This window comes from Scyliorhinus torazame, chromosome 14 (assembly GCF_047496885.1).
Source record: "Scyliorhinus torazame isolate Kashiwa2021f chromosome 14, sScyTor2.1, whole genome shotgun sequence".
Taxonomy (NCBI): Eukaryota; Metazoa; Chordata; class Chondrichthyes; order Carcharhiniformes; family Scyliorhinidae; genus Scyliorhinus; species Scyliorhinus torazame.
Window position 1 is genome coordinate 196,427,838 of NC_092720.1, and position 144,179 is coordinate 196,572,016.

At 49.6% G+C, this 144,179-nt stretch overlaps 1 protein-coding gene across 1 annotated transcript; it reads right to left on the reverse strand.

The window, feature by feature from the left end:
* Nucleotides 1-27,935: 27,935 nt before the first annotated feature.
* Nucleotides 27,936-105,141, reverse strand: LOC140389406 (uncharacterized). Its single transcript, XM_072473551.1, has 5 exons — nt 104,456-105,141; nt 100,202-100,477; nt 47,925-48,050; nt 35,952-36,088; nt 27,936-29,628 (listed from the first exon to the last, which is right to left on the reverse strand). Exons 1-5 carry the CDS (start codon nt 105,020-105,022, stop codon nt 29,595-29,597), a joined length of 1,140 nt encoding a protein of 379 aa, XP_072329652.1. The 5' UTR covers nt 105,023-105,141; the 3' UTR covers nt 27,936-29,594.
* Nucleotides 105,142-144,179: the final 39,038 nt, after the last annotated feature.

Consider the following 144,179-nt stretch of genomic DNA (forward strand, 5'->3'; position numbering starts at 1 on the left):
GATCCATTCCAGCGGGATGCCCTGTGCCCCTGTCCAGCGCCTCCTGCAGGGACGACTGTGGACATCGCCCTTGGGTTGGCCACATGGTGGTGGGGTGGGGGCATCCGTACAGCCCGTGTCATTCTGCAGAGCCGCTGGCTAAGGTGTGTGATCAGTGGGGTGCGCAGCAAGATGGGTGCCTTGCAGGCTGCGGCATACCATACACGGGCACCCTGCTCTCGTGGGGGCCACACCAACCCCAAGGCCCATCCTCTGGTCACCCCCCCACCACCATCCCCCACTGTCTCCTCCCCCAGCAAGCACTGCCAGTGGCAGAGCCAGCAGCCCACAGTCACCCCTCTGCATGTCCTTCCTCCGCTCTCTCCACCTCATCTGCCACGGTACCAGTTTTCCGAGTTTTAAAACAACAAGTGAAACTCGCCATTGGCAATTCCTCTGGGCAGAGACGGATCATTGCAGAGGCCCCAGCGAATATCTGGTCAGGCCCGTTAATGATATGTGAATGCCGTTTACTGTACGTGCAGAATAGAACATTGACACCGCTGCCGAGGACCGGAGTATAACATTCTGTCATGCGTCTGGCACTAGCCACGTTTTTGGCCTCACACACGATTCTCCGCCCACTCACCTTCCTTGTCAGCCGATGGAGGATCCCGCCCAATGTATCTCTCCACATCTACCACGTCGTCCAGCTTCATGATTAGATAGGAGTTTTAAGATTACCTCTCAATTCAGGGAAGTGTCTGTCCAATCTGTCATGACGGTTCAACCCTGACATTTCTAAGATAATTCTTGTCATTGAAACCTATTAACACATGATCCTAAAACACTCCCCAAACGGCTATCAGTGTCATTGGGCCTACCACAAAGCAGAGGGAGGCCACCGCGCATGCGCGGGTTGGCACCGGCGCCACTGCGCGTGCGGGTTCCGGGGCACCCTGTTGGTGCCGGGATGGGAGGCTGGAGCGGCGTGAACCTCTCCAGGTTCTGTGGGGGCCAGAATCGGTACTCCCAGCGGCCAGTTCACACCGTCGTGAAACGCGGTCTCTGCAACTTCCTCAAACCAAGTAAATTTCCTGATCTCGCATTCCTCCAATTCTGGTTTCCCTTTATGTCCTTTTCCATTTTCTCCAGCATTGGCAGTCCTGCATTGAGCTGCTGAGCTCTAAGAGGCGATGTTCTCTCCGACTTTCGGGTTTCCGCTCTTCCTTTGCTGCACTCCTTAAACCTTTCCTTTTTGAGAAAATGTTCGGCCATTTGATCTCCTGATATAATAGAATGTGCAATTTTATTTGCTCACATCTCCGTGAAACAACTTCAGATGCTTTGCTATGTTGAAGCGGCAGCATAAATGCAAATTATTGCAGTTGAGACACACACATTACCCAGACTGAGAAATAAATATTGTTACCCACACATTACCCAGACTGAGAAATAAATCACCGGATGTCCATTCTTGCTGGGTCAATATCCTGAACTTCCTGCCGACAGGAATTCGGGGTCTACTTTCACCACACTGACCGCAGCAGATCAAGAGGCCGCTTCATTAGCAACTCCTACCCAGCCGCAACAAGAGATAGGTAACATGTGCCGCCTTTGCCCAGCGATCCTCGTGCTGCAAGTTGTCTGAATTCCACAGCTGGTGAGAAAACACCTGTCGTCCTTACCTGGTCTGGGCTTCATGTGACTCCAGACCCACAGCGATGTAGTTGATTCCTAAATGTCCTCAGGGATGGGCAGTAAACGTTCGCCAAGCCAGCGACGCCCACATCCCATGAAGAAATATATGTTTCATGAGTGACTTTAGACAATGAGTCGGGTATGACACAGCGTGATGTCTCAAAGTTAAACCCAAAATTTTCATTAGTCCACAGCCAGGGAAATGAATTCTTCTGAACTGGCCTTTCTGACAGCTGCATTAATGGACCTGCATTAAAGACAATGCAGAGCTTTAGTCTGAAATTGCTGGGAATTGGATCAATGGCAGTTAAGTTGTTTTTGTAATCGTGGCAATGGAATAAACAGCAACGAACATACATGCACCTGCTTTTCTGAGATAGAGTACGAAGGGATGCTTTAGCTGAGGGTAGACGGGAAGTTGATTCATCGCCTCAACTGAAACATGGCTCCTCCGATAATGCAGCACCACCCATTATTACAACGGAGTGTCCGCCCCAATCTTGAGATTATGTCTGTGGGACTGGGTTTGAAATCGGCACCGTCAGCATTCAGTCAAGTGGGTCAGCATCTAAATGATGTTTTGGCGCCTGAGTTGATATTGACACTGGTGAATGCAGAACATGACCAAATGCAGCTGCAAAACGTTGGCCAGCTGCATGCTAACTGCCCCCTCCCCGGGCCATCAACATGCGTCAGCTGTGCTGCACCACTGTGGCATTATCAGTTCCGACATTACATTCCGAATCCATGGCTTCACAGGTTTGCAAACATCAAGGTTGATATGAATTCTTTTTAAATAAAAACATATTTTATTACAAACTTGTATCAATTCAGGTTACAGCCAGTAAACAACCGGGAAACATATTTCCCAACAATCAACTATACGGTCTGTACAGATCTTTCTCCTTTTTCACCCCCCCCCTCCCCATCAACCCCCCCCCCCCCCCCCCCCCCCCCCACACGAACAGTGATGCCATTGCGAAGAGTGATGTGTTTTCTGATCTGGTGTTTGCATCAATCATTTCTAACTGCAATATAACATGACCTGAGAATGTAGCAAAACTCCCATTAGTCTGAACTAACAAATTTGCCTAACTCTGATTTTCAAAGTATATTCTCCTCAGCAATCTTAATTTTTTTTTCCCTTTCCCCACCAACCATACTTATGGGCTGGGATTCTCCGATATCGTGGCCAAGTGTTGACGCCAGCGTCGAAACTGGCGCGAGCGACGCTGGCGTCAACAGGCCTCCAGGCCCAGTAATGCTAGAACGGCGGCGGAGTGCTGTGCACTGGTCCGTTGTGAAAAATAGCTCCTCAAACACAGTCACAAACATCCCCACCTTTTCTCAAACTCCATCACTGAGCTCTTTAACTCATACTTTATCTTCTCTAACCGCAGGAAGTCGTACAGGTCACCCAACCAAGCCGCTACCCCTGGTGGCGATGCCGACCGCCACTCCAGTAAATTTTGCCGCCATGCAATCAGAGAGGCGAAGGCCAAGACATCGGCCTTCTTCCTCTCCATGAGCTCCGGCTTCTCTGAAACACCAAATATCACCACCAAAGGGTCCGGGTCCATCTCCTCCTCCACTATCCTGGCTAAGACTGCAAACACTCACGCCCAGAAGCTTCCCAATTTTCCGAACCCCAAAACTTGTACGTGTGATTCGCTGGCCCCTGCCCACACCTCTCACACTCATCTGCTACCAGTTAAAAGAACTCACTCATTCTCGCCTGAATCATATGCACCCTGTGCACCACCTTAAACTATATCAGGCTCATCTTTGCACAAGAGTAGGTCCCGTTTACCCTTCGCCGTGCCTCACCCCACACTCCCCAATTCATCTCCATTCCAAACTCCACTTCCCATTTCTTCTTTATCTTCACCACCCGCTCACCTCCCTGCTCTCCCAGCCACTTATATGTATCCCCAATTTTTCACTCCCCTTCCACATCTGGAAGCAGCAGTTGCTCCAGGAGGATCTATCCCTGCAACCTAGGGAACCCCTTCCAGACCTTTTGTGCAAAGTCCCTCACCTGCAGATACCTGAACTCACTCCCCCTCGGCAGCGCTACCCTCTCCCTGAGCTCCTCCAGACTGGCGAATCCTTCCTCCAAATACAAATCCCTCACCTTGACTAGCCCCATTCCCTCCACCTCCTGTATACACTATCCATCCCCCCCCTCCCCCCGGCTCAAACCCATGGATTCTCGCACAGCGCCGTTAGCACCGACATCCCTTCCACCCTAAAATGCCTCATCAGCTGATTCCATATCTTCACTGTGGACTGCACCACTGGGCTCCCTGAATACCTATGTGGAGCCATTGAAAATGCTGCCGTCATCATAGCCCTCAAACTAGACCCTTACAAGATTCCTCAATCCAACTCAATCCTTTCTCCTTCTCACCACCTTATCACCTTGTCCACATTCGCCGCCCAATAATAATGAAGCAAATTTGGCAACGCCAACCCCCCCTGCCGCCTCTGTCTCTGTAACAGGGTCCTCCACACCTTCGGCACCTTCCCCGCCCATACAAAGTCCAAGATGATTGTGTCCACTTTCCGAAAAAAGGCCTTTGGTTATAAAGATCGGGAGAGCCTGAAATATAAACAAGAACCTTGATAGAATATTCATTTTCACCACTTGGACCCTCCCCACCAACGTTAAGGAGGTCGATATTAATTCATCAACTATTGCAACTGGTATAGTATAGACTGACTTATCTAGTAACTCATTTCAATTTTTCCTGTGTGCACTCGTCTAACATTATGGATGCCTCTTACAGATGCTGCCAGACCTGCTGAGATTTTCCAGCATTTTCTCTTTTGGTTATCTTTAATGAAAGCACTGGCCATTTGAAAAGTCAGATTACATGGAGAAATAAACTTATTTTTATAACTCACAACACTTACAAGAATTTTTTTTTAATGCTGTCAGTAATTCACAGGAAATATTTGCAAGTCTTTCTATTTGCTGACAGAGGATGTGTTACCGCTGCCAGAGGATGTGGCGGAAGCAGGCACATCAGTAACATTTAAGAGGCATCTGGATGGGTACATGAATAGGGATCAAATAGAGGGATACGGACTGAGTTAGGGCAGAAGGTTTGTTTTTAAGTTAGGGCATCATGATCGGCATCGGCTTGGAGGGCCGAAGGGCCTGCTCCTGTGATGTACTTTTCTTTGTTCTACTTCTGATGGATAGCGAGAAAATAGCTTGGGAGTATGTTAACCACAAGCAAGCATTCGACAGATTTATGATTCAGTCACCTTGGGTTCAGTCAACATGTACTGAAACTTTCATATCAGAAGTGACAAGTTGATGTCTGATGATATGTTTCTCCAGCTTCAATCCGACAGTGGGATCGAATAAGGAGAAAGAAATAGAATCTATTGCTGCAGATTTTGGAGGAAGCTGATTTTTAAACTGATGGATAACATGCCCTTTGTGAATTCAATTAGTTTAGCCGGTACCTAGCCAATAGATAATGGCCCCTTCAGTATTTTTGACATATCTTTTTGCCATTTCCTTGGTTCTACCTGTGCATGGCATCTGCTTGCTTGTGTTTAACACACACCCAAGCTCTTCCTTGTTCTCTTTCAGAAGTAGAAAGGCTTGCAAACATTTCCTGTACATTACTGAAAACAGAAAAAAAATGTTTTTCATGTAAGTGCTGTGAGCCATAAAACTAGAAAAATAAAATAATTTTATTTTTCCATATAATTTTGATTAAAATCCCACCATTGCAGTTAGCGGAATGTAGGTGCAATTAATAAATCTGGTCCCCAGAAAAGTCATCATCCATTGCTGTGTAAACCCATTCGGAAAGGATATCAGTCATCCTTACCCGCCCTAGCTTACAGGTGATGGTGTGTTTGACACACAACTGCCCTCTGAAAAAGCCGAGCAAGCCACTCAGTTCAAGGGCAATTAGGGAAGTGCAAAAAATTCTGCCCTCACGAGTGACACCCACATCCCAGAAAAGAAAAAAAAGAAATAGGAAAGTGGTTACTGGTTGAAACAACTGTAAAACAACTGTACATATTATATGTATATAAATAATGTTGGCCTTTGCATTTACAGTTCTGAGTCAAACACATCATCATCCGTAAGCCAGAATTGATAAGGCATACAAATTTTGTTTCCTTATGGCACTTAATGAACAGATGGATTTATACAGCAATGGATGATGATTTTTCCAGTGACCAGATTTATTAATTGCATTTAAATTCCACCAAATGCAATGATGTGATTTTACACAATTCTCCGGTGTACCTAGTTGCTGACTGTCAAATTCACTATGCTGCCATCCACTATTAGTGAATAAAAAATTATACCGTTTGCGTTACTAAAGTTTCTTAATGGAAATAAATATTTTCCCACCTGTACATTATTAATAGAGTGCAGCAGGATTATCTGAATGACTCCCCAAGGTGTGTCGCGAGTCCCAGGTCCAGCTAGCTTGGCAGGTAGTACCTGGAAAGTTCTAGTGCTCAAGATTATGGATGGTGGACAAGGGTGGATCCAGGTGGCTCTTCAGCATTGAATGCAGGGGCGCTGCAACTCCAGACAATAGCGACTGTGTAGGTGAAAATATTCACAAATAGACCTTTGAGTGAGTAAAGAAGCGATTTATTAATTTTCAGAATTCTGGGAGAAAGGCCTTTGACCCCCATGGTCTGCAGCACCCTTTCTCACCTGAGCTGAAGTCGCACTATGTTAATATACAGAAGGGAAGCGGAATTAGTTTGCATTCGCATTTACATATACCCAATCAATTCTGTTCACGTCACACTCCATAACATGCATCTTCAATGCCATAAATGGCTACAAGTTAGCTCCTATAGCCTCAATTGGCAGTCTGTGTCTCATTACATAGATAACGGTTACAGACAGCCATGTTGAAGTCCTTCCTCATTCCTTGCTAGCTCCTTAATTTGAGGTCCTTTGTCAGTTAGCTAAGTAGCTAACAATACCGACATTGGGCAAGTTTGCTAACGGTTAATTGTCTCTCCGGATGCAGCTTGCGGTTCACTTGTTTTGCACAAAGTTTTAATACTTCAGTAGCAGACACTGATAATAACATAGGGTCAAGAACATTGACAGAATCCATTTTATATCAGGCGGCATCCATTTTGTATCTTCTGTAGTCCGTTTGGAATTCTACCTCTTCAACTGGTTGGTGTAAATTGGAGGATTCTGTTAGAAGAGACGTTGTGTTCCCTTGAAAGAAAACATGAGGAATGTAACAGGAAACAAACTCATGCTTCCATTTACTGTCTCAAAATATGGGCAAAACGTAGAATTCTTATTAAGGCAACAACTTGAATTGGGTTAGTAATACAAATGCCGCAGCTGCCTGGGTATTTAGGTCATTACTGGAGGTATATGCGGACTCATTAATCTACTGGAGGAACAACAAAAGGCTCCAAATCATGCTTAAGAAAATAAACACTGACACAGACAGATCTGCCACTTGGAACATTAGAACAATATCCCAGCGAGTAAAGCAGAAAAAGAGAAACACACAAACGGAGTGTCAGAGGTACCTGATCAAAAACTGAACAAGTTCCTTTTCCGATATTAGGCTGTTTCTGAGAAAACTATCCTTGTCAGAGGACAGATACACATTTCACCTTGAGCATTATGCAAACATATGCCTTAACCTAAATTACATCAGGTGAGGACATTTCAGTCTTCTTTGAACTACTTGATCAGCAAGAGATGAGTGCACATCCTTAAAGTAACATCACTGAATGGTAGATCTCAATACAAAAAATAGGAAGTCCTCCATACAAGGTATATTCGGTCCATGTAGTGTCAGAGAAATAACAGAGGTGATAAACGGGTCAATGTATACTGTTGGAACGATCGATCTCATCTAAACTTGCCGTACCAGCTTCCACGAACAGGCACCGGAATGTGGCGACTAGGGTCTTTTCACAGTTATTTCATTTGAAGCCTACTTGTGACAATAAGCGATCATTTTTTCATTTCATTTTCATCTATTACGGACGCATAGTTTAAACATAAAGCCCCGAACACTAAATTCTGGGGCATTAATATATATCAGGAAGAGCAAGGGTCCAAAACACTGACCCTGAGGGAATGTCACTGCAAACCTTCCTCCAACCTGAAAAACAACCATTTGTCACTACTGTTCCCTGTCAGTAAGAAGTCTTACAACACCAGGTTAAAGTCCAACAGGTTTGTTTCAAATCACTAGCTTTCGGAGCAGTGCTCCTTCCTCAGTGAACTCCTTCACCTGAGGAAGGAGCAGTGCTCCAAAAGCTAGTGATTCGAAACAAACCTGTTGGACATTAACCTGGTGTTGTAAGACTTCTTACTGTGCTCACCCCAGTCCAATGCTGGCATCTCCACATCATGGTTTCCTGTCAGGTTATTCATGAAAGCCCTGCCTTCTCAACCTTGCCCCTCGCCTGAGGTGTGGTGATCCTCAGGTTAAATCACCACCAGCCCTGATTCTTGAGTGACTTCTCCTTTCAAAGACTTTCCTGAAACTCCACCACTGATCAATCATTTGATCATCTCTACTCCTGATCTAGATTGGTGTCAACTTTATTTGCTACGGCTTCTATGAGGCACTTTGAGACACTGTTATGTTGAATGTATTACTGTTGATAACACATATGGGTCCCGTCCTGGACTTATATCAACACCCTTAATAGCAGCTGATTCAAAATCCTGAAAGTGCGAAACCAACAGCATTTTGAGAGTTTTTGATCATACGACTGCAACGTTCCATGATGAAGGGTAAAATAGTCTTGATAATGTGATCGAGATGTTTATAATGATGTATCGGTAATATCAACATGCATATTCTAGAGACTGCAGATCAAATTGAACACTTTCTACACAAGAGAGATGTGCTTGCCTGCTAGCTCGTCATGTATATGGTGTTTATAATGTAAGTAGAGAAGCGTTCAAGTAACTTAATTGAGTCAGGCACAAGTCACTTGTGAGTGGAGGGAAACCTTTCCATCGTAAGGTAGCCCACGAGGCCAACAGCAAATTATGGTAACAATGGTGATGCCATCAATCGAAGAACAATTCGGTACCTTGGACAGAACATTCACAGAGAGAAACGGGAAGTTGGCACACTTGTAGCAAGAATCTCAGATTGGTGAGAGGCACGCTGAGAATATACAGTGATGCCAGCAGTAGTCGAACAGGCAAGGAGTCATATTGGTCCACAGCACAGCCGGTCAAAAACAACCACTAAGGTACTCTAAACCCATTTTCCAGCACTTGGTCCATAGCCTTGTATGCCTTGGCATCGCAAGTGCACATCTAAATACCTGTTAAATGTGATGAGGGTCTCTGCCTCCACCACCCTTTCAGGCAGCGGGTTCCAGGCTCCCACCACCCTCTGGGTGAAAATGTTTTTCCTGATATCTCATCTAAACCTCCTGCCCCTTACATTAAGATTATGCCACCTGGTCATTGATCTCACTAGCAAGTGGAAAAGTTTCTTCCTGTCTACCCTAATTATCCTCCTCATAATTTTGTACATCTCCATCATCTACCCCCTCAGTCTCCTCTGCTCCAAGGAAATCTGTCATGATATACAGACATGCACATAATGAGATACAGACATGCAGCGAATGAGCACAGAGAACAGGACATAGCCAATCAGCAGGCATAACACTTGGGGGTGGTTTTCCACTATAAAAGGCATGAGACACTCACGTTCCGTCTCTTTCCACTGGGGACATCTACAGAGTGAGTCAGGGTGTATATATCACATAACACCTCCAGCACGTGGCTAAGAGCGAGGCTGGTTCAGTCAGACAGAGTAATCACAGCTTAGGTTAGCAGAGAGTCGAACTCACAGAGAACTGTGCTAGCTGTGTGAAAGGTTCAATAAAACAGGTTGAACTAACTTCAAGGTCTGGAGTATCTTTCAGTTAAAGCTGCATCCAGTTGCGGCCTGTGTTATCTCAGTGTGCTTAACATAACATGGTACCAGTAGACGGCTATCCCTAGGTGCTCTACCTCAATCTGTTCCGTGACGACCAGCAAATGTATCCCGGCACCATGGAGAAGATCCAGGCTCCTCAACAGCTGTGGACCTCCGGCAATCTCAGTGCCAACTGGCGGACTATCAAGCAAAGGTTTCTGCTGTACATCGAAGCCTCAGATCTCAAGGGTGCGTCTGATACAAGAAAGATCGCGCTTCTCCTCTCCACTGCGGGGGATCAAGCCATCCAACTCTTCAACTCGTTTAACTTCACCGAAAGCCAGGACAAGACAAAGTTTCAGACCATCCTGGACAAGTTTGATAGTCATTGTGAAGTGGTCACCAATGAAATCTTCGAGCGCTATATATTGAGACGCCTACAAGGTAAAGATGAATCTTTCAACTCCTTCTTAACTAATCTCCGTCTACTAGCGCTGTCCTGCAACTTTGGTGACATGGCTGACTCCATGATCAGAGACAAATCGTTTTTGGAGAGCAGCTTTTAAAAAATCAAGCATATGACCCTGCCAGTGGCGACTGAAACATGTACAGTGCATGAGCATCCCAAAAATCAGAATTCCCAATACAAATCGGCTGAAAATGAGAAACCTGCCTCCCACGAGGCAGAGAGTGTGCAGGCCATCTCCCGGATGCAGGCCTCAGCATTGATGAAAGCGGCCATTTCGCGCGCTCTTCCCGGAGCCCCACGCACGCGCGATGCGAATGGGATAACGAAGCTGCCGATCACCACACTGCGCAGGTGCAAACGTCTGCCGACCGCACTGCGCATGTGCGACGACACACGGAGCGTAACAACGTCATGACGTGCCCGAACTGCGGCACCGCCCACTTAAAGAAACACTGCCCTGCAAGAGGCAGGCGCTGTTTAAATTGCGGGAAGCCTGGACACTATGCAGCCTTGTGCAGGTCTGCACCACCAGTCAAGGGCCAGCGCTCCCAATTCCAACGCAGGCGCGTTCGGAGTGTCCAACAAGGTTTACAGGATTCTGATCCTGGCAGTACAAAAGATCCAGAGGACGATTGCCTGGAGTCCCCCTACCGTGTGGGCATCATTACCACACATGAACATGCCTCACCGACATCATCATGAAGCCTATCTATCCTCACTGTGGATTCTGCGGACAAATGGCATTCAGTGATGCAAGTAAATCAAAGCTCTATCCAGTGCAACCAGGACACAAGTGCTTCTGCCAATCTCCTTTCAGAGGCAGATTTCAACCGCATCAAGAAGCCACCCAAGCTCCTTCCAGCAGCCTGCCAGCTCCTGGACTATAACAGCAGTGCCATCACAGCACTGGGATCCTGCCATCTGCTTGTCTCCAACAGGAGCATTCACGCAAGGCTAAGGTTTGAAATCATCAAGCCAGACAGGGCCTCCCTGCTCGGCGCACATGCATGCAAGCAGCTAAACCTTGTGCAGCGGGTCTACACAATGACCTACCCCAACGTGGATCTTCAAGCCGGCATTGACGACATCCTCGCTCAGTACCTGGATGTGTTTGACGGGATGGGCACTCTGCCATATCGATACGAGATCCTGCTACGGTTTGATGCCACGCCGGGTCCCGGCTCCACTGAAGGAGCGCCTGAAGGCACAGCTGAAGGATTTTCAGAACCAGGGCATCATTTCCAAAGTTACAGAACCGACTGACTGGGTCAGCCCAATGGTATGTGTAAAAAAGCCTTCGGGGGAGCTGCACATCTGCATTGATCCCAAGGATCTCAACCAGAATATAATGCAGGAACAGGACTTCATCGCAAAGCAGGAGGAACTCACCAGTGAGATGGCACATGCACGGTTTTTCACAAAGTTAGATGAGTCACATGGATTCTGGCAAATCCAGCTGGATGAGTCCAGCAGAAGGCTCTGCACCTTCAACACACCGTTTGGCAGGTACTGCTATAATCGTATGCCGATCGGCATTGTCTCAGCCTTGGAGATCTTCCATAGAATCATGGAGCAGATGATGGAGGGTATTGAAGGGGTTCGTGTGTATGTGGATGACATACACGACTCCCAAAGAGCACATCTCTCGTCTCCAGCAGGTATTCCGCTGTGTCCATGCCAATGGCCTCAAGCTGAACAGGGCCAAGTGTTGCTTTGGCATGTCGACACTTAAATTCTTAGGTGACCAGATATCTCAGCAGGGTGTGCGCCGGACACAGACAAGGTCAAGGCCATCGAAGCCGTGAAGGCCCCTGAAGACAAGAAGGCTTCCTAGGCATGGTAAACCTTTTGGGCAAGTTTATCCCAAACCTGGCCTCACACACCACGGCCCTCGACACCTGGTGAAAATGTCCACTGCCTTTGAGTGGCAGGCAGCTCATCTAGCAGAGTGGTTGCAGCTGAAAGTCAAGCTCACCACTGCACCTGTATTAGCATTTTTTGACCCTGACAGGGAAACGGAAATCTCAACAAATGCGAGCCAGGACGGCTTTGGTGTTGCTCCAGCGCGATGACGCCGCATCCTGGGCACCGGTTGCCTACATTACACGGCGATGACACCCACCGAGCAGGGGTACGCCCAAATTGAAAAGGAATGGCTGGGCCTTCTCACTGGAATTACCAAGTTCTACGATTATGTCTACGGCCTGCCGACATTCACCGTTGAGACGGACCACAGGCCTCTGGTTCACGTTATCCACAAGGACCTGAACGGCATGACGCCCCGGCTGCAGCGCATCCTCCTCAGACTCAGAAGGTACGACTTTGAACTAGCGTACATTCCTGGCAAGCAGCTCATTATTGTGGATGCCTTGTCCCGCTCCATAACCTTGCCCAGTGAACCGCCGGCAATCATCCAACAGATTGAATCACAGGTGCAGCTGTGGGCCAGCAACCTCCCAGCGTCGGATGAAAAGGTGATCCGCATTCGCGACGAGACAGCCAAAGACCCTCTTCTGCAGCGTGTCATGCGCCACCTCGCCAATGGCTGGCAAAAAGGGCAGTGCCCTCAATTCTTCAATGTGAAGGACGACCTGACGGTGGTTGATGGTATCCTCCTCAAGCTGGACTGCATTGTCATTCCACTCCGTCTCCAGAGCTTGGTGCTCTGGCAAATCCACGAGGGACATCTGGGTGTCGAGAAGTGCAGGCGCAGAGCCAGGCAAGCTGTCGACTGGCCTGGGATTAGTCAGGACATCTCGAATATGGTCCTCAACTGTCTGACCTGTCAACGCTTCCAGCCAGCACAGAGCAAGGAGACGCTTCAGCAGCACATAATCGTGACCTCCCCGTGGTCGAAGGTGAGCATCGATCTCTTTCACGCCAATGGTCATGATTATATGTTAATCACTGATTATTTTTCCAAACTACCCAGAAGTCGTGAAGCTCTCGGACCTCACATCCAAGACCGTCATCAAGGCCTGTAAGGAGACGTTCTCCAGGCATGGTATTCCACTCACTGTCATGAGTGACAACGGTCCTTGCTTCAGCAGCCAAGAGTGGTCAAGATTTGCCCAGTCATATCAGTTTGACCACGTTACTTCCAGCCCATATTACCCGCAGTCCAACGGGAAGATTGAGAAAGGGGTGCACAGAGTGAAGCAGCTCATCTGCAAGGACGCGGATTCTGCTTCTGACGTCAACCTTGCGCTGCTTACGTACAGGGCAATCCCTCTGTCTACCGGCATGTCACCGGCTCAACTCCTGATGAACAGGGACCTGCGGACGACTCTTCCAGCCATACACTTGCCTGACCTGGATCACCTCCCGGTGCTGCAGAAGGTGCAGAAACTCAGGGATCGGCAAAAGCAGGGCTATGAGGCCCATGCCACCGATTTGCCAGTGCTATTCTCGGTGGATGCTGTTCGGATCAAGCTACCTGATGGAGGGTGGTCAGCTCCAGCTGTTGTTGTTTGACAGGCTGCTCCTCGATCGTGTGTTGTGTGTATGGCTGACGGCTCTGTTGTGCGGCGAAACAGACGGGCACTGCGCACAGTTGCCCGCCCGCAACCACATTCTTCGTTGTTTCATCTGTCATTGTGCCACCTCCTGTTACCTCGACCCACGAGGTCACCAGTCAGGCTTCAATCCCACCTATCAAGGCGCCGTCCTCCCCACCACCACCTCCCCGGCGGTTCACCAGGATCAGACGCAAGCCCCAGAGACTGGACTTCTGAATATTTGTTTTGTTTGCTATGTTCTGTTTTTGCACATTAGACACCTGTTTTCACATGAACATATGTTCCCATCTGGCATAGTATGTAAATAAGTTAGTTTTTCGGCCTACACATGTAAATACTTTCACATATGCTACAGAGAAACATTTCAAAAGGGGAGATGTCATGATATGCAGATATGCACATAATGAGATACAGACAGGCAGCTAATGAACACAGAGAACAGGACATAACCAATCAGCAGGCAGAACACTTGGGGGTGGTTTCCCACTATAAAAGGAACGAGACACTCACGCTCCATCTCTTTCCACTGGGTACATCTACAGAGTGAGTCAGGGTGTATATATCACATAACACCTCCAGCACGTGGCTAAGAGCTAGGCTGGTTCAGTCAGACAGAGAAATCACACTTAGGTTAGCAGAGAATCGCACTCACAGAGAACTATGCTAACTGTGTGACAGGTTCAATAAAACAGTTTGAACTAACTTCAAGGTCTGGAGTATCTTTCAGTTAAAGCTGCATCCAGTTGCGGCCTGTGTTATCTCAGTGTGCTTAACACGACAAAAGCAACCTCAGTCTATCCAACCTTTCTTTATAGCTAAAACTTTCCAGCCCAGGCAAAGTCCTGGCAAATCTCCTTTGCAGCTTTCCAGTGCTATCACATCCCTCCTATAATATGGATTACAGAACTGTACACAATGCTCTAGCTGTGGTCTAACCAACATTTTATACAGTTCCGGCATAAACTCCCTGCTGTTAAACACTTTGCGTCTGCTAATAAAGCCAAGTAGACCGAATGCCTTCTTAACCACTGTGTCCACCTGCCCTGCTAGCATAAAGGACTGTTGTACATGCACACCAAGGTCCCTCTGATCCTCAGTCCTTCTTAGGGTCCTGACATTCACCATGTATTCCCTTGCCTTGTTTTCCCTGCCGAGGTGCATCACCTCACACTGATACAGATTGAATTCCATTTGCCACTAATCAACCCATCTGACCAGCTTGCCTATATCCTCCTACAAACTAAGGCTATCTTCCTCACAATTTACCGCCTCAAAATCTTTTGTATCATCTATGGGCGTACTGAGAAACCCTCTGACAATCATGCCTAAAACAACTATATAACCGAACAGCAAAGGCCCCAACACTGATCACTGCGTGAACCCTACTGGACACAGGTTTCCAGTCAGAAAAACAACCCGTGACCATCACAGTCTGCTTCCTGCCAATCAGCCAATTTTGGATCCAATTTGTTAAATTCACTGAATCCCATGGACTCTTATCTTTTCTATCAATCTCCCGTGTGGGAGCTAATCAGAAGACTTGCTGAAGTCGAGGTAAACTACATCAAATTCAGTGCCCTCATCTACACACCTGGGTGGATTCTCCAATAATGGGGCTCTGTCCCCAGGTCCGTGAGAAAACGGGCGCAAATCGCTCCAGACTTTTTCTAGAAAGTCTGTGGTGATTCTCCGTTTGTAAGGGGGTTTGCAGGGCCCCGGAGTGCTCCACGCAGCTCCAGCTGCTGATACGGAGTCCTGCAGTTCCGGCTGCAGGTCCACGCAAGCATGCGGTGGCCACCTGCGACGCCGGCCCCGTGCGACATGGCAGACCCAGACAGCAGGCGGCGCCGAAGAAGTAGGCCCCCACCCAGATCGCGCGAGCCCACCGATCGGTGGCCCCCAATCACAGGCCTGGCTGTCGTGGATCCCCCCCCCAGTGACTGATTCCCCCCCCCGCCCCCACCAGGACAGCCACCGCAGCCGTGACTCCGAGCTCCCGCAGAAATACGAGAAATACACAACAGCCAATCACCTGTTAAGATATGGATTTTAAAAAATCATCATTTAACCAATAATTGTGATGAAACTTGTGGCTGGTAGTCTTCGTGTGGGAGGTGAATTGAACGCCATTTTCAGTGGGCGGGCCGATAGCGGGAAATCGTGGCTGCCCCCCCCCCCCCCACCCACCCACCACCCATGCATGGAGAATCAGCCCCCGGATGCAGGGTAAATCAGTCCCCGATGCATGGTAAATCAGCGCCCCCCCCCATGCATGGTGAATCAGCCCCCGATGCATGGTAAATCAGCGCCCCCCCCCCATGCATGGTGAATCAGCCCCCCGATGCATGGTAAATCAACGCCCCCCCATGCATGGTGAATCAGCCCCCCGATGCATGGTAAATCAGTGCCCCCCCCATGCATGGTGAATCAGCCCACTGTGCATGGTGAATCAGCCTCCCCCATGCATGGTGAATCAGCCCCCTCATGCATGGTGAATCAGCTCCACATGCATGGTGAATCAGCCCCCTGTGCATGGTGAATCAGCCCCCCATGCATGGTGAATCAGCCCCCATGCATGGTGAATTAGCTCCCATGCATGATGAATCAGCCCCACATGCATGATGAACCAACCCCACATGCATGGTGAATTAGCCCCAATGCATGGTGAACCAGCCCCACATGCATGGTGAACCAGCCCCACATGCATGGTGAATTAGCCCCCATGCATGGTGAATCAGTCACCTATGCATGGTGAATCATCCCCCCCATGCATGGCGAATCAGTGTCCCAGCATTGCGAATCAACGCCCCATGCATGGTGAATCAGCCCTCCATGCATGATGAATCAGCCTCCCATGCATGGTGAAACACCCCCCATGCATGGCGAATCAGCCTCCCATGCATGGTGAATCAGCTCCCCATGCATGGTAAATCAGCTCCCCTCCCCCACACAGGGTAAATCAGCCCCCCACAAGAATAGTGAATCAGCCCGCCACCATTGCAAATCAGCCCCCCAATCATGGGTAATCAGCCCCCATACAAGGTGAATTACCCACCCATGCATGTTAAATCAACCCCCCACCATTGTAAATCAGCCGCCCCATGCATGGTGAATCAGCCCCCCATGCATGGTTGTTGCTCTTTTAATGATGAGGCTCTATTTATGATACGATGTTATGTTCCAACAGCGTCGCCAATACTGTGGTATTTCTATTTATAAGACCATAAGACCATAAGACATAAGAGCGGAAGTAAGGCCATTCGGCCCATCGAGTCCACTCCACCATTTAATCATGGCTGATTTCAACTCCATTTACCCGCTCTCTCTCCATAGCCCTTAATTCCTCGAGAAATCAAGAATTTATCGACTTCTGTCTTAAAGATACTCAACGTCCCGGCCTCCACCGCCCTCTGTGGCAATGAATTCCACAGACCCCCCACTCTCTGGCTGAAGAAATTTCTTCTCATCTCTGTTCTAAAGTGACTCCCTTTTATTCTAAGGCTGTGCCCCTGGGTCCTAGTCTCCCCTGCTAATGGAAACAACTTCCCTACATCCACCCTATCTAAGCCATTCATTATCTTGTAAGTTTCTATTAGATCTCCCCTCAACCTCCTAAGCTCCAATGAATATAATCCCAGGATCCTCAGACGTTCATCGTATGTTAGGCCTACCATTCCTGGGATCATCCGTGTGGATCTCCGCTGGACCCGCTCCAGTGCCAGTATGTCCTTCCTGAGGTGTGGAGCCCAAAATTGCTCACAGTATTCTAAATGGGGCCTAACTAATGCTTTATAAAGCTTCAGAAGTACATCCCTGCTTTTATATTCCAAGCCTCTTGAGATAAATGACAACATTGCATTTGCTTTCTTAATTACGGACTCAACCTGCAAGTTTACATTTAGAGAATCCTGGGCTAGGACTCCCAAGTCCCTTTGCACTTCAGCATTATGAATTTTGTCACTGTTTAGAAAATAGTCCACGCCTCTATGCTTTTTTCCAAAGTGCAAGACCTCGCACTTGCCCACGTTGAATTTCATCAGCCATTTCTTGGACTACTCCCCTAAACTGTCTAAATCTTTCTGCAGCCTCCCCACCTCCTCCATACTACCTGCCCCTCCACCTATCTTTGTATCATCGGCAAACTTAGCCAGAATGCCCTCAGTCCCGTCATCTAGATCGTTAATATATAAAGAGAACAGCTGTGGCCCCAACACTGAACCCTGCGGGACACCACTCGTCACCGGTTGCCATTCCGAAAAAGAAACTTTTATCCCAACTCTCTGCCTTCTGCCTGACAGCCAATCGTCAATCCATGTTAGTACCTTGCCTCGAATACCATGGGCCCTTATTTTACTCAGCAGTCTCCCGTGAGGCAACTTATCAAAGGCATTTTGGAAGTCAAGATAGATAACATCCATTGGCTCTCCTTGGTCTAACCTATTTGTTATCTCTTCAAAGAACTCTAACAGGTTTGTCAGGCACGACCTCCCCTTACTAAATCCATGCTGACTTGTCCTAATCCGACCCTGCACTTCCAAGAATTTAGAAATCTCATCCTTAACAATGGATTCTAGAATCTTGCCAACAACCGAGGTTAGGCTAATTGGCCTATAATTTTCCATCTTTTTCCTTGTTCCCTTCATGAACAGGGGGTTACAACAGCGATTTTCCATTCCTCTGGGACTTTCCCGGACTCCAGTGACTTTTGAAACATCATCACCAACGCCTCCACTATTTCTTCAGCTATCTCCTTTAGAACTCTAGGATGTAGCCCATCTGGACCCGGAGATTTATCAATTTTTAGACCTCTTAGTTTCTCTAGCACTTTCTCCTTTGTGATGGCTACCATATTCAACTCTGTCCCCTGACTCTCCGGAATTGTTGGGATATTACTCATGTTTTCTACTGTGGAGACTGACGCAAAGTACTTATTCAGTTCCTCGGCTATTTCCTTGTCTCCCATCACAAAATTACCAGCGTCATTTTGGAGCGGCCCAATGTCAACTTTTGCCTCCCGTTTGTTATTAATGTATTTAAAGAAACTTTTACTATCATTCCTAATGTTACTGGCTAGCCTACCTTCAGATTTGATCCTCTCTTTCCTTATCTCTCTCTTTGTTATCCTCTGTTTGTTTTTGTCGCCTTCCCAATCTTCTGACTTCCCACTACTCTTTGCCACATTATAGGCTTTCTCTTTTGCTTTGATGCATTCCCTAACTTCCTTTGTCAGCCATGGCTGCCTAATCCTCCCTCTGATAACCTTTCTTTTCTTTGGGATGAACCTCTGTACTGTGTCCTCAATTACTCCCAGAAACTCCTGCCATTGCTGTTCTACTGTCTTTCCCACTAGGCTCTGCTCCCAGTCGATTTTCGTCAGTTCCTCCCTAATGCCCCTGTAGTTACCTTTATTTAACTGTAACACCTTTACATCTGATTCTACCTTCTTTTTTTCAAATTGGAGATTGAATACGACCATATTATGATCACTGCCTCCTAAGTGCTCCCTTACTTTAAGATCTTGAATCAAGTCTGGCTCATTACATAACACTAGGTCCAGAATGGCCTGTTCCCTCGTGGGCTCCATCACAAGCTGTTCCAAAAAGCCCTCCTGTAAACATTCAATGAATTCCCTTTCCTTGGGTCCACTGGCAGTATTATTTACCCAGTCCACCTGCATATTAAAGTCCCCCATGATCACTGTGACCTTGCCTTGCCTCCCGGTGTCTATATATTTACATTGTGTATCTTGTGTTGCCCTATTACGTATTTTCTTTTCATGTACAAAGTTATATTTGAGCTGCACGCAGAAAAATACTTTTCACTATATCTCGGTACACGTGACAATAAGCAACTCCAATCCAAGGCAGGCACATGTGGCCACACAATGTGTGCTCCAGGGCCGACGCTCTCATCATCTTCAGGTTCACCGACAAGGAGGTGAGGACTGCCCAGGGGCACGGACATCGCATCCCAACCCCCCACACTCCCTCTGCCCCTTCTGTGATACATACATGCCGCACGACGAGGTGTGGGCAATGGGTTGGCAGTAACAGTGGGTATGGTCCATGGGATGGAGGATGACGACAACCTGCTCTGCAATGAGCTCTGGCGCTGCGCATCGTTTTACAACATCTGACTCCTGCCCACGGTAACACTTCCCACCGTTCCCCTGGGTGATCCCTGCATACGAGCTGGCCATTCCACCACCCGGTCCCATGGGATCCCTGGGGTGGCGGATGGTGGTGATGGTGAGGGAGGGTGGGGGATGGAACACTGGAGCATTGATCGCGGGTTGAATTGCTGTCCCTGAGCCCACCCCCAACATCTGTCCAAGACCCCCACCCCCCACCTCGCACACCCTTCTGATAGCACTGAGGAAAGTTGTAGCATTGTTGTCAAATTACCAACATGTAGTACCCTCAATTACGACACGAGAGTGTGGAATGGTAAATGAAGGCTTTAATAAGCAGAGAACTAGCCTGCTGCCGAGACATGTGCTTACTGGGTACCGCCTACAGGGCGCCACCTTATATACGGCTCCCTGGTGGGCGGAGGCGGAGTCCCCCGGGGTTCCAAACCCGGTCTTAAAGGGGCATCACCTACATGGTGTTTAAGGGTACAGTAAACATTCATCACATTCACCCCGTTTTTAAAAAACGCAAAGTCCGTCGGGGGTGAAGTAGAATTACATGTCTATTCTTTTTGGCGGCCTGATCTTCCTCGTCGACGTTCTCAGCTCAGGCGGTGGTGCGGCGGGCACGGACGTCTTTGGTGAGGGTGCATCCGGGAGCACGGTGGTCGGAGCTTTCATCGGGGTTGGGAGCAGGGGGAGTAGCTGGGGCTGGGGGTAGCGGTGCCGGCGCCGGTGTGGAGTGTGGAGGGGGGGGGTGCAGTCGGTGTCTATCGACAGAGTGGGGATCAAGGGGGGGGGCATCAGTGGGGGAACCAGCGGGTGCCAGGTCCCGTAGGGAAACCGCGAGGGGGGGCATCAGTAGTGGGGGAACCAGCGGGTGCCAGATCCGGGAGGGAAACCGTGTCTTGTCTGCCGTCAGGCTGCTCGACGTAGGCGTATCGGAGGTTCGCATGTAGCAGTCGGAACCTCGCTAACAGGCGGTCCGTTTTATGGCTCCTCACGTGCCTCCGGAGAAGAACAGGTCCCGGAGCCGTCAGCCAAGGTGGAAGCGAGACCCCGGAGGTGGACCTCCTGGGGAAGACAAACAAGCGGTTGTGAGTGGTCTCATTCGTGGCCTTGCAGGGGAGCGACCTAATGGAGTGGAGGGCATCGGGTAGGACCTCCTGCCAGCGGGTGGTTGGGAGACTTCTCCACCGTAGGGCCAGAAGGACAGCCTTCCAAACTGTTGTGTTCTCCCTCTCAACCTGCCCGTTTCCCCGCGGGTTATAACTGGTCGTTCTGCTCGAGGCGATGCCCTTGCTGAGCAGATACTGGCACAACTCATCGCTCATGAACGATGTTACCCGGTCGCTATGGATATTATCGGGGAAACCAAACAGGGTGAAGGTGCTGTGCAGTGCCTTCATCACGGTGGCCGAGGTCATGTCGGGACAGGGAACGGCGATTGGGAGTGGGAGAACTCGTCGATGACGGTTAGGAAGTAGATATTGCGGTTGGTGGACGGGAGGGGGCCTTTGAAGTCCAAGCTTAGTCGCTCAAAGGGCCACTAGGCCTTTACAAGGCGAGCCTTGTCTGGCCGATTGAAGTGCGGTTTGCACTCTGCGCAGATCTGGCAAGCCCTGGTCATGGCTTTGACCTCCTTGCTGGACTGAGGTAGGTTGTGAGACTTGATAAAGTGGGGGAGCAGGGTAACCCCAGGGTGACCGAGGTCATTGTGGATAGCCCGTAGGCGATCCTCCTGCGCGTTGCACACATGCTCGTTGAGCTCCCCAGAACGATACTTAATATCATACGTGTAGGTGGAGAGTTCGATCCTCCACCTCAAGATTTTATCATTTTTAATTTTGCCCCGTTGTGCGTTATCAAACATGAAGGCTACCGACAGTTGGTCGGTAACGAGGGTGAACCTCCTACCGTCTAGGTACTGCCTCCAGTGCTGCACAGCCTCCACAATGGCTTGTGCCTCCTTTTCGACTGCGGAGTGCTAAATCTCGGAGGCGGTGAGGGTCCGGGAAAAGAATGCTACTGGCCTGCCTGCCTGGTTGAGGGGAGAAGCCAGGGCGATGTCTGACGCATCGCTCTCTGCCTGGAAAGGGATGGTTTCATCCACCACGTGCATAGCGGCCTTGATGATGTCGGCCTTGAGCTGCGTGAAGCGGTTTATGGTCTGGCTATAGTCCACGACCATCCGTTTCTTTTCCCCGGACCGGACTACCACCACTTGTGCTCTCCAGGGGCCGTTGCTAGCCTCGATGATCCCCTCTCCCAGTAAACGCTGGACCTCTGACTTGATAAAAGTCATTCGGCACTATACCTCCGGCTTCTGGTGACAACGGGCTTACAGTCGGGGGTGAGGTTCGTGAATAGTGAGGGGAGGTGCAACTTTCAGTGTTGCAAGGCTGCATACCATGAGGGGGGGGCAAGGGTCCGCCGAACTTTAGGGTCAGGCTTCAGTGGCTGCATTGGAAATCCAGACCGAGCAGCAGGGAGGCGCAGAGGTGAGGGAGGATAGAGAGTGTATTTGGTGCCCTGGATCGCGAGATCCACAATACAATACCCCTTGATTTGGACCGAGTGGGACACGGAGGCGAGAGCTATGGTTTGGGAAGTGGGATAGGTGCGCAAGGAGCAGCGCCTTACCGTTTCTGGGTGCATAAAGCTCTCCATGTTCCTGGAGTCGAAGAGGCAGGGAGTGTTGCGCCCGTTGATCTGGACCTGCATCATGGAATTCTGCAGGTGCTTTGGCCGCGATTGGTCGAGGGTGAATGCTCCCAGTTGCGGGTCGTCCGAGTCCTCAGCCGAGTCGGATTCACAAAATGGCCACCGCCGTCGGTCGCACGTGTCGGGTCTAGAAGATGGCCGCCGCCAAGTTGGCCGCCCCCATGACTCGCACGAGGCCGATGACGCGTCAGAAAGGGGCGTGTCCGGCCGGTGCGCAGCCACGTTACGGGGCCTGTGAGCTCGATTTTCGGACCTGGTGAGCTTTTTGTTTCTGGGCCTTGGGCCGGGCCAGGCAGACCCTCGCGAAATGCCCCTTCTTTCCGCAGTATCTGCAGATGGCGGAGCGGGTTGGGCAGCGTTGACGTGGATGCTGGCTCTGCCCACAGAAATAGCACAGTGTGCCCCCGGTCTAGCCGGGTCACCGCGCGGCGCAGGCCCGTAGCGTAGCCGAGTCTGGGAAGTCCAAGGGGGGCTTGCAGAATCCACGGGGTACGTGCCTAGGTTTTGGCAGGCCACTTCCAGTGACGTGGCGAGCGTTACTGTGTCCTGAGGTCTTTAGCTCCATTTTCGAGGATATGCTGCCTGATATTTGTCGAACGGATGCCAGACACGAATGCGTCTCGGATGTGCAGGTTCATGTGGACTTCCCCCGTCACGTCCTGATGGTTGTAGTTCCTGGCGAGCGCGGTGAACTTTTCCACGTACTCGTCTAGCGTTTCCTCTGAGCGCTGCCGGCAGGTAGAGAGCAGGTGCCGTGCATGTATCTCATCTATGGGTTTTCGCAGGATCTCGATCGCCTCGTCGTAAGTGGTCGCCTTCTCGATCATGGCGGAGATTCTATAGCTCACCCAGGGGTGGAGTATGCGCAGCTTGCGAGGCCCTACGATTGGAAGCAGCGGAGCCAGTACTTAAAAATTTTTTTGGCCTCTGGTGTCCCTGCTTCCAGGTTGAGCTTTTCTGGCTTGAGACCGGCATCCATCCGAACGTACTCTGCTTATTCAATTGTAGTACCCTCAATAACGACACCAGAGTGTGGAATGGTAAATGAAGGCTTTAATAAGCAGAGAACTAGCCTGCTGCCGAGACGGGTGCTTACTGGGTGCCGCTTACAGAGCTCCACCTTGTATACGGCTCCCTGATGGGCAGAGCCGGAGGCGGAGTCCCCCAGGGTTCCAAACACGGTCTTAAAGGGGCATCACCTACATGGTGTTTAAGGGTACAGTAACCATTCATCACACAACATATATACAGATTTGTGCCATAGCCACTAGTGCTAAACTGTGCCGTGCACCCATGCCAACTTAACTGGGGGGCGGGGGGAACTCTGAGGTTCTGCGGTGTCTGGCACTTCCCCTGCGAGAGTCACCTCCTCTTCTCCCAGATGCTCGATGGCTCCCTTCTGGGCCTGTGCCACATCAGCCAGCGCCTGGGCAGTGCCATCGATGCTCTCAGCCATGGCCCGCTGTGACTGGGCTTCGCTCAGGAGCGCGTCTGCAATGTCTAGGTGGCTCTGTCACATGGCTGCCTGTGAGAGGCTAACTCTATCCTGGGTCTCGGCCACCGCCTGCACAGAAGGCCCCAGGCCTTGGACATGCTGATCCATGGCTGAAACCCTCACCTCCAAGACTTCACCGCGGACGCCACTCATGCAGTGTTGGCCTGGGTGGCACGCATGGCCGGCACCACATCCTGCTCCTGCACGTTGGACTCCTCCAACTGTACCTGCGGGTACTGGATGCTCGCCGATAACCCCCATGTTTTCCCTGGCTCTGTGACTGCATCTCCATAATCGATGGGACCAGAAGCCCCTCTGGACGGTAGCTAGTTCCCGGGGTTGGTCCGCCATCCGTCTGCCTCCTCGTGAGTTCCTACCTCCATCCCATGTGGTCATACCACCCTTTTTAGGGTGTGGAAGATCTTCGGACCATTCGTCAATTTTTGAAGGATCTATTTGTTCATGAATCCATTGGTGGTCAAATATGTTTCTAGTGATAGTTTCACCGTCTTCTTCTATTTTTTTGCTTCTAACTCTAACCCGTTTGCGTTTTAAAGGGGCTAGTCAAATTAATTTAGTGTTTTGCATTGTAGGAACACTATCTTCGTCTGATTCATCTGACAAAGGAATTGATTTATTCTTGACACTTAAACTCGGCTGTACAATTGCCGATTGTGCCACTAGGTGGGGTGCTTGGGCTGTTTTCTGAGTTTGTGCTGTTTGTTCAAATTTCTGCACAGATCACTTTTATTTTTAATAATGATCTCTTGCTGTGTATCTGTCCCGTAATTACCAGGGACCATTTTACTGCACCGTGTAACCGTGTGCATTTTCCCCATGATCTCTTGATATTATCGAAGGACCACTGTCCTCTGGGGATATCATACTTTGATTCAATTTTTTTAGAGGTTCCACACAGGTCAAATTGTCTACGAATGAAAGATCTACAATCCCCCAACATATCTTCAACAGAAACATCTGGTATTCCAGCACCCCCATTGGATGTAGTGGGGAGTAATTTTATGCCTGCTAAAGGCTCTGAATCTACACTTTGATTTGGATCAGCCATAACTTTTCCTTGATCGCTGACTGCCGTTGCTATTTTTTCAGCCCCGTTTTATTTTAGTTTCAACGACTGGCACCTGATTGATTTAACACAGTCTATAAAAATGTTCTTTTCAAGGGTCGAAGTACTGATTGATGCGGCTTTAAGACTTTTAATGGGTGAAAAAGATATTTCTTACCCTAGTCTAGCCATGGGTTCCGGCTGTCATCTGGGCCTCCTCTGATTATCTCCGAAGCTTCCCGAAGGTTCCGGGCCTCCTCCGATTATCTCCGAAGCTTCCCGAAGGTTCCGGGCCTCCTCCGATTATCTTCGAAGCTTTCCGTCGTCACCTGGGCCTCCGAAGGTCGTTCTCAGTACTCCCCCCAGCTGCCGACTACGCCAAGTTGTTGAAATCTTTAATTGAAGGATCTTAACCTGCCGAACTACGACAAGTTGAAAGAATCCTAATATTTTTGGACTACGCCAAGTTGTTAGATTCCTATTATTCTTTGACTGTGTAATGTTGAAGGAATTTATATTATTTCTACTATTCGGTTACCAGAAGCACTTTGCGATTACTGGAACTCAGCAGAAATTTAAGTTAAACTTCTCAGGTGCCAAAAATAATTATTTTATTTGTCTTCTATTGATTACAATTTGAAAGCCATTCAAAAGGCAATTCGTAGACAATTTGAAGCTTTCAGAGAATCAAAACATTATCTTCTTGCTTAGGCAGACAGCTCGAAAGTAACTTTTAAAAGGTCAAAGTCTGGAAATTAAACATGAAAAGAGAGAGAGCTAATCTTCAGCTAAACTCAAACTCAAAGTCAAAAACACTACATCACTACAAAGACAGACTGACTAAACAGACTGACAGACTCAGAGAATCAAAGACAGAACCCCCAGACTAACAGACTCAGAGAATTAAAGACAGACTTACTAAACAGACAGACTAAGAGAATTAAAGACAGACTGACAGACTAACAGACAATTAACGACAGACAATTAAGGACAGACTCAGAGAATCAAAGACAGAACCCCCAAAATTGCGGGGGGAAACTTTTCAGTTATACACTTTCATATCTGTCTTAAGTCATCTAATCACACCCCAATATAATCCTAATTGGTTTGGGTTAGACTCAAACACATTTGATTTGACGGCAAGCCGTCCATCTTCAATGTGCAACATTAGCTTTTAATTGTTTCATGTCTGCATGTTATGGAATGTGATATTCTGCTAATCTTTACCAGCAATAAACTGGTTTTAAGCTAGCTTGGCTAATGTAACAATGGAGACTTCATATCGAGAAAGCTGGAATCAAATATGTATTTGATTCAATGCTCTACAAACTGCACTGGACTCCTGCCACCTCATTGCCATGGAATTCAGCCCTTGTCCTTGACAGTAGCACAAGCAGTGTCAAATTGTCTTGCAACTGTGCTGTTGCATGATGGAATTATGCTGTTTCATGTATCTATTGAAGCTATATGTTTTGTCATGACCTGAGGTTATGGGTGCTGAAATCCTCATTTTAAAATGTGTATTTAAAACTGGGGCTTAATATTTATGCTTAAACAGCTATCTTTTACCTATACTAGTTGTAGTAGAAATACCTGGCTTCTACAGTGGGTGGTCAGTGAGTGTTCAGCAAGTCGGCGGCCGGTGCATGGACACCGCCCCAGTCCTGTGGGGGGACAGCCCAGCTGCTCGCCCCGCCCTCCCCCTCCCCGGCCATGGTAGGGTCCACCCCGCCACAGCCAGCACAGCCGGTGTATGGGTCGGCAGCCTGCAGTCACTTTGCGCCATTTCCTACCTCCTCTCCCTCGCTCAGCAGCCAGAGCGCCAGGTTCACGATTTTTATAACCACAAGTGAATGATGCCGTCGGGAAATCGGCCCATCGGAGGCGATGAATCGCGGAGGCCCCATAGCATCGGGTATCAGGCCTGCTAATGATATGCTGACCGTACTTTCACCCTGCGCGGTGAGCGGCGCATTTACTCCATTTTCGGGGTGCCTGAGCATCCCGATTCGGCGTCAAAAAGGCACCTCCCCCGATTTTGGCGTCAGAAGCTATTCTCCGCGCAATCGCGTTTTGCGATTTCGGCGTCAGCAAATGGAGAATCCCGACCCTGATCCCTCCCATTCCCCGAAACCTAGGGCTGAATTCTCCGCCATCGGGATTTTCCGTTTTGCCGGCAGCCCAGGGGTTTCCCGACGGCGTGGGGCTGCCTCACAATGGAAATCCCATTGACCAGCTGGCCAAACAGAGAATCCCAACGGTGTGCTGCACCAGAAATCTTCATGACAACGTCCATCTCTTACTGTTAACCGCAGATTGAATTAAATCAATCACTTTCTCAAATCGAACATCTGTTTTAAAACTTTAATTTGTTTTTTTAAATAATGTTAGAGCGCCTAATTCTTTTCCAATTAAGGGGCAATTTAGCATGGCCAATCCAGCTACCCGGCACATCTTTTGGGTTGTGGGATCCCCGCAGACATGGGGAGAATGTGCAAACTCCACGCAGACAGTGACCCGGGACTGGGATCAGATCTGGGTCCTCGGCGGCGTGAGGCTGCAGTGCTAACCCCTGCACCACCGTACTGCCCCACATCTGTTTTAAATAAGCATTCAGAACATCGTAACTCAAACCTTTTTCCAGATAAACGGTCCAGCTTTACTTGGTACTGAAATGAACCAGAAAGGCTGCGCTTCATTTCAACGTCTGTTATTGTTGGTTAGATGTTTCCAAACATGCAGTATTCAGTGCTATTAAGTCGCACTAAAATACTCAGTCATAGTCACGTCCTGCATTGGTCGCCAATTATAAGTTTTTAAAATCTAAACTAAGGTATATGGGGCTCACTTGTTTGCAATAACCCTTCCAATTGTAAATCACATAAGGTTTTAGAGACTTAGCCATATTGCAAGAAAGACAACTTTAAATCAGGTATTCAGTAAGTTTATTAACAATTAAAAGGTGACAAGTCAAAAAAAATCAAAATCAAAGTATCAATTAACAGTAAGGGAAGAAAGCTTAACTTTAACAATTGAGCAATTGACTTCTGACTACCCTTCTCAGACCAAGTCGTGAAGTGACTACATCGAAAACATCTCTCAGCATTTTGCTCTCTTCCCACTTCTTTTCTTCTCTGTCTCACTCTCTCTCTCAATATTTTAAAATATTGAAAGCCCACCTTAGCCAATTGTTGGGAAATTAACCAATTGGTCTATAACTTGTCAATAATGAAATAAGAATGACCCCATTGGTTTTTAGCTAATTATTACACATGTTGCCTCAGTTTTAAGACAATGCTTCTTCTCAAACTGTATCTCTTATCTTGAGGTCAGTTTGGGTCTCAACCAATAATTGGTCAACTTAGCTGTCTGTCATTTGGAGTTGAGGTCCCTTAGACAAGGGCCTATTCAGTTCTCCTCGTCAGGGTTAACATGTTATTTGTTTATTCTGTGGCCTGAGAAACAAATATTAATCTAAATATCACAGCACTTTTAAATGTCTCTATTAATAATCAAATGTTCATAATATCTTATAATTACAAAAGTCATAAACATTTGTCCCAAATTACAATTCCAGCATTTCTAACATATCCTCCACCCACCCCCCTCCACCCCCCGGAAAAGCTGCAGTTTCCCAGTCCCCGGTGGCCTCAAATCCCGGACCACATTGACCTGCGTGCTTTGTTCCAAGAGTCAACATTTCCAATCCAGTGCTGCATTCCATCTCCTGGCACAAAGTGCTGGAGAACTTAAGGCCTCTAATTGGGTGACGAATGCCTGTTTCTGCCAGATAGAAAGTCCGCCTTGGCCAACAAATAATAATCTTTATTGTCACAAGTAGGCTTACATTAACAGTGCAATGAAGTTACTATAAAAATCCCCTAGTCGCCACATTCCAGCTCCTGTTCGGCTACACAGAGAGAGAATTCAGAATGTCCAATTCACCTAACAGCACGTCTTTTGAGACTTGTGGGAGGAAACCGGAGCACCCGGAGGAAACCCCCGCAGACACGGGGAGAACGTACAGACTCCACACAGACAGTGGCCCAAGACGGGAAGCGAACCCAGGCCCCTGGAGCTGTGAAGTAACAGTGCTAACCACTGTGCTACCGTGCCGCCCTAAGGCTGCAAGGCAGCCATTATTCTACTGGGTGAGACTCTGGTCTGGGATTGGGTACTGCAGAACCCTTTTAACAAACCCGTGGTCTGACTGCCTTCTGAAAATGTATGCATTCAGTTTGGAGGTGATGGAAGGGGATAATTTATTCTTGAATTTTAACATTGTAGCACAATTTATTAAATCAAGTAAATGATTGATTAAGCAGGTACAATTATTTGAAGTAAAATAATCTTTCAGGTGTTTATGCTTGATCAGAGTTTCTACAAACATGAATGGTGGTGGTATAAGTAGGCCACTTACCCACCACCTTCTCAAAGACACTTATAAAAGGGCACTAAAAATACCTAGATTATATATGTGAAAGATTTTTTAAAAAGTTTACATCTGTTCCTTCCTCTGCAATCTGATACTGACTTGACTTTTAGGATGAACGCTGTTGTCAGTGGCATTTCAGTCGTCCATATCGCTCAATCGTGGACGTTGCGCTTCAGAAGAGGTGTTCTGTTGAAAAAGCACAGTCACAGCTACAAGTATTCATCTTAACAATCTTTACCATGCAATCTGCAAGATTGCCTATCTATCATTATCATACAAGATGTGCAGTCAATTCTGGTGTGCTACTAATGCAGGAATGTGAATAAGACCATAAGATGTATGAGCTGGATTAAGCTATTTGGCGCCTTGAACTTGCTTTGCCATTCAATAAAATCATCACTGACCGAATGGTGGCCTTAGTTTCCCTGTTTGCCCACGATAACCCGTCATCCTGGTCAAAAATCTGTCTCGCTCAGTCTGAATATCCAATCACACAGACTCCACTGCTCGCTGCGGAAGTGAGTTCGAAACACTACTGACCACGTGAGAGAGAAAAAATCATCCTCACCTCTGACTTAAATGGGAGAACTCTGACTGATAAATATTACTCACAATTTATAGGCTCACCCATGAGGGGAAACACCTCAACATCTTTGGCATTGGGTCAAAGTCCTGGAACTCCCTCCATGACAGCACTGAAGGTATAGCTATACCACATGGACTGAAACGGTTCGAGAAAGTGACAACACCACCTTCTCAAGAACAAATAGGGATGGGCAATAAATGCTGGCCTGCAATGCCTTCATCAATGAAAGAATAAAAATAATGCTCCAGTGTTTTATACAAGTTTAACATGGCTCCTTGCTTTTATACTCGATGCCCTTATTTATAAAACCGAAGATGTTGGTTCGATATTGATTGAACTGTCATCTGTCCTGCCACGTTCACTGATTTGAGCAGATATAAACCCAGATCTCTGCTCTTCAGAATTGGACCTGTTGAATCCAGAGCAGGCAGAACGCATTGACAAAAGGAGAAATTACAGAACAAGGTTTATTTTGGGAGACTTACAATACTCCTCCACTCTCTTAAGGATCTCTGTATGCCGGGGTTTTTTTTTTTACAATTGGGGCTCTCCTTGTAAATGGGAAACCCCACCCACTTAAAGGGGAAGGTCTGCCTGCCTTAAAGGGGAAGTTCATATTTCGGTGAAATTATATAGTCCTGATCCCGGGACTTCAATTGGCTCAGCCAACCCGTTCGAAGCTGGATGGTATGGGGCAGTCCTCACCTGATGGAGCCCGTTGGCAGACATGAATGAAGTGTTGGGTGCTCTGAGATACAGACGAACCAACACGGTTGCGATTGGGACAACGCAGTTTTATTCCTTTAAACTATTCTCTAAAAACTTGATACTCAGCACGTGGTGACTGTGTGAGTGTCTGGCTTTGAGGTCCTTGCCCTGTGCCGTCTCCTGATGGACTGCCCAGGAAGTGTTGTGTTTCTTGTTTTGTACTGTGTATGCTCTTGCCTGTGATTGGCTGTCGTGTTATGTGTGCTAATTGGTCCATTGCTTTGTCTATCATTATGTATGTGTGTATGTGCTGTGATGTTCACTTGAATATCATGACATCCCCCCGTTTTTACAAGATTATGTGCCTATGTGGTTATAAATAGAAATGTGTACTGAGTGCAGCTAAATGTGTGTGTGTGTAATATTTACAGCATGTACATGGGGCTTAACTAGATACACGAGGCGATGTCGGGTGTGACATATGAACGAGGTTGTACCATAACAAAAAAAAAACGTGGAAATGTGGAACGATAAAACAAATGCCTGTAACGAGAAGAACATAGACATGTTAAAACAGTGGTTGCATGAGTTCAACGTGTAAACAGTCTCATAAGTCCAGTCTAGTAGGTGGGCGACGAATTTGAGTTGACCGTCAGGGTGGCACACCATTCATCACCCGGATTGATTGTGTTGACCCGGTTCCCATCAATGACCGGACGCGGAAGGCGTCTTGGTCATTTGTGTCATCGGTTTGGATGTCGTAATGTGGAGGCTGAATGGCCCGCACGTTCCTGCGAGGTTGTCAGAAATGCGGAAAATCAACAGGTTGAGCCGCTCGACAGTAAGCAGCGTAGGCATTGTTGGGTTTCTGCGGGACATTGCCCTTTTAAATGTGCAGCTCCACAGTTGCCGCACGTCATGATGTCATGACGTTCGTTATGACACTGCGCATGCGCAGTACGGTCTTGCGTCAAGCGCGCCTGCGCATCACGTCCCTCAGTGTTGCCGTAGGTTTTGGCGTGCACAAGCGCGGGAGGCCTCGAAAAGTGAGCGAAACGGCCCCCTCGTCCGGGCCGCGGGCCGGGAGAAACTCGATCGCCTGGACCCGTTCGGCCTCATGGGGTACCTGGCTCGCCGATCCGGTCACGTAGGACCCCCTCCGCGCCAATTCGGTCGCCTGAAATTGTGTATAGCGGCTAGTCGCGTTCTCGTGCAGGACACAGGCTTCAACTGCAGATGCTAAGGTCAGGCCTTTTATTTTTAGAAGCTGCTGGCGTAGGTTGCCGGAGGCAACACCAAAAACGATCTGGTCCCGGATCATGAACTCTGAAGTGGTGTCGTAATCGCAGGACTGCGCGGGTATGCGGAGATACGTCAGGAAATACTGAAAGAGCTCATCCTTACCTTGCAGGCGCTGCTGAAAGATATACCTCTCAAAGCTCTCGCTGACCTCAACGTTGAAGTGCTGGTCGAGCTTGAGGAGGACCGTGTCATATTTAGATTTTTCCTCTCCTTCCGCGAACACCAGGGAGTTGTATACATGGATGGCGTGCTGACCTGCGGTGGTGAGGAGGATGGCGATCTTCCTTTTGTCTGAGGCGCTCTGTTTTTCGTTGGCTTCCATAAAGAGTTCGAAGCGCTGCTTGAACAGCGTCCAATTTATGCCAAGGTTCCCAGCAAGTTGCAATAGCTGCGGTGTGTTGACGGTGTCCATGGCGCAGGATGGCAGATTTGTGGGTAGGTTTTGATTCACTTCTGGTACCATGAAGTGTTGGGTGCTCTGAGATACAGACGAACCAACACGGTTACAATTGGTACAACGCAGTTTTATTCCTTTAACTATTTATATAATAAACTCTGGTACTCAGCACATGGTGACTGGCTGAGTGTCTGGCTTGGAGGTCCTTGCCCTGTGCCATCTCCTGATGGACTGCCCAGGAAGTGTTGTGTTTCTTGTTTTGTACTGTGTATGCTCTTGTCTGTGATTGGCTGTCGTGTTATGTGTGCTAATTGGTCCATTGCTCTGTCTATCATTATGTATGTGTGCACGTGCTGTGATGTTCACTTGAATATCATGACAATGAATGCCACAAATTCTGCATTCATACGCCGTACCATTGTTTAATACCAGAACCTCGGGTATGCTGTGCGTGCTGAAGTTTCTCTATGGTGGTCTAGGCCATCGTTGCCTGTCTCTTAAGGACCTCTACCTACTGAGTGGAAATCGACGAGGAAAGGGCCCGCAAAGTCTATATGGAGGCGATACAATGGACATCCTGGCCATTCCCACAGGTGGAGCGGGGACTGAATGAGGCAACTTCTGGTGTGCCTGACACAGGACACAGTGCTGGGCCAGCCACTCGATGTCTGGGTAAATGCCAGGCCACCAAACGTCGCTTCAAGCTAACATGTATGTCTTGGACCAGGGTGACCATTGTGGGGGACCATCAGGAGCGGGCCGCATTCACGTTCGGGGACCACCAAGCGGGTCTCTCAAAGGAGCATGCCAATCCTCCTTGAAGAGCCCGAGGAGGGGCTTGTGTTCTGTGAGAATGGTGAAGTGATGCTCGTAGACATATTGATGGAATTTCTTGACCCCGAATACGACACAAAACCCTCCTTCTCGATCTGGGCATACCCCTTCTCTGCGTTGGCCAACGTTCTTGAGGCAAAGGCAATGGGGTATTCAGATCTGTTGTCCATTTACTGGGCCAGCAGAGCCCCAATGCCGTATGGAGAAGCGTCGCAGGTCAATAGGATTGGCTGGGATGAGTTGAAGTGGGCGAGCTGTCTTGATGAGGAGAGTTGTTGTTTCATCTCAATGAAAGTCGCTTGCTGCTCTCGGTCCCACTCCGTGTTGTCCTTTCCTCAACAGACGGTGGAGGGAGGCTAAAGTGGTGGCCAGGTTTGGGAGGAAATTGTCATAGTAGTTTACCATTCCCAGGAACGAACGGCGTTCCATTGGGCCACCTAGTACAGGAGCCTACCGAATTGCCTGCACCTTCTCTTCCACCGGTTGCAAGCCATGGTGATCTACGCTGTAGCCGAGGTACGTTACTTCGGTGGCATTGACTCCATATTTATCCCACCGGAGGCTGGCGCCTGCATCCTCAAAACGCTCCAGCACCTCGGGCAGCTTTTGTAGGTGCTCCTGGTCGGACGGGCCCGTGATCAGAATGTCGTCAAGATAGCCTGCCAAGCGGGGCAGACGTCGCAGGATGTTCTTCATTACTCACTGGAATATCACACACGTAGGAGAAACCCCAAAGTGCAGGCGGGTGTATTCATATAGCCCCCTGTGCTTGTTCACGGTTACAAAGCGTCTGGACTCGGGCGCCAGGACCAACTGGAGGTAAGTGTGACTCATGTCAAGTTTCATAAACGTACACTCTCCGCTGAGCTTTGCACAAAGCTTTGCAGTCTGTTGACCATATTCAACCAGAACTGTTGAAGTGGTTCCTCCTTTTAACTGGCCAGCCTCGTGTTCGTGTCTGACAGGGTCAATGAGCGGAGGCCAGAACGGATGCGGTCAAATGTACAGCGACTGACTAGCAAAACTGCTGCCCCAGTGTCGAGTTCTATGCAGATCGGGTGTCCATTAATCAGCAGGGAGATCCAGATGGGCGCTACTCGTGGTGCAGCCATGCAGTGTAACTGCTGGTAGGTGCTGTCCGCATCTTCCACGTGGTAAGCTCCGTCGGGGGTTGTCGCGCCTAGTGGATCAGCAGGCGGTTGATCCTCGCGGGGCCCCTGTCTCTCTAGTGTCTGCGGCCTGTTGCGGACCCCGTTGGCTGGTGGTCATATTCCTGTTCCTCCTGGTCAGAGGAGAATGTCCGGCAGCGTCCCCGGCCTCTATTATGACAGCCCATGTTCCTCCGGTAGGTGTCCCGTTGTCGGGAGCCAGCCTCCTCAGGCCGGGCCGAGTGTGGTAGGTGCTTGTTATTGCATCTCAGACTGAGCACTGTCAGTCCCTGGAGTTCCTGGAGCCCTTGTTCGGCGCTTTGGAGATAGCTATTGCCACCGCGACTTGCAGGTCCAAGTGCACCTCAATTAGTAATTAGCATGGAAGCATCGCATAGTCCACACATCAAACGGTCCCCGAGTGTCTCATTCAGTGTCCCTCTGAATTCACAAGTCTCAGCTAGTTTTTGGAGGCGGGCCAGGAAGTTACTCACCGCCTCGGCTTGGGCCTGAGCAGCCATGTGGAACTGGAAACGGCGTACAATGAGCAGTGGTTTCGGGTCGAAATACTCCCTCACCAGGGTGATGAATGACAGGTAATCTGGGGCGTCCGAGTGACCGTCAGTAATCGCAGCCTTTCGAAAAAAATAGTTCATCCCAATTGTCTGTACCTGCATCAAAAGCTTCCAGCTTTCGTATGAGCAGCATTTCAGTGGTTAATAGAGGGGCCCGCTGAAGCCCAGATGAGGTGGGCCGGGTACGTAGCAACCAGTGTTGAAGGCAGCTCCACTGAAATCTCGTGGCCAGCATTGAATCCACGGTAGGCAGAACGTATAGACGAAAATAGAAATGACAGAACAAGGTTCATTTTGATACAATTATCCTCCACTTCCCTCAGCATCTCCTTCCCCGACCTGCAGCTAGGCCGGGATTTTTATTATACAATTGGGGCTCTCCTTGTAAAGGGAAAAACCCACCCCTTAAAGGGGAAGGCCAGCCTGCCTTAAAGGGGACGTTCATAATCCAGAAAAGTTATGGAAAATTATATAATCCCGGGACATCCACTGGGGTCACAACAATACCCTTCATTTTATGTTGTCGACTGCATTCTTCCTACCAAAATGAATCCGTTTGCACTTTACACCTCCTTCCACTTCAACAGTAAATCTCCACTCTCAACAAATTCCTGGCAACTCTTTTTATTTTGATGATGATATTATGAAATTACTTATCTCCACCCCAGAGGGGACATGAAATGAACATTTATCCTGGAATTTAAGCTCATGATACAATTCAGAAGCTTAATTAAATTAGTGATGTTTAAAAAAAATTTAGAGTACTCAATTTTTTTTTTCCCAATTAAGGGGCAATTTGAGCGTGGCCAATCCACCTAACCTGCATGTCTTTCGGTTGTGGGGGTGAAACCTATGCAGACATGGGGAGAATATGCAAACTCCACACGGACAGTGACCCAAATTAGTGAAATTAATATACAATTCATAAAAGTACAATAAATTGTGCTGAATCCACTTACCTCTCTGTCATCGTTCCTCTCTGGTCCTCCCTCACTGCTATCATTTTGACTTCCTCCACTCTCCTTCCATCAGGCAACTGTTGAGCGGTTCTCTGTATCAACGGGGCATGATCATCAGTTTCACTGGAGGAACTTTCCTGTGGAAGTACAGCCAAATGTAAAATTATGAGCTTTAACAACTTAAATCTTGCAAACTTAAATTCCCTTAATGCTAGAATGAAAATCCAGTCAGTGCTGGGGCACTAGTGGCAGTGAACTGTGTATACTTGGTCAATATTCCTTCTGCACAATGATTACTCCAAAGGTACAATATTAGGCAATGAGTTAAGCCATTCTCACATTGAGGCATTGAGTGAATAAGCATGACATGAATCCCAGTGGAGTTGGTGGTTGTAATGACTTAGGCCAGGCCTTTGAGATTGGCCAATTAGAATACGAGTTCCCTGATTAGTGGCCCTTTCTGTGTATATAACAGGGAGTGTCAGATTTTCTGCACTCCTGGTGTAGACAGCAGACGGAATGGTCATGGTTGGTCAGCTGCTGGCCTTGGAAATAAAAGGAATTCTGGCGCAAAAAACGGCGCAAATCTGACTTGTGTCACGCCGCAAAAACGCCGCGAAGTCTCCGGCCCGAAATGGGCTAGCAGCGACATGACGGGATCCGCGCTTGCTCACGTGGTTCACGCCGTGCAGCGTCATACACGCCGCACGGTGTGACGGCTCATAAGGACGCGCTGCTCCCCCCCACCCGACCGGAACACCCGACCGGAACACCCGACTGGATGGCTGGCCGCCGCTCAGCCCCGAGGTTCCAGTCACGGGATGTGGAGGCGCTCCTCGACACAGTGGAGCAGAGGAGGGACTCCTTGTATCCCGGGCACGGCCGCAGAGTTGCCCCACGCCACAGCCGGCGTCTGTGGAGGGAGGTGGCAGAGGCCGTCACCGCTGTGGCCCTGACACCACGGACAGGCACCCAGTGCCACAAGAAGGTGAACGACCTCGTCAGAGCAGGCAGGGTGAGCCTCCCCCCCCCCCCCCGCCCGATATCCATATCCCCCATATCTCCCCCATATCCCCCCTCCCACATATCCCCCACTCCCCCATATCCCCCCCTCCCCCATATCCCCCCCTCCCCCATATCCCCCCCTCCCCATATCCCCCCCTCCCCCATATCCCCCCCTCCCCCATATCCCCACTCCCCCATATCTCCCCCATATCCCCTCTCCCCCATATCCCCACTCCCCCATATCCCCCCTCCCCCATATCACCCCTCCCCCATATCCCCAAGTGAATCCAGCCCTAACCTTAACCTCTGCAATACACGCGCAACCGATGGCGTGCATTCATATACCTGCCTAACAGTGTTGCCTTTTACCCCTGCCCCCAGCCCCCCCCCCCCCCCCTGCCACAGGAGAAACGCGCACACAACACCAGGGAGCATGGGAGGACTGGAGGAGGCCCCGCTGATGAGAGGCCACTGACCGAACACGAGGAAAGGGCCCTGGAACTGGCTGGCGGACCTGAGGACCGGGAGGTTGCTGATGCAGAGTTCGGGGGCATACTAGCAAGTGAGCCACCGACAGCCCGTCCCCATATCCCCCCCACCCCCATATCCCCCCCCTCCCCATATCCCCCCCTCCCCCATATCCCCCCTCCCCCATATCACCTGATCACTGCCTGCGTGTCTAACCATGCATGCTTCATTGTGTATCGCAGGAGTAAACGTCGAGGCACCCATCCCCGCAGATGCAGACCGCCCGCAGGATGCCTCTCGGAGGCCACGGGAGACGGAGAGACCCGGACCCTCCAGCATGTGACGCCCGCAGGATGCCCCTCGGAGGCCACGGGAGACGGAGAGACCCGGACCCTCCGGCATGCGACGCCCGCAGGATGCCCCTCGGAGGCCACGGGCGATGGAGAGACGACGGACCCTCCGGAATGCGACGCCCGCAGGATGCCCCTCGCACACCACGGGAGACGGAGAGACCCGGACCCTCCGGCATGCGACGCCCGCAGGAAGCCCCTCGCACACCATGGGAGACGGAGAGACCCGGACCCTCCGGCATGCGACGCCCGCAGGATGCCCCTCGCACACCACGGGAGACGGAGAGACCCGGACCCTCCGGCATGCGATGCCCGCAGGATGTCCCTTGGAGACCACGGGAGACGGAGAGACGTGGAGCAACAGGGAGACGACGCCCCCGTCACGTGCGGGTGCGACGACGCAGGCGTGTGCCACGCAGCGACGAGAGGGGCAGCCACAGGCCCCCGTCACAGCCTACCCAGGACACCCCTACCCAGGACACCCCTACCCGGGACACCCCTACCCGGGACACCCCTACCCGGGACAGCACTACCCAGGAAGACGAAATACCGGACAGTGACACAGAGTGGATGGGTGGAGACGAACCCCCACCCCAAAGTGCCATGGACTCAGAGTGGAACGAAGAGCACGACACAACGCCACTGCTGTTACCAACACCCTCCACCATCGCAGAAACACTCACCTCGGTTGGGCACTTTAGTGATGAGGCGTCTGGTACACTCACTTGTGCGCACAACACAGCCGTCCTGGTACAGCAGGTGGAGGTAGGAGCAGCAGAGGGTCCGGGCGGTCGGAGGGCAGCCCAGCCCAAGCGAACATCTGCCGCCCAGATGGATGCCGGGTTCCTGGAGTTACCACACCCACCCATAGATCCGATGCAACCACCGACCCGGAGACGAGCGAAGAGGGTGACGGCCGGCATGCGGCGGCTACAGTTCAGGTGGAGGAGTCCACCCGCGTCCAGGAGCTGGGAGTGGTGCCGGTCATGCGTGCCACCCAGGCCAACACCGCACGGGTGGCGTCTGCGGTGGAGGCAATGGGTGCGACGGTGTCAGACATGGGGAACGGTTTGCGAGGCCTGGGGCTTTCCGTGCAGGCAGCGTCTGTGGCCCAGGACATGTGCCAGCGCCAGATGGCAGAGGCACTCAACGCCATGGCCCAGTCTCTGCAGGCCATAGCCCAGTCTCTGCAGACCATAGCCCAGTCTCTGCGGGCCATGGCCCAGTCTCAGCAGGCCATCGCTGAGGGCATCGGCGCCAGTGGCCATGTGCGAGCTGGCGTCGCACAGTCACAGACAGGGTTTGCCAACACCCTGGGCTCCATGGCTGCAAACCTGCAGACCCCTGTCGATACCAGCACGGGCTTCCAGGACTGGCAGCGCCAGATGTCGGGGGGGCGTCGGATGGCCAGTCCATTCGCATCCCCCACCCATGTAGAGGCCTGGGGGCCATCGGGCACCCCGAGGGAGGAGGAGGTGGTGTGGTCCGTCCCGGGTCCCCCTGTAGGGGAGGTCCCGGAACACGTCGACACCTCGGACTCCCCCCCCCCCCCCCCCCCCCCCCGCCCCCCCGCCCCGTTCCGTTCCAGGTGCATCGGGTGGGCAACGGGCAGGACAGGCAGGCAGCGTGCCATCCCAGTTGCCCGGGCCGCAGCCTGGCCCATCTAGGCCAGGACGCCCCAGGAAACGGCCGCCAAAGGGATCCTGTGTCAGAGGGCAGGAATCACAGGAGTCCACCTCCAGTTCTGCTGTACCGTCTGGGGAACCACCTAGGCGTAGTCAAAGAGCCCGTAAGGCCAAACAATTAGACACTGAGTAAGTTGGCACGGGTGCAGGGCACAGATGAGTTTTAGGGGCTAGGGCACGTGCATGAACTCCTTTGGTTATTAAAGTCAATGTTACACCTACAGAAGCTGCCTTTGTGCTCTGTCCAAAGCGTGCGGGGGGTTTCATGTACGTTGAGTGCAAGTGTATGTGTGTGAGAGGTGGTCTTACCTCAGCCCGAGGTGAGTTCTGCCCCCTTCCCTGTGGGCCGCCATCAACATCCCCCTGGTCAGAGGACAGGACCGTGCGCTGCAGTGTCACAGCCGCATGCAGGGATGGTCCGGGTGGATGGTGGTACTGTGGCCATGGGTCAGACGTAGTCCAACGATGTGGAGCCAGGAGCCCATTGCAGGGCGGGTTGTCATCATCCTCCATGGCCTGCAATAGACACGCGTCCACCCGCAACTCTGTGAGCACGGCCATTGTGCCACAGGTGGATCGGCAATGGGGGGGGGTGGTGTGCATGCGGGTGGGGTGGGTGGGGTTGGGGAGGGGGGTGAGGGTGCTGGGTGGGTGGATGGGTGGTGGGTGTGGGTGGTCGGCTGTTGCCATGGTGTGCGGTCTGTGGCTATACTACCCGATTCCCACGCCCATCTAGTCAGTGAGGCGGGCGGCTATCCATCTGTCCCGTGCCCGCTGGGCCAGCCGGTAACGGTGGACAGCCACCCGCCAGTGTCTACCCCGTCTGCCCTGACCATTGCCCCCATCCCCCTCATCTGGGGAGGACTGCGCCTCTTCCTGCTGCTCCTCCACTCCACCCTCCTCTGCCTGCGGCACATCGCCCCTCTGCTGGGCTATATTGTGCAGGACGCAGCACACCACAATGATGCGGCCGACCCTATCTGACCGATACTGGAGGGCGCCCCCAGAGAGGTCCAGGCACCTGAAACGCATCTTCAGCACGCCAAAGCACCTCTCTATCACTCCCCTTGTCGCTACATGGGCATCATTGTAGCGGTTCTCTGCCTCATTACGTGGCCTCCGGAAAGGCGTCATCAGCCACGATCGCAATGGGTAGCCCCCGTCGCCCAGCAACCAGCCCCTCAGCCGGGGATGGCGTCCCTCGTACATGCCGGGGATGGATGACCGCGACAACACATATGAGTCGTGTACACTGCCTGGGTAACGGGCGCAGACGTGCAGGATCATCATGCGGTGGTCGCAGACCACCTGTATGTTCATCGAATAGGTCCACTTCCTATTGGTGAACACGGCCCTGTTATCTGCAGGTGGCCGCACGGCGACTTGCATCCCATCAATCGCGCCCTGGATCATGGGGAACCCGGCCACGGCAGAGAAGCCCACGGCCCGGGCATCTTGGCTGGCCCGGTCCACGGGGAAGCGGATGTAGCGGTGCCCCATGACATATAGGGCATCTGTCACTGCCCGGATGCACCGATGCACCGATGTCTGCGATATGCCGGACAGGTCCTGGAATGACCCCGTTGCATAAAAGTTCAGGGCCACCGTAACCTTGACGGACACGGGGAGAGGGTGTCCCCCGCCAGTGCCACGCGGTGACAGGTGTGCCAGCACGTGGCAGGTGTGTGCCACGGTTTCCCGCCTCATCCGGAGTCTCCTCCTGCATTACCGGTCCGTGAGATCCTGGTATGACTGCCGGGGCCGGTACACACGGGCGCCCTCGGGTGCCTCCGTTGCCGTGGGGCCGCGACGTCCTCCTCCCCCTCCTCGTCCTGTCGGTCAGGTGTCCCTCCAGCCTAGGCGGCTACCGCCTGCCCCTCTGCAGCAGCCTGCGCCGCCTCTCTGGCACGCTCCTCCTCCTCCTCCTCCTCCTCCTCATCCAGGGCAACATAGACATTAGCGGCTGCCGCCACGGCGGCCAACATCGCTGGATGATCGGAAAACATGACGGCCTGGTGTGGGGGGTGGGAACGACGACATGTCAGCATTGCCCATAATCCCCTCCTTCCCCCCAGCCAGGTGGCATGGACCGCATGGGTCCAACTGTTGGAGGCTGGCACCTGGCCAGGTGGACCAACTCACTTGCCCTCGCATCCCCCTCCCCGGCACGGACCTCCCATCCTCCTCCCCGGCATGTGCCCCCCATCCCCTTCCCCGGCATGGATCCTCCTCCCCGGCACGGACCCCCATCCTCCCCGGCACGGACCCCCCATCCCCCTCCCCGGCACGGACCCCCTCATCCCCCTGCCTGGCACGGACCTCCTATCCCCCTCCCCAGCAAGGACCCCCCATCCCCCTCCCCAGCATGGGCCCCCCCCATCCCCCTCCCCGGCACGGACCCCCCATCCTCCTCCCCGGCACGGGCCCCCCTCCCCATCCCCCTCCCCGGCATGGATCTCCCATCCCCCTCCCCGGCACGGACCCCCGCCATCCCCCTCCCCAGCACGGGCCCCCCCATCCCCCTCCCCAGCATGGGCCCCCCCATCCCCCTCCCCGGCACCGACCCCCCCATCCTCCTCCCCGGCACGGGCCCCCCCCCATCCCCTTCCCCGGCATGGACCTCCCATCCCCCTCCACGGCACGGACCTCCCATCCTCCTCCCCGGCACGGACCTCCCATCCTCCTCCCCGGCACGGACCCCCCCATCCTCCTCCCCGGCACGGAACCCCCATCCCCCTCCCCGGCACGGACCCCCATCCTCCTCCCCGGCACGGGCCCCCCCCCATCCTCCTCCCCGGCACGGGCCCCCCCCCCATCCTCCTCCCCGGCACGGACCCCCCCATCCTCCTCCCCGGCACGGACCCCCCCATCCTCCTCCCCGGCACGGACCCCCCCATCCTCCTCCCCGGCACGGACCCCCCCCCATCCTCCTCCCTGGCACGGACCCCCCATCCTCCTCCCCGACTCGGACCCCCCCCTCCCGGCACTCCCCCGGAGCCCAGCCCACTCTAACCACACACCCCCACCCCCCCCGCCGCACACACACACACACACAACCCTAGACACACCTCTCCCCACACATTCAGACTGCGGCCACGCCATCGCCTGCCCAGCGGCCAACCCCCCAGGCCGTCACTCACCTCCACGCTAGTCGGCGTGAGCCTGGAGCACAGGTTTACGCCGATTAAAAGGAGGTTTGATTTACGTCGACGTGACCGGTCATCACGTCGACGGGACTTCGGCTCATCCGGAAGGGAGAATATCGGCAGGCCCAAAATCAGCTGCCTTGCGCAGACCCGTGCCATTCTCCGACGTCTGCGGCGCCATTAACGCCCCGCGACTTTTCTCCCTTCGGAGACTTCGGCAACCGGCGGGGGCGGGATTCACGGCGGCCAACGGCCATTCTCCGACCCGCTGGGGGGTCGGAGAATTACGCCCCGTATGTGGAATAAGTAATTTAGCAATCTAGAAATGTCTGTTAGCAGCGGCCGATCTGGATTGCAAACAAGCATTTCACCTGGCTTTGTCCTTCGAAAAAGTGGCAAGCGGAGTGCATGAGTTACAGGGTACTCTGATGGAGGTAGACACCCATACTAGTGAAACTGAGTTAGGGGACTACCGCTGGGGGATAGGCAACTGCACAGCCACCCTCTGGAATGACTCTGATACTAAGTTAACCAGGCCCACCCGCAGAAGCCCTCCCCAAGCAAGAGAAAATTAGGTCCAGACAGACGGCAGCCTTTCGCCTAGTAAAATATTGTAGTTGTTGCCAGAGATCAGAGCCAGAAAGGAGACATAGAAGCCCCAAACTATCTCTTGGAGAAGGTCATGGAGGCCGGGGTACAGGAAAATGCATACCCGAGAAGCTCCACCTATCTCTGACGAGGAACAACTAAATTGTGTAACGATGGTGAAATCAAAACCCATAAGGTTCAATGGATGTCCCACACTGGTGGAAGTCGACACTGGAGGAGAGAATGACCCTTCTGGATGAGGGGTTGGGGGTTTCCCTCCATGTCCAAAGGGGAGTCAGGATCTGCTTTGTTGGGGGAGGGGCTCCTCACTGGCCGTTTGGATCGGGCTACCCGCTCAAAATGGCGGACCGATAGCGGGCCTCCAACTGAATCCGGCAGGTTCCCTGAAACTTTGCATGGCCAGGGAATGAGAATAGCTCCTGGCCGATGCTCCCAACATCAGCGGAGACCAGTATAGATTTTCGGCCTGCGGAAGAACTTTGTCTTCAAAATGGAGAGTCCAGGTGTATGGTTGCAGAAAGTCTGGTGCGTCTCCTAGCTATCAGCTCCAATATAGACATTGATGTTCCCCTATCGCCCCTCATCACAGCTTTGCAGTCATTTGTCTCAGTGCTGTGGACGCTGTACTCTGCACACTTGCACATCACCTTTGCTGTTATTCAATTTTTAAAACCTGTTTACGATGGAATAATTTCTGCACTATCGTCCAATCTACTGGGTCTCCATACACTCCCCTTTTGACATGGAGGGAAACCCCCAACCCCTCATCCAGAAGGGTCATTCTCTCCTCCAGTGTCGACTTCCACCAGTGTGGGACATCCATTGAACCTTATGGGTTTTGATTTCACCATCGTTACACAATTTAGTTGTTCCTCGTCAGAGGTAGGTGGAGCTTCTCGGGTATGCATTTTCCTGTACCCCGGCCTCCATGACCTTCTCCAAGAGATAGTTTGGGGCTTCTATGTCTCCTTTCTGGCTCTGATCTCTGGCAACAACTACAATATTTTACTAGGCGAAAGGTTGCCGTCTGTCTGGACCTAATTTTCGCCATTCTCCTGGATTTACTGTTTGTCGAGGTGCCACAGTGGAAACATTCTCCTCGGGGAATGCTCAGCTTCTACTCTGACCTGTTGTGACTCCTGTTCCTCATTGAGGTCAATATCAAGCAACTGGAGGCACCGGTGATGAATCCTGAAATTCTCATTGTATCAAGAATGACAGACAACCTGTATTACCTGACCCAATGAAAAATCATGAATTGAAATCTCACTGGCGAGATTCCCATTTCCTGACTCTCGGGATATTTCATGCTTGCATCACCATTCCAGCAAGCGCAAATGGGCCACCAAATCTCAAATACTGGTTTAGCACAGTGGGCTAAACGGCTGGCTTGCAATGCAGAACCAGGCCAGCAGCGTGGGTTCAGCTCCTGTACCAGCCTCTCCGAACAGACGCTGGAGGGGCTGTTTAGCACAGGGCTAAATCGCTGGCTTTGAAAGCAGACCAAGGCAGGCCAGCAGCACGGTTCGATTCCCGTAACGGACGTCGGAATGTGGCGACTAGGGGCTTTTCACAGTAACTTGATTTGAAGCCTACTTGTGACAAGTGATTTTCATTTCATTTCATGTGGCGACGAGGGGTTTTTCACAGTAACGTCATTGAAGCCACTCGTGACTAAGTGATTATTATTATTAAGGGGTGACTTGATTGAAACATATGAAGCAGGATACTCCGTTGGTGGGATCCTCTGCTTCTCCGTCAGCGCTCCCGCGCCTGCGGGTTTTGTGATGGTGTGGAGGTGGCCACAATGGGAAACCCCATTGGCTGGCTGCGGGAAGAGAATCCCGCTGCCGGCTGGGCACGCCGTGTCGGAAACCGGGGCTGGCGGGATGGAGAATCCTGCCCATAAGTCTTGACAAGGTGGATGTGGAAAAGATGTTTCCTCTTGAGTGAGTCCAGAACATGGGGCACTGTTATATTTAAGGCGGAGGTAGATGGATTCTTGTTCGGCAAAGGAATTAAAGGTTATAAGGGGTAGATGGGAATGTGCAACTGTGAAAGATATTAAAAACATTTACATCTGCTTCTTCCTTGCTAATCGGATGTTGACATTTAGGATGAACGCTGTTGTCAGGTGGAGGTGTCATGTCCGTATCTCCCAATAGTGAACCAACAGCTTTGGGAGAGGTTGTCTGACAGACACCTTTACAATCCTTCCTGTGCAAACTGAGGGATTGCCTATTACTCATTGTCATGTAAAATTTGCAGCAAATTCTGGAGTACTGCTGATGCAGGAATGTGAATGTAACAACATAAGCAATAGGTACAGGAGTCGGTCATTCTGCCCCTTGAACGTGCTCTGCCATTCAATAATCTGATCTGATGATGGCGTTAACTTCCCTATTTTCTCTTGATAACCCCTGTCACCCTTGTCAATCAAAAATCTTTCTAGCTCAGTCTTGATTATATTCAATCACCCAAATTCCACTGCTCGCTGGGGAAGAGAATTCCAAACAATAATGACCGTCTTGGAAAATAAATTCAATACTTTCCTCCGACTTTAATGGGAAAAGTCTGCTGAGGGATTCTGCATCGGTGGATCGTCCACTTCTCCAGCAGCGCATCCATTCCTGCAGCTTTCCCGAAGGCATAGGGTGGCCACAATAGGAAACCCCATTGGCTGGGCTGCAAGAATGGAGAATCCCAATGCCGGCGGGAGAGCACAGCACCTGAAAACGGAGCTGGTGGGACTGAGAAACCTGCCCCTGGTTTTTAAACATTGCTCCTAATTTCGCGACCTAGCCATGAGAGGAAACATTCTCTTAGCATTTGGTCACTGGGTCACATCCTCTGAGCATTTTGTCACTGGGTCACGTCCTGGAACATCCTCTGTAACCTCTCTAAGTGCAGCGAGACCACAAAGAATGCAACAGTTCAAGAAGGTGATCGGCACAACCTTCTCGTGAACAATAAGGATGGGAAAAAATGCTGGCCTATCCAGTAATGCCTTCACCCAGTAAAAGAATAAAAATAATACTCCAGTTGAGGCCAAACCAATGTTTTATACAGGTTTAACATAGTTTGTTGCTTTTGCACTTGATGTCCCGATTGGAAAAAGTTCAAGATATTGGTTTATATATTGACTGAACTGTCACCTGTCCTGCTACCTTCAATGATTTGTGCACATATAAACCCTGATCTCTCTGTTCCTGAATTCACTTCAGAATTGTACATTTCATGTTGCATCTCTGCATTCTCCGTACTAAAATGAACTACTTCACATTTTCCATCTCCTTCCACTTCAAGTATGCGGCACAGCAGCACAGTGGTCCGAAAAGACATGCTTTTAGGTAATTTGGACATTCTGAATTCTCCCTCGGTGTACCCGAATAGGGGCCGGAATGTGGCGACTGGGGTTTTTTCCACAGTAACTTCAGTGTAGCGTTAATGTCAGCCTTCTTGTGACAATGATTATTAAATGAAATTAATTAATTAACAATAAGGTCGCGATCCAATGGCCACACTGCGCCAGGAAAGCTGCTCGCCTCAGCGCAGTGTGGCAGATAAAATCCCACTCCCGGGATATACCTGGCTCACAGCTCCTCGCAAGATCCAACGCTTTCTCGCAAGATGTTGTGATTTGAATCCTGCCGACAATGGCCGGGATCACGTTTTGGCAAATCTACATATTTGAGATAGACATCCAGTCTCATGTGGCTGAGGGGGGAGGTCGGGATGGCTTCGCGGGGCCTCGGAGATCTTGACTCCATTTAAAAATGCCGTCCCAATCTCTCGTTATACTGGGGAGTTCTGGAGAGCTGAGCACCTCGCAGTAAATAACAGGGCTATGCCTCGGGCCCCTTATACGTGAGTCGTGTTGAATAGCCATGTGTTTCTCAGCACTGGGAAACACAGCTAAACAGGCTCGCTGTGGGACTTTCTTCCGTTCTGGGAGAATTACACCGTAAACCACCACTCTCATCAAATTCCTACAGATTCTTTCACTCGTTCATGGTCTGAGTGCCCATATTATGAAATTACTGATATCTACCCCTGGCGGACCTGATAATTGACATTTATTCTGAATAGCTCCAGAGAAAGGACATATTGGCACTGGAGGGAATGCAGAGGAGATTCACTAGGTTGATCCCAGAGTTGAGGGGTTTCGATTATGACGAGAGGTTGAGTAGACTGGGACTGTACTCATTGGAGTTCAGAAGGATGCGGTGGGATCTTATTGAAACATATAGAATTATGAAGGGAATAGATAGGATAGATGCAGGCAGGTTGTTTCCACTGGTCGGGGCAAGCAGAACTAGGGGGCATAGCCTCAAAATAAGGGGAAGTAGATTTAGGACCGAGTTTAGGAGGAACTTCTTTACCCAAACGGTTGTGAATCTCTGGAATTCCTTGCCCAGTGAAGCAGTTGAGGCTCCTTCTTTAAACGTTTTTTAAGAAAAAGATAGATACCTTTCTAAAGAATAAAGGGATTCAGGGAGATGGTGTACAGGCCGGAGAGTGGAGCTGAGTCCACGAAGATCAGCCATGATCTCATTGAATGGCGGAGCAGGCTCGAGGGGCCAGATGGCCTACTCCTGCTCCTAGTTCTCATGTTCTCCTAGCTGATGATGTAATTCAGCAGCCGAATTAAATAATAAAATTGCAAATGCAATTAATAAAAGTACAATAAATTGTGTTGAGTGCACTTACCGCTCTGTCAGAGTTTTGATCCGATCTTCCCTCCTTGGGATCATTTTGACTTCCTCCCGACGCTGTCCCGCCATCAGACAACTGAGGGGTGTTCTCTGAACGATCCCCAGGTTCATTGGAGGGTCTCTTCGGTAAAAGTACAGTCACAGGTCAAATTGTAAGCTTTAATCATTCTAATATGCAAATGGAAACTCCCCTTAACTCTAGTTATATGAAATATCCATGGCGGGATTCTCCATTCCTAAGACTAAGTGTTGACTCTGGTGCAGAATTTGTTGACTTTCACGACAGTAAAACTGGCGCTGCACCTGGACCGATTCAGCAGTGAACACAAATTGATTCCAATGAAAAATGGTGCAGGATTTGCCCGGTCTGTGATTGACACTCAGGAGGCTGACAAGCTACAACCGCAAATACACATTGCAATCCCCATATACGCTCATTCCACCCAACAAAAGTGTACTGGAGCGCGCTCAGCTGGGTTGGCTGGGGCCAGCGGGCACCAAGGGGGTTGCCTCAGGCCCTATGTTCACTGTGGGCTGTCGGGGGCCTGCAGAGCTGCCTTTCTGGCTGTGGCAATGGTGTTCTGTGCCCATCCATCCCAACCCCACAGCCTACCTCCTGCACACACCCCGCTATTCCCCCCGGCCCTCCCAGAAGGCCCCCAGCCAACGGCACAGCTGTAAGCCAACTATGCAGATGTTAGATGCTTTCCATAACCACTCTCTCCCTCAGCAGCCGCCACAGCGATTTCACGATTTCTAAAAGAACAAGTGATCCGTGCTGTCGGGAACTCGCCCCATCGGAGGTGGAGCATCACGGAGGTGCCGGAGAACACCTAATCAGGCCTGCTAACGACATGTCATTGGTGTTTACTGTCCATGTATTCTGGACCACATTGATGCTGCTGTCGAGATGGCAGAGAATTGCGATTTGGTTTCAAATCGCGACCACCGTTATTTTACCACGGAACCTATTTTGGCATCAGCCAACTTGGGAATTACTCCCTCACCCCCAGTTAGTGCTGGGGCAAGACTGATACAGAACTATGTATCCTTGGCCAATATTGTTTGTGCACAATGATTACTCTACTCTAATGGTGCAATACTAGGTCATGAATCAAGACAGGCTCATATTGTGACACTGAGTGAACCAACATGAAATGACGCCCAGTGGAGTTTCTGGGTAAGTCATCTATTTCTGAATGAAAAAATGAAAATCGCTATTGTCACAAGTAGGCTTCAAATGAAGTTACTGTGAAAAGCCCTCGTCGCCACATTCTGGCACCTGTAACAATTTCTTGTGACCTACCTCTATTTTAAACCCTATTCAACCAACTTCCACTTTGCCCTGCCCAGTACACATTATGTTCTCATTGCAAGGAGCTTTCAAGTGTCTTGCTGCACTTGAAACTTGTCAGAAAAATGCAAAATGCTGTTGTTTCTGTGTCCGATTATTAAAGTCTGCAGCTTAAATGAGTGAGAAAAATTACACGAGATGTGTAAGTAAGAACACTAATAGAAGAGATTTTGTGTCTTCCCATTCTGATATGAAACCTCTCTGACAATGAATGCCAGACTGCACACTTGCACATCACCTTCACTGTTACTCAGTTCTGAAAACTTGTTTGAGACGGGTTAATTTCTGAAAGTTTTCTGCTCTGCCTGCTTCTTCTGAACCTGCCAGAGGGCTACACACTTCCTATTCTCCTGAATTTGCTGTTTCTCTGGGGTGCCCACAGTGGGAACATTCACCTCCGGAAAGCTGCTGGTGATTGGCTGGACATCATGCACCTGAAGTGCGGGATCGGGTAATGTGTATCTCGAAGATGATCGCCGCTTCCGACACAAACATCATGGTGGCTGCAATGCCTGAGGCTGTGGTTCCAAATACTTCCCATCGGCGACCTCCTGCATTTCCATTATCAAGTCCAAGTCAACTACCTCAGTCATATTGGCCTCCTAACCCCCTTGGGGCTTCACTGTGGCTTCTTCAGGCAGCAGATGCAGATTGAGAAGAAGTTTTCAAGGACATGGTATTCTCCGAAGACGTGGTCGCCTGGACCGAATGTGCTCCAGCTCTTTTGTATTATCCGACATTGGGCTTGCACCTGGTAAGAAACCGATCCTGTCTGGTGGAGGATAACTCCGGAGACCCACTGGGCACCAACAGCAAAGTTTTGAACAAACACCGAATCACCTTGTACAACGTGCCTGGATGGTCGTCGTCGAAAGGGGCAACGCTCTTGCTGTTCCTGGTTGTGGAGCACCTTTGCATCTCTGTCTGGACAAATCATACAAGGTGATTTATGAAGTCTCTGCCCATCAGCATTTCATAGTCATAGATTTTACATTGCAGAAGGAGGCCTTTCAGCCCATCGACTCTGCTCCGACCCTTGAAAAGAGCACCCTTCTTAAGTGCACGCCTCCACCCTATCCCTGTAACCCCACATAACATTTTTTGGACACTTTAAGGGAAATTTAGCATGGTCAATCCACCTAACCTGCACATTTTTGAGTTGTGAGGGTGAGACTCACGTAGACCAGGGGAGGATGTGCAAATTTCACACACAGTGACCCAGGGTTGGGATCGATCCCGGGTCCTTGGCGGCGTGAGGCAGCAGTGCTAACCACTGTGCCACCGTGCCATCCGAGACGACAACTGCTTCACCTGCCGAAAAGCAGCTTCCTGCTGCTGGTCCCAGGCTGCCAACTGATTCTTCTTCAGCAGGAGGTGCAAAGGGGCCAATTTGGTCACAAGATTCGAGATAAATTTGGCATAATAGTCAATCAGTCCAAGGAAAGAGCGGGTTCTGTGGCGTCTATCGAGGTGGGGCCTGTTTAATGGCATGCACCTTCTCCACGGGGTACAAACCTTTACAGTCTACCTGATGGTCGAGGTAGACCACCTCCTTCGCCTGCGAAACGGACTTCGCCCATCGTAAGTGGACACCGGCCTCAGAAAACCTTTTTCAACAGGTTGTCCAAGTGTTCATGCTCTAAAGCTCCTGTTAACAGTGCATCATCTAAATATAGTGCCACACACAGCACCCCTCGCAGGAACATTGCACAGGCGGAGGACGCTCCGAAAGGCAGCCGCATATAATCGTATAGGTCCCTGTGCGTATTGACGGTAAGCCGGATACTTGTGGGAAGCAGGATCTAAATGTGTGGCTCATATTGAGCTTCAAGAACGAAAGCCCTTCTGCAAGCTTTGTGTAGAGATCCTCTCTGCAGGGCATGGGGTAGGGGTCCAACCGTGAAGCCGTGTTTACTGTCAAATTGTAATTCCCGCATAAACGGACCATTTTGTCCGGCATCATTACTGGTGCCACCAGTGCTGCCCAATCAGTGAACCTTACAGGCCAAAAGACTGGGGCTGTAGCCTTTTTCCACAATAAGCGGGAGGCCCAAGGATTAAAAGTGCAGCCTCACTAAGGATACAAGCACATCAAAAGTCTGCTGCTGAGTATGTTGGGCTCCGTATCACTCTGAACGCGTGCGCGCCACAGGCACTTGAGCAATATCACTACCTGGCGGTCGTTCTCTTCAATATTGTAGGCCCAGAAAAGGAACTCATTCACTGTGTACTCATTACAATCCTCCTTCTGGCATCAGACTCATCCAAACTTCCGAAAAGAGGCATGATGAAATAAAATCTCCAACCTGTATCTGAGATTGGGTTGTGGTTCAGCAGCGTTGATCGCTATCCAGTTTTTATCCTTGTCGCCAGTTTTATCAGGCCACGAAGAATCCACACCGAGTTCATTGAAACAAAAGCTTACTTAATTTTACAACTACTATTATATATAGCTCCCTTCTGGTTCCACACTCATCAGTGCCTTGCTGGCTGACTCTATTTATACATAGCCAGACATTGCTCGAAGTCTCCCAGCTCCTATATTGAGGGAGCTCGTATTCTGCAATGTCCATGGGGTAGTTAGTCATTTCCACCCTGTAAGACCCATGTGGGTTATTTTACTCTTGGTCGGGGTATCTAAAATCATGGACAGAAGTGGTTTAAGGAGGACGCTTCCTCCACTGCCTTCTCAAAAGCAATTATAGATGGGCAATAAAATGTAGGTCTTGCCAGCAGTAGCTACGTCAGTGAAAGATATTTAAAACATTTACATCTGCTTCTTCCTTGCTAATCGGATGTTGACATTTAGGATGAACGCTGTTGTCAGGTGGAGGTGTCATGTCCGGATCTCCCAATAGTGAACCAACAGCTTTGGGAGAGGTTGTATTTTGAAAAAGCACAGACATAGCTGAAAGCCGACACCTTTTACAATCCTTACCATACAATCCTTACCATGCAAACTTGAGGGATTGCCGATTGAACGGCAATCGCATTTCATGATTTTGGCATCAGCCAACGGAGAATCCCCTCCCGCGCAGTTAGTGCTGGGGCAAGACTGATACAGAACTATGTATCCTTGGCCAATATTGATTGTGTTCAATGATTACTCTCATGGTACAATATTGGGTCATGAATTAAGACCGGCTCACATTGTGACACTGAGTGAATAAACATGAAATGAAGCCCAGTGGAGATTCGGGGTAAGTAATCTACTTCATGTTACCTACCTCTATTTTAAAACCTATTCAACCACTTTGTGTCTCCCCGTTCTGATATGAAATCTCTCTGACAATGAATGCCGTGATGTGGAGATGCCGGAGTTGGACTGGGGTGAGCACAGTAAGAAGTCTTCATTCTCCTGAGGAAGGAGCAGTGCTCTGAAAGCTAGTGATTTGAAACAAACCTGTTGGAGTTTAACCTGGTGTTGTAAGACTTCTTACAATGAATGCCGTACCACAGATGAACAATTGGATGTGCTCCATTAGCATCACTTGTACATCACCTTCACTGTTACTCAGTTCTGAAAACTTATTTGAGATGGATTAATTTCTGGAGGATTTCTGCTCTGCCTGCTTCTTCTGAACCTGCCAGAGGGCCACACACTTCCCATTCATCTCAATTTGCTGTTTTCCTGGGGTGCGCAGTGGGAAAATTCACCATGGGGAATGCTCAACCTCCCTATGACCTGCTGTGACGACTGCCAGTCCTTGAGTTCAATATCGAGCAACTGGAGACTTTTCCTGCAGAGGAGAATGATCCTGGAATTCTCACTTGGCACAGGAAATCCAGGCAACCTGTTGCACTTGATCCAATGTTGTGCATTATAAATCCCAGCAGATCTAAAAATAATTCTGATTATTTACATCTTTACTGCAGAACCTTGGTTTGTGTTACTTACTATTTCTTCATAATTTTACCTAATTCCAAGCAACTCTGGATTTACTTTTTACAATGGAGCAAGAATGTCATCTCACGGCAGATTTGATACAATGCGGAAGCCTGATGATTTAAAGGTCAATTAAGGATTCTGTCTCTCCGGTTAATTAGATTGAATTAAGGTTATTGTTTTAAACACTCCTGTGTGTGAAATTGACATTTACCACTGATGAGGAAAGGGGTAAGAATGTTATTTCCATAAGATCACGAAGGAGTCCACACCAAGTTGTTCAAAGAAATTTGGGGATGAATTCTCTGCCGGCAGGATTCTCCGTTCCACTGGCAGTGCCTGCCCTGCCCTTGGGTTTCCCGCTGGCGTGGGGTGGCCACAATGGGAAATCCTATTGGCCGGCTGCGGGAACGAAGAATCCGGCACGGTGCCGAGGAACACGAGGCTGGGAAGGCAGAAAATTCACTCCTTAGTTTATTTACAATAGCTATTGTATACATCACATGGTTGGTCCATGGGTCTGCCTTGCCAATGCCAAACTGCCTGGCTTTATATACCAGACAACTAAACATTGTTTAGAGGTCCCCTTCCCCTTAACGGGGGAGCTCATATTCTGCAAGATTCACGAGGAAGTTTATTATTTCCACCCCCGTCAGACACTTGTGCGTTGAAGCATGTTTCAGTTATACAGCTCTTTGAAACCACATCTCAAACATTGGGTGCAGTTTGGACTCCTTTTAAGGAAGGATGTAAATGCATTGCTGGCTGTTCAGGTGAGGCCAGCTAGAGCTATACCTGGATGAGCATGTCGTCTCAGGAGATCAGGTTGAACACCTTGGCTGTTGTGAGTCTGACCCGCTACCGTTGCTATCGAGGTCAGAGAATTTAGCCCTCAGCCATATCTCCCATTCACTGCAACACAGTCGTGAGCGCTGCAGTCGTGAACACCGCCCAGTCCATCACACGTACCTGCCTCCCATCCATTGACTCCACCTACACCTCCTGCTGCCTGGGGAAAGCGGGCAGCATAATTAAAGACCCCTCCCACCCGGCTTACTCACTCTTCCAACTTCTTCCATCGGGCAGGAGATACAAAAGTCTGAGAACAAGCACGAACATCACACAAGTCTGAGAACACGCACGAACAGACTCAAAACTCCTAAACGACCCTCTTATGGACTGACCTCATTATCACTACACCCATTTATGCCTCACCCGATGCTGGTGTTTATGTGGTTACATTGCGTACCTTGTGTTGTCCGATTTATATATTTTCTTATTTCATTTTCTTTTCTTGTACTTAATGATCTGTTGAGCTGCTCGCAGAAAAATACATTTCCCTGTACCTCGATACACGTGACAATAAACAAAATCCAATATGACCGGAGAATCCCGCTGCTGTAACCGGATGGAGAATCCGGACCCTTGTATCTGGAAGAGTGAGGGATGGCTTGATTGAAACGTATAAGATCAAATACAAGCAAATCAACTATGATCTTGTTGAATGGCTGAGCTGGCTCAAGGGGCTGAATGGTCTACTTCAGCTCCTATTTCGTATGTTGATGAGTTTCACGAGCAGAGTGGTGCAAGTTAAATCAGCTTGTGGTCTGCCTGCTACCTACTGGCCTACCACTATTCCTACCAATCTTTACAAGTGGAATGAGTAGCAACGGCAGTCAGCACACCAGTGGCCAATTGAGTCCCTAAATCCTCAACCCATGGGCGGAATTCTCTAATCTCACCCATGGTGGGACTCACGGCAAGCGTGAACAGAGAATTTGGCATTCCAGATTCAGCCAATGTCTACTTTAGGGTTTCACCAGAGACGTGACACACAGACAGTCAACCAATAGGTCGGTAAGAGAGGACACGACCAATGGGCATTTACAATACACATAGAGATGACACTACCACAGGAGGTCATTACACCAACTTGTATAAAAGGACACATCTCACATGCTCAGTCTCTTTCCAGTGGAGACACTCAGTGAGTACAGACACAGGGTTGATTGAACATCACATCCACCACGTGGATTGTAGCATTCTGCTTCGTCAGTCTGAGTAGCTCTAGAAACATTACCAGTAGAGTCAAATCCAAGTAGGAGAATTGTTAATAGCTTAATAAATGTGTTAAAGCTATCTCCAAGTCTGAACCTTCCTTTGTCAGAAAGCACATCAAGGAAGCACTTTCTGCGATGTCAAGAGCAGAACAAAACATGCTACCCAGGAGTGACTGTTAAATCCATAAGTTACAACTCTGAGAACAGTGACAACCAGCAACAGCAGCCATTAAGAAGATGTTCGAGATTCCATTCCACAGCAGCTCAGGTACCAAGGCAATCTCAGTGAAAATTGGCGTTGGTTCCGGCAGAGATTCGAGATTGTAGAAGCCAGGTATTTCTGATACAACTAGTATAGGTAAAAGATAGCTGTTTAAGCATAAATATTAAGCCCCAGTTTTAAATACCCATTTTAAAATGAGGATTTCAGTACCCATAACCTCAGGTCATCTCAAAACATATAGCTTCAATAGATACATGAAACAGCATAATTCTATCATAGATTAAAACAGCACAGTTGCAAGACAATTTGACACTATGCTTGTGCTGCTGTCAAGGACAAGGGCTGAATTCCATGGCAACGAGGTGACAAGAGTCCAGTAACTAAAGCTCTATTGTTCTCTTTTCAGGCCATTAGTGATTACAGCGTGAACCACATTCCAGAGCTTATAAGGCCGAAACATATTAATGGATAAAACATTGAATCAAATATATATTTGATTCCAACTTTCTCAACATGAAGTCTCCATTGTTACATTAGCCAAGCCAGCTTAAAACCAGGTTTTTGCTGGTAAAGATTAGCAGAATATCACATTCCATAACATGCAGACATGAAACAATTAAAAATTAATGTTGCACATTGAAGATGGACGGCTTGCCATCAAATCAAATGTGTTTGAGTCTAACCCAAACCAATTAGGATTATATTGGGGTGTGATTAGATGATTTAAGACAGATATGAAAGTGTATAACTGAAAAGTTCCCCCCCGCCATTTTTGTCTGTCTGTTTAGTCTATCTGTTTAGTCAGTCTGTCTTTGTAGTGACGTAGTGTTTTTGACTTTGAGTTTGAGTTTAGTTTTAGTTTAGCTGTCTCTCTCTCTCTCTTTCTCTTTTTTCATGTTTCATTTCCAGACTTTGACCTTTTAAAAGTTACTTTTGAGCTGTCTGCCTGAGCAAAAAGATAATGTCTTTGATTCTTCTGAAAGCTTCAAATTGTCTACGAATTGCCTTTTAAATGACTTTCAAATTGTCATCAATAGAAGACAAATAAAACAATTCTTATTGGCACCTGAGAAGTTTTAACTGCAAATTTTGACTGAGTCCCAGTATTCGCAAAGTGCTACTGGTAACCGAATAGTAGGAATACTATAAATTCCTTCAACTTTACACAGTCAAATAATAGTAGGAATCTAACAACTTGGCGTAGTCCAATAATATTACTAAATCCATCAACTTGGCGTAGTCGGCAGCTGGGGGGAGTACTGAGAACGACCTTAGGAGGAGACCCAGGTGACGACAGAAAGCTTCGAAGATAATCGGAGGAGGCCCGGAACCTTTGGGAAGCTTCGGAGATAATCGGAGGAGGCCCAGAAGACAGCCGGAACCCACAGCTAGACTAGGGTAAGAAATATCTTTTTCCCCCATTAAAAGTCTTAAAGCCGCATCAATCAGTACTTCGACCCATGAAGCGAACATTTTTATAGACTGTGTTAGATCAATCAGGTGCCAGTCGTTGAGACTAACATAGACGTGGCTGGAAGATTAGTCACTGCAGTAACTAAAATAAAACGGGACTAAAAAAAAAATAGTCACGGCAGTCAGCGATCAAGGAAAATTTATGGCTGATCCAAATCAAAGTGTAGATTCAGAGTCTTTAGCAGGCAGAATATTACTCCCCACTACATCCAAGGGGGGGGGGGGTGCAGGAATACCAGATGTTTCTGTTGAAGATATGTTGGGGGATTATAGATCTTTCATTCGTAGACAATTTGACCGATGTGAAACCTCAAAAAAAATTGAATCAAAATATGATATCCCCAGAGGACAGTGGTCCTTCTATAATATCAAGAGAGCATGGGGAAAATGCACACGATTACACGGTGCAGAACGTGTAAAATGGTCCCTGGTAATTACGGGACAGGTGCGCAGTCAGCAAGAGATCATTATTAAAAATAAAAGTGATAATGAGCATAGGATAACTAAAGATCAACAAATTGCAGTTGAAGAATTGCAAGATGCAAAATCCAAACTTGAGCATTATGATGAAATTAGAACAGATTTGAAAACAAAACCTCCAAAAATCTTTCCAAAAAGTAGAATTCCAAAATCAAGTTTTTGAAGTGGAGTCAAAATACCGACAGTTGCAATTAAAAACTGAGCGAACTGAACTTGAAAATTGCAAGTTAATCGAAGAAAGATGTGTTTTAGAAAGAGATATAAACAACGTTACTGAACACTGCAAATTTTTGAGTCTTTCTGTGCAGAAATTTGCACAAACTCAGAAAGCAGCCCAAGCACCCCACCTAGTGGCACAATCGGCAATTGCACAGCCAAGAACAAATGTCAAGAATAAATCACTTCCTTTGTCAGATGAATCAGACGAAGATAGTGTTCCTACAATGCAAAATACTAAATTATTTCGACTAGCCCCTTTAAAAGGCAAACGGGTTAGAGTTGGAAGCAGAAAAATAGAAGAAGATGGTGAAACTATCACTAGAAACATATTTGACCACCTATGGATTCATGAACCAATAGATCCTTCAAAAATTGACGAATGGTCCAAAGATCTTCCACACCCTAAAAAGGGTGGTATGACCACATGGGATGGAATTCACAGATTGGAAGCCATTTACAGTCTCCACCCATTTGATGGAGTACAAATTCTGTCTATCATGCTTGGTACTCGTGTAATTTCAACCCTTAGAAATGAAGTAGAAGTTGCCCTTGGAGACGATTTGCTAAATTTAGAAGCTGGTTAGCTAGCAGTCAAGAATTGGCTATTAAAATTTCGCCCCCCAAGGACAAATTGGACTAAGATCACATCTTGCATTCAAAAAAATAATGAAGATATTCAGGATTTTGAGGAAAGACTTTTACATTTTTGGAATATTCAGGGATGACAGTCGACCAGGAAAATGACACATGGGATGCAAGCACTTTAAGTCCATTAAAACGGCTTTTATAGCTGGTGTTAAACCTGAAGTTTCTGCTGCCTTGAATTTGTTTTTACCAGCTTGGGCCACAGCTGGCACATCACCAAGACATAGTTGACCGATGCATTCAGATAGATAGTAGTTTGCACAATCAGGCAACTTTTAACACTGCAGCTGCTCAAATGCAGCCTACTGCTCAAATCCAGCCCATGTTACCTGCTGCTCCAGTGGCGGCTGTTGCAGCACCTGCAGGAATATCAGCAGTAACTACAATTTCACCACCAGCGCCAGAGTAAACATGGACCCTTCCTCCATTAAAATCATGTAAGAAAATACCACAATGTCTTTTCTGTGGTAGAGTAGGACACTGGATGGCAAAATGCTATCAAAAACAACGGATGGATTCGAGAGATGATAATGAAGTAGACAATGTTCACTACAATACATTTCCACCTCGTGGTCAACCATGTAACACGTACCAACAAGACACACCCAGTACAGCTTCTGATCAGTACCACTGGCTAAGCAACTACAACCATGGTTTGCTTTTACAGTTAATCAGCAACAGTATCATAATAGCCCAACTGTTTACCACATGGCTTTACAGAATCATCTCAGGCAACTGCCTGTTCGGCCTTCCACCATTATCCAGTATGAAGATGATGTTCTGATAACCTCCATCAATAAAGATGATCATGACAAAGACTTACGGGTGGTCTTGAACCACCTCAGTACTAATAGTCACAAAGCTAGCTTTCACAAAGCACAAATTGCCCAGAAAGAAGATGTTTACTTGGGACAGAAAATTTCCAAAAGAAAAAGGGAACTTACTCAGAACAGAACGGCTGCCATCAAAGCAGCTAAAGAAACCTCAATGTATCGCTAAAAAGTTGCCAAAAACTGTCAACTTAAGAAAACTGTCATTATTCTGAACGTTGCTTTATTAATTTAAAGAAATTAACATATCTTGTCAGCTGTGTTTCCTTTAACAGAATCGACAAATTCATCTACAGAAAATCAAGATACAGCACGAGATTTGTTCAGTTACATATTTAATAAGTTATTGTATTTGATATTTTAAAATAAATGTTTAAAATTAGTCTGGAAATTAAAACTTCAAACAATGTGGAAGCTGGTTTAAAAAAAAACAACAACTCTGATTAAAAGCAAATCTATATTCCAAAAGAACAGATCGTTCAAAGACATTTGATAACAGGAATTTGGCAGCAATCCAACTTTTACTCCCAGTCCATTTGAGTGACAAATATTTTTTTTTAAACGTTTAAAGATGTGAATGGCATCATTCCAAGCTATACGCCCCTTTTTGTCTCTGCAAGTAAATTAACCCTTTCAACAAGCTTTTGTGTATAATCCAGAGGATGTCAATTTTGATAATCATTTTACCATTTATTACTAGATCATATGTTCAACTTTTTATTGTATAATCATTTTATTTGTATACATGAAGTCTAAGGCTTCCGGGTGCAGCGATGACCAGCTAAGTCGCACGTTTCGGCACCTCCCGTTGAAACGGACTTTTGGGCTCTTATTAGGAGCCCCAACGGCAATTTTTAACGGCCAAAATCATTGTGCGGTGAAATAGGAGGGAATCCTGTAGAAGCCAAGTATTTCAAATACAACTAGTATAGGTAAAAGATAGCTGTTTAAGCATAAATGTTGAGCCCCACTTTTAATACCCATTTATACAGCATAATTCACTTATACTGAAGTCCGTTGTTCTGGCAAATGCATATTTTCAAAGACAGTGTGACATTAAAAAAAAAGCACAGTTGCAAGATAATTTGACACTGTCTTGTGCTAATTGTCAAGGCCAAGGGATTGAATACACAGCAACATGAAGGCACCATTGTTCACAATGCAGATAACAGCTAGGTCAGAAAAGCTGATGTTGCACATTGAAGATGGACGGCTTGCCATCAAATCAAATGTGTTTGAGTCTAACCCAAACCAATTAGGATTATATTGGGGTGTAATTAGATGACTTAAGACAGATATGAAAGTGTATAACTGAAAAGTTTCTCCCGGCCATGTTAGGTTAGGTTGGGGTTTTTGTTGTCTTTGTGAGTATTGTCTTTGTAGGTTAAGTTTTGTTTTAGTGTTTAGTTTAGTGTTTTTTGCCTTTGATTCTAGTCTCCATTTTAGTTTATGTCTTTTGGGGGTTGTCAGTTTAACAGTCTGTGTCAGTGATGTTAGTCCACTTTTGACTTTGAGTTTGAGTTTAGCTGAAGATTAGCTTTCTCTCTCTCTTCATGTTTCATTGCCAGACTTTGACCTTTAAAAAGTTACTTTCGAGCTGTCTGCCTAAGCAAAGAAAGATAATGGGCGAAATTCTCCGTTATCGGCGGAAACTCCGCCGATCGGCGCAAAAAACGGCGCAAATCCCACTTGCGTCACGTCATAAAAATGGGCCGATAGTCTGCGGCCCGAAATGGGCTAGCAGCGACGTAACGGGATCCGCGCTTGCGCAGTGGTTCACGCCGTGCAGCGTCATACGCGCTGCATGGCGTGACGGCTCATAAGGCCGCGCAGCTCCCCCCCACCCGACCGGAACAGCCGACCGCAACACCCGACTTGATGGCTGGCCGTCGCTCAGCCCCGAGGTTCGAGTCACGCGATGTGGAGGCGCTCCTGGATGCGGTGGAGCAGAGGAGGGACGCCCTGTATCCCGGGCACGGCCGCAGAGTTGCCCCACGCCACAGCCGGCGTCTGTGGAGGGAGGTGGCAGAGGCCGTCACCGCTGTGGCCCTGACACCACGGACAGGCACCCAGTGCCACAAGAAGGTGAATGACCTCGTCAGAGCAGGCAGGGTGAGCGTCCCCCATATCCCCATATCCCCTCTCCCCCAAATCCCCCCCTCCCCCATATCCCCCCTCCCCCATATCCCCCCCTCCCCCATATCCCCCATATCCCCCCTCCCCCATATCCCCCCTCCCCCATATCCCCCCTCCCACATATCCCCCCTCCCCCATATCCCCCCTCCCACATATCCCCCCTCCCCCATATCCCCCCTCCCCCATATCCCCCCCTCCCCCATATCCCCCATATCCCCCCTCCCCCATATCCCCCATATCCCCCTCCCCCATATCCCCCCCTCCCCCATATCCCCCATATACCCCCTCCCCATATCCCCCATATCCCCTCTCCCCCAAATCCCCCCCTCCCCCATATCCCCCCCTCCCCCATATCACCCATATCCCCCATATCCCCCCTCCCCCATATCCCCCCTCCCCCATATCCCCCATATCCCCCCTCCCCCATATCCCCCATATCCCCCCTCCCCCATACCCCCCCCATATCCCCCATATCCCCCCTCCCCCATATCCCCCATATTCCCCCTTCCCCCATATCCCCCATATCCCACCTCCCCCATATCCCCCCCTCCCCCATATCCCCCCCTCCCACATATCCCCCCCTCCCCCATATCCCCCATATCCCCCATATCCCCCTCCCCCATATCCCCCCTCCCCCATATCCCCCATATCCCCCCTCCCCCATATCCCCCCTCCCCCATATCCCCCATATCCCCCCTCCCCCATATTCCCCATATCCCCCCTCCCCATATCCCCCCTCCCACATATCCCCCATATTCCCCCCTCCCCCATATCCCCCATATCCCCCCTCCCCATATCCCCCATATCCCCCCTCCCCCATATCCCCCATATCCCCCCTCCCCCATATCCCCCCTCCCCCATATCCCCAAGTGAATCCAGCCCTAACCTTAACCTCTGCAATGCACGCGCAACCGATGGCGTGCATTCATATACCTGCCTAACACTGTTGCCTTTTACCCCTGCCACCACCCCCCCCCCCCAGGAGAAGCGCGCACACAACAATAGGGAGCATGTGAGGACTGGAGGAGGGCCCGCTGATGAGAGGCCACTGACCGTACACGAGGAAAGGGCCCTGGAACTGGCTGGCGGACCTGACGACCGGGAGGTTGCTGATGCAGAGGTCGGGGCCCCACGAGCAAGTGAGCCACCAACAGCCCGTCCCCATATCCCCCCTCCCCTATATCCCCCTCTCCCGTATCACCTGATCACTGCCTGATGTCTAACCATGCATGCTTCATTGTGTATCGCAGGACCAAACGTCCAGGCACCCATCCCCGCAGATGCAGACCGCCCGCAGGATGCCCCTCCGAGACCACGGGAGACGGAGAGACCCGCACCCTCCAGCATGCGACGCCCGCAGGATGCCCCTCCGAGACCACGGGAGACGGAGAGACCCGCACCCTCCAGCATGCGACGCCCGCAGGATGCCCCTCGGAGACCACGGGAGACGGAGAGACCCGCACCCTCCAGCATGCGACACCCGCAGGATGCCCCTCGGAGACCACGGGAGACGGAGAGACCCGAACCCTCCAGCATGCGACGCCCGCAGGATGCCCCTCGGAGACCACGGGAGACGGAGAGACCTGGAGCAACAGGGAGACGACACCCCCGTCACGTGCGGGAGCGACCACCCAGCGATGAGGGGGGCAGCCACAGGCCCCCGTCACATCCGAGCCAGGACACCACTACCCAGGACACCACTATCCAGGACACCCCTACCCGGGACACCACTACCCAGGACACCCCTACCCGGGACAGCACTACCCGGGACAGCACTACCCAGGACACCCCTACCCGGGAAGACGAAATACCGGACAGTGACTCAGAGTGGATGGGTGGAGACGAACCCCCACCCCAAAGTGCCATGGACTCAGAGTGGGACGAAGAGCACGACACAACGCCACTGCTGTCACCAACACCCTCCACCATCGCAGAAACACTCACCACGGTTGGGCACTTTAGTGATGAGGCGTCTGGTACACTCACTGGTGCGCACAACACAGCCGTCCCGGTACAGCAGGTGGAGGTAGGAGCAGCAGAGGGACCGGGCGGTCGGAGGGCAGCCCAGGCCAAGCGAACATCTGCCGCCCAGATGGATCCCGGGTTCCTGCAGTTACCACACCCACACATAGATCCGATGCAACCACCGACACGGAGACGAGCGAAGAGGGTGACGGGTGGCTTGCGGCGGCTGCGGTCGCAGGTGGAGGAGTCCACCCGCGTCCAGGAGCTGGGAGTGGTCCCGGTCATGCGTGCCACCCAGGCTGACACCGCACGGGTGGCGTCCGCGGTGGAGGCAATGGGTGCGACGGTGTCAGACATGGGGAACGGTTTGCGAGGCCTGGGGCCTTCCGTGCAGGCGGCGTCTGTGGCCCAGGAAATGGCTGCCCTCTCACAGGAGGCCATGAGCCAGTGCCAGCGCCAGATGGCAGAGGCGCTCAACGCCATAGCCCAGTCTCAGCAGGCCATGGCCCAGTCTCAGCAGGCCATAGCCCAGTCTCTGCAGGCCATGGCCCAGTCTCTGCAGGCCATGGTCCAGTCTCAGCAGGCCATCGCTGAGGGCATCGGCGCCAGTGGCCATGTGCGAGCTGGCGTCGCACTGTCGCAGACAGGGTTCGACAACCCCCTGGGCTCCATGGCTGCAAACCTGCAGACCCCTGTCGATACCAGCACGGGCCTCCAGGACTGGCAGCGCCAGATGTCGGGGGCGCGTCGGATGGCCAGTCCATTCGCATCCCCCACCCATGTAGAGGCCTGGGGGCCATCGGGCACCCCGAGGGAGGAGGAGGTGGTGTGGTCCGTCCCGGCTCCCTCTGTAGGGGAGGTCCCGGTACACCGCGACACCTCGGACTCCCCCCCTTCCGTCCCAGGTGCATCGGGTGGGCAACGGGCAGGACAGGCTGGCAGCTCGCCATCCCAGTCGCCCGGGCCGCAGCCTGGCCCATCTAGGCCAGGACGCCCCAGGAAACGGCCGCCAAAGGGATCCAGTGTCAGAGGGCAGGAATCACAGGAGTCCACCTCCAGTTCTGCTGTACCGTCTGGGGAACCACGTAGACGTAGTCAAAGGGCCCGTAAGGCCAAACAATTAGACACTGAGTAAGTTGGCACGGGTGCAGGGCACAGATGAGTTTTAGGCGCTAGGGCACGTGCATGAACTCCTTTGGTTATTAAAGTCAATGTTACACCTACCGAAGCTGCCTTTGTGCTCTGTCCAAAGTGTGCGGGGGTGTCATGTACGTTGAGCGCAAGTGTGTGTGTGAGGGGTGGTCTTACCTCAGCCCCAGGTGAGTCTGCCCCCTTCCCCCTGGGCCGCCATCAACATCCCCCGGGCAGAGGACGGGACCGTGCGCTGCAGTGTCACAGCCGCATGCAGGGATGGTCCGGGTGGATGGTGGTACTGTGGCCATGGGTCAGACATAGTCCAACGATGTAGAGCCAGGAGCTCATCGGAGGCGGGCTGTCATCATTCTCCATGGCCTGCGATAGACACGCGTCCACCCGCAACTGGGTGAGCCCGGCCCGTTGTGCCGCCGGTGGATCGGCAATTGGGAGTGGGGGGGTGGTGTGCATGCGGGTGGGGTGTGTGGGGTTGGGGAGGGGGGTGATGGTGCTGGGTGGATGGATGGGTGGGGGGTGTGGGTGGTCGGCTGTTGTCATGGTGTGCGGTCTGTGGCCATACTACCCGATTCCCACGCCCATCTAGTCAGTGAAGCGGGCGTCTATCAGTCTGTCCCGTGCCCGCTGGGCCAGCCGGTAACGGTGGACAGCCACCCGTCTGTGTCTACCCCGTCTGCCCTGACCATTGCCCCCATCCCCCTCATCTGGGGAGGACTGGGCCTCTTCCTGCTGCTCCTCCACTCCGCCCTCCTCTGCCTGCGGCACATCGCCCCTCTGCTGGGCTATGTTGTGCAGGACGCAGCACACCACAATGATGCGGCCGACCCTATCTGACCGATACTGGAGGGCGCCCCCAGAGAGGTCCAGGCACCTGAAACGCATCTTCAGCACGCCAAAGCACCTCTCGATCACTCCCCTTGTCGCTACATGGGCATCATTGTAGCGGTTCTCCGCCTCATTGCGTGGCCTCCGTATAGGCGTCATCAGCCACGATCGCAATGGGTAGCCCCTGTCGCCCAGCAACCAGCCCCTCAGCCGGGGATGGCGTCCCTCGTACATGCCGGGGATGGATGACCGCGACAACACGAATGAGTCGTGTACACTGCCTGGGTAACGGGCGCAGACGTGCAGGATCATCATGCGGTGGTCGCAGACCACCTGTACGTTCATCGAATAGGTCCCCTTCCTATTAGTGAACACGGCCCTGTTATCTGCAGGTGGCCGCACGGCGACGTCGGGTGCCTCCGTTGCCGTGGGGCCGCGACGTCCTCCTCCCCCTCCTCGTCCTGTCGGTCAGGTGTCCCTCCAGCCTGGGCGGCTGCCGCCTGCCCCTCTGCGGCAGCCTGCGCCACCTCTCTGGCACGCTCCTCCTCCTCCTCCTCCTCCTCCTCCTCCTCATCCAGGGCAACATAGACATGAGCGGCTGCCACCACGGCGGCCAACATCGCTGGATGATCTGAAAACATGACGACCTGGTGGGGGGGAGGGGAACGACGACATGTCATCATTGCCCATATCCCCTCCTCCCCCCAGCCAGGTGGCATGGACCGCATGGGTCCAACTGTTGAAGGCTGGCACCTGGCCAGGTGGACCAACTCATTTGCCCTCCCATCACCCACTCCGGCACGGACCCCCCCCCGCCCCAACCTCCACCCCAGCACGACCCCCCCCCCCCAACCTCCACCCCGGCACGGACCCCCTCCACAACCCCCAACCTCCACCCCGGCACGGACCCCCTCCCCAACCTCCACCCCGGCACGGACCCCCTCCCCAACCTCCACCCCGGCACGGACCCCCTCCACAACCCCCAACCTCCACCCCGGCACGGACCCCCTCCCCAACCTCCACCCCGGCACGGACCCCCTCCCCAACCTCCACCCCGGCACGGACCCCCTCCCCAACCTCCACCCCGGCACGGACCCCCTCCACAACCCCCAACCTCCACCCCAGCACGGACCCCCTCCCCAACCCCCAACCTCCACCCCGGCACGGACCCCCTCCCCAACCCCCAACCTCCACCCCAGCACGGACCCCCCCCCCCCCCAACCTCCACCCCGGCACGGACCCCCTCCACAACCCCCAACCTCCACCCCGGCACGGACCCCCTCCCCAACCCCCAACCTCCACCCTAGCACGGACCCCCTCCACAACCCCCAACCTCCACCCCGGCACGGACCCCCTCCCCAACCTCCACCCCGGCACGGACCCCCTCCCCAACCTCCACCCCGGCACGGACCCCCCCCCAAACTCCACCCCGGCACGGACCCCCTCCCCAACCCCCAACCTCCACCCCGGCACGGACCCCCTCCCGGCACTCCCCCGGAGCCCAGCCTACTCTAACCACCCCCCCCCCCTCCCCCCCCCCGCCGCACACACACACAAGCCGAGACACACCTCTCCTCAGGCAATCAGTCTGCGGCCACGCCATTTCCTGCCCAGAGCCAACCCCCCAGGCCGTCACTCACCTCCTCGCTGGTCGGCGTGAGCCTGGAGCACCGGGTCACGCCGATGAAAAGGAGGTTTGATTGACGTCGACGTGAACGGTCATCACGTCGACGGGACTTCGGCCCATCCGGAAGGGAGAATATCGGCAGGCCGAAAATCGGCTGCCTTGCGCAGACCCGTGACATTCTCCGCGGCAGCGGCGCCATTAACGCCCCGCCGACTTTTCTCCCTTCGGAGACTTCGGTGGGGGCGGGGGCGGGATTCACGGCGGCCAACGGCCATTCTCCGACCCGGCGGGGGGTCGGAGAATGACGCCCCCTGTCTGTAATTCTCTGAAAGCTTCGAATTGTCTACGAATTGCCTTTTAAATGACTTTCAAATTGTAATCAAGCGACTACAAATAAAACAATTCTTTTTGGCACCTGAGGAGTTTATACTGCAAATTTCTGCTGAGTTCCAGTATTCGCAAAGTGCTACTGATAACCGAATAGCAGAGATGATATAAATTCCTTCAACTTTACACAGTCGAATAATACAAGGAATCGAACAACTTAACACAGTCTATAAATAGTACAAATCTTATAACTTGTCGTATTGCGCCAGGACTTGATTCATCAACTAAGCTTCCCCCAAACTTGGCGTATTTCGACAGGTTAAGATCCTATAAATTAAAAATTCTTACATTTAGATTCCCTTAAATTAAAGATTCTTTCATTTTGGCGTAGTCAGGCAGTCGGGGGGGAGTACTGAGGACGACCTTCGGAGGCCCAGGTGACGACGGAAAGCTTCGAAGATAATCGGAGGAGGTCGGGAACCTTCGGGAAGCTTTGGAGATAATCGGAGGAGGCCCAGAAGACAGCCGGAACCCACGGATAGACTGGGGTAAGAAATATCTTTTTCACCCATTAAAAGTCTTAAAGCCGCATCAATCAGTACTTCGACCCTTGAAAAGAACATTTTTTAATAAAAAGTGTTAAATAAATCAAGTGCCAGTCGGTCAGACTATCAGGCGTGACTGGAAGATTAGTCACTGCAGTAACTAAAATAAAACGGGAGTCAGCGATCAAGAAAAGTTATGGCTGATCCAATTCAAAGTGTAGATTCAGAGCCTTTAGCAGACAGAAAATTACTCCCCACTACATCCAAGGGGGGTGCTGGAATACCAGATGTTTCTGTTGAAGATATGTTGGGGGATTGTAGATCTTTCACTCGGAGACATTTTAACCTATGTGAAACCTCAAAAAAAATTGAATCAAAGTATGATATCCCCAGAGGACAGTGGTCCTTCAATAATATCAAGAGAGCATGGGGAAAATGCACACGATTACACGGTGCAGAACGTGTAAAATGGTCCCTGGTAATTACGGGACAGATACACAGTCAGCAAGAGATCATTGTTAAAAATAAAAGTGATCATCAGCTTCAGTCCACTAATGACCAACTAAGTGCAGTTCTTGAAGATTTGCAAGATGCAAAATCCAAACTTGAGCATTATGATGAAATTAGAACAGATTTGCAAAATAAAACCTCTGAACTCCAGCAGTTAAATGTTCAAATCGCAGAATTTCAAAATCAAGTTTTTAAAGTGGAGTCAGAATTCCAAAATCAAGTTTTTAAAATGGAGTCAAAATACCAACAGCTGCAATTAAATACTGAACGAAGTGATGATGAGTATAGGTCTACTAAAAGGCAACTAATTGCAGTTGTTGAAGAATTGCAAGATGCAAAATCCAAACTTGAAACAGAATTGCAAGATGCAAAATCCAAACTTGAGCATTATGATGAAATTAAAACAGATTTGCAAGTTGCAAAATCCAAACTTGAGCATTATGATGAAATTAAAACAGATTTGCAAGATGCAAAATCCAAACTTGAGCATTCTGATGAAATTAAAACAGGTTTGCAAGTTGCAAAATCCAAACTTGAGCATTATGATGAAATTAAAACAGAATTGCAAGATGCAAAATCCAAACTTGAAACAGATTTGCAAGATGCAAAATCCAAACTTGAGCATTATGATGAAATTAAAACAGATTTGCAAGATGCAAAATCCAAACTTGAGCATTCTGATGAAATTAAAACAGATTTGCAAGTTGCAAAATCCAAACTTGAGCATTATGATGAAATTAAAACAGAATTGCAAGATGCAAAATCCAAACTTGAAACAGATTTGCAAGATGCAAAATCCAAACTTGAGCATTATGATGAAATTAAAACAGATTTGCAAGTTGCAAAATCCAAACTTGAGCATTATGATGAAATTAAAACAGAATTGCAAGATGCAAAATCCAAACTTGAAACAGATTTGCAAGATGCAAAATCCAAACTTGAGCATTCTGATGAAATTAAAACAGATTTGCAAGTTGCAAAATCCAAACTTGAGCATTATGATGAAATTAGAACAGATTTGCAAAACAAAACCTCTGAACTCCAGCAATTTCAAATCCAAGTTTTTAAAGTGGAGTCAAAATACCAACAGTTGCAATTAACTACTGAGCGAAGCGATGATGAGTATAGGTCCACTAAAAAGCAACTAATTGCAGTTGTTGAAGAATTGCAAGATGAAAATCCAAACTTGAGCATTCTGATGAAATTAAAACAGATTTGCGAAACAAAACCTCTGAACTCCAGCAGTTATCTTTTCAAATAACAGAATTCCAAAATCAAGTCTTTGAAGTGGAGTCAAAATACCGACAATTGCAATTAAAAACTGAGCGAATTGAACTTGAAAATTGCAAGTTAGTGAAAGAAAGATGTGTTTTAGAAAGAAATATAACCAGCATGACTGAACATTGCAATTCTTTGACAAACATGCTTTCTGTACAAAAGATTGAACAAACTCAGAAAGCAGTCCAAGCCACCCACCTAGTGGCACAATTGGCAATTGCACAGCCGAGATCAATTGTTAAACATAAATCATTTTCTCTGTCGGATGAATCAGACGAAGATAGTGTTCCTACAATACAAAATACTAAAGCAATTCGACTAGCCCCTTTAAAACACAAACGGGTTAGAGTTGGAAGCAAAAAAATAGAGGAAGATGGTGAACCTATCACTAGAAACATATTTGACCACCAATGGGTTCACGAACAAATTGATCCTTCTAAAATTGACGAATGGTCCAAGGGTCTTCCACACCCTAAAAAGGGTGGTAAGATCACATGGGATGGAATTCACAGATTACAAGCCATTTACAGTCTCCACCCATTTGATGGAGTACAAATTCTGACTATCATGCTAGGTACTCGCATCAGTTCAACCCTTAGAAATGAAGTAGAAGTTGCCCTTGGAGACGATTTGCAAAATTTAGAAGCTGGTTGGCTAACAATCAAGAATTGGCTATTACAATTTCGCCCCCCGAGGACCAATTGGTCTAAGATCACAGCTTGCTTTCAAAAAAAGAATGAAGATATTCAGGATTTTGAGGAAAGATTTTTACGTACTTGGATGGAATATTCAGGGATGACACTCGACCAGGAAAATGACACATGGGATGCAAGCACTTTAAGTCCATTAAAAACGGCTTTTATAGCCGGTGTTAAACCTGGAGTTTCTGCTGCCTTGAATTTGGTTTTACCAGCTTGGGCCACAGCTGGCACATACCGAGACATAGTTGACCGATGCATTCAGATAGATCGTGGTTTGCACAATCAGGCAACTTTCAACACTGCAGCTGCTCAAATGCAGCCTATTGCTCAAATCCAGCCCATGTTACCTGCTGCTCCAGCGGCGGCTGTTGCAGCACCTGCAGGAATATCAGCAGTAACTACAATTTCACCACCAGCGCTAGAACAAACATGTACCCTTGCTCCATTAAAATCACGTAAGAAAATACCACAATGTCTTTCCTGTGGTAGAGTAGGACACTGGATGGCAAAATGCTATCAAAAACAACGGATGGATTCAAGAGATGATAATGAAGTAGACAATGTTCACTACAATACATCTCCACCTCGTGGTCAACCATGTAACACGTACCAACAAGACACACCCAGTTTGGCTTCTGGTCAGCAACACTGGCTAAGCAACTACAACCATGGTTTGCTTTTACAGTTAATCAACAACAGTATCATAATAGCCCAACTGTTTACCACATGGCTTTACAGAATAATCTCAGGCAACTGCCTGTTCGGCCTTCCACCATTATCCAATATGAAGATGATGTTCTGATAACCTCTATCAATAAAGATGATCATGACAAAGATTTACGGATGGTCTTGAACCACCTCAGTACTAACAGTCACAAAGCTAGCTTTCACAAAGCACAAATTGCCCAGAAAGATGTTTACTTGGGACAGAAAATTTCCAAACGAAAAAGGGAACTTACTCAGAACAGAACGGCTGCCATCAAAGCAGCTAAAGAAACCTCAATGTATCGCTAAAAAGTTGCCAAGAACTGTCAACTTAAGAAAACTGTCATTATTCTGAACGTTGCTTTATTAATTGAAAGAAATTAACATATCTTGTTAGCTGTGTTTTCTTTAACAGAATCGACAAATTCATCTACAGAAAATCAAGATACAGCACAAGATTGGTTCAGTTATATATTTAATAAGTTATTGTATTTGATATTTTAAAATAAATGTTTAAAATTAGCCTGGAAATTAAAACTTCAAACAATGTGGAAGCTGGTTTAAAAAAAAACAACAATCTTTGATTAAAAGCCAAAAGAACAGGTTGTTCAAAGAAATTTGATAACTGGAATTTGGCAGCAATCCAACTTTTACTCCCAGTCCATTTGAGTGACAAAAAAAAAAGTTTAAAGATGTGAATGGCATCATTCCAAGCTATACGCCTCTTTTGTCTCTGTAAGAAAATTAACCCTTTCAACAAGCTTTTGTGTATTATCCAGAAGATGTCAAAGACTTGACATCAATTTTGATAATCATTTTACCATTTATTACTAGATCATATGTTCAACTTTTATTGTATAATAATTTTAATAATTATTTTGAAATGCCTGTTGTATTTTAAGTGTCCATTTTATGGTTTAAAACTGCAATGATTCTTTGCGCTTTTACCTATCCTATCGCATTAATGATGTATTTTAATCTTTTCTGATATATCTCAATTTTTCGATTTATCAAAGGGCCGACTGTAGAAGCCAAGTATTTCAAATACAACTAGTATAGGTAAAAGATAGCTGTTTAAGCATAAATGTTGAGCCCCACTTTTAATACCCATTTATACAGCATAATTCACTTATACTGAAGTCCGTTGTTCTGGCAAATGCATATTTTCAAAGACAGTGTGACATTAAAAAAAAAGCACAGTTGCAAGATAATTTGACACTGTCTTGTGCTAATTGTCAAGGCCAAGGGATTGAATACACAGCAACATGAAGGCACCATTGTTCACAATGCAGTTAACAGCTGTCAGAAAAGCTGATGTTGCACATTGAAGATGGACGACTTGCCATCAAATCAAATGTGTTTGAGTCTAACCCAAACCAATTAGGATTATATTGGGGTGTAATTAGATGACTTAAGACAGATATGAAAGTGTATAACTGAAAAGTTTCTCCCGGCCATGTTAGGTTAGGTTGGGGTTTTTGTTGTCTTTGTGAGTATTGTCTTTGTAGGTTAAGTTTTGTTTTAGTGTTTAGTTTAGTGTTTTTTGCCTTTGATTCTAGTCTCCATTTTAGTTTATGTCTTTTGGGGGTTGTCAGTTTAACAGTCTGTGTCAGTGATGTTAGTCCACTTTTGACTTTGAGTTTGAGTTTAGCTGAAGATTAGCTTTCTCTCTCTCTTCATGTTTCATTGCCAGACTTTGACCTTTAAAAAGTTACTTTCGAGCTGTCTGCCTAAGCAAAGAAAGATAATGTCTGTAATTCTCTGAAAGCTTCGAATTGTCTACGAATTGCCTTTTAAATGACTTTCAAATTGTAATCAAGCGACTACAAATAAAACAATTCTTTTTGGCACCTGAGGAGTTTATACTGCAAATTTCTGCTGAGTTCCAGTATTCGCAAAGTGCTACTGATAACCGAATAGCAGAGATGATATAAATTCCTTCAACTTTACACAGTCGAATAATACAAGGAATCGAACAACTTAACACAGTCTATAAATAGTACAAATCTTATAACTTGTCGTATTGCGCCAGGACTTGATTCATCAACTAAGCTTCCCCCAAACTTGGCGTGGTTCGACAGGTTAAGATTCCCTTAAATTATAGTTTCCTTTAGAATCCCCCCCGGATAAATATGGATAAAGGAGAGGATAGCGGCCGGATTGCAGTGGATCCACTGGAGCAGCGGCAAGGAAGGGAAGCTCGAAGCAAGATGGCATTGGAAGGTGGCTGTTTGGTATGGGGCCCGGAGCAACAAGAGTTCCTGCAGCGCTGTGTGGAAGAGCTGAAGAAGGAGGTGTTGGCACCGATGCTACAGGCGATTGAAGGGCTAAAGGAGGCACAGAGGACCCAGGAGTTGGAGCTTCGGGTCGTGAAGGCAAAGGCTGCGGAGAATGAGGATGAAATACAGGGCCTGGTGGTAAGGACAGAGACGCACGAGGCACAGCACAAAAGGTGTGTGGAGAGGTTGGAAGCCCTGGAGACTAACTCGAGGAGGAAGAATTGAAGAGTCTTGGGTCTTCCCGAAGGCACAGAGGGGGCGGACGTCGGGGCATATGTGAGCACGATGCTTCACTCGCTAATGGGATCGGAGGCCCCGACGGGCCCTTTTGGAGGTGGAGGGAGCTTATCGAGTTCTGGCACGAAGACCTAAGGAGAAATACCTCGAGCCATAGTGGTGAGGTTTCACCGCTACAATGACAGAGAGATGGTTCTAAGATGGGCGAAGAAAACTCGGAGCTGCAGATGGGAGAACGCGGTGATCCGCGTGTACCAGGATTGGAGGGCGGAGGTGGCGAGGAGGAGGGCAAGTTTCAACCGGGCCAAGGCGGTGCTCCACAAAAAGGTTAAATTTGGAATGTTGCAGCCGGCGAGACTGTGGGTCACACACCAAGGGAAGCACCACTAATTGTGGCAGGAACGGGGACGCAGGAAGGAGGGGGCCTCGCACAATGAGGGGCCGAGGGCAAGGGGGGAAGCTGAGGTCAGCCAGAGTTTGCTGACTTCTGGGAGCAACATGGGGGGTGCAACTACGCTAGAAAGGGATCTAGCGGAGGTGGGGGGGGGGAGTTAACTGGGTTGCTGCTGCTAAGGGGAAGGGGGAGCTGTTATGGGGCGGGGTGGCCGGGACGGGAGAGCACCGTCGGTGGGATATACGGGTACGTGGGAACCGAGTGAGGAGCTGGGTTAGAAAAGGGGATGGCTAGTCGACATGAGGGGGGAGTGGTAAAGAGCCCCCCAACTCGGTTGATCACGTGGATCGTGAGAGGGCTGAATTGGCCGATTAAAAGGGCACGGGTACTCGCACACCTAAAGAACTTGAAGGCAGATGTGGTTATGTTGCAGGAGACGCACCTGAAACTGGCAGATCAGGTTAGACTACGTAAAGGATGGGTGGGGCAGGTGTTCCATTCGGGCTTAGATGCGAAGAATAGGGGGTGGCTATTTTAGTGGGGAAACAGGTACTGTTTGAGGCAAAGACCATAGTGGCGGACAGTGGGGGTAGATACGTGATGGTGAGTGGCAGATTGCAAGGGGAGGCGGTGGTTCTGGTGAACGTATACGCCCCGAACTGGGATGATGTAAACTTCATGAATCATATGCTGGGGCGTATCCCGGACCTGGAGGCGGGAAAGTTGGTAATGGGGGGAGACTTCAATGCGGTGCTTGATCCAGGGCTGGACCGGTCCAGGTCTAAGACCGGGAGGAGGCCGGCAGCGGCCAAGGTGCTTAAGGACTTCATGGAGCAGATGGGAGGAGTAGACCCCTGGAGATTTATTAGGCCTAGGAGTAAGGAGTTTTCATTTTTCTCCCATGTTCACAAGGTGTATTCACGGATAGACTTTTTTGTCCTGGAAAGGGCACTGATTCCGAAGGTGACAGGGACGGTGTACATGGCCATAGCCATTTTGGACCACGCTCCACATTGGGTAGATCTGGAGGTAGGAGAGGAAAAGGAGCAGCACCCATTCTGGAGATTGGATATGGGGTTGTTGGCGGATGAGGGGGTAAGTCTAAGGGTGAGGGGGTGTATCAAAAGGTACCTGGAGCTTAATGATAACGGAGAGGTCCAGGTGGGAGTGGTCTGGGATGCGCTGAAGGCGGTGGTCAGAGGGGAACTGATATCCATAAGGGCCCATAAAGGGAAGCAAGAGAGCAAAGAAAGGGAGCGACTGTTGAGAGAACTTCTGAGGGTAGACAGGCAATATGCAGAGGCTCCGGAGGAGGGACTGTACAGGGAAAGACAAAGGCTACATATGGAATTTGACCTGCTGACCATGGGCAAGGCAGAAGCACAGTGGAGGAGGGCACAGGGAGTACAGTATGAGTATGGAGAGAAGGCGAGCCGGTTACTGGCCCAACAACTGAGGAAGAGGGGAGTGGCGAGGGAGATAGGTGGGGTGAGGGATGAGGAAGGTGAGATGGAACGGGGAGCGGAGAGGGTGAACGGGGTGTTTAAGGCATTCTACGAGAGGCTGTATAAGGCTCAGCCCCCGGAAGGGAAGGAGGGAATGATGCATTTCCTAGATCGGTTGGAATTCCCGAAGGTGGAGGAGCAGGAGAGGGTGGGACTGGGAGCACGGATTGAGGTGGAGGAGGTGGTAAAGGGGATTGGGAGCATGCAGGCGGGGAAGGCCCCGGGACCGGATGGGTTCCCGGTGGAATTTTATAGGAAATACATGGACCTACTGGCCCCGCTTTTGATGAGAACCTTTAATGAGGCCAGGGAAAGGGGGAAGTTGCCCCCCGACTATGTCGGAGGCGACGATATCGTTACTCTTAAAGAAGGAAAAAGACCCGCTGCAGTGCGGGTCTTACAGGCCTATTTCCCTCCTGAACATGGATGCTAAGCTCCTGGCCAAGGTGATGGCGACAAGGATAGAGGATTGTGTCCCGGTGGTGGTCCTCGAGGATCAAACTGGGTTCGTTAAGGGGAGACAGCTTAACACGAATATACGGAGGCTGCTAGGGGTGATGATGATGCCCCCACCGGAGGGGAAGGCGGAGATAGTGGTGGCGATGGGCGCTGAGAATACATGAAGTCTAACATATTGTATAATTTATTAATACTGAATCAATAGTATCAAATTTGATTAATTTATTAATTATAATAATTATTTGGAAATGCCTGTTGCAGTGCTAAGTGTCCATTCTATTGTTTAAAACTGAATGACAATATGAATGAGTTATTCTTTGCGCTTTTACCTGTCCTATCGCATTAATGATCTCTTTTATCTTTTCTGATATATCTCACTTAATTTTTTGATTTATCAAAGGGCCGACTGTAGAAGCCAGGTATTTCTAATACAACTAGTATAGGTAAAAGATAGATGTTTAAGCATAAATATTAAGCCCCAGTTTTAAATACCCATTTTTGTAAGGGCCACGAAGAATCCAGCACGAGTTTAAGGATACAAAGTAATAACATTTATTTACAATAACATATATATATAACAGCAGCAGCAACTTCCCTTGCTGCACACTACTTCCTGCTGGTTCCTAAACTGGCCAGCTTTATTTATACTTGGAGTTTACTAATGGTTTCTCTGCCCCCCTCTCATTTGGGAAGCTCAAACTCCCACAGGATTGTGGGATTGTCATTACTCCCCAGCCAATGGTAAGCAGGCAGGTTATAACATCCCTCCCCCCCAAAGTCCAAGGAATCCACCGAAGACCCTGGCGAAGGAGGGCGTCGGACTCGTTTTGCCGCAGGCAGGACACCATTTGCACGCGCCGCTGAATCAGGCGGCGTGTAACGAGACGGAGACCGGCGCTTCCGTGATGAACGGCGTAACGGTTGTACATCCACGGCCCGTGGTAAACTGCGTTGTACCATTCGCAACCGTGTTGGTTCGTCTGTGTAACAGAGTACCCAACACTTCACCCTCCACATTTACAAGATTTGTCTCCGGGCTACCAGGGAGGCAAAGGCCAATACCTCAGCCTCTTTCGCTTCCTGCATTCCCGGATCCTCTGACACCCCAAATATCGCTATTGTTGGACTCGCCTTCACCCGAGTGTCCAAAATCCTAGACATCGCCCTCGCAAACCCCTGCCAGAATACTTTAAGCGCCGTGCATGCCCAAAACATATGGGCATGGTTCGCCGGACTCCCTGCACATCTCGCGCACCTGTCCTCCACCCCAAAAAACTTACTCATTCTCGCCGTCGTCATGTGAGCCCGATGCACCACCTTAAACTGAATTAAGCTGAGCCTGGCACATGATGAGGAGGAATTTACCCTGCCCAGGGCATCAGCCCACAGGTCCTCGTCCAGCTTCTTGCCCAGCTCCTCCTCCCACTTGCTCTTCAACTCCTCCACTGCGACTTCCTCTGCCCCCTGCAGCTCCTGCTACATGTCCGACACCATCCCCTCCCCTACCCAGATGCCAGACACCACCCTGTCCTGAATCCTACGCGGGGGTAGCAGCGGAAATGTCCCCACCTGCTTTTGAAGAAAGTCCCGAACCTGGAGATACCTGAAAGTATTCCCCGGGGGCAGGCCGAACCTCTCCTTCAGCGCCTGCACGCTGGGGAAAGTCCCGTCTATAAACAGGTCCCCCATTCTCCTAATGCCTGCCCTATACCAGCCTTGGAGCCCCCTTGGAATCTATCCTACCCGGAGAAAATCTGTGGTTATTCCGTATCGGGGTCCACACTGAGGCCCCCTCCACTGCCCCCAAGCCCTCTGTGCCGCCGTCACCACCGGACTTGTGGTGTATCGCGCCGGCGAGAACGGCAGCGGCACCATGACTGGTGCCCCTAGGCTGATGCCTCTGCGTGACGCTGCCCCCTCCTCCATCATCCACTTCCTAATCATGGCCACATTGGCCGCCCAATAATAGCTGCAGAAGTTCGGCAGAGCCAGTCCTCCCCCTTACCGACTACGCTCCAAGAATGCCCTTTTAACTTTGGTGTGAATCAACTCGCTTCCAATTCTGAAAGCCAAACTGCTTTTGATCCTGTAGAGGCCCCATTTGTGATGGCCAACCATTTTGGCCCATTCAGGTTCAGACCATGCCGGCGATCACTGACGTACAAGGTTCTGGGGTTTTATTCGCCCACACAAATCCCGTAACAATCCTATTCACCCGCTTAAAAATGGACTTTGGGATGTGTGGTAATCAATGTGACTCCTCGTGGTCTCGAGAGTATTGATTGTGCATCAATTGAAGCAGATAAGTACTTTTGAAGGATGGATCTCCGCATCAAGCTGGCGTGCCTTCAGCTCAGCCCCCACGCAGAAAACTCTGCCGCGATTTTTAAGCATTGGCTGGCGTGTTTTGAGAGCTACCTCGAAACGGCTGCCGACACCCCCACGGAAAAGCAGAAGATACACCTCCTACGCTCACAGGTCAGCCCAACGATCTACCCCCTGATCGAAGGGGCGGCGAACTATGATAAAGCCATGGAGCTGCTGGAAGGACATTACATTCGTCCACTGAACCAGGTCTACGCCCGTCACCTGCTGGCAATGAGATGGCAGAGCCCAGATGAGACACTCGAAGACTTCTACCGGGCACTGATAGTGCTGGGTCAAAACTGCGGCTGCCCAGCAGTGACGGGGAACGAGCACACGGAACTTTTAATTCGAGATGCTTTCGTGGCAGGTATGGTTTCCCCCGACATCCGCCAAAGGCTCCTCGAAATGGATACACTAGGGCCTCACTGAGGCCCGGGCCCTGGCAGGGTCCATGGACGTGGCGTACAAGAACACTCTCGCGTACGTCCCCGCGCGCACCGCGCCCCCCTGGGCTGCGTGGCACCCCGCCGCGGCAGCCCCCTAGACTTACCCGCTAAACCTCCAGACTTACCAGGGTAAGTCTAGGGGACTGCCGCGGCGGGGTGCCACGTAGCCCAGGGGGAAGTCCTCCTCTGGGACCTCGCTCCCAACCTGGCTAGCGACACCCGGACCCGTCCTGCTGCGGAAACATATGAGGGCGCACAAGTCGGACCCGTTGGTCGAGAGGGTCCACCTGCTGCATGCCAACCCCCAGTATGCCTACGTAGCGTTCCCCGACGGACGGCAAAATACGGTCTCCCTTCGGGACCTGCCGCCCGCCGGAGCCCCACGCGTGCCCGCGCCACTGCCCTCACCTCCCCCACCCCCCCCCCCGTAGCACCTGACCGGAGGTTCAGTATTGCCGCCGGAACCCCTCCCCAGCGCCGAACAGGCACCGACGCCCCCTACAGGCGCCCCTCCCCCCTGACCATTTTTCACCCCTCCAGCGCCGCCTAGGGGTGACAAAACTGCCTGGGAGGAAGACACCACGTTCCCGGAGTCACAACCGCCGGGGCCCTCACCAGGGTCGCCGCCGAAACTCAGATGCTCCAGAAGGACGACCAGGCCACCCGATCATCTGATTGCTACACCATGAAAAAAACACAAGAACTTTCCCCGTTACCCTCGACAGCATGGTATCTGCAATACCTGGTCCTACCATGCAAAGGCGACAGTAACACTGGCCATCACCCCGCTGGGTCCTTTTTTAACAGGGGGTGAATGTGGTAATACCAGGTATTGCAGTACCCGAGAGGTGAATGACCATTGGCTAGACCGCGGGGTCTACCATTGGATAATGTACATAGCCCCGCTCTGAGAGTCGGGGTATAAGAACCGATTCCGTCCCAGCAGTTTTCACTTCTGTAACATCGCTGCTGGGTACAGTTCTATCTGATTAAAGCTGAATCAATGTGACTCCTCGTGGTCTCGAGAGTATTGATTGTGCATCAGGATGAAAATGGGGAGGCACTGACATACGAAGAGGAACCTGGGGAGAACCGCCATCTTCATAGTCTGCACCCGTCCTGCCAGGGAAAGCGGGAGCATGTTGCACCTTTTAAAATCTCCCTCCATCTGCTCCAAAGCCGGGTTAAGTTGAGCCTGTGCAGGGCATTCCAGTTCCTGGCCACATGTATCCCCAAGTACTGAAAGCTCCTCTCCACTATCCTGAGTGGGAGCTCCCTCAGCCTCTCCTCCTGGCCCCTAGCGTGGACCACGAACAGCTCACTCTTCCCCACGTTCAACTTGTACCCCGAGAAACTCCCAAAGTCCCTCAGGATCCGCATGACCTCCCCCATCCCCTCTAGCGGGTCCGAAATGTACAACAACAGGTCATCCGCGAAGAGGGAGACCCGATGTTCCTCCCCCCCCCCCCCCCGCGCACCAGCCCCCTCCAGTCCACTGAAGTCCTGAGCACTATGGCGAACAGCTCAATTGCCAGGGCAAACAGCAACGGGGACAGGGGGCACCCCTGTCTTGTCCCCCAGTGCAGCCTGAAATACTCCGACCTTAGCCGGTTCGTGGACACACTCGCTACAGGGGCCTGATACAGCAGCTTGACCCACCCTATAAATCCCTCCCCAAATCCAAACCTGCTTCACGCTTCCCACAGGTACTCCCACTCCACCCTGTCAAAGGCCTTCTCCGCATCCATTGCAGCCACCACCTCCACCTTCCTCCCTCCCCCTCCGAGGGCATCATGATAATATTCAGGAGCTTTCTCACATTCGCATTCAGCTGCCTGCCCTTAACAAAACCTGTCTGGTCCTCCCCAATCACTCCCGGGACACAGTCCTCTATTCTGGTGGCCAGAATTTTTGCCAACAATTTAGCGTCTACGTTCAGGAGCTATATCGGCCTGTCGGACCCACACTGAAGCGGATCCATCTCCTTCTTCAAGATAAGTGAAATCAATGCCTGCGACATCGTCGGGGGGAGGGTCCCTCTCTCCTTTGCCTCATTGAAGGGTCTTAGCAGGAGTGGGCTCAGCAGCTCCGAGAACTTCTTATAAAATTCTACAGGAAAGCCATCCGGACCCGGGGCCTTGCCCGACTGCATGTCTGCCAGCCCCCTGACTACCTCCTCCAACTCAATCGGGGGCCCCAGGCCCTACACCCACTCCGCTTCCACCCTCGGGAACTCATCCCTTCATCCCTTGCTTCATCCCTTCCACTCCAGTCGGGGGTTCCGACTCGTATAGCTTCCCCTAGAACTCCCTGAAGACTTTGTTAATCCTCTCTGGGCTCACCACCGTGTTGCCTTCCTTATCCCGCACTCCCCCAATCTCCCCAGCCGCCTCCCTCCTGTGCAGTTGGTGCGCCAGCAACCTACTCGCCTTCTCCCCATCCTCGTAGACTGCCTCTTTCACTTTCTTCAACTGTGCCTCCGTCTTCCCCGTGGTCAGCAAGTCGAACTCCGCCTGCAGTTTCCGGCGTTCGTTTAGCAGCCTCCCCTCCGGAGCCTCTGCGTACTTCCTATCTACTCTAAGTATCTCTCCCACCAGCCTCTCCCTCTCCGCCCTCTCCATCTTCTCTCTGTGGGACCTAATGGAAATTAACTCCCCCCTAATGACCGCCTTCAAGGCCTCCCAAACCACTGCCACTGTTACCTCCCCTGTGTCATTCGCTCCCACATAGTTCTCGATGCTCCTCCTTATCCGCCCACACACCTCTTCGTCCGCCAGCAGCCCCACATCCAGTCTCCAGAGAGGGCGCTGACCCCGCTCTGCCCCCAGTCGCAGGTCCACTCAGTGCGGGGCATGGTCCGTGACCGCAATGGCCGAGTATTCGACCAGCTCCTCCTCCCACTTGCCCTCCACCCTCGGGATTAGCGCCCTGCTCAACACAAAGAAGTCTATCCGCGAATAGACTTTATCGACATGGGAGAAAAAGGAGAACTCCTTCGCCCTTGGCCGCGCAAATCTCCACGGGTCCACTCCCCCCATCTGGTCCATGAAATGAAAATGAATGAAAAATGTAATGAAAATCGCTTATTGTCACAAGTAGGCTTCAAATGAAGTTACTGTGAAAAGCCCCTCGTCGCCACATTCCGGCGCCTGTTCGGGGAGGCTGGTACGGGAATTGAACCGTGCTGCTGGCCTGCCTTGGTCTGCTTTAAAGGCCAGCGATTTAGCCCAGTGTGCTAAACCAGCCCCTGAACTTCCACAGGGCCCTGGCCGCCGCCGTCCTCTTTCCCGTTCTGGACTTGGAACGGTCCAACGACGGATCCAAGACAGTATTAAAGTCCCCTCCCATAATCAGGTTACTTGACTCCAAGTCCGGGATCCGACGCAACACGCACCTCATGAAGTCCACATCGTCCCAGTTCAGGGCATATACATTCACTAACATCACTCGGGCCCCCTGCAGCTTGCCACTCACCATTATGTACCTGCCCCCCTTGTCCGCCACGATGCTCCCCGCCTCAAATGCCACTCGTTTACTGACCAAAATTGCCACCCCTCTGGTCTTTGAGTCGAACCCCGAGTGAAACACCCGTCCCACCCATCCTCTCCTTAACCTCGTCTGGTCAGCGAGCTTTAAGTGCGTCTCCTGCAACATGGCCACGTCCGCCTTCAACCCCTTTAGATGCGAGAACACGCGGGACCTCTTGACCGGCCCATTCAGGCCCCTCACATTCCACATGATCAGCCTGGTCGGGGGGTTGACACCCCCACCCCCACCCCCGCCCCCCCCCCCCCACCTCCCCCACCCCCCTCCCCCCCCCCCTAACTAGCCATCTCCCTTTTTCAGCCAGCCACGTACCCGCCCCTCCCCTCAGCGGCCCCGTAGCCCGACTCCATCCATTCCCCTCAACTGGCTCCCCTTCAGTCAGCAAAACAGCCCCCCTCTGCCAAGCATCCGCTTAGCTCTGATTTCCCCCCCCATTGCGCTTCCGTAAGTCAGCTCACCCATGCTGACCCCGTCCTCTCCCGCCTCTATTCCCCGACCTTCATCTTGTCACCTCCTTCGGGCCACCCAATCCCCCCTCCCCCGCAGGGTAGAGGGGCAAGTACCATCCGGGACCTTCCCGTGCGCCGGACAACACGACCCAGGCGTTTCCCGCCCCCTGAAACAAAACACAAGGAAAACAAAAAAACAGCAAACAAACTGGAGCAGACAGGCAATCAATCTTATGCTCTACCTGCCATCTTACCCCAGGTCAACCCCCAGTTACCCCTTCCCATCAGCACGTTTCACCCACATACCACTGCCCCTTAGTTCAAGTCCATCTTCTCGTGCCTGCTGAACGTCCACGCCTCGTCCGGCGTATCAAAGTAATGGTGCCTGTCCTGGTCTGTTACCCAGAGTCTCGCCGGATGCAGGAGCCCAAACTTCACCCCTTTGCTGTGGAGGACCGCCTTCGCCCGGTTAAAACCCGCACGCCTCCTCGCCAGCTCAGCTCCCAAGTCCTGGTAAATGTGGATCTCGCCGTTCTCCCACTTACTGCTCCGCTCTTTCTTCGCCCACCGCAGGACTCGCTCCTGGTCTGCAAAACGGTGGAACCTTATCACCATCGCCCTCGGTGGCTCATTCACCCTCGGCTTTCTGGCGAGGACCCTCCAGCTCCAAGGGCCGAGGAAAGGCCCCCGTGACCATCAGCTTCCCCAACATTGCGGTCACATACATGCTCGCGTCCGCCCCCTCCTCACCTTCGGGAAGGCCCAGGATCCACAGATTATGGCTCCGAGACCTGTACTCGAGGTCGTCCAGCCTCTCCTGCCATCTCTTATGTCGGGCGTTGTGCGCCTCCACCTTCAGCGCCAGGCCCATGATCTCGTCCTCATTCTCGCCACTTTCAACCCCACCTCCTTGATTGCCTTCTCTTGTCCCTTCTGGACCTCCACAATCTTCTCCATAGAGGCAAGCATGGGGGCCAGCATCTCCGTTTTTAATTCTGTGAAAGTTTCTCAGAAATTCCTGCTGCTCTCTGGCCCACTGGGCCCACACCTCTCGATCCACTCCGGCCGCCATTTTGTTTTCCCGGACCTTCTCAGTCTTCTTTCCCGCGATTGCACATCTGACGGCCCCACTCCTGGTTTCCTCCATACAGCACCGGGGGGGAACCTCTCCAGCGTCCGTTCCCACACCGGTCTCCGCCTCCAAGTGCCGCCGCCACCCCGTTTAGTGGCCCGAAATCCCGATCTCGGCGGGAGGTGCCGTGAACGCTGCCTAGCTGGTCATGGCCGCCACCGGAAGTCGGTTTGGTCCTCCATAATAACATCCGGGACACAAACTTCAATCCTGGAGGCCAAAAGTTTGTTCAGCAACTTGTGTTGCTCGTTTTAGCCTAAGTTTACTTATTCTTATTCGGTCACCTTTGCTCATGAGTCGCCAGGTATCTTTCTGATACCGCCACGTGGATCAAGTCCGAGTAATGATTAATAATCTAACACACCGCTTAGTAAGAGTTAAATCAACGCTCATTTATTATATACAGCAATTAATACTTATACACTAATTCTACTTCCAACAACTAACAGGCCAATACTTAACTTTGGAAATGGCCCACCAGGTCAGGGAAATGAATGGTCTTTCGAATGGGTTCTGAGCCTGTGGGATTCAAAAGCTGGTACAGGTCGATAGTCAGGAGTGCCTATCTGGTAGCGATCATTGGAGTAAAACTTATGTTCTCTTGCAGAAGGGTCTCGAAGGGTGCGGACAGGAGAAGAAGGGTCGAGTTGAACTTGGCCCCTATTCTTATAGTCCCCAGGGGCTTCCCGCCTCTCGGGGCGGATCTTGTACCTGGTTCCAAGTGATTGGACTTGGTCGCAATCACTTGGTTCGATATTCTCCAATACTGGAGCGATTCCTTGATCGAGGGGTGGTCGTTTACCTCTCTTTGTGTCAGCTCCTGCTGGCGCCGAAAGTTCTGGGTCGGCTTTGTGTTACTAATTTGTAGCAATTGTTCCCGGGGATGGCTGCTTAATATGCAGATGGCTGGGCTGTTGTGATGTTGATGGCTGCAGGTATCGGTCTGGGCCGACTTCCCCAGAGGAGAATACACTGTTTTACCTGCAGCTGTCTGTTTGAGTCCTGTTGGCTGATTTTCCCATCAGTCTCTTCCGTTCGCCATTTTAAATCGGGGTTTGGTCATTCTAATCGGGAGTTAGCCATTTTAAGTGGCTACACTTGGCATCCACATTAAGCAGGGAGATCGGCCTATATGACCCGCACAGCTCCGGGTTTTTGTCCCGCTTCAATATCAACAAAATAATGGCCTGTGACATTGTCGGGGGCAGCACCCCTCTGTCCTTGCCTCATTGAAAACCTTGACCAGCACCAGCCCTAAAATCCCCGAGAACTTTTTACAAAACTCCACCGGGTACCCGTCAGGCCCCGGGGCTTTACCCGACTGCATTGCCTTCAAGCCCTCAAATAGCTCTTCAGCCCGAATTGGGGCCCCCACCCCATCTACCAGCTCCCTACCCACTCTTGGAAAGTTCAGTCCATCCAAAAAGCGTCTCATCCCCTCCGGCCCCGTGGGGGGTTCCGAGCTATAGAGCCTACTGTAAACGTCCCTGAACGACCTGTTTAGCCCGGCCGACTCCTTTACCAAGTTCCCATCCCCATCAACCACCTTCCCTATTTCCCTGGCCACCTCCCTCTTCCTAAGCTGCTGTGCAAGCATTCTGCTGGCCTGCTCTCCGTGTTCATAAAACGCATCCCTCGCCTTTCTAAGCTCTCCACTGCCTTACCTGTGGACAGCACCCCAAACTCCGTCTGCAGCCTCCGATGTTCCCTTTAGAGCTCCATCCCTGGGGTCACCACATACCTCTGTCTAGCTGCAAGATCTCCTTTGCCAGTCGCTTCATTTCTGCCCTATCCGTCCTGTCCCTATGAGCCCAGATCGATATCAGCTCCCCTCTCACCACTGCCTTCAGCGCCTTCCAGACCACCGCTGCTGAGACTTCCCCCGTGTCATTGACCGTGTCACTTCCTCAGCCTCTCGCACACCGGCTCATCCGCCAACAACCCCACCTCTAACCTCCATTGCGGGCGCTGAAAGCTCTCCTCGCTAACCTGCAGTTCAACCCAATGTGGGGCATGATCCGAAATGGTGATGGCCGAATGTCCCGTATCCACCACCCCCGCCAGTAAATCCCTGCTCAAAATGAAAAAGTCTATCCGGGAATAAACCTTGTGAACATGCAAATGAAAAGAAAACACCTTCCCCGTCGGCTGCCTAAACCTCCATGGGTCGACCCCCTCCATCTGCTCCATGAACCCTATCAATTCCTTCGCCATTGCTGGCACATTACCCGTTCTTGAGCACGACTGGTCCAGGCCGGGATCATGACTGTATTAAACTCCCCCCCCCATAACCAACTTGTGCGAATCCAGGTCCGGTATCTTCCCCAGCAACCTCTTTATAAATTCCACGTCATCCCAATTTGGCGCATACACATTGACCAAAACTACCTTCCTCCCCTCCAACTTACCACTAACCATGACATACCGCCCCCCCCGTCCGAGACTATATTGCCCACCTCAAATTGCGCCCGCTTGTTGATCAAAATCGCAACCCCTCTGGTCTTGGTGTCCAGCCCCGAATGAAAGACCTGACTGACCCAACCCTTCCTTAGCCTGACTTGATCCGCCACTTTCAGGTGTGTCTCCTACATCATTACCACATCCGCCTTCAGAGCCCTCAGATGCGCGAATACACGTGCCCTCTTCACCGGCCCATTCAACCCTCTAACATTCTAGGTGATCAGCCTAGTTGGGGGGCACCGTGCCCCCCCCCCCCCCCCCGCCGATCAACCATCCCCTTTCCTGGGCCCGCCACCAGCCCATACGCCGCGCCTCCATCGGCCCGCCTCCTGGCAGCCCCCACCCCCGACCCCTGTCCCTAGACCTAAATCCCTCCCTCGTCAGCAGAGTACCTCCTACCCCCCCCCCCCCCCCACCCAGCAACAACACTTTGTAACCTAACCCCTGCCATAGACTAAACATATGCACACCCCCCACTTTGTTTCCATAGAATAGCTCACCCAGCTAGCCCGGTGACCCTCGCCTCCGGCGCCAAGAAGTCTCACACCTATTGTTCCCTCACTCCCCTCCCCCCCCACCCCCCCCCCGCCCATCGAAACCACTTCCCTCATCAAACCGACCCCAGGCAATCGTCCAGTTAAAATAAGAAACAACAACAAAAATAAGAAAACCACACAAAGAAAACCCACAATCGTGCAATTCAAAGTAATAAAAAGTAAAAATCCCCACCAACCCCCACCAAAACACACAAAACCTGCAGAAAATAATGGGGTCGTTGTCTTGATGAGGGCCTTTCTCTGGATACAAACTGAACTTGGAGAAGAGCGAGTGCTTTTCGGTTTCTCCGCCAGTGAAGAGTACGGATTTGGGGGAGTTGCTGGTTCGAGTGGCGACCTCCCATTTTAGGTATCTGGGCGTGCAGGTGGCTTCGTAAATTGAACTTCACGACCCTGGTGGGTAGGGTCAAGGCGGATTTGCAGAGGTGGGATAGCCTCCCTCCGTTATTGGCCGGCCGGGTTCAATCAATAAAGATGAATATTTTATCACAGTTTCTATTTTTATTCTAATGCCTGCCGGTGTTTTTGCCAAAGGCATTTTTTCATGGTATTGAGCGGTTGATCACATTGTTTATTTGGGCAGGCAAGGTAGCCACAATTCAGAAAATGGTGCTTCGGGTGGGAGTCGGCAGTCGGGTGGTTTGGCTCTGCCGAATTTGAGAAATTTGGGTTAAGGTGGAGGTGGGTTCATTTAAGGGGTCGGAGTTGTGGGCATTGGTGATGGCACCACTCCCGTTCTGCCTTGGGAAGTACTCAGGCAACTTGGTGGTAGTAGCGACTCTGAAGATTTGGAGGCAATTTCGGCAGCAGTTCGGGGCGGTGTCGAAGGTGACGCTGATCTGTGCAAATCACCTGCTCAAACTGGCTAGATTAGATGCTAGGTTCCGGGGCTTGGAGGACAATGGAGTGGTAGGAATGAGGGATTTGTTTCTGGAGGGGCAACTCAGGAGTTTGGAGGAGTTGACAGAGAGGTATGAGATCCTATGGACCAAAACTTTCTGATATCTGCAGGTACGGGATTTTGTCAGGAAGATCTGTCCGGCGTTTCCGGTGATGCTGTCCTCCTCACTGTGAGAGTGCTGTCAGTGGCAGTGGGGGGTGGTATGGGGGGGGGTTACCTTGGGGCTTCCGGGTGGCTTCTGGAGAAAGGTATGATACCACTGGAGGGGGTTAAGGCTGAGTGGGAGGAGAAGTTGGGGATGGTACTGGAGGAGGGGGTCGTGTGAAGTATTATGCATGTGTGTGCGGGATTATGGTTGATTCAATTAAAGGTGGTGCATAGGGTACATTTAACGAGATTGATGTTGAGCTGGTTGTTTGAGGGAGTGCAGGACACAAGTGAGTGGTGTGGGAGGGTCCCGGCCTATCATGTTCACATATTCTGGTTTTACCCTGAGCAGAGGAGGTTTTGGGGTTCGTTCTTCAGCACCAGGTTGGCAATTTTATGGATTTGGAGTCCTTAGATGCCATATTTAGGGTGTCGGACCTGCCGGAGCTGCAGACCGTGGCGGATGTTTTAGCCTTTGCCTTGCTAATTGCTCGCAGGTGGGTCCTGTTGAGGTGAATGTCAGCCTCTCCGCCCTGTGCCTCAGTATGGCTGTCGGACTGCATGGAATTCCCACACCTTGAGAAGGTTAAGTTCACCTTGAGAGGCGTGATCGAGGGGTTCTATGAAAGATAGCACCCATTAATTCTGTCTTTCAAAGAGTTGGTCACAATCAGCTGCTAGGGATGGGGGAGTAGTGTTTTTTTGGGGGGGTGGGGCTGGGGTGAGGGGGGGGTGTAGTGTGTGTTTCCTTTTGAACTAGTTCTGTTGGGGTGGGCTGTGCTTTCTTTTTCATGTATAAAATGTTAAAAATTTGGTGAAAAAACACTGGAGAGAAAGGCTTGTTTGAAAGGATAGTTTGTCCACCTGTAGGTGGATTTTTGATGAAAACAACTGAGGGAGGTTATTGTTTGAAAGAAGATTTTAAAGCATCTCCAAGTGTTTTATTTGTTGTTTAAAGTAAATTGTGACTCTGTTCCTCCATGTTTTCTGAAAATAAGTAAAATGTTATAGTCTTCTAAGCCAGAGTCCTATTCTGGGACTTTCCTGTCCACAACATCAACCGGGATTGTAGCACAATAATAAAAATTGAAAGAACCATAAATATTATTTGAGTTGCCCACTTCAGGTTTTCATTACTCATTAATGCTTTTGCAGGACTTCAAATTATCTTGGTTACTTTTCAGAATAATAAATGGAATGTTAATGTAACTTATTATTTGGAACTTCAGGAGGGATTCATATTCCATGTTTATGTTGTTGGTAAATTGACATTTTGATAGGATAGTTTTGCTCAAGATGCATTTATATTGTCAAACACCAAGGTCCTGATTTCAATTCCTGTTACAGAGGTCAGACAATTTTCAACATCCTCGGTTATATTTTTCCACCACAAAATAATCTGATCATTTATCCTGGGACAGCATTGTTTAAGCTATTGATACTGTAGCCATCTGGGATGGCCACGTCCCGATTACAAAATAGACACTTTGCAAAGAATGCAGGGAAAATGGACAATACCGAGAAAGCAAACAGGTGCAGGGCTTGTCTGTTGATTGGAGCCGGAGCTCCCAGACAAGACCGATACTGCAAAGCCATTGCCATACTAATGATCCATCTCCGGGGACAAAAGGGTAACATTTAAGTAAACGATACCAAGGCAGACACCCCAGCGCCAGAGGAGACTAGAACAAAGCATGCCAATGGCCACCTAGGACACGCCCAGCAATCAGGGCACCCACCACTTTATTGGGGGAAATCGATAGGAACGATTGAGAAATGGTCCAATTAATTGGGGCCAAGTTCCAAGGCCCACCCAAAAGCGCGAAGCCCCTTTTGGGTAGAAGAAGGATCCCCCAAGAGAGACTCTCTCTCTTGGCTTTGGCTCTCACCGAGGAGAGACCTGCACAACAGCTACAACAGAACAAGTAAGTCCAAAGTCAATGCACGCTACGAGATAGATGCTCTTAGCTGTTATCCTGTACCAGTTCGACCCCAGCAGCCTCATGACCGAACAACGGCCATTGTTCCTCTGACTGAGTGGGCACCCGAAGCTACGTATAGGCTTGTAGTAATAGTGATTGTTTACGTGGTAGAGTTTTATGCATGAGTGGACTTGACTATGTATACATAAATGACGTTGCTTTTGAACTTAGTAACTGGTGTATCGAGTCTTTGATCAGTATTCAATTTTGAACCTTGTGGTGGTATCGAAAGATGCCTGGCGACTCTTGAGCAAACATAATTAGAATTAAGGAAGGCGACCATATTGACCGCCATAAACAGAGCCAATTAAAGAGAGAACACAATTAGCAACATTTACTGGCGACTCCGCCGGGACTCGATTTAGAAGTGGCCTATTCACTCCGAGAGAACCCAAATTTGAATTGGAATCCAATTAGGAACAGAAAAACCACAAGTGTAAGAACAATACTGATCAAGCCTCCGAGATTCGGAAGTGTGTTAATGCATGCGTACTAACAGGAATATTAGGTAAACCTGAGAGATTTTGTTGCGTAAAATTGTCGGGAGTTTTGTAGGCTGGAAAATAGCGTAAGCCGTACCCGTGGTTACATCACCACTTTTATCACCCCCTGTTCCAAGTTCAGTAGAGAACCTAGATAGAGAAAATGGCAATGAAGGCAATGGAACGCCGTATGAACCCCCAGGAATTCGAGGTCGCAGCGACCAGTAGAGTAGGACATTGGCCCTTTTGGGAAGATGAGATCAGAAAATATCTCAAAGGGAAAGGATGGCCCCTTTGGAGTGAATTCTACGCCAATGACGAAACAGGTCCCGGGAGTATAGGACATACTTGGTGGGAGAACCTGTCAGAGATCCACAAGAAGAGCTTGGGGAAAGCTCGCAAGCTGATGGCAATTGTGTCCTACTTGGCACAATTGCGAGGCACAGAGGAGGTCGTTAGGATGCTCCGTAGAGAGATTGAGGAGAGAGACAGTAATAGTGAGGTAGATGTGAGCAAAGTTGAGAAGGAGAATAAGGATTTAAGAGAGCAGTTAGCAGCAAGGGACAGAGAGGTGGATGATGCCAAGTGGGTACACCAGTCTTGTCTTGCGCATTTGAGTAGTTTCCAAACCCAATATGATGAGGCCCACCAGGACACGCAACGTGCGGTCTTGGTAAGACAAGAAACCGAGCAACAAGTAGAGAAATTACAGAAACAGTGCAATGATTTAAAAGCAGCCCTACGAGCACGCCATACTTCCACAACGGAACAAAGGCAGAGCTCCATAGACAACGCAAAGTGCTGGAAGCAAGTTGCAGAATTGCAATCTCTGCTTTCCGTTCAGAATGGGTTTCAAAGTACGTTTGGACCCCAGTTGGACCAGGAAAAAGGCCCCGATTGGCAGGAGTTGAATGAAACTGCCCATAGATAAGTACATGGGACATGTATGCAGGAAAAATGCCAGAAAAGGAAAGCACCCCAACCCTCGACTGAACACGCAGAACACACCCCCATGAACCCTGTAACCACACACCACAGGGCCGCAGCAGAAGGAGACACAGATTTCCTTTATACAACCCGTTAACCGTGACCCCAATTATGGGATGCTTATGGAAAAATTACCCCATTCCTTCCCACATCAGACCCCCACCAGTTTTTTGCTCGAGTTAAACAGCCGGCCAGCATGTATGGCCTGGACGAAAAATAGCAAGTGAAGCTCACAGTTTTAAGCCTCGACCCTTCAGTCGTGGCAGCCCTTCCCGACCCACAGAATGTAGGAGGAGGCACACTCCAAGAAATGCACACAGCGATCCTGGATGCGATCGGCTATGACAGAGGAGATCCCGTAGAAGGCCTAAACAAGTGTAGGCAAAAGAAAGCAGAGCACCCCAGAGCGTTTGCTGGACGCTTGTGGATACACTTCACAGCAGTTTTCGGAGAGTTATCACGCGCCCATTTGTCCCCAGATAATATGGCCAAATGGACTCGAATCCTAGTCTCTCACGCGACAGACACAGGACAGAGAGCTTGCGCAAATTATGACCCTTCAGACGAGGCCCACAATGAAAAATGGGTTTTGAAAAGATTGTCCCGCGCTTGGGAGCAATCAGTCCAAGGCAAAACAGCATTTATAAAACCAGATGAAGAGCAGGCATATATGAATCCAGTTAAAGCGCACTAGAACCCCGCATGGGTAAATGAGGGCAGGAACAGCCCACCCCAGCCCAAATCCCAAGAATGTTACAATTGTGGACTTGAAAGTCACTTTGCACAAGAGTGCAACGCACCCCAAAAGCAGCAGAGAAACCAACAGACCGGCACCCTAAATAGGAATAGGGCAAAGCCAATCCATAGCATTAGCACTCATTCAGAGAATGCAGACATTAATGGCACCGACTGACGGTGTTCGGGCTCCCCAACTTGGGTCTGCGACACCCTTTGGGACAAGTCCGGTAGACTGGTAGTAGCAGGCAAAGTCCGGGGACACCCCGTAGAATTTCTTTGGGACACAGGAGAGTCCTGCACCACACTCAATTCCTCCACGATGTTTCAGCGAGAAACGTGGCCCACAACAGACACCATCACACTCATCGGTTTTACAGGTCATTTACAACAGGGACACATCACAGCCCGTAGCGATACAAATAGGTAACATCACAACTAAGCACCCCGTAGTTTTGGTTGATCTGCCCCAGACAGCTGAACATATCATAGGAATCGATTTTATGAGTTCCCACAGCCTCTCTTTTGATCCGGTAAACAAATGTGTTTGGAAAATGGCAAATGCAGCACGATCCCCCACCACGCTCACAGTTGGAGAGTATGAAAACAGGATTGGCTCAGTAGGAGACTTCCGGTACGACCCTCGGGCCATTAGTCCAGACAAACAGGTTAGGGAAGTCCTGCAGGAACACAAAGCAGCATTTGCACAGCACAAGCATGACTGTGGCAAATTAGCTGGCTTGGTGTATATTACAGGTCCCGACCCCAGACCCCAGAAGCAGTACGGATTTCCCCAGGAAGCAGAGGGAGAAATCTCAAAGGTAATAGAGAGTTTACTTGACCAAGGCATACTCAAATAGCCCTCCACAAACAACGCGTCAATTTGGCCCGTCAGGAAACCGGATGGATCATGGCGACTGACCATTGATTACCGGGAACTGAACAAAGTAACCCCAGCAGCAGCCCCCACCGTAGCCACGAGTCCCAAGACCATGCTCAAATAAGGACTCCAGTCAAAAATGTTTTCGTTTTTGGACATTAGCCATGGCTTTTGGTCCATTCCATTGGATACATTGTGCCAGTACAAATTTGCCTTTACATTCCAGGGACAAGAGTATACGTGGACATGCCTTCCACAAGGCTTCCACAACTCCCCCTCCATTTTCCACCGAATGGATTAGCAAAATTTTCCTGCCCCGATTGTCTGGTCCAGTAGACAACTTGCTACTACAGACAGACATAAAGGGAGAACACATTTCGCTTCTCGCCGAACTCCTAGGACTCCTAAAAGAAATTGGATGGAAAGTCAACCCCAAGAAGGCCCAGATTTTGAAAGTGATATACTTGGGTACAGTGATCACTCATGGTAAACGTGAGATCGAGCAAAAGAGAATTGACTCGATCGTCAAGTTGCCCCTTTCCCACAATGTCTCAGCCTTCTGGTCATTTTTAGGACTGGTTGGCTACTGCCAAAACCATGTTGACGGTTTTGCCACTAAAGCAGCGCCCCTATCCGCACTTCTCAAGAAGCAGGCACCTTGGGAATGGCTTCCACAGCATATGGATGCCGTGGATGCTTTAAAAAGAGCACTCAGCACAGCCCCCGCACTACAGGTCCAGATCCACTTTCCCCGTACACTATCGAAGGAGCAAGCACCGACCAAACCCTTTCGACCGTGCTCCTCCAGGAACGCCATGACCAATTACGCCTTGTAGCATACGCCTCACGCGTGTTAGATTCTATCGAGCAAGGATTTTCTGCCTGCGAAAGGCACCTGCTCGCAGTTTTTTGGGCAGTACAGTACTTCACCTACATTACAGGACTCAACCCATCGCCATCCTCACAGAACACACCCCAATACGGCTATTGTTAGACGGCCGACTTAAAGATGGCACAGTCAGCCAAATCCACGCAGCCCGTTGGACCCTTCTTTTACAGGGACGGGATATTACAGTTAAAAGACCCACACCTTCCTAGCCGACAATTTGCAGCATGCAGGCCCCCCTCATGAGTGTGAGATCATCACCACGAAACAGAACACAGGTCCATTTATTCCCAAAATACATCCCAGGAAAGCAGGTAGTACACCCCAGAGACCCCAGCCCACAGACACGTGCACACCCGTGAAAATTTATGTTGATGGCTCCTCCAGTTTTAAATGGAAAGAGACTCACCGGTTGCGGCATTTGTGTAGAGGACGTGCAAGGATGCCCCTAGATAAGATTTAACTAAAGTTGCCAGGACATCTAGGCTCGCAGGCAGCAGAACTGGCAGCAATCGCTTATATTGTAGACCACCCCGACTCGTTCCTGACCCCTGCAGCCATCTATTCGGACAGCTTGTATGTCTGTAATAGTTTAACGGAATTCCTACACCTGTGGAAAATGAGAGGATTCATTTCCGCAGACGGGAAACTCCTACCCTCAGCCCCATTACTCCGACATATCTTAGAGACAGCGAAAGATAGAAAATATGGTATCATTAAGGTTCGCAGTCATCACCGTTCTTCCCCCCCTGGTAATATTAAAGCAGACGCCCTAGCGAAGGCAGGCTCCAGGCATGGTTATTTTTGGAACCCCCCCCGAAAGCACCCCAGTATGCGCAGTTCAGGTCTCGCAGACCAACATTCAGGATCTAGCGAAAGCCCAGAAGGAAGATGAAAAACTCAGGGAAGTTTTAAAGGAAACCTTCCCAGCTCCGTATGATAAATATAAGAACACAATAACCACACATGATGATGTGATTTTGAAAGAAGGCATTTATGTAGTGCCCAGCCAGGACAGATCATTTGTCAGTTCCATGACAATCATGGACACCAAGGTATTGAACCCACCCTAGCCCACATCAGACCGCTCTGCTGGTGGCTGTCATGATATCCAGATCAGCATATTATGGTGCAATCACACACACTGATGGACAGGCATTTGGACCAACAAGCACACATATAACATCGCAGCCAATCACTAGTGAGAGCACACGCACTATAATAGGGGGAACACGAGAGTTCCTGCTCATTCTGGCAGGAGACAGCTCGGGACACAGAGCTTGCAGCGTGACACTCAGACATAGACCATGTGCTGAGTGCCTCACCAACATAGTGATAGGGCTAGATCCATGGGTTAGCTGGTAGCGAAAGTACCCCAGTCTATAGTTAGTTGTATCTGTTAGTTAAGACAACAAAATCAAGTTGTACCATCTACAGCTGTGTTGGTTCATTTGAGTATCAGGACACCCAACACGACAGTGGCCTGATTTCAAAGCCGATGTAACCCACTACATTGAGAATTGCTTGATCTGTGCCCAGATCAATCCGGACAGATATGCCAAAAAGGCTCAGCTTAGTCACACCCACCCCGTTAATGGCCCCTGGACAAATCTGCAGATAGATTACATAGGACACCTACCCCCCTGCAGAAATGGTTATAAGTATGTGTTGGTGGTCACCGACACCGTCACAAAATGGGTGGAAGCTTTTCCATCGAGAACGAATACGGCGAGGACCACAGCTAAAATCCTAACGCAGCACATCTTCAGAAGATGGGACTTCCCCCGCAGTATAGAGTCCGATCAAGGCTCCCATTTTACACGACGAGTAATTTTCCTCACAATTTTCGGATTTAGGCAGAAGTCTCACATAGCATACCACCCCCAGTCAAGCGGCATTGTAGAGAGGATGAACAGGACTTGAAAAGCCACCCTCAGGAAAATGGTGCAGCAGAACAACAGCACCTGGGATTCAGTTCTCCCATTTGCTTCAATGTTTTTATGGAACACGGTATCCACGTCCACAGGATACACCTCCCACACCCCATGAAAGGGACAGAGTATTTATTAGGACTGGATTTGGCCAGCCCCGCAGTCACAGCCCTCACACATGAAAACGCTGTACAGCAGCTAATTGAGAATATAAAGGCAGCCCAACTCGCAGCAACTGTGAGACTTGGGACACGGAGGAAACAGAGCAAGGCTTGTTTCGACAAAACAGTACACGCCACTGAGTTTGCAGTAGGGCAGCAAATGATGCTTTCTCGATACAACCCCAGTTCATTCCTTTCCCCTAAATTTTCCAGACCGTACTCCATTTCAGACAAAGTCAGCCCCTCGGAATACAGAATTACATATCCAATGGCATGTCTGTGTGGTTTCACATAAACCAGCTCAAGGCTTATGGCTCGCAGAACAACCACACACACCACATCTCACTCACAGCAGCAGACAAGCACGCCCCGCCCACAGATGATGCATTCCTACCCTACCCCAGCCAGTCCAGCCCGTCCTCAGAGACGACTTCAACTCCACCCCCAGAGGCACGACTCCGCTTCTCCCTTCCTTCAACCAGCAGCGACAGCGACAGTGATAACGATAACAATGATGACAGCCACAGTACACCATGTTATGATTATCCCTCTGTACCAGGCCCCGCTCCCAGTGAATCCGAGCATGATTCCAGTGACCCCTTCGAGATTACGTACATCAAAGCCCCTGACCCAGACACACCGCCCGACGATTACGGATTAAAACCGAGTAGCTCCAACCTCGACACATGATTCTGGCACCGAGACAATTCGTTCAGGTTCATCCGGAATGATGAGATGGGCCCCAATTCGCCCCAAGCAGCTTTAGTCAAATTACTCCAGTCAAGAGTATGGCAGCTGGGAGAAGATGATGATATCGAGTCTGACTCCCACCAAACCTTTGCGACTCAGTTTGCTACTGAGCAATGAGATGTCCAGATGATGGTAAAAAGGAACTGATGGAGAGATATGGTGTTTTTTCTGATGGAACCTGCACCATGTTTGTTGTATGTTTGACCGTTAGTGTTAATGTTAAGTGTTGTTTGTGAATTTGACAGTTTTTCACGGCCCCACGCCACCACTCCTTTAACGCCCACTGGCAGTTAATGGAACACGTTTGTCAACAGAAACCCGTTCGGCGGGACAAGTTTGTCAGCGGACACCAAGGCAACCCTCACGATGACCACATTCTTACCGATTCTTGCCGGTTGCTCAGGCAGTGAAGAAACGGCACTGGTACCCGTCCTGCCTGAGGACCACCCCTCTGGTCAGCTATGCTCGGGTAGAGCACAAACAGCACTGATCACCATCCTACCCGGGGATTCCACCCATTACTTATACGCCGCGGCCCATACGCACCCCATTTTGGCACTTTTAGTTCGAAATTTTTTTGTTTGTTTATGGCGACCCTTAGGTTGCTTCCATATGCTATTTACATCCTCAAGCACTGGGATGGTAAATCTCACAGGCTGCGAGACGGCTCACACTGTGTCAGTATTTTCCTCGGATGTCTTGTCCAAATATTCAGTTTAAAAATAAATGAGGGGGTCACAGATCGTGACCAATTCTAAAGGGTAATTGGCAATAAAGGACAGACAGACAGACATACGAGATCTTAAGCAAGATAAGAACAGATGCTTCTGATAACAGAACTCCGGAACCTCAGGAACCCCAGAGGAAGACAGAGAAGACCGACAAAAGGAAAGATGAAGACGACCTCCATCTTTTTCAACTGGATCTGAGCGGTATCCCTTCAATTGCGCACTGACGCTACCCCCCTGACCCCTACCACACAGGCCGTGAATGATTCCCACCCCTGCCATACACAGAACCCCGAGATAGTTAGCCCCGTGACAGTTACCAAAATTTATCACCTGGTATTCATCATCCTACATAGTAGAAGCACTCTTAGTACTGGTGATACTTTGCAGTGTCGTGCAGGCACTTAGAATCAGGAAATGGCGAAAGATAGCCTACCGCTCTCGCACCCCGGTATACACGTTTAGGTCCCCTATTTTCGGACGTTACCAAACCACCGAACCCCTTGACATGAATTAAAGTGCATCTATTTTTCTTTGTGTGTGTTTTGTTCAATAAAGAAATGTAAACCTCTGTGCTTGACTGCCAAGCCAGAGAAATTTGTGTTGCTGCTATTTGTACAGTTTAAAATGTCGTAGATTATTTTTGATTGTTTGAGTGAAGATAGTTTATTGAGGATAGTTAGAGATTCCAGTTTTTTTATTTTGTAATGCATGCCTGAATGTCGTAGCGCCCCCTAGAGTTTTATAATAATGTATGTATTTAAAATGATTTTAGGTAAAAGTTGTGTTTCATCGGAAAGGGCAGTGTGAAGCCCGTTAAGTGCTTATGGGTGCCCCGCTTGGTCAGAGAACGAAGACGACGCGGTAATGTGATCCTTCACGCTTCGCGTTGAGGATCACAAGGAGGGCGTGTAGCCATCTGGGATGGCCACGTCCCGATTACAAAATGGACACTTTGCAAAGAATGCAGGGAAAATGGACAATACCAAGAAAGCAAGCAGGTGCAGGGTTTGTCTGTTGATTGGAGCCGTAGCTCCCAGACAAGACAGATACTGCAAAGCCATTACCATACTAATGAGCCATCTCCCGGGACAAATGGGTATCATTTAAGTAAACGATACCAAGACAAATACCCCGGTGCCAGAGGAGACTAGAACAAAGCAGGCCGACGATCACCTCGGACACGCCCAGCAATCAGGGCACCCACCCCTTTATTGGGGGAAATCGATAGGAACGATTGAGAAATGGCCCAATTAATTGGGGCCAAGTTCAAGGCCCGCCCAAAAGCACAAAGCCCCTTTTTGGTATAAGAAGGATCCCCCAAGAGAGACTTTCTCTCTTGGCTTTGGACCTCACCGAGGAGAGACCTGCCCAACAGCTACAACAGACAAGTAAGTCCAAAGTCAACGCACGCTATGAGACAGATGCTCTTAGCTGTTATCCCGTACCAGTTCGACCCCAGCAGCCTCAGAACCGAATAACGGCCATTATTCCTGACTGAGTGGGCGGCCGAAGCTAAGTATAGGCTTTAGCAGTAGTGATAGTTTAGTTTGTAGAGTTTTATGCATGAGTATATTTGACTGTGTGTAAATAAATGAGCATTGACTTTGAACTTACTAACTGGTGTATCGAGTCTTTGATCAGTATTCGGTTTTGAACCTTGTGGCGGTATCGAAAGATACCTGCCGACTCTTGAGCAAACGTAATTAGAATTAAGGAAGGCGACCATATTAACCGCCATAAACAGAGCCAATTAAAGAGAGAACACAATTAGCAACAATACCATCAGTAGTGGGTACTAATAGAATGGTAACTATTAACCCTGAGGCACGGTAGCACAGTGGGGAGCACTGTTGCTTCACAGCTCCAGGGTCCCAGGTTCAATTCGCGACTTGGGTCTCTGTCTGTGTGGAGTCTGCATGTTCTCCCTGTGTCTGCGTGGGTTTCCTCCCACAAGTCCCAAAAGACGTGCTGCTAGGTAGTTTGGACATTCTGAATTCTCCCTCTGTGTACCCGAACAGAGATTTGAGTGTGCAGGGCTACAGAGAAAAGGCCAGGAATGGCACTAGGTCGTGATGATCATTTGCAGAGCAGATGCAAACACAACGGGGCCCAGTGGCCTCCTTCTGAGCAGTAACAATTCTGTTCCTTCTGTAAACTTGCTATGTCCATTCCTATTGCTACTTCACATTTTGATTCTAACCATCCAAAGAAGCTGAGCACAGGACCCCACTAACTGTAAATGCACCACTGGATTTGAGAACGCAGCAGCATTGCTTCTGAATGTAAAATTGCATCAGTCATTGACATGATTGGCTGTGTGTATCCAATCCCAGGGGGCGGTACGGCGGCACAGTGGTTAGCACTGATACCTCACAGCACCAGGGACCAGGGTTTGATTTCCACCTTGGGTGACTGTGTCGAGTTTGCACGTTCTCCCTGTATCTGTGTGGGTTTCCACCGGGTGCTCTGGTTTCCTCCCACAGTCCAAATATGTGCAGGTTAGGTGGATTGGACATGCTGAATTGCCCCTTAATGTGAGGTTACAGGGTGGGGGATAGGGCGTAGGTAGGGTGGACTTTCAAAGGGTTGGTGCAGACTCAATGGGCCAGATGATTGTTTCTGTACTGTAGAGATTCTATGATTCTAATTCAGAGGGCTGCAATCATACAGTCAGAATTTTCCTGCTTTAGCTTTCCTTGCTCAGTCCATAAGCACATGTGAAATGTATGATTTTGCGACCAGTATTCTTAATGCTTGGAAAAGATTCAACGAATAGCAACAGGAAAATTCTGGACACACAATCCCACTTGTGCTAGACTGCAAAATTCCAAAATATTCCACACATTTTACAATTGATTTTAATTGCACATTCACAGTTTGTCAGGACTGTATCACTAAATGTTGATCTGGCCTTACATATCACTTACCATATCAGGCGTTCCAGCTCCAGGATTGTTTTGTTGAGTCCCAAAAGCTGAGAAAACTATGTTGCATATTTCTCTGCTCTTTCCTTCAAATTGTATTTTCGCCGTCTCAGTTGCATTTTTTTTTAATTCTTCCATAATCAGTTTTTCTTCTTCCTTTTCAAACTCCAAAGCATATCTTTGGCAATATATCCTCCGGTCACAATTAAATTGATGATGAAGACCAGAGAAGAATAGCATGACGATTATGAATAAAGTCAGTAAAATACTTCCAATGAGCTGTCAAGACACAGATGAAAAGATATTTTTAAAAAACAACGACCCTTTAACGGAACTTCTCCATTTTAGAAATGTTGTGTTCAGTTTTGAGGAGCAACTTCCACACAAAGCTCTTGTTCTCTGGAGCATATTTCAGAGATTATTCTGATTTAGTAAATTTATGTTGCACAGTATTTAGCACTGCTGCCTCACAGCTCCAGGGACCCGGGTTCAATTCTGACTTTGGGTGACTGTGTGGAGTTTGCACATTCTCCCTGTGTCTGCATGGGTTTCCTTCAGGTGCTCGGGTTTCCGTTTCCTCCCACAGTCCAAAGATGTACAGGTTAGGTGGTGTTACGGGGTTAAGGCGGGGGAATGGGACTATCTAAAGTGCTCTTTCGGAGGGTCGGTGTCGACTCAATGAAATGAAATGAAAATTGCTTATTGTCACAAGAAGGCTTCAAATGAAGTTACTGTGAAAAGCCCCTAGTCGCCTCTTTCCGGCGCCTGTCCGGGGAGGCCGTTACGGGAATCGAACCGTGTTGCTGGTCTGCCTTGGTCTGTTTTCAAAGCCAGCGATTTGTCCCTGTGCTAAACAGCCCCTAGTTCGAATGGCCTCCTTGTGCACTGTATGGATTCTATGAGTGTATGATTAGAATATGTATCTGGATGTTCCTGACTGTGGGTGACAGACGATGCATGTGACAGCGCACTGATCACATTATGTTGCAGTTTTAAGTTATAGAACTTAAATTCTGATTGTTCTGCAATTTCAATTTCTTAACACACCAAGAACAATGCCAATATTATTGCAACTGAATATGCTCTGTTAATACTGCAAATGTACATTGTTTTTCAAATAGACTGGACACTTAAAGAAACATCGATGTAAAGTCGGCAGGGGGCAGGAGTGCAGTGGGAGTACTCAGCTCCGAGTTAAAGGTAATAAAATCTGGCTATGTCTTCCCCTCACCTGATCACAGGTGAATTATGTTTTCCAAGCCCCGAGCACGAGGTTACTGTCCCAAGGGAGCAAACATAGAATTGGATTCAACCACTGGTTCCAGTAGATTGCTTGTGTGCAGTATCTCGTCTCGCTTTTTGACGAGGTTCTTAATTGAATGCTGCTGATGGCACAAGTCACTGGTTTTAAGAGAGGAGATAACGTTGTCGGCGGTGTAGAAAATAAAATACACATTGGTCCCAAAATTTATGGGAATGAAGGGAGGGTGCGAGGGAGGCCGAGAGCAGCTGACATACCCAGCGAGGTGGAAAAGTAAAGGTTCTACACATTTAACACTGGGGCCTCATTAATACCTTTTCGCTCCTCTCCAGCTGCACCAAATGTATCCTCCTCATTCACAATTGGTCCACTTCAGAGTACAACTAAGGGGGAATCCGTCGTGGAAATACCATTGCACCTTGTGCGTCATGAATGAAGTTTGTTCATTTGACATATTTGTAGAAACACTCAGCAGGTCTGGCACGGTCTGTGGAGTTTAAAACTGCTTCTCTCGGTCCATGCTGCTAGACCCCATGCTGCTCGTTCCATGCTGCTAGACACCCAAATCCGCGTGTTTCCCAACCAGAAACCCTGGATGAACAGGGATATCCATTGCTTGCTGGTCTAGGTCTGAGCGTTCAAGGCAGGCAACCCTGACCTCTACAAGAAAGCCAGATATGATCTAAAGAAATCCATCAAAGATGCCAAAAGACAGGACTCTACTCTAGTACACCTAGATAACAAAGACACCTCTGTCAGACTCCTATTTATTGACTACAGCTCAGCCTTCAACACCATCATTCCTCCGAAACTCATCTCCAAACTCCATGGCCTTGGCCTCGGCTCCTCCCTCTGCGACTGGATTCTGAACTTTCTAACCCACATACCACAATCAGTAAAGATAGGCAACAACACCTCCTCCACGATCATCCTCAACACAGGTGCCCCACAAGGCTGAGTCCTCAGCCCCCTACTATACCCCTTATACACCTATGACTGTGTGGCCAAATTCCACTCCAAATTGATTTTCAAATTTGCTGATGACACCACCGTAGTGGGTCGGATTTCAAACAATGACGAGACAGAGTATAGGAATGAGATAGAGAATCTGGTGAACTGGTGCGACGACAATAATCTCTCCCTCAATGTCAACAAAACGAAGAAGATTATCATCGATTTTAGGAAGCGTAGTGGAGAACATGCCCCTGTCTACATCAATGGGAACGAAGTAGAAAGGGTCCAGAGCTTCAAGTGTTTAGGTGTACAGATCACCAACAGCCTGTCTTGGTCCCCCCATGCCGACACTATAGTTAAGAAAGCCCACCAACGACTCTACTTTCTCAGAAGACTGAGGAAATTTGGCATGTCAGCTACGACCCTCACCAACATCTACAGGTGCACCATAGAAAGCATTCTTTCTGGTTGTATCACAGCTTGGTATGGAGCCTGCTCTACCCAAGACCGCAAGGAAACTACAAAAGGTCGTGAATGTAGCCCAGTCCATCACGCAAACCAGCCTCCCATCCATTAACTCTATCTATAATTCCCGCTGCCTCAGAAAGGTAGCCAGCATAATTACGGACCCCACACACCCCGGACATACTTTCTTCCACCTCGTGTGACAATACATGTGACAATAATGTGACAATAATAAATCAAATCAAATCAACCTGCTGGGTTTTTCCAGCATTTCCTGTTATTATTTCAGATTTCTGCCTTATTTTGCTTTTATGTTCATTTTACTGTGGCGGAAGACTCTGTTGGGTACTATGGTTATACTTCGGGTCCTGGAGCTGTTTTAGAGGGCAAGATGGTAAGTGCAAATATCTTTCTGGGGCCAGAAAAAGCAGGAGTATCAAGTATATTCATACCTCCCATTCCAAGAGCATCCGCACAGTGCCATCCTCCTCTTTTTGTCCAAACCCCATGCTACCAGCACAATCCCACTGAAGGGATATGAATATTCAATAGTTGTCATGCACATTGAGTAAATATAATCGTCAGAGACGTGCGACGTCAAGTCTTCCTTCAAATACAAAGAGCTCGCGGCTTTGCAAACCACCGCAGGTTGACAGGTTGTTTTGCCCGGTGTCGTTTCCAGTACTTTGACATGTCCAACCGCCTCATACATTTCCATACCCGCCAACCCAATCAACACTGAGAGTGTGGATGATGCTACCAAAAGAGGCTTGGCAAGTCACTGCATTACCTTTAATAAATGATACCCATTACTGTCGGCCAATGATGGACGGAGTAATGTTAAAGGTGTTGGATGCCATCCAAGTTGATTGTTTTGACTTTCTTGAGTGTTGTTCGAGTTGTACTCACCCAGGTATTCCATCACATTCCTAAATTGTACCTTGTAGATGATGATGTGGAGATGCCGGCGTTGGACTGGGGTGAGCACAGTACGAAGTCTTACAACACCAGGTTAAAGTCCAACAGGTTTGTTTCGATGTCACTAGCTTTCGGAGCGCAGCTCCTTCCTCCTTCCTTCACCTGAGGAAGGAGCAGCGCTCCGAAAGCTAGTGACATTGAAACAAACCTGTTGGACTTTAACCTGGTGTTGTAAGACTTCGTATTGTAGATGATGGGCACAGTGAATTCATCTGAGGAAGGAGCTGCTCTCCAAAAGCTAGTGATTCAAAACAAACCTGTTGGACTTCAACCTTGTGTTGTGAGACTTCTTACTGTGCTCACCCCAGTACAACACCGGCATCTCCACATCATGGCCTGTCGATGATGGACAAGCTTTGCTGAGTCAGGAGTGAATATCCAGCCTCTAACTTTCGCCATGGTATCCCTATGTTGCTCCTGTTGGTCAATAGCAATCCCAGGGTGTTGGGAGATCAGCAGCCTCCCCAGTCCACCCTTCCACCCCAATTGGGTCCAGTTACCACTGGAGAAATGCCTCAAGAAAATGCTTTGCTAGGTCAAAGGTATTATTGAAATATGTTTCTTTACATTTACAATAAATATTTAAAGACATTACTCACCCGCGATGTCTCGCAAAGTTCTTGTTCCTTAACACGAAAATGAATATCAATGTTGTTACAGTTGAATGCGGCGCATTTGGTATAATTCAGATTTTTCAGCCCCGCACAAGCGAAGTGATCGCCATCCAAAAATAATATGGTCATCCATATTACTGAAGGAATCAACAGTTTACCGAACAAGAAGATCCGCCGAAGAACACACTTCCAGCAACATTTTGAGGCGGCGGCTTGGGTCAAGGTGTTTAACTTTGTGCTCCGACACGAAGCGCAGTTATTGCAACAATAATGCCACTCACGTGAACGAAGTTGCACCAGGAGACTGATCCCAAATAACACGACTGAAGGGAAAGTAAAGAATAAAAGAGTGTAGACAAAATTCGGATGTATAGCCATAGTCGCAGTCGCATTACTTTCCTGACACGGACATGGAATATTTTCTTCAAGGATTTCTTCCAATCCATAAAGGAACAGAAACAGTAAAACATTCCCCACCACTTTGATTGAAGTTGCATCATTGTTCAACAATAAACCTTTTATGTTGTTTAATATTTCTAAATCCCCCGGCATTGTTTCGCTAATCAGAACCACAATTAACTCAAGAACTCACGACCACTAAGTTTCCAGCTAATTCCTGCAGAGTTGAAGATTTGCTGAGATTCGCTCAGGGAGTTCTTGCGATTGCCAAACTGATTGAAACATGTACAGGTTGATGGCATCGACAGGTCGACGTCTGTTCTAATGTGGAAGTGAACACACTCAAATACACAAGAGCAGAAAGTGAAAGTATCTCAGATTCTGAAATCGGGCAACTCCCTATTTTGTTATTTATCTTCGAAGTACATTATTAGCTTTCAGTCCAGGGGAGAGTCTCTGATCTAACTCACTCAGACTCCTTCATCATTTGTCCTGTTATAATCCCCATGGAGGTCAACGCACCAAAAGGACACATTTATCAAGTGACTCCAACAAGAAAACCAATGGACAAGATTCCACTTTTTAAAACGTGTTGTAACAATCAAACTCCAAATCAACTTAAATTAACCCTGCAGAGGACAGCACGGTGGCGCAGTGGTTAGCACTGCTGCCTCACGGCGCCGAGGTCCCAGGTTCGATCCCGGCTCTAGGTCACAGACCATGTGGAGTTTGCACATTCTCCCCCACAACCCAAAGATGTGCAGGGTAGGTGGATTGGCCACGCTAAAAATGAATTGGGAACTCTAAATTATTTATTTTTTTAATTAACCATGAAGCAACAGGCAATTTATGGTTGATTCTAAACACAAATTACACATGAAGTGGCAAATACAGCTGAGAGATTTCACAAATGTTCCCGTACATTGGATGGCACGGTGGCACAGTAGTTAGCTCTGCTGTCTCACAGTGCCAGGGACCTGGGTTCAATCCAGACCTGGTTAACTGTGTGGAGTTTTCTTCAGGTGCTCGGGTTTCCTCCCACAGTCCAAAGTTGTGCAGGCCGGGTGGATTGGCCATGCTAAAATTTAGCCCTTGGTGTCCAAACATGTGCAGGTTAGGTGGGGTTGCAGGATAGGGATGGGGAGTGAGTTTAGAGAAAGTGCAGGGATTCGAAGACCTGAATTTATGCGGGATTTCACTCAGCACATGAGAACTAGGAGCTGGACTAGGCCACCTTGCCCCTTGAGTCTGCTCTGCCACTTAATAAGTTCACTGATCTTTTTGTGGACTCAGCTCCATATACCCACCTGCTCACGATAATGCTTAATTCCTTTACTGTTCAAAAATCATTCCATCTTTGCCTTAAAAACATCCAACAAGGTAGCCTCAACTGCTTCCACAGACTCACAAACCTTTGGATGAAGCGGTTTAAAGAACAATACTGCACAGGAACGGGCCCTTAGGCCCCCCAAGCCTGCGCCAACCATGGTACCTGCCTAAACTGAAACCATATGCACTTACAGAGCCCGTATCCTTAAATTCCCACCCTATTCATATATTTGTCGAGCGGAATCTTAAATGCCGCTGTCGTACCTGCTCCCACCCCCTCCCCAGGCAGCGCGTTCCATATGTTTACCATCCTCTGTGTAAAATACTTGTTTTGCTTATCTGTTCTCAACTTTTCCCTTTTAAACCTATATCCCCCTGTACTTGACTCTCCTATCCTAGGAAAGAGCATCTGACGATCCACTCTATCCATGCCACTCATTACCTTGTAGACTTCTATCAGGTCGCCTCTCAACCTCCGTCGTTCCAGTGGGAACAGACTGAGTTTATCTACCCGATGCTCTGGGGCCTCCGCGATTCGCCGCCTCCGATAGGCCGAGTTCCCAAATGTGTCGTTCACTTGTGGTTTTAAAAATCTGGAACCTGGCGTCCTGAGCAAGAGAAATGAAGGAGGAAATGGTGTGGCGTGACTGCAGGCTGCGGGCCCGGACATCAACAGTCTGAGGAGGAGGTGCCATGGAGGCGCTGCATGAGGCCCCGGGTGTACCAGCGCCGCATGTCATTCCCGAAGACCTGCCGGACAGGACAGGCCGTCGGAGACTGCGGATCAGCAGAGAGATAATGCGACACATCTGCCAGACCTGGCACCGCAGGGGTATGGGGGAGGACATAACCGGCACCACAGGGTATGGGGGAGGACATAACTGGCACCGCAGGGGTATGGGGAGGACATAACTGGCACCACAGGGGTATGGGGAACGACATAACTGGCACCGCAGGGGTATGGGGGAGGACATAACTGGCACCGCAGGGGTATGGGGGAGGACATAACTGGCACCGCAGGGGTATGGGGGAGGACACCCACTCCGGTGACCATCAAGTCGCCATTAACCTCTATGCGACGGGGTCCTTTCAGTCTCCGAGTATGGACCTGTCAGGAATTTCACAGACCTTGGTGCACAGGTGCACCGCGCCATCATGGATGCCCTACATACCCAGTCGGATCAGTGCATCCAGTTCCATGTGGACTGAGCCCACCAGGATGCCTGGGCAGTGGGGTTCACTGCCATCGCAGGGATGCCCCGGGTCCAGGGAGCAATAGACAGGATGCATGTCACCCTGCAGGCACCGGCGGATAACAGGCCGCTGTACACGAATTAAAAGGGGTTTTGCTCGCTGAACATCCAGCTGGTGTGTGATCACCAGCTGCGCATCGTGCACGTCTGCGCCCGATACCCGGGCAGTGTGCACGGCTCCATCATCCCGGCACACTCGATGAACCCTGACATGTTCGAGGCACACCACCCCTGCGCCCCCCCCCACCCCCGGCTGAGGGGTTGGCTCCTGGGCAACAGGGGGTATCCGCTGTGGCCGTGACTGATGACGCCTATTCAGAGACCACAGACCGACGCGGAGACCCGCTACAACAACACTGATACAGCGACCAGGAGTGTGATCGAGCGGTGCTCCGGCCTCCTGAAGATGCGCTTCAGGTGTCTGGACTGCTCTGGAGGGGCCCTCCAGTATGATGCTGAGAGGGTTGCCCTGATGGACCGTCAATTACCACGAGACGAGAATGGTGAAACAATCGAGGCTTTATTGCACAAGATGTTGTGCCTCCTGCAGCTGGAACCAGAATGGTAGCAGCGCAGGAGAGCAGACACTTTTATACATCGCTTACTGGGAGGAGTCAGCAGGCTGGGATTTGCTGAGGTACCTGTAATACAGTAGCAGTACCGTAATACATGTAATGTGTTACCAGTAGTGTTTAGCACATTCACCCCTTGTTTAAAAAGAAAGTCCGGCGGGGGTGAAGGAAAACATTATAGATTGAGTCTGTTGGGGGCTTTGACCCTCCGCTGCAATTGTCTCAGTCCTAGTGGCGGTGATGGGCACTGATGTGGTCATCTGCGACTCCGGGAGCGTGTTGTCCTCTCCTTCGTCACCCCTTAGTGGATCCAGTGAACGGGCGGATCCTGCTGTGGTGGGGACTGCGGTGAGGTTCGCTGGTGGGAGGGTGGGTGGCGCAGGGGTGACCGAGGAAACCGGGGGTGGGGGGAGCAGTATCAGGTCAGGGGTTGTGGGTGGGGACCCAGCGGGTGTCAGGTACCGGAGGGAGACATTGTCCTGTCGCTCGTCGGGGTGTGCCACGTAGGTGTACTGTGGGTTTGCATGGAGGAGGTGGACTTTCTCGACCAAGGGTCCGATTTATGGCTCCGCACATGCATTCGGAGGGTGATGGGCCCAGGAACTGTCAGTTGGGAGCGAGACCCCGGAGGTGGACTTCCTAGGGAAGGCAAACACTCGTTCGTGAGGGGCCTCATTAGTCATGATGCACAGGAACGACCGGTTGGAGTGGAGCGCGCCGAAGGGGACCTCCTGCCAGCGGGAGACCAGGAGGTTTCGAGACCGAAAGGCCAGGAGGACGGCCTTCCAGACCGTCCCGTTCTCCCTCTCCACCTGCCCGTTTCCCCAGGGGTTGTAGCTGGTCGGCCTGCTCGAGGCGATGCCCTTGCTGAGCAGGAACTGACACAGCTCATCACTCATGAAGAAGGATCCCCGATCGCTGTGGATGCAAGTGGGAAACCGAACTCGGTGAAGATGCTGTGCAGGGCCTTGATGACCATGGCAGAAGTTATGTTGGGGCATGGGATGCTGAACGGGAACCGGGAGTACTCATCAATTACATTGAGGCAGTATACGTTGCAGTCGGTGGAGGGGAGGGGCCCTTTGAAGTCCATGCTGAGGCGCTTAAAGGGGCGGGAGGCCTTCACCAAGTGCGCTCTATCTGGCCGGTAGAAGTGCAGCTTGTACTCTGCGCAGACTTGGCAGTCTCTGATTACGGCCCTGACCTCCTCGATGGAGTAGGGCAGGTTGCGGGCCTTGACAAAATGGAAGAACCGGGTGACCCCCGGGTGGCAGTGGTCATTGTGGAGAGCCCGGAGTCGGTCCACCTGTGCGCTGGCACATGTACCGAGGGATAGGGCATCTGGGGGTTCATTGAGCTTCCCCGGGCGATACAAGATCTCATCGTTATAGGTGGAGGATCCACCTCAAGGTCTTGTCATTTTTGATGAACTTGCCCCGCTGTGCATTGTTAATGTTATGGGTCCGGGTTTACAGAACCCCAAAGTGTTTCATGGAGTTCAACCGACCCACAACTTTTAATAGATTGTGGTGTGGGAAGCACATGGCGTACTCTCCAGGTATGAAATAGCAAAAATGGACAAGTGTTTTTTAAAACAAAACAATATTTATTCATTGAACCCAAGTTAACCTTTTAAAAACAAACATTGAATATCTTAACACCCATTACTTCAAAGATAAGCCCAAAAGACTACAACACTAAATAATCCTTCAAACTGTTCCTTTAAACATCCAAAAGACTTCAAACCTTCAAAACTGAGAGCACAATAGGTTACATTCAATATATTTATAGTCTTTGGATTGCAGACATCAACAGACCAGCTCTGTGTTTCTTCCTGCAGCTCACAGCAAAACACCCAGACCCTCCCAGCTGCCTCCTCAAACTGAAACTCAAAAGCAGAAGTGAGCTCAGCTCCCCCACTCTCTGACATCACTTCAGTAATATGATCAGCTCCATTTCTTAAAGGTACATTGCTTGAACATCCATTTCTTAAAGGTACTCTCACATGACACTAACCATGAAGGCAACTGACCGTTGGTCAGTGAGGAGGGTGAATCTCCTGCCGGCCAGGTAATGCCGCCAATGTTGCACAGCTTCTACAATGGCTTGGGCTCCCTTTTCGACAGAGGAGTGCTGAATTTCGGAGGCATGGAGGGTGCGGGAAAAGAAGACCACGGGTCTGCCCGCCTGGTTGAGGGTGGCGGCCAGAGCTACGTCTGATGCATTGCTCTCCACCTGAAAGGGGAGGGTCTCGTCGACTGCGTGCATCGGGGCTTTGGCGATGTTGGCGATGTTGAAAGCCTGCGGGCCTCAGCCATCAGGGGAAAAATGTGGACTTGATGAGTGGGCGGGCCTTGTCCGCATAATTAGGGATACACTGGGCGGAATGAGAAAAACCCCAGGCATCGTTTTGGGGCCTTGGGCAGTGGGGGAGGGGGAGTTCCAATAGGAATAGGCGCATGCGGTCAGGGTAGGGCCCTCGGACTCCATTTTCCAATACATAGCCAAGGATGGCTAAACGGTTGGTGTGGAACATGCATTTCTCCTTATTGTCGGTGAGGTTAAGGAGTTTGGCGGTATGGAGGAATTTTTGGAGGTTTGCGTCGCGGTCCTGCTGATCATGGCCGCAGATGGTGACATTATCTAGGTACGGGAAGGTGGCCCGCAGCCTGTACTGGTCAACGATTCGGTCCATCTCTCGCTGGAAGACCGAGGCCCCATTGGTGACGCCGAAGGGAACTCTAAGGAACTGATAGAGGCGGCCATCTGCTTCGAATGCAGTATATTGGGGGTCCTCCGGGCGGATGGGGAGCTGGTGGTAGACTTCAAGTCTACTGTGGAGAAGACTCGATACTGCGCAATCTGATTGACCATGGCAGGTACGCATTAGAGGGAGTACGCGTCAAGCTGCGTGTACCGGTTGATGGTCTGACTTTAGTCAATGACCATCCTGTGCTTCTCCCCAGTCTTCACTACCACCACTTGGGCTCTCCAGGGGCTGTTGCTGGCCTCAATGATCCCCTCCCGCAGAAGCCGTTGGACCTCCGATTTGATAAAGGTCCTATCCTGTGCACTGTATCGTCTGATTCTAGTGGCGACTGGTTTGCAGTCCGGGGTGAGGTTTGCAAAAAGTGAAGGTGGTTCGACCTTAATGGCCGTGAGGCCACAGACCGTGATTGGGGGGTGTGGGGGGGGGGGGGGGGGGGGGGGGCGGGGAGGGGTCCGCCGAATTTCAAAGTAAGGCTCTGGAGGTTCCATTGAAAATCAAGACCTAGTAACAGGGCAGCACAGAGATGGGGGAGGACGTAGAGCCTGAAGTTACTGTACTCTACGCCATGAACGGTGAGGATTGCGACACAGTACCCTCGGATTTGCACGGAATGGGATCCGGAGACCAGGGAGATTTTCTGGGTGATGGGGAGTACCGGGAGGGAGCATCGCCTTACCGTAGCAGGGTGGATTGTCATTACATTCAAACACACACATCATGATAGACACACCAACAGACAAATCAGAACACACAACACCACAACCAATCACAGACAAAGACAGGGACAGTATAAAAGGACAAACACGACACCTGGCGGGCAGTAGATCTGGGGACAAGGACAACGACAAGACCTGTTTTAACATCACAGACAGGGAGTCCCCACGTGCAGAGTAGCAAGACAAAATGTAGATAGTAAGTTTGAATAAAACAGCGTTGTACCAAATACAACTGTGTTGGCTCATCTGTGTGTCAGAACGCCCAACACCACATGATGAAACTGTCTGTTCTCCCGGAGTCAGAGGCAGGTCGTCTCGTGCCCGTTGATCTTTACCGTCGTCGTAGCGGTCGCGAGGTTGCGGTGCCGAGACTGGTCAAGGGTGATGGAGGCGAGCTGCTGAAGATGTTGGGAGGTCCCGGGCTGATCAGCGGTGGCGGAGGTATCAGCGGGCAGCGAATGGCCAGATGAGCAGGGGTCCTGAGGAGCGGTTCAAAATGGCGCCGAAGATGGTGGCGCCCACGGGGCGCACATGAGGGGCGGCATCAAAGTTGGCGGTGCCGACGGGTCACACGTGGCTTGTCGTGGAGAAGATGGCGGCGTCCCTGGATCGCACGTGGGGAGTGTAGCAATGCCAGGCCTGGGTACAGCGTCGACCGACCGGGCCTGGTAAATGGAAACAAAGTGGCCCTTCTTCCCGCACCGGTTGCCGGTCGCGCTCCACGCTGCCTGGGATGTTTGCCCTGGCCACAAAAATAACATTTGGGCCCCCCGGAGTTGGCTGGCTGCCGCGCGGCGCAGGCTTGCCGTGTACTCGGGTCTGCAGCTGGTGGGCCCCACGATGCCCACGAGGGTGCCGCACGGTCGGGGGTGTAGGCCTCCAGATTACGTGAGGCCACTTCTAGGGAATTAGCACAGTCTTTGCAAGATTGAGCGTACCCCCTTCCAATAGCCGCTGGCGAACGTACGTAGACTTCATGCCCGTGACATAAGCGTCTCTGATTAGTAGATTGGTGTGTTGGGTTGCCGAAACTGCCTGGCAGTCACAATTCCTACCGAGAGTCTGTCGGGCCTGCAGGAAATCGTCCAGAAGCCCCCGGGAGTTGCCATCTCGTGGCCAGGATGTGCCTGGCGTACACTTGATTCACCAACTTAACGTATTGTCTCTTTAGTAGCGTCATCGCTTCTGTGTAGGTGGGTGCATCCCGGATGAGAGGAAAAGCTTGAGGGCTCACCTGTGAGTAGAGGACTTGGAGCTTCTGTGGGTACGAGGGTTGTTCCGTGGCTGCTCCGAGGTAGCCTTCAAAGCAGGCTAGCCAGTGGTCGAAGGTGGACGTGGCGTTGGCTGCGTGAGGGCTCAGCTCCAGGCGATCAGGCTTGATTAAGATGTTCATCTTTTAAAATCTTGTGCAATAAATTGATGTACCGTCAATTACTACGAGACGAGAATGGTGAAACAATCGAGGCTTTATTGCACAAGGTGTTGTGCCTCCTGCAGCTGAAACCAGAATGGGAGCAGCGCAGGAGAGCAGACACTTTTATACGCCGCCTGCTGGGAGGAGTCAGCAGGCTGTGATTTACTGTGGTACCTGTAATACACGGGCAGTACCGTAATACATGTAATGTGTTACCAGTGGTGTTTACCACATGCCCATATTGTAGTGGCCGGCTGTACCCTGCACAACATCGCACAGCAGAGAGGTGATGTGCTGGAGGAGGAGGATGAGGAGGAAGGGCAGACCTCATCCAACGATGAGTGGGAGGGGGACGATGAGCAGGACATGGAGCCCAGGCTGGCAGGGGAGGCCGAACAGCGCCATCGCCAGGGCCAGCGCAGATGGGACACTCTGATCGCATCACGGTTCACCGACTAGGAGGAGGGAGGGTTGCTGGCCAGGGGCTCGGACGCCACATACCAGACCAACACCCACTCACCTCCAATATCGCCCGCACGCATGCACACCTCCTCCATGATACATCCCTGCGGCGCTACGAGCTGGGGGCTCTGGGTTGGCAGTGACAGTGGGTCTGGTGCATTGGATGGAGGATGATTACAACCCGCTCTGCGATGAGCTCTGGTGCTCCACATGGTATGACAATGTCTGACTCATGCCCACAGTACCACCTTCCATCTGGGTGATCCCTGCATGCGAACTGGCCAGTCCATCACACAGTCCCAGTAGATTCCTGCGGTGGGGGTGCTGGGGATGGTCGGGCCATGGTGCGGAGGGGGGGTGGGGAGAGATGGTCCACCCATGGGGCCTGCACTAGTCCGCACCCTCCACTCTCCCGGCCAACCCTGACAAGCCCACCCCACACACAGCAATCAGAGCACTGAGGCAGGTTTTAACGGTGGTTACAGGTGTTTATAGGGGCTGTTTAGCACAGGGTTAAATCGCTGGCTTTGAAAGCAGACCAAGGCCAGCCAGCAGCACGGTTCAATTCCCGTAACAGCCTCCCCGAACAGGCGCCGGAATGTGGCGACTAGGGGCTTTTCACAGTAACTTCATTGAAGCCTACTTGTGACAATAAGCGATTTTCATTTTCATTCATTTTTTCATTTTATTGTGTGGAAATATATACACAGTCTGTGCCCCAGACCCTACAACTCAACTGTGCCCTGCACCCATGCCAACTTAACTGTTGTCTAACTTTCTGGCCTTACGGGCCCTAACACTACACCTAGGTGGTTCCCCAGATGGTACAGAAGGAGTGGAGGTGGCCTGCTGTGACTCCTGACCTGTGACAAGGGTTCCTGTCGGCACACGTCTCCTGGGGCCACCTGGCCTAGATGGGCCCGGCCGCTGCTTGGGTGTTCCGGGTGGCATGGTGCTGCCACGTTCTTCTCACTGCCCACCAGATGCACCACAGACAGGAGGGGGTAGTCCAAGGTGCTGCGGTGTTCTTGCACCTCCCCTACGGGAGTCACCGGCACGGGCCCGTCACCTGATCCTCCCTCGGGGTGCCCAATGGACCCTTGGCGACTCCATGGGACAGGTGTGTGAGCGGAGCCATCCCCTGAGGCCCCCGTGCCACCTGGCGCTGCCAGTCCTGGTCTTGAACAGGGTCTGCATGCGACCATCTCCGTCTGGGGCTGCACCACATCACGCTTCGTCTGTGCCACCAGCATGAGGCTCTGTGCCACATCAGCCAGTGACTGGGCCACCTCCCTTTGGGACTGGGCCACACCCCTCTCAGACTGGGCCACCTCCCTCTGGGACTGGGCCACCACGCCCAGTGTCTGTGCAACGCTGGCCAGAACCTGGGCAATGCCGCTGATTTCTCAGCCATAGCCTGCTGTGACTGGGCCACACTGAGGAACGCCGCTGCAATATCCAGGTGGCTCTGGCACATGACTGCCTGTGAGAGGGCAGCCTCGGGCCCCGCCCACACAGAATGCCCGAGGCCTTGGACACTCTTTTTTTTATAAACAATTTTATTGAGGTAATTTTGGCATATAAACAGCAACATTATGACGTACTGTACAGAAAGCAAATAAATCACAATGCAAAACATCGGCCCCCTTCTCACAAAGACCAGCCAAAGCAACCCCCCTACTTGACGCTACCCTAATCCCTGCCAGTACCCCCTAGGTTTAGGACATGCCAAGAACATGTGGACATGGTTTGCTGGTCCTCCAGCACATCTAGCATATTTTGCCCTCCAACCCAAAGAATTTGCTTATCCGGGCCACCTTCATGTGGGCCCGGTGGACGACCTTGAACTAAATCAGGCTGAGCCTGGCACATGTTGCGGTCGCGTTGACCCTTTTCAAAGCGTCAGCCCGTAAACCGTCCTCTCTCTCCCCCCGAGCTCCTCCTCCCACTTAAGCTTCAGTTCTTCGGTCTGTGTCTCCTCTGCTCCATTTAGAACATAGAACATAGAACAATACAACGCAGTACAGGCCCTTCGGCCCACGATGTTGCACCAAAACAAAAGCCATCCAACCTACACTATGCCATTATCATCCATATGCTTATCCAATAAACTTTTAAATGCCCTCAATGTTGGTGAGTTCCCTACTGTTGCAGGAAGGGCATTCCACGGCCTCACCACTCTTTGCGTAAAGAACCTACCTCTGACCTCTGTCCTATATCTATCACCCCTCAGTTTAAAGCTATGTCCCCTCGTGCTAGCCATTTCCATCCATGGGAGAAGGCTCTCACTGTCCACCCTATCTAACCCCCTGATCATTTTGTATGCCTCTATTAAGTCTCCTCTTAACCTTCTTCTCTCTAACGAAAACAACCTCAAGTCCATCAGCCTTTCCTCATAAGATTTTCCCTCCATACCAGGCAACATCCTGGTAAATCTCCTCTGCATCCGCTCCAAAGCTTCCACGTCCTTCCTATAATGCGGTGACCAGAACTGTACGCAATACTCCAAATGCGGCCGTACCAGAGTTTTGTACAGCTGCAACATGACCTCATGACTCCGGAACTCAATCCCTCTACCAATAAAGGCCAACACTCCATAGGCCTTCTTCACAACCCTATCAACCTGGGTGGCAACTTTCAGGGATCTATGTACATGGACACCTAGATCCCTCTGCTCATCCACACTTCCAAGAGCTTTACCATTAGCCAAATATTCCGCATTCCTGTTATTCCTTCCAAAGTGAATCACCTCACACTTCTCTACATTAAACTCCATTTGCCACCTCTCAGCCCAGCTCTGCAGCTTATCTATGTCCCTCTGTAACCTGCTACATCCTTCCGCACTGTCGACAACACCACCGACTTTAGTGTCGTCTGCAAATTTACTCACCCACCCTTCTGCGCCCTCCTCTAGGTCGTTGATAAAAATTACAAACAGCAACGGCCCCAGAACAGATCCCTGTGGTACGCCACTTGTAACTGAACTCCATTTTGAACATTCCCCATCAACCACCACCCTCTTTCTTCTTTCAGCTAGCCAATTTCTGATCCACATCTCTAAATCACCCTCAATCCCCAGCCTCCGTATTTTCTGCAATAGCCTACCGTGGGGAACCTTATCAAACGCTTTACTGAAATCCATATACACCACATCAACTGCTCTACCCTCGTCTACCTGTTCAGTCACCTTCTCAAAGAACTCAATAAGGTTTATGAGGCATGACCTACCCTTCACAAAGCCATGCTGACTATCCCTGATCATATTATTCCTATCTAGATGATTATAAATCTTGTCTCTTATAATCCCCTCCAAGACTTTACCCACAACAGACGTGAGGCTCACCGGTCTATAGTTGCCGGGGTTGTCTCTACTCCCCTTTTTGAACAAAGGGACCACATTTGCTATCCTCCAGTCCTCTGGCACTATTCCTGTAGCCAATGATGACATAAAAATCAAAGCCAAAGGCCCAGCAATCTCTTCCTGGCTTCCCAGAGAATCCTGGGATAAATCCCATCAGGCCCCGGGGATTTATCTATTTTCAGCCTGTCCAGAATTGCCAACACCGCTTCCCTACGTACCTCAATGCCATCTATTCTAATAGCCTGGGTCTCAGCATTCTCCTCCACAACATTATCTTTTTCTTGAGTGAATACTGACGAAAAATATTCATTTAATATCTCGCCTATCTCTTCAGACTCCACACACAACACCCCATCCCTGTCCTTGACTGGCCCTACTCTTACCCTAGTCATTCTTTTATTCCTGACATACCTAGAGAAAGCTTTTGGGTTTTCCTTGATCCTACCTGCCAAATACTTCTCATATCCCCTCCTTGCTCGTCTTAGCTCTCTCTTTAGATCCTTCCTCGCTACCTTGTAACTATCAATCGCCCCAACTGAAACTTCACACCTCATCTTCACATAGGCCTCCTTCTTCCTCTTAACAAGAGATTCCACTTCTTTGGTAAACCACGGTTCCCTCGCTCGTGGCTTCCCAGAAGTCCGCGGGTCGAAAAAAAAAAACAGAAAAGAAGTGCTTTAGTGTTTATAAAGGAGAAACTTACCTCCCAGAAATCACTTGCGCACCGCTCCCGCCGAAATCCAATGGCCTGCTCCTGTGAAAGTAAGTGTTTTTAAAGGAGAAACTTACCTCCCAGAAATCACTTGCGCACCGCTCCAGCCGAAATCCAATGGCCTGCTCCTGTGAAAGTAAGTGTTTTTAAAGGAGAAATTTACCTCCCAGAAATCACTTGCGCACCGCTCCCGCCGAAATCCAATGGCCTGCTCCTGTGAAAGTAAGTGTTTTTAAAGGAGAAACTTACCTCCCAGAAATCACTTGCGCACCGCTCCCGCCGAAATCCAATTTAGTTCTTTATAAGTATCTGAGACTCTCCCCTCTCCCACCTCTCCTCTGGAAACTACCCTATCCTGGATCCCCCTTGGTGGAAGGCATGGGAAGGATGGTACCAGTCTGCGTACAAAATTCCGTACCTGCAAGTACCTAAAATCATTCCCTCTGGCCAGCCCGAACTTCTCCTCCAGCGCCCTCATGCTCGGGAAGCTCCCTTCTAGGAACAGATCGCCCATCCTTCGCAATCCTCCGCCAAGATCGAAACCCACCATCCATATGCCCCGGGGCAACTCGGCAATTGTCGCAGATTGGGGACCAAACCGATGCTCTCACTTCCCCTATATGCCTCCTCCACTGGACCCAGATCCACAGAGCCGCCACCACTATAGGGCTGGTGGAGTGTCGTGCCGGCAGGAGCGGCAGAGGTGCCGTAACCAAGGCTGCCAGACTGGTGCCCCTGCACGAAGCAGCCTCCATCCGTTCCCAAACCGACCCCAGTGGGCAGCATGGTAGCACAAGTGGATAGCACTGTGGCTTCACAGCGCCAGGGTCCCAGGTTCGATTCCCCGCTGGGTCACTGTTTCTGCGGAGTCTGCACGTTCTCCCTGTGTCTGCGTGGGTTTCCTGCGGGTGCTCCGGTTTCCTCCCACAGTCCAAAGACGTGCCGGTTAGGTGGATTGGCCATGCAAAATTGCCATTAGTGACCAAAAAGGTTAGGAGGGGTTATTGGGTTCCAGGGATAGAGTGGAAGTGAGGGCTTAATGTGGGTCGGTGCAGACTCGATGGGCCGAATGGCCTCCTTCTGCACTGTATATTCTATGTAATACCATCCATTTTCTTCTCATGGCTTTGTTGGCCGCCCAGTAGTAGTTGCTAAAGTTCGGCAACGCCAGCCCCCCTTCTCCTCGGTTCTTCTCAAGCATCAACATCCTCACCCGCGGGGACTTTCCCGCCCAGACAAATCCCAGAATAATTTTATTTAGCCTCTTGAAGAAGGACCGCGGGATGAAAATGGGAAGACACTGAAATATGAACAAGAATCTCAGGAGGATCGTCACCTTCACCGTCTGCACTCTCCCCGCTGATGACAGCGGGAGGGCTTCCCATCTCCGAAACCCGTCTCTTGTTTGCTCGACCCAAGCAGGTGGCCTTGGACACTCTTACCCAAGTCCGACACCGTCGCCACCAATGCCTCCACCACGGATGCCACCTGTGCGGTGTCGGCCTGGGTGGCACGCATGACCCCTGACCCCTGCTCCTGCATGTGGATGGACTCCTCCACCTTCCCCTGCAGGTGCTGGATGCCTGCCGTCTTCCCCTCCTGTAGTCCCTGGGTCTCTGACTGCTCCTGCACTGGATGGGACTGGATGTTCCAGAAGCCCGGGATCCGTATGGACGGCAGCTGGTTCCTGGGGCTGGCCCACCCTCCGACTGTCCGTCACCTCGGCTGCGCCACCTGCTGTACCGGATGCGATGTGTAGTGCATGCCAGACAGTGTTCCAGGAGCCTCTTCACTACTGTGCCCAACCGAGGTGATAGTCTCTGGGATGGTGGAGGGTGTTGGAGACAGCAGTGACGGAAAGTCGGTGTCCTCCAACCCGAGCTCCGGGGTTTCTGAGTCTCAGGCTGGTGTTCGGTCCGCTCTCCCTGTCAGTGCCCGGCCTTCTGTGGGGCACCAGCTCTGGCACTGACTGGAGGCAGGGGGCTCCGGATGGACCGGCCCATCTCCAGCAGGTCCTGTAAAACACAAGACGACATCTGACAAATCTGTTAGAGTTCTTCCTCAAATAACAAGGAAGTTAGACAAAGGAGAACCAGTGGATGTGATTTTTTTAGATTTCCAGAAGGTCTTTGACAAGGTGCCGCATAGGAGACTGTTAAATAAGCTAAGAGCCCATGGTGTTCAGGGTAAGATCCTGGCATGGATAGAGGATTGGCTGACTGGCAGAAGGCAGAGCGTGGGGATAAAGGGGTGTTTTTCAGGATGGCAGTCGGTGACTATTGGTGTACCTCAGGGCTCGGTGCTGGGACCACAACTTTTCACAATATACATTAACGATCTGGAGGAAGGAATTGAAGGCACTGTTGCTAAATTTGCAGATGATACAAAGAGTGCAGATGATACAAAGGTCTGTAGAGGGGCAGGTAGTATTGAGGAAGTAGGGGGGTTGCAGAAGGACTTGCACAGGCTAGGAGAGTGGGTAAAGAAGTGGCAGATGGAATACAAAGGGAAAAGTGTGAGGTTATGAACTTTGGAAGGAGAAATGGAGACATAGACGATTTTCTAAATGTGAAAATGCTGAGGCAATCAGAAGCACAAAGGGACTTGAGAGTCCTTGTTCACGATTCTCTTAAGGTTAACGTGAAGGTTCAGTCGGCAGTTAGGAAGGCAAATGCAATGTTAGCATTCATGTCGAGAGGGCAAGAAATTAAGACCAGGGATGTACTTCTGAGGCTATATAAGGCTCTGGTCAGACCCCATTTGGAACATTGTGAGCAGTTGTGGGCCCCGTATCTAAGAAAGGGTGTGCTGGCCTTGAAAGGGTCCAGAGGAGGTTCACAAAAAGAGCTCGTCGTATGAGTAACGGTTGAGGACTCTGGGACTCTACCCGTTGGAGTTTAGAAGGATGAGGGGGGATCCTATTGAAACTTACAGGATACTGCATGGCCTGGATAGAGTGGACATGGAGAGGATGTTTCCACTTGTAGGAAATACTCGAAGCAGAGGACACCATCTCAGATTAAAGGGACGATCCTTTAAAACAGAGATGAGGATGATTTTCTTCAGCCAGAGGGTGGTGAATCTGTGGAACTCTTTGCTGCAGAAGGCAGTGGAGGCCAAATCACTGAGTGTCTTTAATACATAGATAGATAGGTTTTTGATCAATAAGGGGAGAAGGCAGGAGAATGGAGATGAGAAAAATATCAGCCATGATCGAATGGCGAAGCAGACTCGATGGGCCGAGTGGCCTAATTCTACTCCTATGTCTTGTGGTCTTATGTATCATTAGACAGCTGGCCGGTGGTGTGAGGGGTGGTAAAGGTGAGGGAGTGGCCATCTAAAATGGCCGCCTGCAAAGATCGATGTCAAATTGGTCAACACAGGGACACAGACAGGCTGCAGCTTGCAAACATAGAAAGGCTGCAGCCCAGACTTTGCAGGAACTGACACAGGGAAAAGGCCGTTGAAAGTCCATCCTGAGACAATGGGCTCCAGGTCGAAACGAACAATATGCTGCAGACTTGGTGGCGTCGCTTTCCTTATTTGGGAAGGCCTAGGTGTCTCGGAGCCTCATGGCCATGTCCGACTGGGACCCAATTGGTTGAAATTGTTCAGGGTGATCGACCCTGATCGAGCTATTGGACATTTACCAGGGACCGCCCAAAAGCACACAAAACCTGTAAGGGATCAAAGGTGCTGCGCAGCTCAGCACACACTCTCTCAACCACCGACGACAACTTGATATCTTCACCAGACAAGGAGGGGACCATCCACTCCATCCACAGAGGGACCAGAGCCAAGGACACAGACGACAAACAACAGACATCCAGCACTGCTGGACGACAGATTACAGATGAGCTCGGAGGGTGACATGCATTCCGTCGATCACCCCCTGGACCTGGGGCACCTTGGCGATGACGGCAAACCCTGCTGCCCTGGTCGATTCGGTCCACATTGAATTTGATGTATTGTGGCAACGGGGTGAATAGGGCCTCCATGACGGCACAGTTGCACCTGTGCATTGAGGTCTGTGAGATTGCGGACAGGGCCCCACTGAATGCCTGGAAGGACCCCGTTGCGTAAAGGTTCAGGGCGACCGTCACCTTGACAGCCACCGGGTGCGGGTGTCCTCCCTCATTTCCCTACTATGCCAGGTCTGCCATGATCTGGCTCAGCCAGAGCCTTCGAAGGCATGCCCAGGCCGGTGGGTCCTCGAATGACAGGTGCTGCCGGTACACACGGGCCTCATGCGACTGCGCACTTGCAACCACTCCATGGCCTTTTGGGCTGCCGGCTCTCCATCCTCACCAGCTGCCCCCTGTTGCTCCAGGGCTGGCTCCGGTGCTCCAGGGTCCCCCTCGAGCAGCTCCAGTTCGTATACCCTCAGTGCATCTCTCATGGCTGTGGTGACTAGGATGAAGTCCATCATTCCTAGTTGAATTCCAAAGCCCATTGTCTGCAGGGGGTGACAGTCAGGCATTTTAGCATGGTGCGTACCCTCGGGCACAAACAGGTCCACCAGGCTACACAGTAACCCACCGCTCTGCACTGCAGTGGGCACCATACGGCCGATGTCACTCTACATGACCAGGGCCACAGTGGGCAGTCAGTGGGGTGCACAGCAAGATGGCTGCCTTGCAGGCGGCAGCAATGGCGGTCTGTGCCTGTCAGCCCAGTCCTGTGGGGGGTCACCCCAACCCCACGGCCCATCCCTTGGTCACACTGGGCCTGGCAGTGCCCCCCCCCCCTTCCCACCTCACCAGCCCTGCATGTCCTGCCTCCTCTCTCTCCTTCATCAGCCACGGCGCCCGTTTCCTGGTTTTTGAAACCACAAGTGAAACTCGCCATCGTTAATTCCCCCCCCCCCCCCCCCCCGCCCCCCAGCGGAGGAGCAGCATCGCTGAGGTCCCGCAGAATACCGAGTCAGACCTGCTTACGAGATGGAAACGGCGTTTACGGTACGTGCGGAGTCGAACGCTGCTGTCGCGGCACTGGAGCCTGGAACACTGGTGTGCGCCTGGCAACCCGCCACAATTTTGGCTTCACGGCCGATTCTCTGCCCAATCGCCTTTCCTGACTCAGCATCGGCCCACGGAGAATCCTGCCCACAATGTTTTGGCCTCAAATACTTTCTGCGGTAACCAATTTCACTGGCTCACCACTCTCTGGGTGAAGAAATCTCTCCTCATCTCTGTTCTAAATGGTCTACACCATATCCTCAGACTGTAACCTCTGTTTCTGGACATGTCCACCATCGGGAACATCCCTCCTGCATTTACCCTGTCTAGTCCTGTTAGAATTTGATAGGTTTCTATCAGATTCCCTCCTCATTATTCTGAACTCCAGCGAATACAATTCGAACCAACTTAATCTCTCCTCAAATGCAGGTCCTGCCGTCCCAGGAATCAGTCTGGTAAACCTTCGCTAACTTCCCTCTGGAGCAAGAACATCCTTCCTCAGGTAAGGAGACAAAACCTGTGTACAATATTTCAGGTGTGGCCTCACCAAGCCCTGTATAATTGCAGCAAGACATCCCTGCTCCTGTACCCGAATCCTCTCGCTTTGAAGGTCTACATACCATTTGCCTTCTTTACCATCTGCACCTGCATGCTTTTAATAATAATCTTTATTAGTGTCACAAGTTTAGGGGCTGGTTTAGCACACTGGGCTAAATCGCTGGCTTTTAAAGCAGACCAAGGCAGGCCAGTAGCACGGTTCAATTCCCGTACCAGCCTCCCTGAACAAGCGCCGGAATGTGGCAACTAGGGGCATTTCACAGTAACTTCATTGAAGCCTACTTGTGACAATAAGTGATTTTCATTTCATTTCATTTCAAGTAGGCTTACATTAACACTACAATGAAGTTGCTATGAAAATCCCCTAGTCGGAATGTCCAATTCTCCTAACAAGCACGTCTTTCAGGACTTGTGGGAGGAAACCGGAGCACGCGGAGGAAACCCACACAGACACGGGGAAAATGTGCAGCCTCCACACAGTGACCCAAGCGACTGGTGTACAAGGACACACAGTTCTCGTTGCACAGTCCCTTCCTTTCATTTATGGCCATTCAAATAATAGTCTGCCTTCCGTTTTTGCTACCAAAGAAGATAACCTCATATTTATCCAAATTGTCCTGCATCTGCCATTCATTTGTCCACTCACTCAACTTGTCCAAATCACACGGAGTAGGACCTTGTGTGGTCCTTCCCATCGGGGTTCTAATCCTTTCCTAACCCAATTACGAATCAGAACATACTCCCCCGGATTAATAGTGACAGAACTGGAGAAGGGAGGTATCTCCTCATAAGCGGCTCATACCCGTGAATGGAGGCCCTTTAGTACTTTAGTCAAGGCTATCACATAGTTGGCCATTTCAGTAATCATATGGTGAAACTGTACTTCCTTATGTTTCCCTGGATCCCAAGGAGTACGCAAGGGTCTTCCGTATAAAATTTCGGCGGGACTCAGTCGTGTCTTTCCAGCTGGGGTTGCACGTATTTGGAAGAGGGCAATAGGCAATAATTTGAGCCAAGTGGCTCCAGTCTCTGCCTGTAGTTTTGCCAGTTTTGTTTTTAATGTCTGATTAGCCCTTTCTACCATTCCCGCTGCTTGGGGTCGGTATGTGCAATGTAATTGTTGTTTTATTCCCAGCTGAGTACAAAATTCCTCATTGATCTGTCCCACAAAATGAGGTCCATTATCAGAGCTTAATCGATATGGAATCCCAAATCTAGAAACAATTTCTCGCATCAAAACTTTTACTACCGTGGAAGCTTTGTTATCTACAGTGGGGTAAGCTTCTATCCATTTGCTAAATACATCAACAATAACCAATACATGTTTATAACATTGGCATCTTTCCAACTCAATGTGATCCATCTGGAGTGTCTCAAAGGGACCTTCCGGTAATGGGGTTTTACCCAATTCACAGGGTATTGCTTTACCAGGATTATATTGCTGACATACTAGGCAACGACTGCTAATGTTTTCCGCTATATCTTGCAGTCTCGGATGCCACCATGTTTTGAGCAGCACGTCACCTGTTGCACGCGCACCACAATGAGTTGCAAAGTGAACACATTCGGTGACCCAGGCTGCTAATGCATCGGGCATACAGGTTTGCCCTGCCGGGGTGACCCACAATTTGTTTACAGGATCATAACAACATCCCAATTCTTGTCATAGTCTTTTTACACAAGCAGGAGCGTCCTCCTGTAACTGAATGAAGACAGTGATGGTCGGCATTGGCTTTTCAGAGGGAGACTGACCCTTAGAGCTTTTAGTCTGGCTCATCATTTTTGGTACCACCATGTCTTTTAAGCGAGAAGCCTCTTTGGCTTGGTGGTCCGCTAGCCGATTACCTGCGTCCACCAGTGTTTTGCCTGTCGTATGGGCAGCGCACTTTATTAGGGCTATTTGTTTAAAGCCTGTAGTAATTGTGTAACTAACTGTTTGTGGGATATCTGAGTGCCTGCAGATGTAAGAAATCCCCTGTTCTTCCACAATTGACCGAAGTCGTGTGTGACTCCAAATGCGTATCTGGAGTCTGTGTAAATGTTTATTTTCTTATTCTCTCCTAACACGCACGCTCGGATAAGTGCAAATAGCTCGGCTTGTTGGGCGGTGAACGGCGTTTCAAATGCTGCTGCTTCCAGGGTTTCTCCCTGCTGATTAACTATAGCGTACCCTGATAATCTATCCCCCCTTTCGCCGACGGAAGCACTGCTGTCGGTGAAAACAGTTAAGTCTACATCGGGCAGGGGAGTGTCGGGGGCTTCCTCTCTGAGGAGCGTCAGGCAATCGTGGCCTGGCTGTGAGCATTCCGAGGGTGGTTCGGAGAGAAAACTTGCTGGATTGATAGTGGTACAGTGGCGAAATTGGAGCTTGGGATTATTCAGGAGATAAATCTCGTATTTGTCCTGCCGAGCCATGGTTAAATGTTGGGTTTGAAGCTGTCCGAGCAGTGCCGTGACAGAGTGGGAACTGTAAACCACAATGTCCTGCTGGAGGGTAAGGTTAGCCGCCGACTGGAGGCTGTTGTAAATAGAAGCAAGGATCTGAGTGCAGGTGGGATAGTCAAGAACTGTCAGTTTAAGAGAACTGTCATTATTCTGAATATTGTTTTATTAATTTTAAGAAACCAACAGATCTTGCGAGTAGTGCCTTCTTTAATAGAATCGACAAATTCATCTGCAGAAAAACAAGAGACAGCATAAGATTGGTTCAGTTATATATGTTTAATAAGCTATTGTGTTTGATATTTTAAAATAAATGTTTAGAATTCGCCTGGGAATTAAAATTTCAAACAATGTGGAAGCTGGTTTAAAAAAACAACAACGCTGATTAAAAAGAACAGGTCATTCAAGGACATTTGATAATGGAAATTTGGCAGCAATCCAACTTTTACTCCCAGTCCATTTGAGTGACAAATATATATTTTTGTTAAAAGTTTAGAGATGCGAATGGCATCATTCCAAGCTACACGCCTCTTTTTGTCTCTGCAAGAAAATTAACCCTTTCAACAAGCTTTTGTGTATAATCCAGAAGATGTCAAAGTGCAGAATGTTGCACTTTCATTCCCAATAACTCTAAAGAAGTTAAAGATTTGGTATTACATATCCAAAAAGAAATCCAAAACTTGATCCACCCCAATTTATCTCTCTCTGGGATAAAATTTGAGGGTGGCTTGGACACACTGGAATGTCCACAATAAGAATAATCCTATTCTCCTGTGTAGCTGTATTCATCATTTACATAACATACCAATGTGCTAAGTGCACAAAAAACTATTCGCTAAACGCAGGGGACCAACTATTAGAATGATTAAAATTAACCCAACTGTACCCCCAATCAATGAATTTGAGCTGAAATACTATTATTGAAATGTTACTGATCAATCAACTGTTTGACTGTGTTATTAACATATTGTATAATTCATGAATACTGAATCAGTAGTATCAAATGTGATTAATTTATTCATTATAATAATTATTTGGAAATGCCTGGTTATTGGGCCCCGGGGGTTGGCAGGGTTGTCTGCTATATTGGGAACTTGCCGGACGGGAAACTGACACTGCGGTTGATAATCGTCTGGGTAATCAGGAAAATCCACCTCTAGTGCCCCCTCTTTTCCCACGACTAACTCTTGATTCATCTGTGGGAATTGATGAGCACAGGTTTTAGAACGAGTGCGAGTCGCCGGATCTCCTTGCGACGATGGAGGTGGTGATAGTGGCGTTGGGAGCAGTGGATAAAGGGCTTGAATGTATACATGTTTAATGTAATTTCTAACATGGTCACACCAGTGGAATAAAGAGTTTTTTGTCTGAAACATCATTTGTTTTAGAACAGTTTAAACTACAATCAGAACCCTGGGAATGTAAGGTGGAGGCGGTCGTAGTAACGGTGGGGAGAAACGGTGTAACGGTCGATCATCCCCTATATTGCCAATTTTCAGGGTCATCCTCATCGTTTCCCTCGGTCAAGGCAAGGCCGGCCATTTGACCGTACGGTCCTGATTTAGAAATGGGGGGTTTTACAGACTTAGGTCTTTTTCTATGGTGGGCACATTCCTTTTTCAAAACCTCCGCAGTCTTAACAATTCCCCCTTTTGTTAATTCAATACCCAATTTTAAAGCGTTAGCCTGCCAATTAGCCAATAAAGATGTATCTTTTAATTTTTGGCAGTACTCCTGCCATAACTCAATCAATTTCTTAGCCGTGGAGCTACGGTTATGTTGCCAAATAATCTGCTGTGCCTCTATAACCGTAGGCAAATCTTTTGATCCTCCCAGGGACCATTCCCCTTTCCCAAATTCTTATGCAATTCTCCCGATAACTGCCGCAGCTGCTGAGAATGTTCCGGATACTGTTCGCAAAGAGTCTGAAGCGCGCTTCCACTATCAGAGGTGCTATCTAAAGTATTACCCATTGTCTCCTATCCTCAGATGATCCTTGTGGTTACCTGCTTATTTTTGATAGCAATCCTAAATCACTTATTCAATCAAGAATTTAAACGGGGTTATCCTGCCCCGTTACCCAATCAAGAGGTTAAATCAAATTGTTTGAATGTTCCGACAGGGCACGCAACGGTCAGGCCCTGTTTATTATGTTTCCTTTAGGTGTTATCCGCACCACCATTTAAATTTTATAATATAGAATTTGGACAGAGTTATCCGTTCTCCGTAATATTCAATCTGATCAACCCGAAGTGTCGAACAAGTCTCGACACCGGTTGATGTACTTATTTATCGAAAACCACCTTTTATCACGAAGGTATTAGGCAACCCTGAGGATCATCGTCATTCAATCATCTTACTAATTTGGAGAGGATTCTAACCTCTCACGGGCTATTTACCCAGAGATTTAAGGAGGACTCTAACCTCCCAGGGTTTCCAACCCGGGACTTTAGGAAGGACTCTAACCTCCCAGGGACACCAACCCTGGACCGTTTAGGGAGGACTCTAACCTCCCAGGGTTTCCAACCCGGGACTTTAGGAAGGATTCTAACCTCCCAGGGACTCCAACCCTTTCAACCCTTATTCGTAACGGGTTCGCCGGACTGTTTTGATTTCGTCAGAGTCTCCTCCGAAAAGGAACAGCAGGGCGTGGCCACACTCGGGACAGCAGAGGGGGAAACCAAAGTGGTAACAAGGGTACTCACGTTTGGTGGCCCATTCCCTCCTCAGCGTCCGAATGCGATCAGTCTGTTACGCCGTCAGGTTCCAGGGAAGCTCCTTGAAATCCCACTTCTGACACCAAATGAGGATTCTTTGCTGCCAGTCCAGATGAAATGATCAGTTGAACACCTCGTTACTTTAACGTATGTTTATTTCTTGGCCGGTGCTAAGACCGCTGTATCTCTGAGAGTTACAACAGTAAGCAAAAGTCAATGCATCTGACAGCAGTTCTTGTACATTTTTGGTTCATTGCTGAGGGCAGCCCCCTCGCATTCTGTCTGTGCTTTTAGCTCAATTATAATTCAGCCCCCTCAATTATAATTATCTTTAAAACCAACGCAACCATACCCAAGGCCGTTACTGCAATTTGTCTGGCACAAAAACATAAGAGATAAGATAAATTCCATTAGACCAAAAGTTCTTTTTGACATTTCATTTTCCCATCAAGCTTGATTCTAGATCCAGACCAAAACTCTGTTTGACATTCTATAGCTTGAGCCATATTCTCATTCCCCCTTTTATAATTTCATGATAACTTCTAATCCATAGCCAATCGTCTCAGTCTCTCCCATTCTATCTGTACTTCTATCATTTTCTTACATTCCTCTGCACTTTCTTTCACATCCATTAACTCTTCAAGGCGCACTTCATGTTGCTGCATTAACTGTTGAGAAATTACTGCTGCACCGACACTTTTACACAAGCATTTCATTAGGAAGCTCAGCATCATTATTACAAGTATTACAACTACCAGGATTATTAATCCATGCACTAGGTAAGACCCCCATGATCCAGCAAACAACCAATCTAACCACCCATCCCTTGATGTTTCATGCAGTTTCTTAACCTCTTTGCGGACATGATCCACGAGGTGGGTGATGTTCTCCGAACTATCGGGGATGTAGGTGCAACATTCCGAACCGATCACGGCACAAGTCCCACCTTTGTTTGTAAGGAGGTAATCGAGGGCCATTCGGTTTTGTAGGGCTACGGTTCTTATTGCCACCATTTCAGTATTTATCTCCGTCAATGCTTCAGTGGTGTCGTTTACTACCTCTTCCAGGATTTTTGCTATCTTCCTTATTTCCTTCATTGCAAGAGCTACACTGATAGGGGGAAGCAGGATCCCAAAGTATCGTTACGTTTTGGTTATTTCTCTCTTTTGTCGCTTCATCATTTGGTAATGGTCGCCAAAATTGGCGAGGTGGTGTATAAAGGGGACTACATACCCCAGATAACAGGATCCCGTCCAATTCTCTGGCAGCCAGGGATATGCCTTGTGGCCACAAATAAAGTATGTCCCATTGTATGAAGTGAGTTTGTCCACATCAAACCCTTGGGCCATCAGTGAGTACTTGAAGGTGCCTGTCCCGTTAGCGTATGGGACGTCCAGTGTACACCCATAAAACTGAGGAGACGTATATACGGGATAGACCTCGAATATGTTGGCCACCACAAATCTGTGCTCGCATTGACTCGCACCGACAAATATCCCTTTAACCACATTCCTTACCAAACATATTATTCCCAGTGGTCTTCCCATGTTGGTGGTATTAGTGAGGGTAAGAAACAGAGGCTGGTGGGATTTGTTATAACTTGGTTGGTACCACATCGCAAAGGTGTTCATTGGATAGCCCCCCTCTTTCCAAGGTCTTGGGGATCTGGGGAGAAACGATAAACTAGAAGCTGTCCCGCCGTCTGGGTGTCTTACCATAGATGCAATTCTTATAATCCTGGGGGATTGACGAGTACCATCCTGGTAAATATACCATTCTACTGTTTCCGACGGGTTAAGGGGAACAGGTCTGAGGGGGATCCCCCCCTTAGCATGGGTCGGGATATGTGTACATACCCAAGAACCAGAAACATTCATATCCTTTGCGTACACATATGACATATACAGATACGTGTTTACATGTAATTCCCTTTTTACCCGCAGCCTTACCCTCCCTTGGTCAACGCATCCCAAGGGTAAAGTCTTTTTTTTTTGTTTCTGCAGCTATAGTCCCATTTACAGTTGGCCTGATGACAGGGTAAGTTGTCCTTAGCCACTCCACTGATGAGTATGGTCCAATTGCATCGTTGTACGTAGGCTGAACATCCGTCCGCAGGGGTCGCGTTCCAAGGTCCTTCTCCTGGGCCTTGACTGGTGCAATGTAACGTGTCTCCTCGACAGAGGTGATGAGTCCGTCTTCCCTTGGGGCCACAGGTTCTTCGCTTGGCCTCTCCTCCCGTTTCCAAAGGTCCCAGCATGGTTACGATAATAAGGCTGTCCTTCATCCTTTAAATGATGCTGAAGTTATTACCTAGGGCTTGAAACAGAGGGTTATTTTCTATTGCATTTTCACAACCTTACAATGGTGGATGTGGATCCAGGCATTTCTGCCTTTTACTTTTACAGCAGTGGGAGTAGTGAGTAGGACCTGGTGTGGTCCTTCCCATCGGGGTTCTAATCCTTTCCTAACCCAATTACGAATCAGAACACACTCCCCCGGATTAATAGTGACAGAACTGGACAAGGGAGGTATCTCCTCATAAGCGGCTCGTACCCGTGAATGGAGGCCCTTTAGTGCTTTAATAAAGGCTATCACATAGTTGGCCATTTCAGTAGTCAGATGGTGAAACTGTACTTCCTTATGTTTCCCTTGATCCCAAGGAGTATGCATGGGTCTTCCGTATAAAATTTCGGCGGGACTCAGTCGTGTCTTTCCAGTTGGGGTTGCACGTATTTGGAAGAGGGCAATAGGCAATAATTTGAGCCAAGTGGCTCCAGTCTCTGCCTGTAGTTTTGCCAGTTTTGTTTTTAATGTCTGATTAGCCCTTTCTACCATTCTCGCTGCTTGGGGTCGGTATGCGCAATGTAATTGTTGTTTTATTCCCAGCTGAGTACAAAATTCCTCATTGATCTGTCCCACAAAATGAGGTCCATTATCAGAGCTTAATCGATATGGAATCCCAAATCTAGGAACAATTTCTCGCATCAAAACTTTTACTACCGTGGAAGCTTTGTTATCTACAGTGGGGTAAGCTTCTATCCATTTGCTAAATACATCAACAATAACCAATACATGTTTATAACATTGGCATCTTTCCAACTCAATGTGATCCATCTGGAGTGTCTCAAAGGGACCTTCCGGTAATGGGGTTTTACCCAATTCACAGGGTATTGCTTTACCAGGATTATATTGCTGACATACTAGGCAACGACTGCTAATGTTTTCCGCTATATCTTGCAGTCTCGGATGCCACCATGTTTTGAGCAGCACGTCACCCGTAGCTCGCGCACCACAATGAGTTGCAAAGTGAACACATTCGGTGACCCAGGCTGCTAATGCATCGGGCATACAGGTTTGCCCTGCCGGGGTGACCCACAATTTGTTTACAGGATCATAACAACATCCCAATTCTTGTCATAGTCTTTTTACACAAGCAGGAGCGTCCTCCTGTAACTGAATGAAGACAGTGATGGTCGGCATTGGCTTTTCAGAGGGAGACTGACCCTTAGAGCTTTTAGTCTGGCTCATCATTTTTGGTACCACCATGTCTTTTAAGCAAGAAGCCTCTTTGGCTTGGTGTTCCGCTAGCCGATTACCTGCGTCCACCAGTGTTTTGCCTGTCGTATGGGCAGCGCACTTTATTACAGCTATTTGTTTAGGGAGCATTAAAGCCTGTAGTAATTGTGTAACTACCTGTTTGTGGGATATCTGTGTGCCTGCAGATGTAAGAAATCCCCTGTTCTTCCACAATTGAACAAAGTCGTGTGTGACTCCAAATGTGTATCTGGAGTCTGTGTGAATGTTTATTTTCTTATTCTCTCCTAACACGCACGCTCGGATAAGTGCGAATAGCTCGGCTTGTTGGGCGGAGAACGGCGTTTCAAATGCTGCTGCTTCCAGGGTTTCTCCCTGCTGATTAACTATAGCGTACCCTGATAATCTATCCCCCCTTTCGCTGACGGAAGCACTGCCGTCGGTGAAAACAGTTAAGTCTACATCGGGCAGGGGAGTGTTGGAGGCTTCCTCTCTGAGGAGCGTCAGGCAATCGTGGCCTGGCTGTGAGCATTCCGAGGGTGGTTCGGAGAGAAAACTTGCTGGATTGATAGTGGTGCAGTGGCGAAATTGGAGCTTGGGATTATTCAGGAGATAAATCTCGTATTTGTCCTGCCGAGCCATGGTTAAATGTTGGGTTTGGAGCTGTCCGAGCAGTGCCGTGACAGAGTGGGAACTGTAAACCACAATGTCCTGCTGGAGGGTAAGGTTAGCCGCCGACCGGAGGCTGTTGTAAATAGAAGCAAGGATCTGAGTGCAGGTGGGATAGTCAAGAACTGTCAATTTAAGAGAACTGTCATTATTCTGAATATTGCTTTATTAATTTTAAGAAACCAACATATCTTGCGAGTAGTGCCTTCTTTAATAGAATCGACAAATTCATCCACAGAAAACCTATACGTTTAATAAGTTATTGTGTTTGATATTTTAAAATAAATGTTTAGAATTAGCCTGGGAATTAAAATTTCAAACAATGTGGAAGCTGTTTTCTAAAAACAACAACTCTAATTAAAGGCAAATATATATTCCAAAAGAACAGCTCTTTCAAGGACATTTGAGAACGGGAATTTGGCAGCAATCCAACTTTTACTCCCAGTCCATTTGAGTGACGAATATTTTTTTTTAAAGTTTGGAGATGCGAATGGCATCATTCCAAGCTATACGCCTCTTTTTGTCTCTGCAAGAAAATTAACCCTTTCAACAAGCTTTTGTGTATAATTCAAAAGATGTTAAAGTGCAGAATGTTGCACTTTCATTCCCAATAACTCTAAAGAAGTTAAAGATTTGGTATTACATATCCAAAAAGAAATTAAAAACTTGATCCACCCCAATTTATCTCTCTCTGGGATAAAATTTGTGGGTGGCTTGGACACACTGGAATGTCCACAATAAGAATAATCCTATTCTCCTGTGTAGCTGTATTCATCATTTACATAACATACCAATGTGCTAAGTGCATAAAAAAGTATTCGCTAAACGCAGGGGACCAACTATTAGAATGATTAAAACTAACCCAACTGTACCCCCAATCGATGAATTTTAGCTGAAATACTATTATTGAAATGTCACTGATCAATCAATTGTTTGACTGTATGATTAACATATTGTATAATTCATGAATACTGAATCAGTAGTAGCAAATTTGATTAATTTATTAATTATAATAATTATTTTGAAATGCCTGGTTATTGGGCCCCGGGGGTTGGCAGGGTTGTCTGCTATATTGGGAACTTGCCGGACGGGAAACTGACACTGCGGTTGATAATCGTCTGGGTAATCAGGGAAATCCACCTCTAGTGCCCCCTCTTTTCCCAGGACTAACTCTTGATTCATCTGTGGGAATTGATTAGCATGGGTTTTAGAACGAGTGCGAGTCGCCGGATCTCCTTGCGACGATGGAGGTGGTGATAGTGGCGTTGGGAGCGGTGGATAAAGGGCTTGAATGTACACATCTTTAATGTAATTTCTAACATGGTCACACCAGTGGAATAAAGAGTTTTTTGTCTGAAACATCATTTGTTTTAGAACAGTTTAAACTACAATCAGAACCCTGGGAATGTAAGGTGGAGGCGGTCGTAGTAACGGTGGGGAGAAACGGTGTAACGGTCGATCATCCCCTATATTGCCAATTTTCAGGGTCACCCTTATCGTCTCCCTCGGTCAAGGCAAGGCCGGCCATGTGACCGTACGGTCCTGATTTAGAAATGGGGGATTTTTACAGACTTAGGTCTTTTTCTATGGTGGGCACATTCCTTTTTCAAAACCTCCGCAGTCTTAACAATTCCCCCTTTTGTTAATTCAATACCCAATTTTAAAGCGTTAGCCTGCCAACTAGCCAATAAAGATGTATCTTTTAATTTTTGGCAGTCCTCCCGCCATAACTCAATCAATTTTTTAGCCGTGGAGCTACGGTTATGTTGCCAAATAATCTGCTGTGCCTCTATAACCGTAGGCAAATCTTTTGATCCTCCAGGGACCATTCCCCTTTCCCAAATTCTTATGCAATTCTCCCGGTAACTGCCGCAGCTGCTGAGAATGTTCCGGATACTGTTCACAAAGAGTCTGAAGCGCGCTTCCACTATCAGAGGTGCTATCTAAAGTGTTACCCATTGTCTCCTAACCTCAGATGATCCTTGTGGTTCCCTGCTTATTTTTGATAGCGACCCTAAATCGCTTATTCAATCGAGAATTTAAACGGGGTTATCCTGCCCCGTTACCCAATCAAGAGGTTAAATCAAATTGTTTGAATGTTCCGACAGGGCACGCAACGGTCAGGCCCTGTTTATTATGTTTCCTTTAGGTGTTATCCGCACCACCATTTAAATTTTATAATATATAATGTGGACAGAGTTATCCGTTCTCCGTAATATTCAATCTGATCAAACCGAAGTGTCGAACAAGTCTCGACACCGGTTGATATACTTATTTTTTCGAAAACCACCTTTTATCGCGAAGGTATTAGGCAACCCTAAGGATCATCGTCATTCAATCATCTTACTAATTTGGAGAGGATTCTAACCTCTCACGGGCTATTTACCCAGAGATTTAAGGAGGACTCTAACCTCCCAGGGTTTCCAACCCGGGACTTTAGGAAGGACTCTAACCTCCCAGGGACTCCAACCCTTTCAACTCTTATTCGTAACGGGTTCGCCGGACTGTTTTGATTTCGTCATAGTCTCCTTCGAAACCGAACAGCAGGGCATGGCCACACTCGGGACAGCAGAGGGGGAAACCAAAGTGGTAACAAGGGTACTCACGTTTGGTGGCCCATTCCCTCCTCAGCGTCCGAATGCGATCAGTCTGTTACGCCGTCAGGTTCCAGGGAAGCTCCTTGAAATCCCACTTCTGACACCAAATGAGGATTCTTTGCTGCCAGTCCGGATGAAATGATCAGTCGAACACCTCGTTACTTTAACATATGTTTATTTCTCGGCCGGTGCTAAGACCGCTGTATCTCTGAGAGTTACAACAGTAAGCAAAAGTCAATACATCTAACAGCAGTTCTTATACATTTTTGGTTCATTGCTGAGGGCAGCCCCTCGCATTCTATCTGTGCTTTTAGCTCAATTATAATTCAGCCCCCTCAATTATAATTATCTTTAAAACCAGCGCAACCATTCCCAAGGCCGTTACTGCAATTTGTCTGGTACAAAAACATAAGAGATAACATAAATTCCATTAGACCAAAAGTTCTTTTTGACATTTCATTTTCCCATCAAGCTTGATTCCAGATCCAGACTAAAACTCTGTTTGACATTCTATAGCTTGAGCCATATTCTCAGGGTCACCTGGATCACTGGGGTCATTTCTTAGGAAGATGGGACCTGTACAAGCAGGTCTGCACCTTAACCAGAATGGGACAAACATCCTTGCAGGTGTGTTTGCTAGTGCTGTTGGGAGGGATTTAGAACATACAACAGTACAGGTGAGCCATGTTTACTGGGGAAGCTTTAAGAATCCGAGGAACTATACCCTCCCGGCACCAGTCAGTTCAAGTGCCTCTAACAGCAGTGGGAGGCCAAGAGCTAAGACTGATGGGCCAGGATTGGCTTCGCCAAATTAGATTAAATTGGCTCGAGATCTTCCAAATTCACAAAGGAGATTTTCATGACATCTTAAAAAAAGTAACAGAGGTTTTCCAAGACGAGTCAGGCAAGATACAAGGCCTAAGAGAAAAGATTTACATGGATCCTGAGACCACGCTCAATCTGTCTTCTATGCCTTACCCTGCATAGAAGTCTGAACTCAGTATAATCTTGCCACCCTCACATTGATTCTGTCTACACCTCCTGCTACCTCAGGAAGGCAGACAGCATTATCAGAGACCCCTCCCACCCAGGCTTTGACCTCTTCCAGACCCTTCTATCAGGCAGAAGATTCAGAAGTATGAAAACCTGCACATCCAGACATAGGTACAGCGTCTTCCCCACAGCTACTAGACTCCTTGACGACTCCCCCTTGGACCACACTATTCACAACGCCCTATGCTGCTCTTGCTCATGTATTGCTTTGTTTGGCCCCTTGTTCCGCAATGTAACCAATCACAATTTGTCGAGGTGTTATTTGTCAATGCACTCTGTTGATTATTCTTTTTGTCTACTATGTACGTACTGTGTACGTTCCCTTGGCCGCAGAAAATACTTTTCACTGTACTTCGGTACATGTGACAATAAATCAATCAATAAGTGGACCAATTAACATTGAATAGCGCTGCCGGCCTCGCTGGGCTAAGCACCGGGAAGCTTTCCACCACACTTTGAAATCTTTCCGAAGAATCGCGCCCCAAGTCTCTTTTCATACTCTTTTGATTAAAATAAATGATCGGTGAAATAAACAACTTAAAAATAGGTGATGGCCCCTCGTCTCCCTTTATATATGTTTCGGGTACTTAACCAATCAATGCCCTCCACCTGGATATTGTTAATCTTAATAATACAATTAACAGCTCCCAGGCCAGGTTGTCACCCTCACAGAAGGCATGGGAGTTACATGGGAGGCGCAATGCTTTCCAGGTAAATTCCTAATTAGCTGATAACAGTGTCATGCTTCCCAAAGAAACGCAACATGAGATTCCTACTGGTTCTCCAAGCAGTGGATAAGACTTCCAGCCCAAACACTAAACTCCACCAAATGTGTCATTTTGATGACATCAGAATAAGAGGAGGAAATTAGTAGATTTTGAGCAAGTGAAACGGGATAAGGAGGAGGTAGAACAAAATCTGACAGTCTGCAATAGGGGGGCGCGTAGGAGAGATAAGGGGCAGCACGGTAGCATTGTGGATAGCACAATTGCTTCACAGCTCCAGTGTCTCAAGTTCGATTCCGGCTTGGGTCACTGTCTGTGTGGAGTCTGCACATCCTCCCCGTGTGTGCGTGGGTTTCCTCTGGGTGCTCCGGTTTCCTCCCACAGTCCAAAGATGTGCAGGTTAGGTGGATTGGCCATGATAAATTGCCCTTAGTGTCCAAAATTGCCCTTAGTGTTGGGTGGGGTTGCTGGGTTGTGGGGATAGGGTAGAGGTGGTGACCTTGGGGAGTGTGCTCTTTATGTTGAAAACAGTGAAGAGCTGGTTCAGTATCTATTGCAGCAAGTGTTACCCGCTGTAATTACCAGCTAATACAAACGTTATCTTGGTGAATTGATCAGAAGGTGTGTCACACAATGAAATAATGAAAGCAAAATAAAGCTGCACAATTTTCTTAGCAGATTCAAATCATGGCCAAAATAAAGGCCACAGAATATAGTTGGGTATTATGTTTTAAAATAAGTTTCATCGTATATTGTGGCTTTTCCATATTGTAAACTGGCGCTGTCGTCTGAAAAAGGACATAACAAATTGAACACCGCAGAGATCTTTGGTGTTGAGATCTCAAAGCCAGAAGGTTGACTGATCATCGAGGGAGGACTCTGCAGGAACAGCAGCTGGTCACTGTACGACCAGAGTTAACAGTCGTTCTCAGAATTTACTCTTCCCCTCCCCCATTCAGTATCACCTGAAAATTTAGAAATTGCGCTTGTGATTTCAAAGTCTAAATTGCTCATATAAATATGAACGGTAGTAGTTCCAGCACTGACCTGGAACAGCATTTCCTACCTTCGATCACGATTATTAACTAGCCTTTATTCCCACTCTCTGCTTTCTGTATCGGGGCCAGCTCACAATCCATTCTGCTATTTGTCCTATGAGTCCACATTCTCTGACTTCATTTACTAGTCTATAGTTAGTTAAACATTAGGGCCCATCTTTCTTGAGTGTTGTGGTACAATTATTGGTATTGATAAGCACTGCATTATGGTTTCACCAAGAGTTCCCCTCCAGCCATTGTGTGCACAGAGTGCTTGTGATTAGGGTGCTTCTCTCAGTTCACATACACAGACCCAATAAAACAAGCAAGACTGACACAGCCCAAAGCAGTGCTGGATTGGATTGGATTGGGTTGGATTTGTTTATCGTCACGTGTACCGAGGTACAGTGGAAAATATTTTTCTGCGAGCAGCTCAACAGATCATTAAATACATGAAAAGAAAAGGAAATAAAAGAAAATATATAGTAGGGGAACACAAGGTATACAATGTAACTACATAAACACCGGCATAGGGTGAAGCATACAGGGGTGTAGTGTTAATGAGGCCAGTCCATAAAAGGGTCGTTTTGGAGTCTGGTAACCGCTGGGAAGAAGCTGTTTTTGAGTCTGTCCGTGCGTGTTCTCAGACTTTTGCATCTCTTGCCCGATGGAAGAAGTTGGAAGAGTGAGTAAGCCAGGTGGGAGGGATCTTTGATTATGCTGCCCGATTTCCCCAGGCAGCGGGAGATGTACATGGAGTCAATGGATGGGAGGCAGGGTTGTGTGATGGACTGGGCGGTGTTCACGACTCTCTGAAGTTTCTTGCGATCTTGGGCTGAACAGTTGCTGTACCAGGCTGTGATGCAGCCAGATCGGATGCTTTCTATGGTGCATCTGTAAAAATTGGTAAGAGTTAATGTGGACATGCCAAATTTTCTTAGTTTCCTGAGGAAGTATAGATGCGGTTGTGCTTCCTTGGTGGTAGCGTCAACGTGGGTAGACCAGGACAGATTTTTTTGGAAATGTGTACTCCTAGGAATTTGAAACTGCTAACCATCTCCACCTCGGCCCCGTTGATGCTGACAGGGATGTGTACAGTACATTGCTTCCTGAAGTCAATGACCAGCTCTTTAGTTTTACTGGCATTGAGGGATAGATTGTTGTCGCTGCACCACTCCACTAGGTTCTCTATCTCCCTCCTGTATTCTGACTCGTCGTTATTCGAGATCTGGCCCACTATGGTCGTATCATCAGCAAACTTTCAGATGGAGTTGGAACCAAATTTTGCCACGCAGTCGTGTGTGTACAGGGAGTATAGTAGGTGGGAAACTACGCAGCCTTGCGGGGCCCCGGTATTGAGTACTATTGTGGAGGAAGTTCTGATGTTTATTCTTACTGATTGTGGTCTGTGGGTCAGGAAGTCGAGGACCCAATTTCAGAGTGAGGAGCCAAGTCCTAGGTTTTGGAGCTTTGATATGAGCTTGGCTGGGATTATGGTGTTGAAGACGGAGCTGTAGTCAATAAATAGGAGTCTGATGTAGGAGTCCTTGTTGTCCAGATGCTCTAGGGATGAGTGTAGGGCCAGGAGATGGCATCTGCTTCGGACCGGTTGTGATGGTATGCGAATTGCAGTGGATCAAGGCGTTCTGGGGGTATGGACGTGATGCGCTTCATGACCAACCTCTCAAAGCACTTCACTACGACTGGAGTCAGGGCCACTGGACGGTGGTCATTGAGGCACGTTGCCTGGTTCTTCTTTGGCACTGGTATGATGGTGGTCTTCTTGAAGCAGGTGGGGACCTTGGAGCGGAGTAGGGCAGATTAAAGATATCCACGAACACATCTGCCAGCTGTTCCGCACAGGCTCTGAGTGCGCGGCCAGGGATCCCGTCCGGGCCCGTCGCCTTCCGAGGGTTCACTTTCAGGAAGGTCGATCTGACTTTGGGAGCTGTGATGGTGGGTATGGGTGTGCTATGGGCTTCTGGGGCACTCGACAGCGGATCATTGGTTTCCTGCTCGAACCGAGCATAGAATGCATTGCGTTCATCGGCGTGTGATACGCTGCTGCTGGAGATACTGCTCGGCTTCGCTTTGTAGCCTGTTATGTTGTTTAGGCCTTACCACAACCGCCATAAGTCTGTAACGCTGGTCTGTGACTCTAGCTTGGTCTGATATTCTTTCTTGGCATCTCAGGTGGCTTTGCGGAAGTCGTACCTGGATTTCTTGTATAGGTCAGGGTCGCCTGACTTGAACGCCTCAGACCGGTCCTTCAGTGGGGAGTCAATCTTGCGATTGAGACATTGTTTCTGGTTGGGAAACGCACGTACTGCTTTCTTTGGCACGCAGTCGTCCACACATTTGCTGATGAAGTCTGTGACGGTGGTGGCATACTCATTTAAGTTGGTTGCTGAGTTATTAAATATGGACCAGTCCACTGTCTCTAAGCAGTCATGTAGGAGATCTTCTGTCTACTCGGACCAGCACTGCACAACATTCTTAGCTGGATTGCCCCGCTTGAGTTTCTGCTTGTATTCCGGGAGAAGGAGGACTGTCTTATGGACTGAGATCCCAAATTGCGGTCGGGGGATGGAACGGTAGGCGACCTTGATTTTTGAGTCGCAGTGGTCAAGAGTGTTGTCACCCCTGGTGGGACAGAAGATGTGCTGGTGGAATTTTGGCAGTACACTCTTGAGGTTGGCCTTGTTGAGGTCCCCGGCCATGATGAACAAGGCCTCCGGGTGTTCTGTTTCATAGTTATTTATAACTTTGTACAGTTCGTCCAGCGCCTTCTTCACTTCTGCCTGGGGTGGGATGTAGACCGCTGTGATAATGGCTGAAGTGAACTCACGTGGAAGATAGTACGGGCGGCACTTCACGGTCAGGTATTCCAGGTCCGGGGACCAGTAGGTCGCCAGGGTCGCCACATCCAAGCACCAGGGGGAGTTGATGAGGAGGCAAACCCCTCCACTCTTCGCTTTGCCTGATGACACGGTGCGGTCTGCCTGATAAATTAAGAAGCCTTCAGGTCGTATGGCACAGTCAGGTGAGGCGGGGGTGAGCCATGTCACTGTGAAACAGCACACAGCAGTCTCTTACTTCCCTCTGAGAGGTAAGTCTACTGTTAAGTCCATCCAGCTCGTTTTCAATCACTTGGACGTTTGCCAGGAGTATGCTGGGGAGAGGAGTCTTGAAACCACGTTGCTTCAGTCTCACCTGCAGACTGCCGCGTTTCCCTCACTTCCTCGGTCGGCGGCTACGGCTGGATGGCCCCAGGATCCGATGGGAGTAATCAGCCCTTGTGGAAGGTAGGTGGTTGCATCTGGCGGGGTCCGGGGTGCTGGAAGGGACCAGGGCGTTGGTTACGTTTCTGGAGGTGCGGCTGGCAGGGTCCCGGGCCCTGGTTTAGGTAGTGGGGTTGCTGGGGGGGGGGCATTTTTGCGATCCGGTCGGGTCCTGGCGTTCTGCGAGCACGGGAATACCTTGTGCTTTCGGGTCCTCGTGCGGGGTCTCTGCCATTTTGGGGGTCCTGGGTCGCGGGCAGGGGCTTTCTGAGGCAGATGGGCTGCATCCCGTGGTCTTGTTTCCTCCTTGGGCGCTCCTGGGGTCGGGTCTTGGAGTAGGCCCGGTCAGGCCTCCATGTGGATTTTTCTTTCCTCCATCTCCAGGCAGGCCGGGTTGCTGGGCGGGCCTCTCCGGGTCGGGTCGCTGCGCGTGCCTCTCCGGGTCGAGTTGGGCTGGGTCTCGGGGGGCAGGGTCGGGAGCTCCGGGGACTGGGCCTGGCGGTCCGGGTGCTGGCGTCGGTTGTTAGGCCGGGTCGGGTGCTCCGAAGTCCAGGTCAGGTCCAAATCGAGGTTGGGCTTCACTTCCGGTTTGGGCCTCATTCGCTTCCAGGTCGTGGAGGTCAGGTCGGGTTGGGTCAAAATGTCTCCATGGGCCTCGGAGGATGTCCAAACCTGCAAGAAAAGATAAAAGAGAAAGGTTAGTAATAATGTTAGCCTTAGAATTACATTTTAAAAGATTAGAACGTTTGTGAGATAAGTAAAAAGAGGATCTGTTCGGGAGGGTTTGCGGAGAGTCGCCACTCTCCGGCGCCATCTTGTGCTGGATGTGTTTGCCATGTAGAAGCAGGACTGTGAACAGCTGAAATGGGAGGAAGAATAAGTTGGCACATGTTAAAGCTGAGCAGTAAGCTCTAGCTCAGAGCGCTCCATAATTTCAGAATATGGTTGAGGTGCTGTTGTTGCAGGGCGTTCTAAGATAGGGCACTTTCACAACTAATTCACCTGTTTATAAAGATAAGAAACCCAGACCAGCGTTGACATTTCATGGTTGATTCTGGAGAGTTTAATCTGGCAACTGCAGCCTGCTCTCTAGTGGTGAGAGAGTTAGACTGACCCAAAATACCAAGTAAATTTTGATGGTTTTCAATATTGTATTATATATGCCTGTCAAGAAGTCGGATCAATATAAATTTGTTTTTACATTTGTTTAGCATAATGGTTTAATTATTTTCCAATGATTTTTCATGAGATATTGACTTTTGTTGTCAATCATGTTTTGTGTCTCGATTTGTTGTTGCAAATATGTCAGTGATTCGCCTCTTCCCATGAAAACCCATGACGATGTGCAGCACGGTGGCGCAGTGGCAGCACTGCAGTCTCACGGCGCGGAGGTCCCAGGTTCGATCCCGCCTCTGGGTCACTGTCCGTGTGGAGTTTGCACATTCTCCCCTTGTTTGCGTGGGTTTCACCCCCACAACCCAAAGATGTGCAGGGTAGGTGGATTGGCCACGCTAAAAAAATGAATTGGGAACTCTACAAAAACATGACGATCATGTACAACTGCTCAGGAACTGCTGTGGCTATGATAGATGCTGATTTTAAAACCAGTCTTCAAAATACAAATCTCCTGCAAGGTGAAGTTACTTTCCCCAGAGTTTAACATCTCAAATATGGATTCAGCCATGATCAATAAAAATTAGATATGGTTCAAAGACTGCCCCTCCTGCTCCTTTGACAGCTTTGTAAAATATCTCTGCTGGTGGGGAATTAATAGTGTTTCTTTGATTACAGGGCAGTGGGTTTCGCTAGTTTGCCAACATTCATTTCCCATCCCAAATTGCCCTTGAGAAGGTGATGGTGAGTTGCCTACTTGAACCACTGCACTCCCTGTGGTGTAGGTACAGTGCTGTTAGGGAGGCAGCTCCAGAATATTGAGCCAGCGACAGTGACGGAACAGCAATATATTTCCAAGTCAGAATGGTGACTATTTTGTGGGAAACTTCCAGTTGGTGATGTGCCCTTGTTCTTCTAAGTCATGAGCTTAGAAGATGCTGTCTTGGTGAGATGTTGCAGTCCATCTTGCAGGGAGGTGGTGGTGCAGTGGTATTGTCAGTGGAATAGTAAACCAGAGACCCATAGTAATACTCTGGGGACCCAGCTTCAAATCCTACCACTGCAGATGCTGAAACTTGAATTCGATCAAAATCTGGAATTAAAAGTCTAATGATGACCATGAAACCATTGTTGATGTTTTGTAAAAACACATCTGGTTCACTAATGCCATTTAGGGAGGTAAATCTGTCATCCTCACCTGGTCTGGGCCATCCTCACCTGGTCTGGGCCATCCTCACCTGGTCTGGGCCATTCTCACCTGGTCTGGGCCATCCGCACCTGGTCTGGGCCATCCTCACCTGGTCTGGGCCATCCTCACCTGGTCTGGGCCATCCTCACCTGGCCTGGGCTATCCTCACCAGGTCTGGGCCATCCTCACCTGGTCTGGGCCATCCTCACCTGGTCTGGGCCATCCGCACCTGGTCTGGGCCATCCTCACCTGGTCTGGGCCATCCTCACCTGGTCTGGGCCATCCTCACCTGGTCTGGGCCATCCTCACCTGGTCTGGCCTGCATGTGACACCAGATCCACAGCAACCGGGTTAATTCTTAATTCGGGAAGGCCCAGCCAGCGATGCCCACATCCCATGAACAAATCAAAAAAGAGATTGGCACACACTGCTGCTAATGTGGAGGGGAAGTCAATCAAGTGGGCTCCATTATCTTGGATTGTGTCAAGCTTCTTGAGTGCTGTTGGAGCTGGATTCATTGAGCCAATTGTGGAGTATGTTATCACACTCCTGACTTGTGTTGTCGGTAGTGAACAGGCTTTGGGTAGGCAGGAGGTGAGTTATTTACTGCATGATTCCTAACCTCCAACCTACTCTTGCAGCCACAGCATATATATGGCCAGCCCACCTGAGATTCTGGACAATGGTAGTCCCGGGATATTGACAGTAGGGGATTCAGTGATGTTGATGCCCTTGAATGAATGAATGAAGGATTTTCCTTCACAGAGCACTGACCCTTGTTCTGCTATTAAAGTATTCTGCCATCTTATCTTTATGCCACTATCAACACCATATTTAGTCTTTGACAC

Excerpts from the sequence above, each read along its gene's own strand:
- LOC140389406 (XM_072473551.1), bottom strand. The coding sequence starts at position 105,022 with ATGCCGGGGGATTTAGAAATATTAAACAACATAAAAGGTTTATTGTTG. Across the intron at positions 100,478-104,455 it reads AACTTTGCGAGACATCGCGG|CTCATTGGAAGTATTTTACT; the intron begins GTGAGTAATGTC and ends GTGTCTTGACAG. Across the intron at positions 36,089-47,924 it reads ATCAAAACTCTGACAGAGCG|GAAAGTTCCTCCAGTGAAAC; the intron begins GTAAGTGCACTC and ends GTACTTCCACAG.